The sequence below is a fragment of the Motacilla alba genome, chromosome 20 (assembly GCF_015832195.1).
Source record: "Motacilla alba alba isolate MOTALB_02 chromosome 20, Motacilla_alba_V1.0_pri, whole genome shotgun sequence".
Classification (NCBI taxonomy): Eukaryota; Metazoa; Chordata; class Aves; order Passeriformes; family Motacillidae; genus Motacilla; species Motacilla alba.
Genome location: NC_052035.1, coordinates 2,951,884 through 3,089,673, shown reverse-complemented (window position 1 = coordinate 3,089,673; position 137,790 = coordinate 2,951,884). Strand labels below are relative to the sequence as shown.

General features: G+C 54.8%; 5 protein-coding genes across 7 annotated transcripts in view; 2 read left to right on the top strand and 3 right to left on the bottom strand.

Annotated features, from left to right (window-relative positions):
* Nucleotides 1–7,839, bottom strand: part of SNTA1 (syntrophin alpha 1) — a 13,492-nt gene extending 5,653 nt beyond the window's left edge. Inside the window, exons 1-2 of the mRNA XM_038159327.1 lie at nt 7,521–7,839; nt 5,012–5,197 (exon numbers count right to left, since the gene is read on the bottom strand). Of these exons, the coding sequence (XP_038015255.1) occupies nt 5,012–5,197; nt 7,521–7,785 (451 nt within the window). The 5' untranslated portion in view covers nt 7,786–7,839. The remainder of the gene's footprint in view (nt 1–5,011; nt 5,198–7,520) is intronic.
* A 24,722-nt stretch (nt 7,840–32,561) lies between these two features.
* On the top strand, nt 32,562–91,709 carry CBFA2T2 (CBFA2/RUNX1 partner transcriptional co-repressor 2). 3 transcript variants are annotated; one of them, XM_038158881.1, is made up of 11 exons: nt 32,562–32,623; nt 75,297–75,440; nt 78,512–78,753; nt 80,326–80,415; nt 81,109–81,290; nt 81,915–82,168; nt 82,824–82,909; nt 83,850–84,045; nt 86,279–86,347; nt 86,675–86,865; nt 89,230–91,709. In XM_038158881.1, the coding sequence occupies exons 1-11, from the start codon at nt 32,596–32,598 to the stop codon at nt 89,515–89,517; spliced, it is 1,770 nt and encodes a 589-aa protein (XP_038014809.1). In that variant the 5' UTR covers nt 32,562–32,595; the 3' UTR covers nt 89,518–91,709. The 3 variants fall into 3 exon arrangements, with proteins under 3 accessions (XP_038014809.1, XP_038014808.1, XP_038014810.1); XM_038158880.1 differs by having other exon boundaries at nt 86,276–86,347; XM_038158882.1 differs by lacking the exon at nt 32,562–32,623 and adding an exon at nt 50,288–53,873 and having other exon boundaries at nt 86,276–86,347.
* Nucleotides 91,710–93,529: 1,820 nt separating this feature from the next.
* Nucleotides 93,530–123,001, bottom strand: NECAB3 (N-terminal EF-hand calcium binding protein 3). The gene is made up of 13 exons (XM_038159331.1): nt 122,772–123,001; nt 117,752–117,776; nt 116,809–116,917; nt 110,975–111,000; nt 109,884–109,981; nt 99,353–99,489; nt 98,927–99,048; nt 98,445–98,524; nt 97,574–97,627; nt 96,964–97,076; nt 95,317–95,394; nt 94,968–95,059; nt 93,530–94,221 (listed from the first exon to the last, which is right to left on the bottom strand). Exons 1-13 carry the CDS (start codon nt 122,862–122,864, stop codon nt 94,193–94,195), a joined length of 1,056 nt encoding a protein of 351 aa, XP_038015259.1. The 5' UTR covers nt 122,865–123,001; the 3' UTR covers nt 93,530–94,192.
* Nucleotides 100,659–102,479, top strand: ACTL10 (actin like 10). The gene has a single exon (XM_038159330.1). The coding sequence runs from the start codon at nt 101,254–101,256 to the stop codon at nt 102,370–102,372; it is 1,119 nt and encodes a 372-aa protein (XP_038015258.1). The 5' UTR covers nt 100,659–101,253; the 3' UTR covers nt 102,373–102,479.
* Nucleotides 123,002–128,501: 5,500 nt separating the features above from the next.
* E2F1 (E2F transcription factor 1) lies at nt 128,502–132,941 on the bottom strand. Its single transcript, XM_038158916.1, has 7 exons — nt 132,579–132,941; nt 131,831–131,921; nt 131,029–131,248; nt 130,548–130,700; nt 130,317–130,431; nt 130,009–130,213; nt 128,502–129,769 (listed from the first exon to the last, which is right to left on the bottom strand). Exons 1-7 carry the CDS (start codon nt 132,771–132,773, stop codon nt 129,519–129,521), a joined length of 1,230 nt encoding a protein of 409 aa, XP_038014844.1. The 5' UTR covers nt 132,774–132,941; the 3' UTR covers nt 128,502–129,518.
* Between the last annotated feature and the right edge of the window lie 4,849 nt (nt 132,942–137,790).

Sequence of the window (137,790 nt, the reverse complement as noted above, 5' to 3'; positions counted from 1 at the left end):
GCCGGTGCCTGGGAACTAATTGGAGTTCAGAAAGATGCCATTGAGCCGCTGAAACCCGAGCGGCGTCCCTGCGCCAGCCCCTGGCTCCCCGGGCACGCGGGGGACGTCACCGGCATCAGCTGGGCGGTGGCGGGGTCACGTCCCGAGGGAGCCGCGGAGGGCAGGAGCAGCGCCCAGTGCGGGACAGGGCACGGAGAATGAGGCAACAGGCAGGGTCTAATGTCTCGGGTACGTGGCTTTAAGGAGGCTTTTAGGCTGGTCGCAAAGCACGGGGGGTCCTGAGCCAGCACGGGGAGCTGGGAGGTGCTGGAGGCTGTGACACTCCCCGGCCAAGGCCAGGTCACCATCCCATGGGAGCTGTTGTCCCCTCCAGTGACCCCAGCCCTGGCTTCACAGTGGGCTGACCTACACTTCTGCCAGTCCCTTCACTGCAGTTGGTATTGAATGGATTAATTAATTACCTCAATCTCATTAAAGAAAATAACTCAGACCATATGCATCACCTCTGCTAGTGGTAACTGTAATTCTTGAACTGCTTTTTCTTTTTAATTACAACCTTCCAGTGCTGGGGCTCCAGCCTGCTCCCTGGCAGCCTGCACCCTCCAAAAACCACTGGGCAGCAACACTGCCTGGCTGCTGTTCCCTTAAAGTCACCTACAGCAGGCACACAGCCCTGGGTGGCTGCTGGGCTGAGCCACATGGCCTCCAAAGCCACATGGGCCCTGCAGGGAGAGAGCCTGTCCCACTGATCCTCTCCAGAACAGAGGACAGGGGACAAAGAGGACCTTTAACTGCTCAGGGCTCTGCACCAAGGAAAACTTTATTTTAGGGTTTTAGGGAACAGCAAAAGTCTCTGGGTGTGCAGCCACCCATCCCATGCCAGGACAGTGCCTCTGCAGGGGGCCAGGTGGTGGCACAGGGGCTCCCAATCACTGGAGCATCCCATGAGTCCTGAACCCTGGAGTGAGCTGCCCCAGGGACATGTTTAACCAAAGGCCCTGGGTCTGCCTCTGTGTTGCAGCTGGTTTTTTTTTCTCCCCGGCATGCCAGAACCATCAGGTGGCAGAACCATCAAAATTCCTTGGTTCGACTTCTTGGGTAGAAATTCTCCCTCTCCAGAAGCCCATCCCTCACAAGGATGGAGAACAATCACAAACCAACCACTCCTGGCACCCTGGATCCTGAGTCAGCACAGCCTGCCCCACGCATCATCACTGCTCAGAGCCAAGCCTGACCCCACAGAGCTTCACTGAGGAGCCACAAAGCTTCCTCCAGGCAGGAAAACGGACACGGACACCCAGAGCAGGTTCAAGAACTCCCTCTCATGGCTTGGGTCACCAGCACACTCTGCTTCAGCCTGGAGATCACAGCGTGGATTCAAAGAAGAGGTTCCAGACTCCATTTCTGGTCAGGAGTAGGATGGTGCTGCTATTTCTCCTGCCAAAATCTTCCCAGCAGCATCTACACAGCTCAGCAAGGCCATCACATCAGGAAATCTTCCAGAGAGCTCCTGGAGACTGAGTGCTGGCCTTACAGAGACACTAATCCCACCTCCAGCTGGTCCCTCTCTGCCTCAGGATTAATGAGGCAAAATCTGCATGTTAAACTGGGGGGCTGAGCAAACACGCATCCCAAAGAGACACCCTGAAACGACCAGCCAGCTCCAACTCAATGCTCTGATGCGCTTCCAGAACGGCCAACAGAGTCCCCAATACCCCACCCTGGGACCATGCCCTGCCCCTGGCTCCAAGCATGAACACAACAGCAGCTCCTGTCCCAGCTGCCTCAGCTCAAGTCCTTGTACCCCAGGGAGGAAGATGCCATGGGATGCTGCAGGGTGAGGCACCACTGCTGTCCCTCCTGCCCCAGGATCAGTGCCACATTCCATGTCCCAGCTCTTTGCTAAACATTCCCCTGTGCTGCACTGTCAGCAGGGAGATCAGGGGACAACCCTCTGTGTTTCCAGGGAGGAGAAACAAACCCAGGAAACTCCCCAGGGAAAGCAAAGCTTCAAAGCAGCGAGGTCTGGAGGTGGCAGATGTGCCCCATCACCTCTTGGCATCATCCCTGGGGCAGATCCAAAGCCTTCCCACGGTTATGGCAACCAGCACTCTGGAGAATCCCCAGCCCCACTCTCTCCCAGCACCCATTTTTCTGAATTTCAAACTTCCAAGCAATTACTTGGCCAAGCAAGTCCTAAAGAGCAGAGACAGCCCCAGGAGCATCCCTGTGGCAAGTAAGTCATGGATGTGAAATGCCCACAGCTACCCCAACTCCTCCTCCCCACTGCTCCCAGTTCTTCCCCCGTGACAATACAGCACAGGGGCCTCACCAGGAAAACCACTCCTGAGCCCAGAACCCTTCCCAGGGCAGCTGGAAGGATGTTTATCAGCTTTCCCCCTGTCATGGAGATTCCAAGCAATGAAAATAAGGAAAAAAAAAAAAAAAAAAAAAAAAACAAGGGAAAATAAGGCCAGGGAGAGCAACTCTCTCTGAAATAACAATGTAATATAAATACAGTCCAACTCCTCCTGCAAAATACCAAGAGAGTAGTTTGGCACATTCAAAAAAAATCTTGGCAGGACACACGGAGAGGTATCTGCATGTCCTCACGCCTGGGCAGCAATGACACCCAGGAGCCTGAAGCCAAGCTGAGCAGCCCAGGGTGAAATCTGGCACGTGGAGCCACTGCTGATGCTCACATTAAAACGCATCTCCTCCCAGCTCTGGCCTTTGGGGAGTCTCAGCCCAGCTCACTGCCCTGTGAGGAGGTGCCAGCTCTCCCAGTTCTGTTACCTGCTGCAATACCACCTGCAAACCGCCCTAAAAACTGCAAACCCCGGGAATGACTGCAGCCAGGAGCAGCAAGGAGTGAACAGACACTGGCTGTGCCAAATACTCTAGTTTAGCACTCAGAGCACCATAAAGAAAGCTGGAGTCACACCTGGCAGCATGTGGGGAGCAGAAAGAGTCTAAGTAATGTTAAGGTGTTCTTTTTTAAGCTCCATCTTCTCCAAGCAGAAGGCAGCAGGGAACGCCCCAGTTTAACACCCTTCAGGCACTTAAAGGCCACCCCTCAGCCCTTCCACCTCTCCCTGGGGCAGGGTGTTTGGAAGCCAGCTCATGGAGAGCCACAGGGGTGGCAGGTACAAGGCAGGGCCACCACCTCCACAGGCCAGTGACAGCCTGACCATGGCACAGTGCCAGCCCCACCACCCCCATGGCAGAGCTGCACCACGCCAGCAAACCCAAAAACAGGGAGGGGATGGAGATGTACCATGTTTATCAGGGACATCAGTGATCAGATGAGCAGCAGAGATCCCTTCCCTGCTCTGGCTGGACCCAACAACATCAGATACAAACTCATCCCAGAGCTCCAGAGTGCTGTAGTGGGAGCCAGCCCAGCTCCAGTCTCCTCCCAAGGGTACCTGCTGGGAGTTTTAATTAATTAAGATGCCCAGCAGGTCATACCTGAGCTCAGCAAGCTACAGCAAAGGCCTTGCCTGCAACTGTAGGTCCCTCTCAGGAGGAGGACCTGGATCCCAGGGGATGGAGGAGGAGGAGGGGTCCAGGGAGAGAAATTGTTCTCTTCAGAAGGGGCAGCTCCTCTCCACCTCTGGCAGGAGCTCTGGCAGAAGGGAAACCCACACCAAAGGATGAACAGGAAATAATGGAGGGAGGGTGGTCCAAGAGCAGCGGCTCCTGGCAGGAATTTCACAGACTCACAAAGAAAGAAGCTCTTGTATTTTTCTTTGGTCAGAAAAAAAACAACAAAACCACCCCACCACCAACCCTATCTGCTCCCAGCAGCTGTGCAGAGCAGCACATTCCTCCAGCTGAACCGTGGTCCTGAGGCTCCTAGGAGAGGAGGAACCCACAGCAGAAAGGGCTGAGCAAAGCTAAAAATGAAAATCTGGAGCTGAGACAATCTGGGAAAGGCACAGGAAAGCTGGAGCCACGGTGGTCGCTGGCAGCACAGCACACAGAACTGCTTTGTTCAGGGACAGCCCCAAGCACTGCCCCCAAATCAAACTTCCCTTTGGGATCTGGGAAGGGTCTCTGGTGCCAAGACCCCCCCTGTTAAGCAGGGTGACCCCAGGGACTGGTTGGAAGTAAGGGGAGGGGAAGGCTCCTTTCCTAAGGGACAGATCTGGGATGCTCATCCCAGCCTGGCCGAGGTGGCAGAGGATGGGCAAACATGGATAGATGTGAGGTGAAGGGGAGCCAGAGAAGAATGGGGTCTCTCCCTCAGGACTCCCGTGGTCCCAACCCATCAACCCTCACCCAGTCCTCAAGTAGGGCTTGAGGGGGCTCCTACAGTGTGCAGCCCCCTCAGGACTCAGAGACACCAGGGGCCATCTGCCTGGTACTGAGAGGGAGCCTGTTCCCAGGGAACAGCCTGCTCCAGGGTGGTGAAGGCTGCATCCCGGGGATGTCTGTAGCCTCAGCTTCCAGGGATCCCCTCGGTGGGCAGCATCCCCTGGATGGGTAGCTCCTGAGCAGGCCCTGCCTCACCCTCCACCTGCCCAAAACCCACCCAGCAAACCCCAAGGTGCTCAGCAGGAGTGGGGGGACAGTGCACCCCCTCCCCGCTGGCATAAACCTACACCAGCCAGGGATGTGGGTTTAAATTAAAACTACAAGAAAAGCAGAAAATATTTTCTCTTGCCCCAGGAACTGCAGATATGGGGGTGATGCCATGCAATGAAGGAATCCCAAATCCCAGAAACTTGTCCCACACCTCCCACTGCTGCCTGCCTGAGGTCCTACAGTGGGGAGACAGAGCCTCTAGGCATGGAGCACTGGAACACACATCCCTCCCTCTCCGGAAGGAGACAGGGAGATCCCAGCAGTTACCTCCAGCTCTCCGGATGAGCAGACAAATTACTCTGCATATGCTGTTTTCCATTTGAAAGACTATGCAAATGCAGCTGCAGATGATATGCCACCCCTGTGTCATCCCAGTACAGAAAGGAGAACCCTTCTGCCCCATCACATTCTTATCTCCTACCTTCCAAGATCACTTCCTTGCCCGTCTTCTTCAAGGCCTGCACGGCCTCATCGTGGGTGGCCTCGGACAGGTCGGTGCCGTTGACGGCGAGGATGGCGTCCCCCACGTACAGCGCCTCGGTCTGGTCTGCTGCCAGCCCCTTAAAGATCTTGGAGATCAAGATGGGCATTTTATTCTCTCGGCCACCTTGAAACAGAAGAGACAGGGAGCGGTTGTGGCTGTAGGAGCGCTCGGAGGAGTGGCTGGGGAGGGGGATGCTCTGGTACCAGATGGTCCCAGCAAGGCTGAGCCTTTCTGCTGGCACTCAATGCACTGTGCCAGGTCAGCCCACTGCCCACTCCCTCAGATACCCACAGGACACCTGCACCAACTATAGCAGCCAAAGCACCATGAGGCTGTACAGCTGATGAAGTGATTGCTCCAAAACCACTCAGATTGGTCACAGATTATTCATGGAGCGAACACATAACCTGGCCATCTCCCCATCAGTTTTGGCAGGAAAGCTATCGTTATTTGCATTATTAATCATGTGCACTGAGCAACTATCCTGGCTCCAAGGACTTCATGATCTCAACACATAAGACAGCTGAATGTTTTTGGAGAGGCCAAAGAGCCAGGGAGAGGTGAACCAATCCGGCTGCATGTTCCTGTCCGCACAGCAGCCCTATTTACCGGCTGCTCCCTGCTGTCCCGACTAAAAGAATGCTATTCAAACTCCCGGCGGCTTCAGGAGATCAATTTGCACATCGACTTTTGAACCCGCAGGGAGATCCGAGCTGCCTCCGTGCCAGGGCGCAGGGATGCAGCAGCCATGCTGCCATGCCCACGGCAGCCGGGGATCAGCAGCGCCCGATGTGCCCTGCGCCCCGGGACAGCCTGTCCCGAGGAGTCTCCAAGCGATAATCCTCATCCCAGAGGGAGATGCTGAGCCCAGCCCGCTGTCACTGCCCGCCCCGGGCTGCTCCCAGCCAGTGCCACAGGCATTTCCCCTCTCAGCCGCTGCCAAGCCAGCGAGGGCTCCGGTTATCAGCTGTCAGAGGCCCCGGCGGGGGCTGCTCCGTCCTTCGCCTGCGGCTCCTCGCCCGGCTGCCAGTGCCGAGAGCCCTGCCAGAGCTAAGAACCTCCGCCAGCCCGGCTCTCGCTCGGCTCCCCGCCGTCCTACCAGCCCCAAGCCACGTCCCGTGGCAGAACATTCACCCCCCGGGTGGCACCCAGTGTCCCTGCGTGAAACACGGCTGGCACATGAACAGCGACATGCCAGCAGCCCGGTGAGGAGTGATGCCCTGCCCTACCAAGGCTGCCCCACCCGACACAACACCTTCCACTGCCCAGTTTTGATGGCAACTACTTCTTTTCCACATACGTCACTGCAAAAGTAAAGTTTTAACTGAACCAAGGGAAGTTTCTTCTTTCCTGGGAGAGCCACTGAGCGAGCAATAACTTGGCAGCCAAGGGGTGGTTACGAAAGGGGGTTTGTGCTTCCCAAAAAAAGGGCTGGCACGCTGGGGCACCCTGCAGACACGGCCAGCAGTGTCGATCCAGTTCCAGCACCCGCAGATTCACATTGCAAAACCTCCCCGCTTCCAGAGGGAGCCGGAGGCTGCGTGTGAGTCCCCTCTGAGCTGGAAGGAGAAGCCACGTCAGGAGGCGAGAGCTGCCCTGTCACTGCCCCCGGGGCGGCCGAGCCCGCTGCCTCTCACAGCCACGCTCCGTGACAGCCCTGTCCCCGTCTCCCCGCTGCCCTTTTCATCCTGCTTTCACAGCTCCCAACACGCTCGGAGCCGCGTGAAAATCAAAGGCAGGCAGGAAGGCAGGAACGCCATCCCTGCCCTAAGAAGTTTTCAGCCTGAAGTTCAGGCGAGTCACCAAGGAGCGGGACAGCTCGGGAGGGAAAACAGACATCAAACATGCTGTTTGCTTCCCGCTGCCGCGCTTCCCGGGAGCACACATCTCCGAGCCCGAGCGCGCTGCTTTAACACCCGCCCAGCGCCGGCAGATCTCCAGGGGCTTCACATCGCTCCCTTCGTTTTACTGACAGTTTTTAAGGGGCATTTCCCAACTCAGGAGCACGGTGGGACAAGGACACGCCGGCCCAGCCCTCCCTTTGGCTGCAAAAGGGCAACTTTCGTGTAACCGGGTGCCCCCTGCACCCCACCTGCCCCGTGAGACAGCACCCTACCCGTGGGTGCGGGGAACGGGGGGTGCCCCCTCCGGCTCACAAACCCTGGGGTCCCTCACCCCGGCCGGGGCACGGCGGGCAGGCACTGGCCGGTCACTCCGCACCCCAAATCATCGCTCTTTCCGTAGGCTGGCAATGGCTCGGGTCCCGCCACTGCCACGTATCCCCCTCCCCGTCCTGAGCTGGGGCTGGGGGCTGTGAGGAGCCCGACCCCAGCCCCGCTCCCCGCGGGGTTCGCTCCGAGCGAGCCGCGGGACGGCAGCAGCAACAGGTCCCGGTGCCGATGCCCGTCTCCCCCCGCCGCCCCGGGACTCCCGAGCCCGGCCTCACCTTTGATGCTGATGCCGAGCCCCCCCACGTCCTGCTTGACGACGCGCACGGTGCGCCTGATGTTGGCGAGCGCCTCGGGCGCGGCGGAGCCCGGCTCGCCGCCGTTGAGCTGCGCCGCCGGGGCCTCGGGGCCGGGGCCGGGGCCGTCTGCAGGGCTGACCCCCAGCACGTCCTCGGCCAGGGTGAGCAGGACGCGGAGCCACTGCCCGCTGGGGCCGCGCAGCTCCAGCAGCCCGGTGCGCGGGGCGCGCCTGCCCGCCGCCATCTTCGCGCGCTCCGCGTCCCACACCGCCCCGCGCCGCCCCTCAGCGCCCCGCGCACCGCCCGTCCCACACCGCCCCTCACCGCACCGCCCCTCACCGCACCGCCCGTCCCACACCGCCCCGCGCCGCCCCTCACCGCCCCTCACCGCCCGTCCCACACCGCCCCTCACCGCACCGCCCGTCCCACACCGCCCCGCACCGCCCGTCCCACACCGCCCCTCACCGCACCGCCCGTCCCACACCGCCCCGCACCGCCCGTCCCACACCGCCCCGCACCGCCCGTCCCACACCGCCCCTCACCGCACCGCCCGTCCCGCGCCGCCCCTCAGCGCCCGTCCCACACCGCCCCTCAGCGCGCCGCACCGCCTGTCCCGCACCGCCCCTCAGCGCCCGTCCCACACCGCCCCGCACCGCACCGCCCGTCCCGCACCGCCTGTCCCGCACCGCCCCTCAGCGCCCCACGCACCGCCTGTCCCTGTCCCGCACCGCCCCTCAGTGCCCCGCACCTCTCCACGCCCCGTCCCGCCACGCACTGCCCTGCTGGACCGGGACAGAACCCTGGGAGAGAGCCGGACCCCGGTGCTGCCCCATTCCCCTCCGGGACGGGGCACAGGGATGCTCCCCAGCGCTCCCCGCACCAACCCTGGACGGGGCACCAGGAAGGGACACGGCTCCCCTGTGCTCCCCATCATGGAATGGGGCACAGGGAAGAGCACAACTCCCCGGTGCTCCCCGCTCCATCCTGGGACAGGCACCGGGGGGACACGATGCTCCCAGTGCTCCCCAGGACTCCAGCCTGGATGGAGAGGCTCCAGAGGGACATGGTGCTCTCCAGTGCTCCACATGCCTGACCAGGAGGGACACAACTCTCCTCTCCACCCTGGGATGGGGAGCAGGGAGGGACACAGGGCTCCCCAGTGTATCCAGGGACAGGCACCTGGAGGGCCCAGCACTCTTTAGCTCTCCGCATTCCAGCCTGGGATGGGGCAACAGGAGAGACACGGCTCTGGCCTGGATGGAGCATGTGGAGAGACCGGGACACCAGGGCCCCACCACTCCATCCTGGGATGGGACTCTGGAAAAGCCTGGCTCTCCCCTCACCATCTTGGGATGGGGCACCAGCAGGGACACCGCTCCCCAGAGCTCCCCAGTGCTCCCCAGAGCTCCCCAGAGCTCCCCAGTACTCTTTGTTCTGGCCTGACACAGGGCACCAGGAGGACCTGGTGCTTCCCAGTGCTCCCACTCCCTCCTGGGACTGGGATGGGGAGGGACACAAGCCCCCAGTTGCTTGTCCCAAGTCTGGCCCTGGACATTTTGGGTGTCCCTGTGCTGGGCTGTCACAGGAGGAGCAGTGGGAGCTGGGCACAGAGCTGTGGCTCATCCCAGCAGCCACAGCCAGGGCAGGAACCTCCCAAGAGTCCCGATGGGTTAAACAGGAGCCAGGCAGGGGGAGATGGTGTCTGCAGACATTCAGACGAGTCTGCATTGCTTTTTCCTTACTTGCCCTGGATCTTGAAAACAGGAATATTTTTACTTCCTTGGCAGACACCCATTTTTACTGCATTAATTAGGAGTAGAAAATACCTCCAGGAGTAGCAAACCACTCTTGGCACATCCCCTCTGCCCCTTGCTGAGTGCTTCAAGCAGTGCCAGGAGCCTCTGGGACAAGACTACTGAGGGCTCAGCCCCTCTGGAAAGCACAAGGATTTGTAAGAATTCTGTAACATTTATGGCTGGCTGGGAAGGGGGTGGAGAGAAGCTCTGGGCACCTGAGGCAGGGGGGCTGTGGCATGTGCTGCCCAGCACAGCCCTTCCTGGCCAGGGGCTACGGCCAGCCCTGAGCATCAGCCTCACGCAGAGGAGAAAAATGTTCCCTGGGCTCCCTCCCACGCAGTAGCAGCTGTGGAATTTCTTGAGGTTGCAGCAGAGGAAACCCTGAAGGTTATTTCTTTACAAAACAGACACTTTACATATTGCTGATTTTCTCTTCACTAAAATGTCCGGGGTTTAAATGACACTTTGCCTTTGCAGTACGGTGCTCCTCACTGTGGCATGCACTTCTACATCACCCCAAGGATATTCCCCTCTGATCCCATCCCCTGTCCAGCCCCACTCTGGCTGCCAGTGCCTCTTGGTTTGGGAACAGCAAGGGGTCTTTCGGTCCTCAAGCGGACACAGAGCTCATTCCCCCTGAGCCACATGCCCTGGGAGCACTCACTTTATTTTCCAGCCAGGCAGCTGCAATCAGCAATTTGTCCAGCTTTTTTTCATTCCCAAGAGCTGCTTTTGATAATTCCAGCCTCTAAGGGCCCATTCCCATCTGAGCCAGCAGTGGGATCACTGAACAGCTCTCTCAGTGCAGCAGAGCTCAGTGCACCGTTTGGGTTGTTCCCTTTCATTTCTCAGCTCTGTGCCCCGAGGCACGGATGCTGATAAGCATGGCCTGGATGCATGGAAGCCATCCAGATGGTTCCAAAGCCTTTCCTCGTCCTGCTGCTGGGATGGAGAAAGCACCACGGTCCCTGGATCCAGATCACAGCACTCTGACTTCACCTCCTTTGGGGAAACAGCCTCACCCTGTGAGTGCAGCGAGGCCGATGCTCAGTGACCCCAGCAGAGAGCACGTCCCCAGCCACCACTTCTGCCTGGCTGTGGGACACCCTGCTTCAGCAATAAATATTCCTATGACACAGCAGTTAATATGCTATGACAACTTACGTGGGATAGAGACCCCAGGCAAGTACTGCAGGTGGTGTCTTCTAATGGAAAGAGGGAATCCAAAGTGCCCTTAAGACCGTGGTCCCAAACTGGGAGGCTCACTCTGAGCAGGGGGTCCATCGGGAGGGTTCAAATAGGGCTGACAGACTGGCGAACAACTGGGGGCTTGGCTCCAGCACTGGGGGGCTTGGCTCCACGTTTAATCAAAGACAGGAACAATTTGCTGGCTCCTCTGCACAGCTGGACCTGGCAAGAGCTGTGGCCTGAGAAACTGGGACATGCCAGGATGTTCTCTGAGGTCTCAGTGCCCCCCAAGCAGAGGTGCTGCTGTTTTGGGGTTTTCCCCCAGGCTTCCCCACTTCTTTTTAGCCCTTTCCTGTCCCAGGGTTCACGGTGAGCACCGGGAGCCCAGCACACGGAGCGGTCCCAGCTCGATTTGACCCTGACAAGATAGCAGGAGGATAATTCCGGTGCGTGGAGCTTAGGACAGGCGCTGGGATGGGAGGGCGGAGGGCGGAGGCTCTGGCCGGGGCTGGCACGCAGGAGTGAGCCGCAGCTTCCAGGCATGCCAGCGGCGTTCGTCAGGGCTCCTGTGAAAGCGAGCAGGCGGGGGAGGAGTTGCTTGAAAAATTGCTATTCACAGAAATAGAAACTTCCCGCAGAAACACGCCTGCGTCGGTGACAAAGGCCCAGCTGGGAATTTCTCCTGGCAGCAGGAGCAGTGGGAGGGGAAGGGGCTGGGGAGTGCAGGAGGCTGAGGTGCAGGACTGGGGGTGCTGCCAGGGCCCTGACCTCAGCCCTGAGGGAAATTGCTGCTTTTTAGTTGGAAAAAGCATCTCTTGGTTCCATTATCCTCCAAATGGTCCCCAGGAGCAGGACCTGGCAGTGTGGCAGCAATGGGCTCCGTGCCCCCCCTGCCCTGAGCCACCGCTTCCAGCAGAGCTCCCTCGGTGGCTGTTGGGATCCTGCTGAGGGTGCTGAGGCCCTGGCACAGGGTGCCCAGAGCAGCTGTGGCTGCCCCTGGATCCCTGGCAGTGTCCAAGGCCCGGCTGGACAGGGCTTGGAGCAGCCTGGGATAGAGGAAGGTGTCCCTGCCATGGCAGGGGGTGGGATGGAATGAGATTTAAGGTCCCTTCCAATGCAGACCATTCTGTGATTCCACGCTTCCCCAGCTGGTTTGCATGGCAGGTTTAAGCCATCCTGGCATTTTCTCTGCCTATTCTCTCCAGCCCCCTGAACCCCGCCATTAAGCAGCTATTATTAGTCCCATTTCTTGGCATAGCCAGGAGTTGTGTCAAAGCCCACCAGTCTATTTATAGAGTGCTGTGAGCTGGATTGTTACTTGTGTTAATTGAATTAATCCCTTCTGAAGAAAAGAAAAGACTTGAAGAGCTCAAGTTCAGTCCCTGGGACAACATTCCCAAACTGTGGGGATCCAGGCTGCTGGATGCCCTGACAATCCTTAGCCCTCAGCACCAGGGAAGGGCTGCTGAGCTCAGTGTTCCAGGAATTCATGGAAGGGCATGATACCAACCCTGCCCTGCAGGACTGAGACTCGTGAAACCCTGCAAGGGATGGAAGGGAAATAGCTTTTATTATCTAAATAGATTTTAGTCTAGATATTAACAGATTTAGAGATGCAATATGTACTTAACAGATGGATTCATCCGCCACTATGCAGGAAACACAGCAAAAAAGTGTACCTGACTTTGGAATCCCTGGGATCTCCAAGTCCTTTAGAGTGTTTCTGTCTGCTTTGGGGCATAATTAGTCCCTACAAAGTTTCTTTCATCTCATGCAGTCTCTTCCCTTATATATTCCTGTAAGATAACACAATCAGCTGGGCTCTCACAGCTGGAAAATTCTTATGCCACTGCATGGCAGCTCATTTGTTATCAGGGCAGGATCATTTAATCAAGGAACAAGAGACTGGATGGGAAAAAGCAGCACCCAGAAGCTAAAATAATTTCAGAAAGGCAAAAGTTGTCGCACATTAATGCCCAGTCACTACCTCCTGCAGCTTTGGCTCTCTGATGTTCTTAAGACCAAGTGGTATCAGTAGCAGGGGTGTCAATCAGATAATGGACATAAATTAATAATAAAATCATCACATGAGCTGCAGAACGTAAAATCCATCGTAATGTTTGCAGTTCGACTGGGCCATTTTTTGGTTTAATTCACCGCTTTCAAATGAAAATGCTGTTTCCTTCCTGCTTGGCACTGGGAATAAGCTTCTCTTGGACTGCAGAGTTGGTGGGATACACTGCCCATGAATCTGGATGCTGCAGCTCTCCTGGGGTTTTTATAACTCAACAGGTAGAGCTTTCATAAATGTCACTTCTCTCCACTGCTGCCACCTCTCTCTGATGGCCGGTCAACGTGACACCATCAAGGCTGTGGACACCCCATCCCCAGAAGTGTGCGAGGCCAGCTTGGATGGGGCTTGGAGCAACCTGGTCTGGTGGAAGGTGTCCCTGCCCATGGCAGGGAGGTTGGAACTGGGTGAATTTTAAGGTCCCTTCCAACCCAAACCATTCTATGATTTATGATTTCAAGAGGTTGTCTGAAGCATAAGGAGACCCTGATGGATGTGATTTCTTTCCCTGACTCAGAGGACATCGCAGGAAGAGCTTCCTGTGCTAAGCCCATAACAGAGGCACAGGAGGGATGGAAGAGACTTGTATCTCAGGAAAACATTGTGTTTGAAGCCTGAGGGATGTTTTCCCACTTCTAGCTGGAAAGCCACCTTCAGCATCAGGGTTTTGAGTTAAGCGCATCCTTCTGTGGGGCTGCACCTTCCCTGCAAGAGCCCCATCCCGCGGGGTGCTCCTGGCCGGTGCTTGGCTGACAGCCCCACGCTCCAGGACTTGCTCCTTCCCAGGAGCGGGGCCAGGGCCATCTCCGGGCCGACTTGCAGCGGCGCTTCCCGGGAAGAGCTGCAGGATCTCCCTCTGTCAGCAGATGCCACCAAAGAGCCGCTCTGCGGCCACCGGCGCTGCCGCGGGCTGGGGGTGGCCGGGGACCCGCACCCTGGGCGCTGGGACACCTTCTGCCCCCACCGCACCGGCCGGGTGGGCGCTGCCTGCCGAGAGACAAAGCCTTGGGGGGACCCGGGGGGCTTCGCCACCAGCTGAGAACCCCCAGGCTCAGCTCACGAACTGCAGCGTCTGCGGCTGCTGCAGAACTGGTGGCACAACCAGAGGAAGGGGACGAGGTGACTCTCCAGCCCATGTCACACGCGTGGCTTCGTGCCACGCAGCGGCAGGGGACACGCTGCCGCTGCCCGCTCAGCCTGCTGGCTTTGAGAGTCACAGCCTGGTTTGGGTTGGAAGGGGCCTTAAAAACCATCCAATCCAACCCCCCCACCACAGCGGGGACCCCTCTGCTAAACCAGGCTGCTGGAAGCCCCATCCAAGCTGGCCTTGATGTCCCAACTCTGGGGCATCCACATCTTCTCTGGAAACTCTGTCCTGTGTTTCACTACCGCCGTTGTAGAAATACTCCCTCTTTATCTGGGCCGAGAGGGCACTGGGGAGGAATCCTCACCTCTTCTCACTGCTCAGTTATTCTGGGCTCTGGGTCGGCCCCAGCGCCGTTTTTTGGAGGCGGCGTCCAACAGGATCCTCCCACATGCCCTTTCTGCTCAGCACCCGGGCACAGCCCCCACCCTCCTCTTAACTCACCCTCCCCTTCCTCACCCAATTCCTCTCCTAAAGACTTGGGAGGCACCTCCTGCTCCCTCCCAGCTTGGCAGGCATGTGTGACGCCCCTGCTCCACAACAAGAGCTATTTTTATCTTTAAAATATTCATGCTCCCCCGGCACTCCCCGTGTCCCCAGTTCCTGGCTGGGTCCCTGCTGCAGCTGGGATCAGGCTCTACTTGTGTCCCCAGGCACCCTGCAGCTGAGGGGGATGCAGGAGGAGCCCATCCACTGCCCCATAAAAAGCTCTTTTTCCAGCCTGACAAGTAGCTGGAACTTGTTTTATAAGAGGATGTGCACATACATATATGGTTCCTGCTATTTCCCCTTCCCTCCCTGCTATTTTCCCCTTCCTCATCGTCTTCTCAGGTCTCTCAATTGAGCTCAGGGCTGACCACGGGAGCAGTGCTGGCAGCTTTGCCAGGTCTTTCAGGTCTTTTTCATGATCAAGGAAGGGTGCTGGACCTGGAAAAGCCTCAGTTCCTTGGATTTGGGTTCCAGGAAGGGTCTGTGATCACTCCCCATCCTCTCCCGAGCTGCTGGACCCCACGTGCCCCGAGGGAGCCCAGCACTGTCCCAAGCCCTGGGGACACACTGCCCATTTCAATGCTGCTTTGAGAGGCACCCTAAACCAAACACCAGGGCAGCAGCCCGAGCCCACAAGGGTCCAGGAAGGCTGAGCAGGGGGATACCTCTGTATTCCAGAGTGGAGGCTCCAGACACAATACTAAGGGGGCTTTTGCAGGGGCTGGGGGGGCTGCAGAAAGGGAATGGGGGGCATCATCCCTGCTGCGAGCTCCCCATCCAGCTCATGGCATCTCCAGAGGAGTCCCCTGGCATGAGGGGGATGGCAGGGATGCAGCAGTGGCCCTTCCCAGAGGAAGGACACCCGTGACCATCCCCCTCTGCCCCAGGCTGGCCCCCTCTCACCTCTGCTGCAGCCCTTTGCTCCTCTCCAAAGGGAGGTTTTAATTTACCCTCTTGGCTGGCGAAACCCTATCCCGAGCAATTCCCCAGCCGTTGCTCCGAATTGCAGTAACTACCTCATTACTTTGATATTAATAGAATTCATATGGCCTGGAGAAGATAATTGAAATTAGCCTCGTGGCGAGGGGGAGCCGAGGCTGAGCTGTGGCAGGGGGTGAGCCCTGACCCCTGGCTGGATCCTGGCCTGCAGAGTGGGTCCTGGGGCCAGCAGTGCCCACAGGGATGAAGCATTGCCTGTGGTTTGTCCAGCTGTACAAAACTGGGGAGCAGGATGGATGCCCATCCCGGTGTCCATCAGACTGTGAAGAGTCCTGGCCAGCCCCTGTCCTGGCTCTCGAGCCACTGACCCTCTCACTGTCCCCTGCCCTGTCCCCAGCTCCAGGCCAGGCCATGCAATAACCCCCATCAGCATCTCCATTGCCGTTCTTTCTGGGACCACAAAGGGGGGGGGAAAGGTTCATTATCTGCAAAAGCACAAAGGCAGACCGAGTGGCTGTCACAGGCAATGCCACTGCCCGGCAGGACCCTGTCGGAGCCATCCCGCCGCCCCTCCGGCCCGGGCCCCTGCAGCTCCCACCCCACCTGCTCCCCGTCAGATGGGAGGTGACCCCCACAAAGGCCTGGCCGCGTCTGCCCCCTCGGGCTTTGCCCTGACACGTGTCACCTTAACCTCTTCCTTGGGACCAGCTGCTGCCAGGGGACCCTCCTTTGTGGCCCCGGCGAGCGGCAGACGAGTCTCCCCATCTGGCCGGCGGGGCCTCGTCTGTTGGAGACCCCCTGCCCCGGCTCCTAACGGCATTAACCTTGCCCTGCCCCGCTCCCACCCCCCAACTGTCACCGAGCGGCCCCGGTCCCAGGCTGGGGACAGACTGCATCCCACAGGGACTTATCACACCCCTCACCCACCGCTGGCACCTCACCGGCCATCCCTGGCTGCACCTCTGCCCCAGCCTGAGGGTACCCAGGGCATCCCTTCCTGCACCTCCAGCCTCCTCTGTCTGCACGGATCAGGCAGGACAAGGCAGGACGAGGAATTTGCCTCCAGGGGCTTAAAAAATTCCCGCACACCTGTGACTGCAGGTGGGGTGAGTCCAGCCCTGGGGCTCAGGACCAGCTCAGGGGCTCCATCCCAACCCCTGCCACCGAACCACATCTCTCTGCCCCTTGTTGGGTCCAGCACTGAGCTCCCATGGGGAGTGGGGGATGCTGCGGCACCCGGGGGCGCCCGGCAAGCAGGGGACCATCGGGGATGGGGTGTGAGGAGCAGCAGGGTCAGGCCCTGCAGCATGAACGAACAGGAGAATAGGTGAGCGAACAGGAGAGTGGCAGGATGAATTCGGTGGAGGAGCCGAGGCAGAGGCTGGCATTCCCTGGCAGCGAAGTCCCCGGGCCAGGACCAGGCGAGGCTCCCCCTCCGCCCCTCCCTCCCTCCCCACCAGCCGTCCCCGAGGACGCCTTATCTGCCGCTAATGCTTCGCAGCAGCCGCCCTCCCCAAAGCTTGCGGGCTTGGCAAGATGCTCCGAGACTGCATTTGCTCCAAATGGATTGTATCAGGGGGAGAACAAAGCACTGGAGAGTTTTCAAAGCCGAGTTGTGATCGCAGCCTGCAGCAGGGGTGGCCGGTCCCCTCTGGTGGCACCTCACAGGGGACCCTCCGCGGTCCAGGCTCGGCCCCAAAGCCCAGCAGGCAGCGGCTGCTGGCCCTCAGCTCAGTGTCCCAGCCCTGGCTCTGCCATTCCCCACTGGTGACCGGGCAGGGGCCATTCAACAAGTGCTGGCCAGAAGACAACGGCTCCATTTTCACCAAAAAATGTTCTGCTGCAAAATCTGGCCTTGCTCCAGCTGCAAATGAAAAAATTAGGTCGGTTTTGTTGAGTTTTCCTTGTTGTGTTTTTTTTTTTCTTTCCTGCTGCAGAATTTCTTGGAAAGCTGGTATGGGGCAGGCAGTGGAGCAAACGCTGACCTTGGCATCATGCCCTTGCCCACTTGTCTCCCCATCCCTGGTGCAGGAAGCTCCAGGCAGAGCAGCTGGCAGAGCAGATTTTTTTTCTCTAACACCCTCAAGAGCCTGAGGAGAAAAAGGGAAATATTCTGTCCTCTGTTGATGTGAGCATAAATTACAATCACAGTCAGGAGGGGTGATAGTGTAGAGCTTCCCCTGCCCAGCCTGTGCTCCGAGCCCTTTGGAAAGGGATACAGGTGGTGGCAGGACTGACCCAGGGCACCACGGGGTGCATGAGCCAAGGGGTGCTCCGTGCTCGTGGGGAGGTGTTCCCAAAGAAGCACTGGCACACAGGGAACCTTGCCTGTCAGGAAGGGCTAGAGCAGAAGGAACCAAGGAATGAGACCAGAAAGTCATGTTGGCATGGCTTTCCCTCAGATCCTCAGAAAAGATGGTGTCAGCAGTGAGTCAGCTCCTGGAGGTATGTGAAATCGTAATTGAAGAATGCTGAGAAAACAGCAAAATCCCACAGAAAAAAATAATTGTGGGGGGAAAACATCCCAAGTAACCTTCAAGCAAAAGCAAGTGTGGATCCTGGGGCCTCAGTGCTGGGCAGAGTCATGAAAGAGAAGGGGTTCAGCAACTGGACGTATTTCGGGGAGCAAAAGGATAACTGCAGGATTGCATCAGGGATGGGGAAGAAGGAAAAGCCAACCCTGGGGCAGTGGCTCTCTGCTGTGGGACAGTCACAGGGCACCACATGGCCCCACAGCAGTGGGCTGGGGGGACATACAGGAGACCCCAGAGGCTCTCCCAATGCATTCCCAGCCTGTGGGAAGTGTCACAGGCACAAGGACTCCTCTGGACAAGGGTCACAGAGAATGTGGGGAAACGATGGAGCTGCCCAAGGCCAGGCTCTGTAAGTGTGACTGTCACATCCCGAGGGACAGATCTGTGCCATTTAGCAGGAGGGACAGGGCAGGGGCTGAGCCAGGAGGCTCCAACATCCCCATGGCCATGGCAAGAGAGACTCAGAGCAAGCAAGGAGCCTTCTGCAGATGGCATGGGGTGGTTCACTGGGAGCCAGAGGGGAAAGAAGGGGAAAATCAAGCAAAATGTCATAAATTCAGAAGCTCAAAGGAAAAGGAGGTCTGTGTGTCCTGTGGGGAGATGCTGAGAGGGGAAGGGAAGCTCAGGGGGGAACAGTGCTGGATGGTGGGATTGGGGAGAGGGGTCCTGCCCATTGCTGCTGGGGATCAAAACCAACCCCTTCAATACCCCTTTGGGCCTTCCAGCCTCCCTGGAAAGGCCCCAACACCTGGCCAGGGAGGAGAGCTGGGATCAAAGGCTGGGATGTACAGTCCTGGTGAAAATGCAGGGAAATGACAGAGCCAAACTCCAAGCAGCAGAGAAATGGCGGCAGAGTGAACTTTGACTGGGTGTCCATGTAAACGGGGCTGTGAAACCTTCCCCTGCACACTGGAGAGAGCCTGAGGGTAGGGAAAAGCCAGATGGAAGCTCCACATAAACCCAGCCCATGTGGGTACCCCAGGTACCAGCAGGGCCTCAGGCTTCTGCCCCATCGCAGCAGCACCATGAGCCACGTCAGGTGAGATCAGGGCACAGCTGGAGGTGGGAATTCATCCATGCAGACACAACCTGCCCTACCTTCGGGACAGCACCTCATGCCTGGCAGTGTCCCAATGGGAGTGTGAGCTGGGCTCCAAACCATGGCTGAAGAGACCCAGGTGGGGACAGGGACTCTGTACTGGGAGCCAAACAAGTGTGAAACAGCAAGGAAAAAAAATAATTTTGTTATCATAGATAAATCAAACAATCCACCCTGTTCAGTGTACCCTTCAAAGTGTGTGCACTGCATCAGACAAAAATGATGGCACTAAGGAACAGCTGTGTCACAGGGGCTCCCAGCCCTTGCCAAGGGCAAGCACAGGCAGGAGGAGCACCATACCCTGCACTTCCCGTGGGCGAAGGTGCTGCAGTGGTGATGCTGCACACTGACAGCTGTCATTGAGGGATGCTGCTCCAGGGGCCTGACATTCCCTGTGCTCCCCTCTGCGGTGGGCACTGCCCGCAGCTCTGGGAAGGAGCAAAGCCCCTGGCACAGCTGGGCTGAGCTTTGGCTTGCTGCTGGATCCACTGGGCTCCCAAGAGCTAACAGCAATGAGGAAACGCCCGTAGGGACTGTGGGACAGGGAGTCAGGGGATGTCCTCCTCCGGTGGCTGGAGCCCCGGTGTCACCATCTGTGCGGCTGCAGATGTCCCCCCAAACTGTCCTGGCCCCACAGAGCTCTTTGCCCTTGACAGGGAGGATGAACAAAGAGATTTTGCATAATCCCCCATGATCTGCATGATGCACGGCCCCAAAACCTGCTGCTCTCACCCAGCACGGCACAAGGAGCCACTGGACCTTCCTCTCTCTTCTCAGCCTGATTCCTCCTCCCGGGCAATGTATCAGTGCCAGGAGTGAAATCCTGCTTTGAGCAGCTCTGCCAGGTGTGGGTACACACAGCCCAGCGTGTTTGGGGTGCTGCTGGAGGCACCCACATGTCGGAATCCAGGATATCCCTCTGGGTGCCCTGGATGGCCAGAGCCGCTGGCAGGGGGCTCTGAGACCCTGGCATGCAGCCAAAGACACACGTGGGGTTTTGATCTTAGCCCGTGGAGCAAATTACTAACTCTGTATGGAGAATTACAAGCCACACACAAAAGTTTAGATAGCATAGTAGAAGTAATCACGAAGTGAAGGGAAGGATTTCTGAGTGCTGTACAGGGGGGTTTTAAGCCTTGTACGCAGGGGTCCAGGTTTTGTACATGGGGGTAAAGGGGTTCTAAGATGGAGGGATTTGGGTGTGCCCTGTCCTTCTTCTTTCTCCTTCCTCGCCTCCATGTCTTTGGTGATGTTGGCACTCACAGATTGGTCTAGAGTAGAAAGTCACTGTTCAATATAGATAGTAGGCATTGGGGAAAAGGTATAAACATGTAACACGTGATGTGTGATATAAAAGATGGCACCAGCCCCCTGGGAGGGCAGTGTGCCTTTGTCTGACCTGCTGAACGGGCCACAGCAGTTCAGGGAGAAGAATCTTTTAGATAACCAACAATAAACAACCTTGAGAACAGACAACAGAAGACTACTGAGTCTTTCTTTGAAAGCACAGGTTGGAGGAGAGACTTTTCCATCTTTCGGGGTCACCCCAATCCGGGGGTGAAACCCCACACCCACATGCTGACAGGAAGCTTTTGCTCCAGCTGTGAACACCACACAGGCAGCTGGGGAGAGAAAAAACATGGAAGTGTGTGGAGACGTTTTCACAGGAACTTTGAGGGTGCTCACGGCTCATCCTGAAAGGTCCCCACCTCCCCTCACCCCATCACCTCTATCCCACCCCCAGGGAAGGAAAATCCTGTTGGAGCTCAGGTGCTGAGCTTTGGCTGGAGCTGAGCATTTCAAAGCTACAAAACCCTGCTACTTGGAGCGAGGAAAGAAACCCTCTCTGGGTGATGGCTGATTTTGCTTAAGAATACAAAAGCAAAGCAAAAGTTAAGGCGCAGCAGTCCCTGCAGCCGGTGGCTGTGGTGGAGTGCCTGGATGTGTTTGCAGGGCTGGGAATGGCACGTCCAGCACAGCCCTTTCCCTCGGGCCATGCAGTGATGTTGTGACAGACACACCATACAGTGGTGCCACACGGAAGTGGCCAGGCACAAAATCATCAGAAATCACCCAGAAATCACCTCAAAGGAAGAGTCCGTCCCGTTGGGAATCACCTTGGGATTCTCCCAAGCTCCTGCTCACCACAGGACGGGCACGAGCAGAGCCGGCAGCATCTCAGCATCTCCAACCGACTCCAATGACACCACCCGTAGGCTCCAAAATGTTGGGGAAAAAATAAATATAGCTCAAAGGAGACTCAGAGATCGAAGGGAAATGGCCATTAGCAGCCCTCCATCTGCAGTAAAGAGCCAGCCATGTCCGGCACTCCGGATCTAATGGGTTTTTAATATTCTCGTGGCACGCACTGGGGTATAGATGGGAAGAGACACTTGGAGGTCTTGCATGAGCACCAGTACTCGGGGGGCTGCTCACAGAGTTCAGGCTCTTCCTTTCCCTGCCAGCTGCCTCGGAGATGTAGATGTTTCAATTATTCTGTCAAGCCGCATATTCCAAATTGAGGCCAGAGAAGTGTCTCTGTCTTATATAGAAAGAAAGGAAAAAATATATCCCTAAAAGGAAAAGAAATGAACTCAGAAATTAATAAGGCTGATTGACAATGCTGCTTTGGAAACTCTGGTACCATATGGCATCCTTGAATGGCTGCAGTGCTGTTAGGATGGAGCTGACCAGCTGGAGAGTTACTGTGGGTTGTTTGTAATTGTAATAATGGATATCAGATGGCTGGTGTGGAGCAGTTTATAAATGAGAACAGACAATGAGCCGCACTGTTTGTCAGGAAATCATTGCTGATATGGGCTTTGTGCTCCCCACCACTCCCGGGTGGAGCTGGCTGCTCCCGGGGCACCCTGGGCTGCCCTTGGGTCCGGCTCTGGCCGGGAAAGGCACAGTCCTGGGGCAGGTACTGCCTCGCTGATCCACCAGGGTGGTCCAGCCAGGACTTCCAAAAAAACCTCCTCACCCTCCAGGTGCCATGGGCAGAGCCCCAGGTGCCACTGGGAGATGGCAGCAAGGCTGATGTCCTTCTGCTAAAGATGTGGGGTGCAGCCAAGGGGCCTCCCTGGAAAGCCAAAGCAAAAGGGACCCAACAGGATCCACCAGAGCTTCTGGAGCCAGTCAGGACCACAGGGCTGCCGGGGGCTCGGATACTGACACTTCCAGATTGGTTTTTGTGCTGAACAGCCGGAAAAATCATGACATTTCAGAATTTGCCAGTTAATGGATTTTTTTTCTTTTTTAAAGTCAGTAACAGTGAAATTAATTATTTCGATTTCTGCTGATTTCCAACTCCACGGTTGAGCACATAAAGCGAAGCCTGAGTTTGGAACAAAAATGTCACACACTCGTTCCCTCCTGTTTTCCAAAATGAACTTCCATTGAAATTAACACAGGACATTGCCCAGCTGGAATGTCCCCTTGCTCCAGCTGAAGTCACCCTGTGCCACATGACCCAGCAGCCCGGGACAGTGAGCCCCAGCCCAGAGGAGCCAGGGCAGGAGAAGGCTGGGAGAGAAGGCTGCCTTCAAGGCTCAGATATTACAACAATTGTTAATTCCTTAGTGGTCCTGGATCATTTTTTACACTAAAAGCTGTTAAAAAAGGATTATTTTTTACCCCAAAAGCTCTTAAAAAAGAAGTGATAACCAAACTGCGTGGTGCATTTTCCCTCATCACCTGAAGCCCTTTGTCAGTGCCAGGTGATGTTTCGGGGCAGGATGGGCACAGCCATCACACTGTGATGTGAGTCCATCACAGTGGACTCACATGAATGTGAGTCCATTCACACTCACACCCAAGCTCAGCTGGGTGCTCCAGCAGGTGTTATTTTGGGATCATCAGCCCCTGGGCAGGGATGGAAGGAGTCCTGGCACTGCTGGGCCCCCTCCCGCTCGCCTTCAGGCTGATGGCATCTCTGGTGAGGGGGCCAGGGCCCGGCAGCAGGCAGAGCTTTCTAGGAAAGCCATCTCCATGGGAAGGAGGCCAGGCCTGGAGCTGCGGCCGCGGCACTGCCAAGCGCCGGGCAGAGCATCCCCGAGCTGCCGTGCCCCTCTGCAGGGCAGCTCTGCAGCCTGGAAACGCTCCCACCGCTCCTTCTGGCTGCACGGAGAGCCTGCGGCTGCTGCGGGTGCTCAGGGAGCCCTCAGCCAGGACAGCAGCTGCCCTGTGCCCCCCTGGGCCCGGGGCCACAGGGAAGGGTGGGCAGAGGTGCTGGAAGTGCAAGGGAATGGCCTGGGGGGGATCATATCCAACGCATCACCCTCAGCTCCATCCTTTTCAGCCCTCACCACCTGTAACAGAATTGCTGCTCCCTGGTTTGGTTTGGATAAGAAATGAAATCTCTCATATCTATATCTATATATATGTATATCTATATCTAATCTATATCTATATCTATATCTATACCTATACCTATACCTGTATCTATATCTATATCTATATCTATATCTATATCTATATCTATACACTCTACATAAATTATATATTCAGATTTAAATGTTCTATATTCTTATAGATAAAGGTTTCTTCTATATTATTCATCTGTAGTATAAAATTATTCCTTGGAAACCTCAGGGTGCGGAAATCCTCACGCAAAACCCTTGGTGAAGCTGGACACGGGCAGGGCGAAGTGACTGAAGTCCATGGTCAAAATCAGCAGGCAGGAAAACTTCTTCTAATCCATCACCCCTAACCAAGCTCTGTGGTTAATTCCCTGAAGAAATGTGGAGTCATGCTCCCTGCCAGTTCTGAAAATATCCCTGTTTATATGGGGCATGGCTCCTCCTCAAAACTCCAGTATTTCTTTTTTCCAGTTCAGAGAGGATTATTTGAATCTGCCTATTTGCAGCCTTGGTTTTTAGGCTTTCATGTAAAATGCAATTTACCCATTCATGTTAATAGCAGAGATTACAGGTCTGTTTTATATATATCTGCCACTACTTAGGGAAAATTGACACCCCATTACCATGCACCAAACATCATAACTGAGTTTTAATTAATTGTTAAGGGGTGCTGAGGTGTGGTGCACACATAAGAGTGTTTTGGACAGCCCCTTTGGAAGCAGGAGGGCTGATGGCATTCCCCAGACCCACCCATGGTGTCCTGTCCTCATGTCCCCGCAGACCTGCCAGCGACCCGATCACATCCTCCCCGTTTTAGCCTGAAGTTGTCACTCAGTAGAAAACTGCCCCTCTTTTCCCAGCTCAGCTTGGCTGACCTCGTCAGCAAACGGAGCTAACGGTAGGAAGGGAAGTCGGGGAGCAGCCCAGGGCCCTTCCTGCCGGGGTGATGGCTGTCCCAGCGCCTTGGTGGCATCAGCAGCCCCGCTGCCCGGCGCTGAGCCGCAGCTCCCGTGTCGGCAGGACAGATGCATTTCTTAGCGCTGCTATCACCTTTTAAATCACCGCCACTGCAAGCCCTGACGAGCACTGCCAGCAGTCCCAATGCGAAGAGGATTAGGTTTCAAAAGAAAGAGGTATTCGACACGAACCCTACACAAACGCACTCGTTTTTCCAGCACAGCCACTCTGGAAAGGCTGAACATCCCTGGCTGGCTGCAGCCCTTCCCTGGCACCCGAGCACCCAATACTTCACGTGGTTCAGCGAGCTCAGCTGGCCTTGCTGTCACTTTTGGGGTGTCATCTGTTTGATCAGTCCCCATCACCCCCGTGCCCGTGCAGGGCCCCACGGCAGCCAGGCTGGCGTCGCTGCTGGTTTTTGTTTTACGGGGTGACAGAGCCTCCCCACTTCCTCCCACCCACGCACTGTCACTGGGTTTGCTTTGCCCTGCCGGGCAGGTAACGGCTCCCAAAAGCGCTGTCACTTTGTCATCCCGCAGTGGGTGGCGGCCCTGTGTCCCCTCATACAGAATGCAATGTTTGTGGGATCTGTGTGCTCCTGGAGGGATGGATTTGGGATTCCCAGCTCTGCTCCGAGCCCTGGTGCATCTCTGACCCATCAGCACCCCATGTCTCCTTTCTGCCCTTCCATGGGAGGTTGAAAAGTCACCAAGAATCTGCTGGAGGGAGTTGAAAATCCAAAGTAGGACCCAGCTGAGCACCAGGACAGGCTCATGGTGGCTGTGGGCATGGACCCTGCAGAGCCATGCCACCCCAAAATCCTCTGAGAAAAGTTTACCAGAGGCAGAGGCAGGATTGTGAGGGGATCAGCAGCCTGGCCAAGAGGGAAGAGTCATCCTGAGCTGGGAGGAGGAGGATGGAAGCACCAAGGGATGAAGGTGCTTTAGGAGCAGAGGGCTCAAATAAAATCCAACAGGGGATCATGGTAGAAGTCATGAGCTGCAAAACACACCAAAAATTCCTTCTGCCTCAGACATCTACAAAAAATATCCTATCAAACACAAAATCAGGCTCCTACCTCAGCCTCTACTCATTTGCTGTTTACTGCCAAACCCCTCCACAGTGGCAGCTGGCTTTTGCTTTGTGGCTGGGGCCGCTCACATCCTGTTGCTGGAAAATGATAAAAAATGTTTTAAAATAACATAGCAAACTCCAAAAAGTGCTGGGTGCTCACATGAGGATGGGCATGGCCACAATGCCTTCGCGGAGGAGCAGCAGAAGCCAGGGCGTGTGAGCAATGTCCCCCGGCCCGGCTGTGCTCTGACGGGGCTGCGGTGGTGATTTGTAAAACCATCACTCCTTGGGGAAATGATGGGATTTACGCCCAGGCGCAGGTCTGGCTGGGAGGGGAGCACAGCAGCCAGGCTGGCGGCGATGCTGCCACCCAAGGAGCACCAGGGGACTGCCCTTCTGCCTCCCCAGGGCCCCTGTGGACAAGGGACCGCTCCGAGCATCCCCAAATCCTCCGTCCCCAGCCCATCTGCCGCGCCAATCCCGCTCCCGCCTGCGACGTCGGGGTGGCTCCCGCTCCTCATTAGAGGTCGCAGCCCCTGAGCAAAGATTAATCTGGCACTTGTGCGAATTTGTCTGCCTGAAAAGAGAGGGACTGGCTCTGACCTTGCAGTCTGGAGACTGGTGGGGAGTTTACTGTCCCCTGAGCTGTCAAGCCAATTCCCCGCAGTACCAAGCTGTTGTTCTTGGCATCTGCTAGGCAGAAAGGCTGTGAAACACCCCAAATATCTGTTTGTTTTAAAAGGTAAATATTAATTTCAGGATGCTGTTTACATAAGCAGGCTCTTGCAGCTTGAACTCCCTGCCTTTTGCTGGTGTCACATGGCATTAGTGTGTATTTAACATTTATTTAACTCTCCTTGGCCCTGCTTGTGCCAGATGGCAGGCAGCCTGCACGGCCAGGCAGGGCTCAGCTCAGGGCTGCTCTGAGCGTGACAAGGGGCTGGGTTGAGGCTGCTAAGTTAAAAGTTTGGGCAGTTTGGTGGCTGCAGGTTCCTGAATGACACCAAAACACACTGTGGGTTTGTGTCCCCAAGGCTGGGTGACGTCCCTGCCTCCGGACACCAAAAGCAAGGAAACCAGGGAATCATCCTCTGGCAAGTCCAAACCAGTGCGAGGGCTGGCCTTTCTCAGCTCTTGCCAGGCGCTGGAGTCTGATCACCTTGACCTGATCCTGCTTGGCACTGAGCTCCCTCACTGCTCCCTTGGGAGCAGATCTGTGGATCCCAGCAGCCATCCGAGTCTGCAGGCACTGGGTGGGACACCCAGAGCTGAAACCCTGAGCTGCACAAGCTGGGGGGTGCCTGGCCAGCCGGTGACATGGACGAGCTGATGACATGGCACAGGAGTTGATGACATGGCACAGGAGCTGCTGGCTGGCTCCCGGGGTCCTGAGCAGCGAGTTTGCTCCTCTCAGTGAGATGCTGAGAGATCTCATGGAGTCATGCACAGCCCTGATGCACAGCTGCAACTGCTGAGTGCTCACACATCCCTTTTCTGCCTCTCCAGTCACTCACTCTCCCAGCACAGGGCATTTTTTGGGTAATGCAGCACTGACAGTGTCACTGCTTTCTCAAACAATGAAGAAATGCAGCCAGATGGCCTCTGGAAAACAAATAAGATATTCAAAACAGTATCAGCCTCTTTATGGCTGCAGCAGGCACCCATCAGCTTGAATATACAAACGAGGAAGATGTGAGATGGTTTCAGGGACAGGATTGCAGCTTCTGAGCTGGGCTGGACACCCTCATGCTCAAACATTGGTGTTTGAAGAAAGGGACCAGCATGACAAATAATGTCCCAAGATTTTATGACAGAATTATTGCCTGTTTGGGCTCGACAGCCGCTGTGTGCTCTGCCTCCCACCTGCTGAACGGGTCTCATCCCACCCATCCCCATCCCTCCAGAAGTTTTTGCTCAATGAGATCCCATCCCCTCTCCCTGGACACACTGCCTCTCCTGGCAATGCTGACCACTCACACTGTGCCAGGAGCAGCACTGACCAGCCACCAGGACTGACCTTGGGAAACTCCAGACCTCCCTTCTGGCACCATCTGCCTCGCTCTCCTTTCACTCAGTTCTCACCCTTGTTAATGATGCCTGCACTGAACTTTCTCTTTTCCTTGTTTGGAAAACCAGCTCCCAGTGAAGGAAGCAGGCTGGGTGCCTGTGAGAGAAATCCTTTATCTCATTTCTCACTCATTTCTATAACAGTAATGACTTTTTTTCAGCATTTTTAGACGTACAAATACCTGTGAGATGAGAGATTTCCAAACAACATTCCCTCTTGCATTTGTGTTTGCTGTTCTTTGATCAAAGCCTTTAATCCTTGCCACCAGATCTGCCTTCAATGTAGAGGAAACGGAAGGACAGAGCTGATGTGGGAACTGGGAGGGGGCAGAAATGGGGGAGAAAGAGGCAAGACAAGGCTGTGGGGAGCAAGGCTGCCCACACATCTTTGCCTGACAGAGCTTGTTCCACCCAGGGCCACAGCCATCAGCTGAGACCTTCCCTCCCTCCAGCTCAGCAGCCTGCAGCCCCCTGTGTCATGTTTGTTTTATTCGGGGGGGACTCCAGGCTATGAGGTCTCATAGAATGAGAGAATCAGAGAAAGTTTGGGTTGGAGGGACCTTGAAGATCATCTCAGGCAGGGACTGCTTCCACTGTCCCAGGCTGCTCCAAGTCCTGTCCAGCCTGGCCTTGGGCACTGCCAGGGATCCAGGGGCAGCCCCAGCTGCTCTGGGCACCCTGTGCCAGGGCCTGAGCACCCTCACAGGGAAGAATCTTTTCCCAATATCCCAATCCAAACCTATTCTCTTTCAGTTTGCAGCCATTCCCCATTGTCCTGTCCCTCCAAGCCCTTGTAAACAGTCTCCATCTTTCTTGCAGGCTCCCTTCAGGTACTGAAAGGACACAATTACTTGCTCTGAAGCCTCTCTTTTCCAGGCTGAACAATCCTAGCTCTCTCAGCCTTTCCTCACAGCAGAGCTGCTCCATCCCTCTGATCACCTTGGTCTGGACCTGATCACTCCTCTGGACTCGCTCCAACAGCTCCGTGTCCATCCTGTCCATCCTGTTCCCTTTGGTAGAGCTTCTGCAAGAGCTGAAGGATGGGGACCAAACCCAGAATGGTGCTTCACATCACTGCTCAGGTAGGGGTAAGGATGTGGCAGGACAGCAGACAGAACTGAAAAAAACCCATCCTCAAAGCACAGCTCACTCAGCATGGCATGAGCTGAGCTGTGGGATGGCAGCAAATAACCAGAGCAGAGGCCAAGCACCTGCTCATACAGCAAGCACCATTCCCTGTGCACCTGCTAGAGAATTCACCACGGAAAAAGTGTCTGTGACCCGACTGCCTGAGATCCAATTCAGCATTCTAAAGAGGGGAGGAGCACCTCTTGACTTTTGGAGGGCATGCATGAATATTTTGGAGGTTTACTGGCCATAGATACATACCCTGTATAATGGCTGTGTATTTATAGTCCTGAAAATGCTGTTTGCAAAACCGTGGCTGCTCACTGGGATGTGATAGGTGAATATAAATACTGAGAAATATATATCTATTATATATCTACCTCTCCAGCATGTGTGTCCCCACACACTGCACTGGGCTAAATCTTTCTCCTGTCCCAAATACACGATGTGTTCAAAAGATAAAAAGAAAAGGGTTCCAAATGAAGTCCACATGCCTGTAGAGTCTCTTCTCTCATCCACCAGCCTATTTCAAGGACATACAGCAGCATCAGCTGAGTGAACAGGTGTTGCTCGGTTGGACGCAGCACAGAAATCCAGACTCATAAAGCCTGGGTGGGTTTTTTTTCTCTTGGAGGAAATAAACCCTGCTCTGTCTAGCAATGTACCAGCAGAGGAAAAATTGCATCTGACACCTTCATTTGATGGCTGTTGTTCCACAGAGCACGAGACAAGCTCAGCTCTCCGTACGGCTTGAAATCTGGGGAGGTGGAGGGGGGGAAGGAGGGCTCCCTGCAGGGCAGGCTGTGGCAGAGGGTAGCTCCACAGGATGTGCTCCCCTTGCTCACAGAACATCAGGGTCTGGAGCTCATCCTCCCTACAAGACCATGCCCACATTTCACCCCATGACCTGGCACCACTCATCTCAGATCTGAGAAAGAGCACAGAGATGTCATTCCCTGCTCACGCCATTTCCTCTCCCTAGAAGACACTTGCTGGAGGAGCAGCAGGATGGCCACATTTCAACCATGATCCTGCTTCTGTGGGGAAGTCACATAAACTTATGGAAATGTCCCCAAAACTGCTGTCCTGAGCAGCTACACCTGTAATCAGCATTGAGGCCTGCCAGACCAAGCTTCCTGTGCACCTTTTCCTGGTATTCCAAGGGTATTATTTAGACAACCCTCTCCTCTCTGGAGTTTCCAAAGAAGCTGTTCCATCTTTAGAAACCAAGCAGCAATGCAGACCCTGTCATGGAGCTGCCCTGTGCCCTCCATGGCTTCACCTTGGGCACCATCAAAGCTGTGGAAGAGAAAGGAAGATGAAAATACATTTGCTTCCCCTCCAAAGCTTTCCCCAGCACATCCCAGCACTCTTCTTTGCTCTTCCAGTTCTCATCATCCTCTCCTCAATCTGAGCAGTGACACTTCACGCCAGGGCTCGTCTCCCAAGGTTCTGGTGCTCTGGAGGGATGGGGCATGGAGCAGGGCAGCGACAGCCCCACACTGTCTCCACAGCAGCTCTATCTCCTGTGCCCTCAGCACAAAGAGGGCTCCGGCCTGGGTGAGCCTCAGGGAGATGCCAGGCTGTGACTGGCACATTCAGGTGTCTTGGGAAGCTGCTCCCATCACGGTGGGCTCAGAAGGAGCCCGGGCTGCCACTCTCCAAGGAGCTTCACAGGCTTTAAGGACCAGCTAAATAAAAACAAAGCCCTTATCAGCGCCCCACACAATGGCCCTTTCTGCTTGACCGGTGTCAAGCTGGCTCCAGCGAGGCTGTAGATGACACAGAAATGAGGTGGTGGCAAACACAGGCCAGAGCCAAGCTGCAGCCAGCAGGGCAGGAGATAAGAGCGGCGCGGGGGATGCGGGCTCTGGCAGAGAGGGGCTGGGGAGGAGGCAAAGCCACAAAGTTAAAACCAGGACAATGGGACTGGATGCATGGTCCTGTTGTTCTAGTGCAAATTTGGATCTGCTCCATCCTGGGACATCTGGGCCCGAGAGATGCGTGTTCCTTGCCAGCAAACTCCAACGGAGCCTGCGGCTCGCTGGGCATCAGCAGGGAAACACTGCTGAGCTGGCCAGGGGCTGCTGCCAGCAACCACCAGCCCAGAGCTGGGGCAGGTCAAACCAGTTTGCTGGGAGCTTGGTCCTGCTGCAAACAGAAGCCTGAGCCGTGTGCCCTTTTGTTCTCGTGTGCCCTTTTGTTCCCGAGGAGGGCTCACAGATCTCAATGCCTTGATTATACCGGCAGTGACTGGAGGGCATGCAGTGCCTTAGCGCAGCCAGGTTAGATCTCCTGCCACATCCCAAGAGCTCTCTTTCACTGGAGTGAGCTCTTCCTACGCTGAAGCAGGGCATCCACAGCCACACTGGTACCAGCATGACCTGGTAACTGGTGAGGACATCTCCCTAGGGCAGGAGACTGGGTTCTGGCCCTGCATCCAGGACCTGCTGGGAAGGGAAACCCCAGCTCTAACCCAATTTGCAGGCACACATTTTCCTCCTACAGCTACTCCCAAGTCTTTTGGGGCATTCCTGACCTAGCTGGCATATTTTCAGCCACCCAGAGAACACCTAAAATGGCAAATCCCTCCAGGATGGGAGCAAAGCTGTGCTTGGTTGTCAGATGCCAACTGGACTTCAGCATAAAGAAAAGGTTCTTCCCCAGAGGGTGCTGGCACTGCCCAGGCTCCCCAGGGAATGGGCACGGCCCCGAGGCTGCCAGAGCTCCAGGAGCGTTGGGACAGCGCTGCCAGGGATGCCCAGGGTGGGGCTGCTGGGGGGTCTGGGCAGGGCTGGGGCTGCCCTGGGTGATCCTGGGGGTCCCTCCCAGCTCAGGATATTCCACGATTCTATGAAGCTGCAGCCGTGACAAACCCTGAATAGCAGTCTCTGAGTAGTGAAACTACCATGATCCCAAACTCTGGCATTGCCAGGTTTTGAGGTATTCATGCAGTGAAAGCTTTGGCTTGTAGGAGTGGACACACATCTCACCTTTGCCAAGGATGTCTGACTGCAGCACGACTCCCTGGGACACACTGTGGATGTGGTTTAGAGCTGGGCTTGGAATGTGGGAAGTGTCAGGAGGGAGTAAAACCACTTTGGTAACAACACCTTGTGGCAGCTGCTCTCTCCACAGAGAGCAACAGGCACACGACTTTCCTGGCATTGTCCTGGGGAGGGCTGTGAGAAGATCAGAGAAAAGAATGAGAAACAATTCTTATCTCCACTTGCTGCACCTGGTGTTGTGAACATGTCGAATGTGTTATGGAGATTTGTTTACCAAAGGGTGATTTCTTAACTCGCCACTGGTGATGGTGTTTGGATTTCAAGAACCAATTAGGTCAAAACTGTATTGGACTGTCTGTAAGGAGATGGGTTTCTCAATAAGTATAGTACAATAAAGCAATGGATCAGCCTTCTGCAATCATGGAGTCAATGCTAATTATTACTCAGCCGGGGACGTTGTGCTACGACACACCTGAGGGGCTGGGCTGGGGACAAACCTATCCATCCTCAGGTATTGTAGCACTTTGGGGGGTACAGGTATTGTAAAACCTTTTAGGGGTGTACAGGTATTTTAGCACCCTTGGGGATGTGTTTGCAGGAATTTTAACATCTTTTTAGGATGTACAGGTATTGTAACAGCTTCGGGGATATGTATAAAGGTCTTTCAACATCTTTTGGGGGTGCACAGGAATTTTAACATCTTTTGGGGGTGTACAGGTACTGTAGCACCTTTGGGACGTGTGTACAGGAATTTTAACATCTTTTGGGGGCGTACAGGTACTGCAGCACCTTTGGTGATGTGTGTACAGGAATTTTAACATCTTTTGGGGGTGTACAGGTACTGTAGCACCTTTGGGGACGTGTGCACAGGGATTTTAGCACCTTTGCGGTTGTGTACAGGTATTGTTACACCTCGAGGGGAGCCGGAGAGCTGCGGGGCGGTGGGGCGTGCGGCCGGTGGGCTCTGTGAAGGCAGCCCCCAGCACCCGGCCGTACCTCAGCCCCGCAGAGCCCCCTGCCCCGCACAGCCCCCTGCCCCGCAGAGCCCCCCGCCCCGCACAGCCCCCTGCCCCGCACAGCCCCCGCCCGGCGCACGGCGCTCCCTGCCGGGCTCGGGGCGGGCCGGGGGAAGCCGCGCCCCGCTCTCGTCACGGCGAGGGCCGGGCCGGGCCGGGCAGGAGGCGCCGAGGATCCGGGCCATGGTGGGGATCCCGGGAAGCTGCCAGTGTAAGAGCCGGGAGCGGGGCGCGGGCGGGAGCAGCGCCGGGCCGGGCCGGGGGGAGCGGGCCGCGGGAGGGGGAGCCGCGCTTCGTGCCCCAGCTGTAGTCGCACCTCCGGTTAGTGTGTGTTTGTCACCGTGCGGGTTCATCGCCCCGCAGCGTGGGCCTGGGGACCCCCAGCCGCAAGGCCAGCCCGGCAGAGCCCGGTTTGTGCGGGATTTCCAGGCTGGAGGGGTTTCGGAACAGGGGTGCAGCCCCTCGGCGGGGCCGGGGCCGGCAGTGCCCGACCTGGGGCTGCGGCCAAAGCGGGCTTGTACCCTCCTGGCGCTGCCCGCGCTGCCAGCCCAGCCCCGGAACACCTCCGTGAGGTGTCTGCGACGCTTTACGGAAACAGCCACGGTGGAATACCCACGGCGGAGCTGGGCACGAGTGTTTGCCCTGCTGCGGACTGCACAGCGGGCGCGCAGCGAGCCGGTGTGTGCGAGTCCTGTGCCCGCAAACCCTGCTCGCAGCAGCCCCTCTCGTCCGTGGAGCTGGGACGGTGGGTATCTCCAGCTCCATTTGCGTTAATTTCCCCCAAATCCCGGGTTTGTTGCCAGGAGTGTTGTGGCCTCTGAAAGCCTTGAGGTTGGCAGGAGAGCACGTGGCCTCTCCCCGCGTTCCGGCCTCCTGAGCGGGTCTGTGGCCTGTGCTCGCCTGTCCGCAGTCGGGATGGGAGCTGAGCCGTCCTGCATGGGAGAGAGGGGCCGCATGGAGCCGGGGTGTCTGTGTGTAGCGATGGCCGCCACACATGGGCTGGATCGCGGCCTCGGGGTGACTCTGTGGCTAAGCCATTGCTCGGGAAAGGGAGAAGGGCACTTAAAAGCACATCCCAAAGCTCAGGAAACTCAGGAATCTTCAAATGAAGTGTGATTGCTCATAGGGAAGCAGTGTAAAGATAGATGCTGATGCTAATGTGGAAACCACTCTGGAAGCTGCATTCCCGATATGGGGAAGGAATTGCCGAGTGACAGAAGTTGGTTTTATACGTTGTGGTGCTGCTTAGGGCAGAATGTGTGGAGATGCTGGGGTGAGGCTGTTATCCCTTAGGGCAGCTGGAAATGTGAGTCTGTCGAGGCGTGTGGAGTTTAGCCAGCCGGTGTCCCAGGTGCCTGCAGAGCACCGTGGTGGCAGAGCCGTGTCCACGTCCACGTGGCTTTGGAGAGCCCGGGCACCTGGCTCCTGACCTTCCCCTTGTCAGCTCTGAAGAAGAGGCCCCACAGAAGGAGCTCGGGTGAGATCGTGTGCTTTAACTCCGCTGTCCAAAGCCTGTGCCCGGTCTCCTTTCCCAAAGCTCCCTGTGAAGTCACATCGGGAAACAGGCGCTGCTGAGGGTGATTCATCTCGCCAGTCTTGGACACCTCTCTCTGAAGGAGACAAATTCCTCACTGGAGGTGCCTGGGCTTTTTCATTCACTGCAAGGGGAGTCCAGGAGAGCCTGGCTTAGGCTTTGGCAGTGAGGAGCTGGATGAAACGAATCCCACCCAGTGCGTCTGCTCGTGGTGCAGCTCAGTGGTGTGTGCAGATTGGTCACATCTCCCCCCTGCTTCCCTCAGACTGAGCACAGGGAGGAGAGTCAGACCTTTGAAATCCTGCTAAAAATATTTGAAGTTAAGGGAGACAGGGATCTTGTGCCTCCATCATAGCTTCAGGATGGGTACGTAAAACCGGTTCCTCTCAGCTGTGACGCTTTCTGAAACATGGGACAAGTTGTTTGAATATTTTATTGGATCCTGGCAGGAACGTTATGATGTGTATGTGGCTGTGGAGTTTTGCAATATTAAAGAATGTTTGAAATTATGAAGAAATTCCTTCCTGTGAGGGTGCTCAGGCCCTGGCACAGGGTGCCCAGAGCAGCTGTGGCTGCCCCTGGATCCCTGGCAGTGCCCAAGGCCAGGCTGGACAGGGCTTGGAGCAGCCTGGGACAGTGGAAGCAGTCCCTGCCCATGGCAGGGGTGGAACAAGGTGGTCTTTCGAGTTCTTTGCAGCCCAAACCAGTCTGTTATTCTGTGATTAGGGCTTTTCATCTGGGTCCTGCTGGCAGAACTGAGCAAACAATCACTGACCCTATGGCAGCAGGGACAGCAGGGCCCCTGGCAGGAGAGGATGAGGGCACCTGGAATGCTTGGAGTGGCTCAGTGGGAGATAAAGAGTAGTTTTTTATTCAGTTCGGTGTGTCTGTGGCCCGGCATCCATTGGGGAATGCTAAGGATGAGCCTGGTGAGCCATGCAGATGCTTTATAAAGATAAGCACATAGATATGTGCTGTAGTTATCAGGACCTTTGTGGACAGATCAGGTGAGGATGCCCTGTTAGTGGCAGCTATTGAACAGTGCAAACACTTGCTTGGGCCCAGTGTCAGCCCAAGAAAACTGCTGGGGTTTATCAAAAAAGTGAATAATCAGCTGTGGACTCATAATTTTTATAAATCAAATTATCTGCATAGCCCAACGATTTCTGATTTTTACAGATCCTGGCAATGTCAGGAGGTTGCTTGATTTCTTCGTGTGTGTGTTACAGGGAAGTGGATCGGTGCTCAGTGTGACACTAACAGTGGGGAAGGAAAGAAGAAATGTGGGACTGCTTTGAAACTTTGGGATGTTCCCTGTTCATTTAAGGCACATACTGGCTCTCAAGAATATGCTCTTCTTACGTGGGTATTTCCAATGGCCAGAAATTGAAATGGATCATTCAGGGACTTAGTCTTGATTTTCATATGCTGTAAAATGAAAGGCTTTAGGTGTTCCTCTTCCTTTGTGCCAGTGTTCAGGAGAGTGAAATAAATTTGAGTTTTAAAGCAGTCAGAAAAAAGAAAAATAGTTTTTTGATTTGCTGGCACTCTGAGGATTAAAAAGAGCTTGTACTTGGGGAAGAGCTTGTGGAGTTGACTCTGTTGGAAGCAGGACTGGAGTGGAATAGTGAGCAGAGTGCTTTCCGTCATCCTGAGCTGCCAAGGAGTCACAGGCACCTCGAGAGGCTGCCCTGAGCCACTGGAGAAGGGGGGAACTGCTCAGGTTTCCCTCTTGCTGGCAAGAATCAGAGGTGAACTCTTCCCCTTCAGAAGAAGGAGGCGGCTGTAAGACCCAGAAAGGTGAGAAGTGAATCCACCTCTCCCACTCTGATGTAAAAAGTCCCAGGGGAAGAGTTTCCACCTAGGCTGTCGATTTACCTGGAACTCCTGCAGAAAACCACCTTCCTGAGGGCATTTGTCCAGCCAGTGTCTGGGGCTTAAAACTTCTCCTGTGTCCCATCTCTTTGTGCCACATCCTGAGTGTGTGCACACCCTTGTTTGATTCAGCTACAGACCTATCCTGGCCATCATTTTGGCTGTATTTGTGCACTCTGGGTTAATCAACCCTGACTTTGGAAGTAAATTAAAATGTCCTTTACTCAATTTCATGAGAGAGCAGTACTAACTTCTACAGGTAGCAACTTTTCTGGCACTCAGACTTCGAGGTCAAATTCTGCACATTTTCTTCAATGACGTGCTTTGCACACTTGGGATAATTTGAAGGATCAGAGTGTTCAGGCAGGGATTTTCTCCAGTGTAGGTTTATGCTGGTATTTAAGGTAGTCATTGCTCATAGCCCTCTGCCTTGGGTCGCAAGGGTGTTTTCAAAAGATTCATGGCATGCTCTTGCCTTGGCTTTGGGGCCATAGGTGACACTTCAAAGCTTACTAAAAATATTTGAAAAGTATTGCAGAATTCTCTCATTACAGGTACAGTTTTGAATGGAAAATGCAGGATTAGCCTTTTTTTGCCTGTGGATATAAAATAATCAGACAAATACTTTGTGAATGCTTGCAGACTTATTGCTGTAAGATTGGACTTGATAGACACACCAGTTTGTTTGCGTCAATACCAGCTTCTCCCTGCTTATCTGTACTTTTTAATCCTCATGATCTCTTGGGAGTTGGCTTTCACTTCCTAGCAGTGCACCTGGTTGCTGCAGCTGGAAGTTTCTCCGAGTCTGTCACCGGACACGCTCCCACCTGGCCTTTGTGTGTGCTTGATCCCGCCTTTTCTGCCAGGAGGCAGCAGGAGGAGGAGAAAGAGGGATAAAGCCCTAAAGGAGATAAAGCAGGGAGGCTGTACGTGTTTGGGGGGTGTGGGAGTGGGCTGGGGAGGGGTGGCTGGGTCGAGTTCCTGGCACTGGTGGGACGGGGCTGGTGGCACACAGCAGGCTGGCAGCGCTGAGGAGCCGGTCCAGGGACCCTTCCTGACCCCCACCTAGTCAGCAAAGACTCTTCAGTCGCCTCAACAGCAGTGGTGAGCACACAAATGGGCCTGACAGCTCATCGCATCCCGGCTATCTTTTGTTTGTTGGCAAAAAACAAATATTTGCTTTCTACTTTAAAGCTGTGCATGCGGAGCCTCTCCGGATCTGGCTGCAGGTGTTGGATCAGAGGTGGAGCAGTGGCTGTAGTGTGGGGTACAGCTGTAGGGTCACACATGGTCCTGGGCAGGCAGAACTCCTGGTTGTCTCCTTGGAGCACAGGCAGCTTCCTTTTCTGAGGTGGGCATCGTGGGCTGCAGTACTTCGTGGCTGTGTTCCCCAGAGCGAGCACTTGGCTCTTGGCTAAGCAGAAACTTAATCTAACACTTTTTCAGAGTATGGGGACAGCTCAGCCTGCGGCATTTCCAGGTGCAGATGAGATTAATTTGCTTATCTTAGTTGAGGGCAGGTAGTTGTGCAGGGGAGGTACCAGAGCCAGGATGTTAAAACACAAAGAAGTCAAATGTTCCTCTGTTCCTCCCCCGTTGTTCGAGCTCGTTTGCATGAAAACACCCGTCTGGCAGATCTGCTGCAGGAGCCTTCCCTCCATGTCCTCCTCCTCCTCCTTCAGGATTAGCTTTCTTGGGGGCCAAGAAGCCACCGATGAATTGTGACTGGAAAGTGCTGAACTTTGAGGGGAGATGAAAAAAATCCCTCGAAACGTTTGCAGCCCTGGCAGCGGGTCCGCGGGTCACTGATGGGGTTTATCTCCTGACATCATGAGGATCTCTGACATTTCTAGCTTAGAAACAATAACTCGCCTTATCCGTCGTCATGTTTTTCTAATTAAAGACAAAGCTTGGTAAATATTTTTTAAATGATTGAATTTCCCAAGTATGGAAAACACATGTCGGGAGTCAGGCTGGCTGCGTCCGACGCGCCTTTTCCCACCGCGTCCCTCGGAGCACGCAAGTGCAAATACAGATTTAGAGCCGTGGGTGACAGGTTTATCTGGGATGATTGGCAAGGATTTATAAACCAGGAGGGGATTTACTTTGCTCTCCCTCCCTCCTCTTCCCCCTTCTTCCCCCGCCTCGCCGACCCCCGTCTCAGAAATAGGAAATTGGGATCACATTAAACCCTAATTGGTTTGGCTCCAGCGCTGGTTCGGTGGCTGCCAAATAGTTAATTTATTGCGTGAGAGTTTGGCCATGTGTTGAGAGGCAAATTTGCTTGAAGCAAGGCATCTCTGTACACTATACATCCATTCCTGTGCCAGGTCCTGTTTACAGCATCTCCAGAGTGGGGTGCAGGGGTTGCTTTCTGTGCCCATCCCGGCAGGACAGCGCAGGGGGACCCCGCCTCCCTCGCTGCCCTGCCAAAACGCTTTCAGGAATTGTTGCCTAAAAGAGCTTAAAGTGGTTTTAGCCGGACTTGGCGCTCGATGTTTGGAAACTGCCAGCTAGATAAGACGTGGGAGGCTCTCAGGAGAATAAATGCATCTGTTTGGGAGATAGCAGCAGGCCTGGGCTGTCACCGCGGAGCGGGGCCAGGTGGGGAGTCCCCGGGGGTGGCAAGATGGCTTTTCCTGCAGTATGTCAGCAGGGCAAGTGGGAAGTTGGCATATCTGGCTGCCCCACTGAAGTCCTCCTCATTCCTGCCCTTCTCCGTGGTGGCCGCCGGACATCCCGGATTTGTTGTCACTTGCTCGTGGACCCATGGCATCGAGTGGCGTTTGGCTCCCGTGAAGTTTTCTGGAAGATGGGCTCCAGCAGCAGAGTTTGCAGAGGTGTGCTGGACAAGCAGCCCTTGCCGAGGCCATCACTGCCTTCCTGGCACTTGACAGGGAATTATTTGGATTTGAGAGGATACTGCAGCCAGAGTTAGAGACTCACTGCTAGCACGTCTGTGGTGTGGAGTATGATTGGAAAGAGGCTGTGTAAGGAATAAATCCATGGCTGTGGCATTTTATTTCGTTCCTCGCTGAGTTAAATAACAAACTTTGTGTAAGTGAGCTGCTTCCAGCTCCGAGGCAACAGCATTATCACTGCCGTGCTCAGCAGAGCCCTTTCTGTGTCAGCTGCTATTTCCATTGTGAACTTGATACCTGAAGGCTCAATATTGTGACCCTTTAATTTTCAGCTGCTGAAACGTCCCCTGCGAGCTGGCTAAAGGGGAAGAGCTCGGAGGGGAACTTGCAATGGTTATGCAGTAGGAGCAGTGTGTTTTCTTTGGGTATTTCTTAAGTGCTCAGTGTTTAGGAGAAATTGATAGGTAGCAGCAAAGCACATTTAGCAATACTTTTCTTTCTGTAGCTCTCGCTTCCTGGGATGTAATAAAATCCATTAAGTTCTATTTATGTTCAAAGGCCCAGTATAGTAATAGTTTTATTTGGATAATTATGGCTGTTCCACCAATAATGAAAATACTGCACACTTCCAAGTACTGCAGTGTTTAGAGGGGTGCAGAGTTGGCACAGCCAAATGTTTGCAAGTTCTGCTGAGGAGTCAGAGAGATAGCAGTTCAAAAAAACTTGGATCTGGCTAAGTGCCTGTAGGAAGGCGTGTCCTGTCCACAGGTGCCACATTAAGCCCTGCTGCCCTGGGTTTTCCAGCCATCCATGGAGGTGCAGCAGGGTTGGGCAGAGCAGAAGGGGACAAATTGGACAGGTATTAGAAGCAAGTGTGGTTTGTTTTGGAGAGAACCTTTTCATCCCCAGGTCTGGAGGCAGGTTCAACACTCAGCTGGGAGCAGCCACTCCCCACTTGTGCATCTCCTGCCTCGTTTGAAATGCAGCCACTTCTGGGATGAGCTGCTGTAATTACTTTAAAGCACATCATACTTCCACCGCTTTTGGCAGGAAGGAAGGAGGAATACTGTACTCCATCGCCAGACAAAATAGAAATCAACAATTGGGATTTTTCTCAAAGAGCAGATCTATCTTCTCTGCCATTAAATCCGAGTTGGATGGGAGCCTTGTACCCATTTTGCTTTCCCGGTGCGAGCGTGTCGTTCTGCAGCTCACAGCCCGCGTTCATGGGAAGATTTAAAGCAGCAAATTCTAGCCAGGAATTCTTTCTAGCACTTTGCTTTCCTTCTGCTGTTTGCCTCCCTCTTCACACTACAGATGCTGATGGATCACCTTCCGTGGTGAGTAACGGGACACGCTGTGCTTCAGTGGTGCTGGGAAGGCAAGCGTGTGTCCTCAGGAAGGTTCTTGCAGAGAGGCACTGCCACTCCTGGAGCAGCACGGGTCAGGAGCTGTGTCACACAGGCAGTGCCTTGTTCTCGTGGCCCCCCTGTCAGCAACTGCAAATCAGCTCACCCTGGAATTGTGGGTGCATCACCTGTATCCATTTACTGGTGTTTATTCACCCCTCTGCTGCAGAACACCTGACTTCAGATTACTGCCCTTGGCCCTCCTGAGTTTCCACATTCCAGAATACACCGGTGGTGTCCTTTTATCCCCCCAGGGGATGATTTTTTCCATGAGAGCTTGGTTTTCTCTCTTTATCTAGGCATGCTGAGCACCTAGAAGTTAATTTGATGGAATCTTCTGAGGGAGAGTCTTGGTTTTGCACTGCAGTACTCCATAAACATTCCCAGGTGCTTGTCTGACTGTTTTCTTCTTTAATATATTTGTCTTGTTGAAAAACCCTTTTTTTTCCTATGTGGCATTGATTTTAGCAAGAGGGAGAATAAAACCTTTTTGTGCATGTGAATGGGTAAATAACTATTAGAGCACACAAACTGTTGAGCAAGTGATTTTTTAGATATGTCTTGAATTGTCCTGTACCAGTTTTAAGTTTTCAATCACTGCAGTTGCTGTGTTCATCAGATTTTATTTCCCATTTAATAATTACAGCAGTTTCCCTCGAGCCCTGTACCTCTAATTAAGAGAGCTGAGTTTGAGATAAAACAAATGGAATTAAATTTGTTATGTTTTTATGGTAAAATATGCTCAGAAAAAAACACTTGTAGGCTCAGTCACTGCTCCTGAACATTGTTTACCACATCTTGGTCCTCCATCAGTGCTGAGGACTTTCCTGGTGGCACAAGGACAGTAGAGCACCAAAGACCAGGATCTGATCCATGCAGGAATTCTTGCCTTCGGTCTCACAGGTACCAAACAGGATCGTTTGGATGGCACAGAATCTCCCTTTTTCCCTTGAGCATGTGTGAGGATTGCCTCAGGTTCCACCAGCACTGCATTTTTAGTGTCCTGCTGCTGCTCCTGCTGGTCTGAGGTGGCCCAGGGGGCTCTGGACAACCTGGAAGCACCACTCAGAGCTGGTCCAGCTTCAGGTGGGCTCTGGGCAGGTGTGATCCCATCCCCATCCAGGCTCTGAGAGCCTCTTTTTGTGAAGGACAAGGCAGTGGACAGCTCTCCCTGAGCACATGCAGCACACCAGGAATTTAGATCTGTCCAAAAGGCTGTGCTGCTCTGAGCAGTAGCTCCGTGGATGGAGATGCACCTCTTCACACCTGTTTTATAACACAGGACAGAATATTCAGGGCATCTAAATAGTTTATGGCCTGACAAACAAATTCTGGCAGTGGGAGCATGAGTTTCCATCTCATTAAATTGTTGGCAAAGCCCTGGTAATTCCAGTCACTGATACAGCACAGGAATTATCCCTCAACACAACTGGTCATGTCAGGTCAGAGCATCACTGCTTTTTCTCAGCAGTTGTGTGTTTGTACTTGAGGGGAAAAGAAAGTGTTGAAATGTCAATTCGTTGGGCTCTCCTCTGGAGATGGAGCAAGGTCTTGTGAGGTCAGAAAAAAGTGTTTGTGGATTTCTACACCTTAGTTGTAATGAGGAATTGTTCTAAATTTTTTTTTCTTTTTTTTTTTTGTCATACAAAACCTGCCACAGATTCCCAGTTTGGCAGAGGCTCTGAGGTTTATCTTGAGCTCAGCAGCTGCGCTCCAGCCCAAGACACAGTTCCTGCCATCTCCTAGCTCTTGGTTGGGCTGTAGGGAATTACTGGAGCTTCGGAGCCCCTGACTTGGGGCAGGTCAGCTGTGTCATGGCCATTCCCATCTGGGGAAGTGTGCTGTGAGCTGGAGAAAAGGAGGGGGAGATGACAGTGTCCTCTGGCTCCTGTGGCAGGCAGAGGATGAGGTATTTTGTTGATGGAGTGGCACACATGTCCAGAGGCATGGGAAATTTGCCTCCAGCACTGTTACAGATTTTATGGTGTCTTGCAAGCAAGAGGGAGCAGTTTGCTCTCCCTGCCACGTGTTACCTTCCACAGCTTTGAGACAGCCACATGCAAAATTCATTTTAGAGGTCAGTCATCCAGTCCCAGAGACTAAGGAATGTTGTAGTAGGGCTTTTATAAGATTTATATGCTTTATCAAAGGCCCTATAGTTTTCTCATTAAAGCAGGATTATCCTGCTGGGATTAGCTGTTCTGCATGGGTGAGGAAGACAGGCACTCTGCATTTTCATAGTGAGATGCACTGAGAAACAGGAGAGCGGGGGGCCCAGGAGACACAGGGATGCAGGTGTTTGGAAACGGGGCCCGAGAGGAGCTTTTACAAATGTCGGCTTGATTTGACTTGACTCCTGAACACGGGGGAGAGTGGCAGCAGGCTGCACCTCCAGCACTCCTTAGCATCCAAATATCCCAGTCCTGAGACTCCTCCTGGCATTTAACAGCCTCCTCAGTGAGAACCTCAGGGAGTGAATTTGCAGCTTTTCCATATGCCGAAACAAACAGGCAGGGAAAGCTTTTAATTTGCACAAGGCTCTTCTACAGTCGATACAAGTTGACCCTGCAGGCTTTCTGGAACTGATTCCTGGCAGTTTGGCCTTGCAAGATTTAATTTAACCCTTAAATTATCTCCTTTTCCCCCAGCATTTTATTACCTAGACTCCCAGAATGGTTGGGTTGGAAGGGACCTTAAAGACCACCCTGTTCAAACCCCTGCTGTGGGCAGGGACACCTCTATGCCACGTTGCTGAGAGCCCATCCCAACCTGGCCTTGAGCACTTCTCATAGATTTTTTTTTCCTGTGTGACTACAATACTGAATTCAGCTCAGGTCACTTGAAAATCACTGCTAAGTAAAAAACAGCTTCTTTTGCTGGTTCTTTAGTGACCATAAAAGTCTGGATCTTTTTGGGAAGTGGGTTTGGGTTTTTTTTTAAATGCACTGTCTGCCTCTCCAATTTGTAGGCTTATAGTTATATACCCTTGTGTTCTTAGTAGAAATATTATTGATATTTATGGTTTTAATAGAAATATTATTAATATTGCCATCACTGAGCAAGAACTTGGAGGAAAGTAGTGCAAAGAAATGCTGAAGCAGCACTGCTAACCAGGTAGTTGTATGACGCTGCTGCTTAGTTGTAAGGAATCTCCAAGGAGAATGAAGTGTTGGACTAAAAGCCTGCTCAGACTGCAGAATTGACTTGAAGAGGGATGTTACTTGATGTCACTGCTGTAAACATCCCTTAAAGACCCGTCCTAGTACTTCTCTTGCTCTGCTCATCATGACATTCCTTACAGGATGAGTATTTGTCAGATGTTTTTCTAGAGAAGTGAATTTCCAAGTATTCACCTGGTCAGACATCAGCAGTGAACAAGAGTCTTCCTTCCTCTGTCCCAGGGGAGCCTCCTGCCAGCTGGAGCCCCTCAGGGGCCTGGACACATCTGCAGCTCCTGTGCTGGTTGGGTTGGTATGTGAGAAATGCAGCCGTTGTAGAGGTACAGTCAGTGGAGCATCCAGGGGTGGTCTGCTCTGAGTAGGACCTGTGCTGGATTTAGCCCTCCTTTCCACATCTTCAGGAGGTTTTTAGTGGCTGGTCAGTGCAAAGCTGCCCAGCTGAGCTTTTCAGGCTCCCTGGGCTCAAAGGGAGCAGGTTATTAACCACAAACACAGCACTTAAAACGCTGATATGGCCTTAAATAGGGCAGGAGCTGCTGTAGCTGTGATCTCCCCCTGCAAGCAGGGCAGGGCTGTGGCTCACCAGGTGTTTGCCTTCAGCTGCAGCTGCTCCATCTGCAGACCCAGGTGGAGACGTTTGGGGCTTGGGGAAAACACAGCTGGGAGAAGTTAAGAGCAGCCCTGGGAGGGGCTGGCTCACCTGGGCAGAGCACACCCCAGAGCAGGCTCAGGGCAATAAACTCAGCTTCACCTTGGCCACAGCCCTGGGTAGCATTAATGAAATGAGGAGAAAGTAAATGTGTTTGAGCTGCTTTAGTTTTGTTGGGGTTCCCCCCCCCAGTAGTGTCAGCTAAATCAAATGAACTCTTTCCAGAATGCTGCAGTTTAACTGTGTCTGCCATCAACTCCAACCCCACTTTAGAGGAGCTTTGCTGATTAATCTCTTTTTTTAAATCTCCTGCTCCAGGTTTTTATTGGGGTTTTTTAAGTTGTCTCTTTCTTATTCTTCTCCCTAAGTTTTGTTTTTTAATGTAACTCATAGTGTAGAAAATGAAGGTTTTGATGACATTTGAATTTAGTAATTTTAAAAATTACTTGGATTGAAGGTAATAATTTTCTTGTTTTTTTTTTTCTCTGTGCATGGAAATTAACTTCACCATACAGATGTTTAGGTTCTTGTGGCTCTTGAAGTTGTCTGAACAAGTATGTCCAGGGTGTGGGGTAGAAGACAGCTGCCTGCTTTCATGAGATGCTTTCAGCAAGTGTTCCTTTCAGCCTGTTGCAACATCTTCCCTTTGAGTTTCCATCCTCCTGCACAGGGATGGTGACACCTGGATGTGAAATGCTTGGATCCAGGGCAAGCAGCTCCTCAGTAGTGGTTTCCTGATAAGGACTCAGGGTGGAAAAATAAGTTTTGGGACCTTTGCATAATACTTTCCTCCCCATCTCTCTGATTCTACTGGGAACTTTGTTCTTAGTGCTGCTGGTTGGTGTGGAAAGAGCTCAAATACCCAGGGAATGAGTGGAGATGTGCAGCTCTGCGTGAGGGGGGTCACCCTAAATCTATGCTGGGGACACCTGTGGTGGTGTTGGAAGGACCTGATGCCTGCAGCGGTTCTGAGTTTCCTCTTCAGCTCAGTTCTTCCAAGCTTCTGCATGTTAAATTCTGAGGTTGGTAAGGCTGCGTGGGTTGGGTGCTTTGTCACCTTGGTTTTCTCCAGCCCTTTCTCTAGGGAGAAGCAGAGTGTGGCCTTTTGAGACTTGGTTTTCTGTACCTGTTGTGTGTTGTTGAATGAGTTTGTGTCAGAGGGATCTTGTGACTGGATCATCCTTCTGTTGGAAAGTGTCCATCTGTCGAGACAGAAACTTTCCTTGGGAGCAGTGTGTTCTCTCTCAGGAGATCAGATACCACCCTAAACACTCCATATCTGTCATTGCTAAACTCTACAGCGTGGCCTAAATAAATATTTGGGTCTTTGGCATCCTGGTAGAGCTCTGGCTGCTTGACCTTTGGCTGTCCTCATGTTCTCTCGTTTTGTGTAATTTTGGAACAAATATTGGGTGCTTTTTTTGTTTGGTTTCAGTTTTGGGTTTTGGTGGGATTTTTGTTTGTTTGTTTGTTTGATTGGGTTTTTTTGTTGTTGTTTTTTTTTTTTTAATAACCATATGAAAGGGGAAGATTTTAAATCCAGGTTTCACAAGATAAGGCTGTTCAGGCCCAGGGCTCCAGTTTATGAAGGCAATAAACAATGTCCTCAGCTCCATCTGGGTTGAGCTTGGGGGTGGATGGATCCTGGCAGGTCCTGGTGGATCCAGCAGCACCAGCAGACACCCTGTGGTCCCATTAATGCCTTTACTGGGAGAGGAGGGCCCACCCCAGTGTGACCAGCTGAGCTTGGCTGTGACTCCTGGAGGAACAGTGTAATGGGAATGACAGAAGAGTTGGGCCAGAAGAGAAAAATTCATGTTAGCCTGAATATAGCTTTTCATCCTCTTAAAATTCTTCTGCTTCTTTGAAGTGTGAATCCCAGATGCTACAAAAGTATTTTTCCAGACACGGCTGTGCTGTCTTGCTGTGCATTTTCCACCAAATTGCTGAATTACTGTTCTCCTTCTGGTCTTCAATCTTTTTTTTTTTTTTTTCATAGCTTTATCTATTTGTCTGTATGTTTTACATGGCCAAAACTCATTTCTGACTCCCATACCCATCTGAGCACTCCCCCACGAGGCAGCATTCCCACCGGGCTGTGGTGGAGGACAGGAATGCTGCCTTTTTTTCCAGGAAACTTGTAAACACGAACTTCCTGTTGACACGAGCTGTAAATCTGCAAATAGGCTCTGCTTCCGGCAGGAGGGGAAGGTAATAAAATTTCAGGTCCTTGTTCACTGTGCCTGGTCCTCCTTGAGCTGCGTCCAAGCACTGCAGAGGCAGTGGAAGCACAGAGAACCTGCTGATTGCTCTGTACCTCTGGAAATGAGTCTTGCCTTTGATTTTTTTCTCCTTCAGGCACCCAAACAGATGCAATGCTAATAGAAGCCAGTTGGAGAATGTCAAAACTCTGATGACTCCAAAATGAGGCTTCATTTGCTTGTTTTCCCTTTTCCTTTCGCACTGCCTCTCCCACCACTGAGCTGATCTTCAGTTTTGGGGAGTTAACTCTGTCCTATATCCACACCAAGTATTTTGGATAATGAGCTGGCCAAAATCTGGCAGCCATTGGCAGAGCACACTGTTAAATTCCCAGTGGCTCACATTTTTGGAGGCTGATGCATGCTTTAATTCTGGGAGGGTAACAGGGTCGGGTATCAGACACCTGGGCAGGTGGTGGAGCTTGCTCAGCAGATTCCAGTGGTTGGGAGGACTGTGATGATTTTCAGGATCAGCTGTTGGGGCTGCTGGGAAGGGGATGGAGGCAGACGAGGAGCCTGGAGGTGGTGGAAGCAGAGAGTGGAGAAGGGAATCAAAAATATGGCAAAAAAGAGATTAAAAGCATGGGAGTGGAAACAAAAAGGATACACAAAGGAAGTAGCGGTTGCAGGACATGGCAACAAGGAGCACCGGGCAGGATGAAAGGAGAGCCTGGATGGAGGCTGGACTCTCTTAGCGAGCCTCCCATGAATGAAGCTCCTGTCCCGTGGCCGCTGTCCAGCCCTGTCCCCTGACCTCCCCGCTCGCCCGGGCTGGCCCTGCCTTGGCTGCGTGCCCTGCCGAGCTCCGGCCGGGATGGGAGGCACATGGCAACGCTGAAAGGGGAGCCTCTCGCCGTCCCTGAGCCTGGGTGGGCGTGCTGGGCCTTTCGTAAACTAATAGCTCCCAGCAGTGCTCCTAAATCAGACTTTGTGGAGCCGGGAGCGCGGCGCTGGAATGCCGGGCCAGGCGCAGAGGGCTGCGCTGGGCTCTTTCTTCTCTTTGCTCTTCCCAAAGCCAGCGTTCGTTAGGGCTAAAGGGTCAGCGGGAGGCAGGAGAAGGGAGCTGGCAAAGAAAAATGGGTGAAAAGTAAATGGAGGAGAAACTAGCAAAAACCACGTTCGAAATGTGGTTTTTGTGATTGGTTGAGGCTGGAAGGAGGGGAACCCTGCTAAACTGGGGTGCTACTGGGAAGCCTTGCTTGAAATGCACAGCTGGTGGTTTTGCTGGGTGTAATGAACAAAACAACCTGGGATTTATTTTTTTTAAGGGAGATGGGAATCGGGATATTTTTAATCAAGGTTACCAGGTTAGTGACAAGTAGTTAATGAGAAAAGAGCCCTCTTTGGGAGGCTGTGTGGCAGGAGCAGAGTCCCAGGGCCTGGAGCAGAGGGAAGCTCAGGGTGAAGTTGGGAAATAAAAGAGCCTGAGATAATGAAGGAAAAGCTCCTTCTGTTGAAAGAGCCCAAGGTAGAGAAGGAAAAGCCATTCTTAGGGAAAGAGCCAGAGCTTGTGGCAGGGAAGGCAGCAGTGGAGGGAGGTGCTGGAGGCAAACTGGGATGTAGTGAGCCTGCTGTAGGGAAGGGGCTTGGAATCCATCACCTGCATTTTACTGATCACAGTGGCCCCTGGGATGAGGCAAAAACCCCAAATTCTGCTGCTTTGTTGGGCTGTAACCTGTGCTTTCTTCAATGTAAATGGTCTTCCACATCTGCTGGTGGGAGCACTGGGAGCCTGGAGTAGCGTGCCTGATCCAGGACACAGCTCTCAAAGCCACCCCCTCACCCGAAAAAGGGAGGATTTTGGCTTCCAAAGCTTGTCTGCACCCAAAACAGGTGCTAAAGGGGATGGTCCTGCAAGGAGCGGGGCAGAACTGTCAGATGTAGACAGGAAATTGGGTTTTCTAAAGTAGGGGAGAGTGGCTGAGAGCTGCAGCAGAGCTCCATCCACACAGCCTCCAGTGCCAGGAGTGCTCCTGGTCTGGATGTTGGGCAACTAAAGTTGAGAATCACTGAAAAGACAATTGGAGGGGAGTGGATGTATGTATTTGAACAAATCTCTGTAATCAGATGGCACTGCTATTGATCTGGAAAATACTGTCAAGCTGCAGGGCTGTTGGACTAGAATTAATCCTCTGCAGGCTGGATTTTACTCTCTCTCCAAATAGGATTACTCATTTTTTCCATATTTCTGTGTTTGGTTTAAATACCCGTGACAGCTACAGAAGCTTGGATTTCTAATCAGAGCAAGGGTGTTAGATTTGGGAATTGGTTTGTTGTTTTGGAGGGGATATTTTTGCATAGGACATCAATTCCTTCATGTTTTTTCTTTACATATGTGGCCACAGGAATAAAGCATCATGTGCTTAGGTGATGTATGTCCCCTCCCTTAATGGGTGGCCAGGAGTAGTTTCAATAACTTCCTCAGGTTGTGTTCAATTCCTTGTTGCAACTTTGCTCCCCCTGATTGTTTGGGGGATTTTTTTGGCAATGTCTGATTGTGGATGTTCTGGGTGGAAAATTCTTCCAGCTCAGTTAAGGCAAACTTTTAATGTGGTTTCTCCCCTTTCTGGGCAGGATTAAAATGGTACAAAATCCAAAGAGTGCTCATCTTCACTCCTGAAGGATGCAATGTGATTGGATTTGGATTTTGTTGAGGGCTGGAGCTCTTCTGCTCCGGGGAAAGGCTGGGGATGTCCAGCCTGGAGAAGAGAACGTTCCAGGGAGATCTTAGAGCCTTTTCCAGTGGCTAACAGGGCTCCAAGAGAGCTGGAGAGGGACTTGGGACAAGGATCTGGAAGATCTGGGTGTGCCTTAGCAGAGTTAGACAGGATTTTAGGATGGAATTGTTCCCTGTGAGGGTGGGCAGGCCCTGGCACAGGGTGCCCAGAGCAGCTGTGGCTGCCCCTGGATCCCTGGCAGTGCCCAAGGCCAGGCTGGACGGGGCTTGGAGCAGCCTGGGACAGTGGAAGGTGTCCCTGGCAGGGAGTGGAATGAGATGAGCTTTAAGATCCCTTCCAACCCAAACCTTTTTCCATGATTCTGTGACAAATTAAGCTTGTTAACATAATCTGCCATGTGCTAATTCAAATAATGGATGTATCGAAAAGAGGATGTTTGTTAAATGTGATAAATTTGCCAGGAATGGAGAGGTTTAATCTCTGTTTTGGAGGCTGAGTTTGAACTCAAGTCACTGAGTGTCCCTTGCAACCCCACCAGCATTGCTTCAAAGGGAGCAGTCCCTTCTTGGCTCCACTGTCTTGTAAGGCATAAAGAAGGCAATAAAATGTTTGACTTTCCTGCCAGACCTGAGCCTGGAGGAGGATCCCAATTGGTTTCCATCAGATTCCAGTTAGCATGAATTTACGGTTTCTACTTAGCCTGATAAATGGCTTTGGCTGCCTTAGTGCATTTGGATTTATTTTTCTGTGTGGTGGAAAGTGGTCAGCTTAAAAAGGCAAAGGCTTTCCAGGGTTGCCTTGAATTCAAGTGAAGCTTCTTTCTGAGGTAAGAACACAGCAGGCAAAAAATAAATCTGAGGCACATCATGAACTATCTGTGGAATAGCAGAGAAATCAGAAGCAGTTCGGGTCTCTTGTGCTCGCTGTGGCAATGGGCTGTGATAGGCATAAAAATTCCACTGCAAACTGGAAAAATTCTTCAGATTTCCTTGCTTTCCTCAGAAACCACACTGAGCAGCAGGTATCAATAGCTCCCAGTGTTCAAACTTTGCTTGCATCGTTCTTTCCATGGAACATTCCCAGGAGAAGAAAGCAGAAGCAGATTAGCATGATGAGCTGGGGAAAGAAGTTCTCCCCATGCTGCCTGCACTTCTGCTTCCTTCCGCTGTGCTGGTGATGTCTGGGCTACAAATTCTGCTTTAGTGCATATTTAGGAGCAAACAAGCCTCTTGGGAACAGTGAGAGGGGTCAGTAGATGACGTGTGGATGCACTCCCTGTCCCAGGTTGGATAGGGGTTGGAGCAACCTGGAGCCCTGGCACAGGGTGCCCAGAGCAGCTGGGGCTGCCCCTGGATCCCTGGCAGTGCCCAAGGCCAGGCTGGACAGGGCTGGGAGCAGCCTGGGACAGTGGAAGGTGTCCCTGCCATGGCAGGGGGTGGAGTGAGTTGGGCTTTAAGGTTCCTTCCAACCCAAACCACTCTGGGATTTTGTGATTCTGTACTTCACCGACCTGCCTCTGCCAGTGCTGAGCTTAGGGATAGGGCATGGTTTGGGTGAGCTGGGGCATGTGGATCACATGTAAGACACAGTCCATGAGCCTTTCAAAGAAGGTTTGGCAATGGCTTCCACTCAGGGCACTCTGGTGTCCATAGTTTTTATACCTGAAGAACCCAAAAGCACACATCCATCTTTCTTACTCTAATGGTGAGCCATGAGGTCTGGCTTATTCCTGCCTCCCTAGTAAGAAGGGGGGATGTCTTCCCTGAGGATGGTGGTGTTTTAGATACTGGGCTGTGGACACAGTGACAAAGAGTTATGTGCATTTTCATAAAGGTTTATAAAGTCGTTGTAACTATACTTAAAATACTTGCAGTGACCTGAGTTCTTGACATTTCAAAGTGCTTTAGGTTGTAAAAACATTGAAAAGATTTATTTAGCCACGGTTGACAAAGGGTAGTTAGAACCCAGTTGTCACATTTGTGGACAGCTTTTGTTTGTATGAAGTGTTACAAGCTGTTCAGGTCCTTAAACTGAAATATGGTTAAAAAAGCAGGCAAGCGAACGCCTCGTGCTGGTTACCTATTTCACAGAAAGTTCCTTTATCCCAACCCCAGGATGTCCCCTGTGCCTTCTGAGGCTACTTCTCTTATGGCTTTGGCCCAAAGACCTGACAGATCCCAGGTGGCATCTCTTGAGCATCTGCTGTTCATCACAGAGCATCCCCCCCTCTGTCACTCTCAGGCCAGTCAGCTGTGGAGTTCACTGCCCAGTTCAGGCTGCTCTGGGGATGGTGGGACAGGCAGCGCAGGGAGCAACAGTGTCTGATGCTGGATTCCTGACGCTGGGAGCACAGGGCTGCATCCATCTGCCTGGTTCCATCTCCACTGGGGACAGAGCTGCAACATGAGCTTGCTTCTTAGAAGACATCAGAGAATCCACATGAGAGCCACCGCTGTCGCCACGACCCAGCCGAGGACGGCTCCTGTTGGGGACCTCACAGCGTGAGGTGCCAGGGAGCCAACCATGAGATGCAAGTCCATAGGAAAATAACTTTATTAGTTCTGGTGTTGGTGGAGCTGCTTGGGTTGTGCCTCCCTTCATTGTCTGTGTAATTTAGAGATGGTTTTTCCATCTCAGCTTATGAAATATTGAGAGCTTCGCTATTTTGCGCAACCTCCATCAAAGTGTCAGAAGCCCCAGTGAGCTGAACTTTCTGAACCTAAATGTTTTATTGATGTGCCTTGCCAGCAGCCCCTCCAGTGGGGACTGGGGTGCTGGGAGACCCTGTTGGATCTGCCTGTTCCCAACCTGTTTCGCTGCCTGAGCATCGTCTCATGGGATGCTCCAGGTGTTTGTGTGCTGATACTTCAACGTGACTCACTTCTTTTTTCCTAACTGAAGCATGTGGAAGTGCTGCTCTTGGGTGAGGTTTGGAGGAGGGAGAGCTGCTCTAAACCTGTGCCCCCTCTGCCTGCAGCCAGGCTGCTCTTCTCACAGTGAGGTGTTTGCCCAGCCAGGGAAGCAGCAGCTTCATGTGCTCCCACAACACTCAAAAATCTCCTGCCCAAATTGCCCCCCCATTATCACACAGCATCCTGCCTATACCGGGAGGCCTGTCCTCTGCAGGAGGAGATCATGGCCCCTGCGTTCATGGACTCATGCCGTGCCTGCTTGCAGAATGCTTGCAGAATGCTTCCTTTAAAGCACTTTTCTCTCTTTACAGCCTTTTCCCCCTCCCAAAGGGAAGCAGAGGTACCTTAAACTAATTAGAAATAAGCAGCAGAGAAGCCAGGGTGAAGGGTTAGGTGAGACGCCGGGGGGCAGTACCTCCAGAAGGTTTATGGGTACAGCAGTTAGCAGTAGCCTGCCAGAGCCCTGGGAATTTCATAAAAAGGAGCATTTTGCCACTTGTGAACAAGTAGTTATCCTGTCATGCCTACACCAGCTGTGGAAAATTTGGCATGTATGACTTTTGGACTTGTGAAAAAGCAGATCCCCCAGCTTGGGCAGTGGCAGGCTCTTAGTTGGCTGAACTGGGGAAGTGCTGAGGTCCCTGGTTCTCAAAAAGAGTAGCTGGAGAGAGAGGTGTTGTTGACTGCAGAGATTTGGAAAGGATCAGGACCTGAACCTGCTAAGCTGTAAGGACTGGAGCAGTGGATCCCTTCCGAGATCTTAAAATGTGCCTGTGCATGGTCTGCAGGCAAAATGCAAGCATTGCCTCTGCTCCTGGGGTATAAAGTGTGCTGTGCATGGTCTGCAGGCAAAATGCAAGCATTGTCTCTGCTCCTGGGGCGGTTTGAGGGGAGCTGGCAGTGGGATGGTGTGGAGCAGGCTGGTTGGGGCAGTCTGGAGGGGCGGTTGCCCCTGCTCGGGGCAGTCCCCGGCAGGCAGGGACGTGGCCGGGAATGCTGTTGTGTAAATCCGTGTTTGCCCAGCGCCCGGCTGGCGGAGAATGGTGCCGGGCTGATGGGATTAGTCAGGGGCCTCCAGTTAATAGCTGTTGTTCACGCCGCACCTCGGGGAGAGCCTGTCAGGATTACCAGGAGGTTTGTAGGTGGCACAGCAGCCACGGCTTTGCATTAACGGGAGGGGGGAAATGGTCAAATGTGGTCCTGCCCAGTGGGTTCCTGCTCCGGGCCTCCCTCGGTGCTCTGAGATCTCTGGTGGGGTTTACTCCCGGTATAAAACATTTCGGATTTACATTTTCCTTTAACACTTCCTCTTCGAGCCGGGTAGTATGTTACACATTTAATTGCTCTTCCTTTGAATTTTCCAGTCCGCGTTTGGTACCCTTGCAACATCAGTATCTTGTTATCTTGTTGTTGCTTCTAATTGCTAACACATGCCAGTTTTCCAGCGCCGCAAACTCTGGCACTGGGCTTGCTGGGGACGGAGGGGGAGTTTGCAGCGAAGATTTACGTGCACGGGGAAACCTTCGGAGAATTAATCCGCCGCTTTCCCCCAGAGCTCGCCCCGGTTTCCGAACGCCGGGCCGGGGCTGCTGTGCCCCCGGTGCCGCACGGGCGGCTCTGGGCAGGGCGGCGGAGCTTCCTCTGCTCCTGGCCGTTCCTGCCGGCCATAAACAAATGCCGTGTATTTAACAAGTTAATGTCAGGCGGGCGGCGAGGCGCTGGTAGGTGTGTGCCTGGTGACATCAGCTGGCGAGCAGCCTGGCAGCAGCGCGGCGCAGGCAGGGAGCAGGCAGCGAGCCGAGGGTGTGTGCCTCTAAGCTGGGTATTCTGGCAAGGTGGAGAGCTGGTCTGTTTGGCAGGACCTTCCCATCTGGGATCCATCTGTGTTTCCCTGGAATCGGACAGGCGGCTCCAGGCAGTGAGAAATCGCAGATGTGCGGGACCTGACACATGTCCAGCTAATGAAAGGAGAAGGCAGGCTGGGCTCCGGCTGCGCTCGAAGATCACGGGCGGAGGAGGAGGAGGAAGAGCGCTTTTCTTTCTATTTGAAAGAAACGAGGTGTATTGCACCGCAGCTGGATCCTTGCAACCTCGCTGGCTAGGGTAAGCAAGGAACGGGATTATTTTTGAGCGGCGCTCGGCGTACCCGGGGCGGCGGGGGATGCTCGGGGGGATGCTCAGCCCTGCAGGGCTTGGGGAGCGCCTCCGGCTCGGGAGAGCCTCCAGCTCGGGAGCAGGTACGGGCAGAGGCTGGGAGCGGCGGCCGCAGCGCTTTGCCAGCCTTGCCTCGCTCCTCTGCAGTGCTGGGGAAAACTTCAATAGCCCAGCCGGCTGCATGCGAGGATTCTGCAGCTGAAAAAAACACTAAACTCTCTCTGAGGAGAGCTGCGGTACAGCTCGTTCTGGGTTGCTATGGAATGGTTATATTTTTTTTTTCTTCCCCCCCACCCCCCTCTCCATGAGCAGAGGACTGGGATTTGGCGTTTTCTGGGGAAATGGCAATGCAGGAAGGGGTTTGTGTGTTTAAGCAGAATGTGTTTTTTCTGCTGTGCCTAGGCTTACTCTGGTTTCTGCATGCCGGTGTTGAAGCTGGGGTGGGGGGGAGTGTGAACTGCAGAGGTGGATTTCTTCCATTGGCTCCCAAATTTCCTTAATTTCCCCCGTGTTTTCAGGGCTTCTCTGCATTGTGTCAGAGGCTGCTCCCTTTTTGTCTTTGCACTCCTTGAGCAGCAACTGATGCTCCCAGCATCTAAATCTCCCAGATCAATCTTGTGATACCAGAACACACCTCCCCTGTATATTTTCACTGTCGGGCTGTAGACAGGCTGTATTTTCTCTTTTTCTATCATAATCCCTGGATCTTGCATATTTAGTTTAAACCTGGAATTTTTCCCCCCTCCCTGTATTTTGGGAGGGTTCAGCAGTTGCAATTACTCCTCTGACCCTCTGGTGTAGCTTGTTGTAGAGATCCCTCTGTTGCATGTTTAAGCTGCTCCCCCAAATATTACCAGCTTTTTCTGCCCCCTACACCACTCAGCTCCTGTGCAATGATACTCAGTCCATTTTATGTGCCGGAGAAATCCTGCCCGGCCACAGGAGATGCACCAAAATCAGCACTCAAAGTTTGGGGAGCTGAAATGTGGCTGAGCATGGCTTGTTGTCAGGCTGGAAAAAGAGAGAGGAATATTTGCTGGGCTGCCTGGTGCAGGATGATTCCCTTTGGTGTTGCTTTGTCCGAGTTAGCTTTAAACATGCCAAGTGATGGGGTTTCCTCGGGGAGAGCCTGGCTGGGCTCCCTGGCAGCGTGCTTGGGCTGCAGCTCTGTGCTTGGTCAGTTTGGCCACTCCATGGGCCACCCTAAGGACTTCATCCTTTTGCAGCATGTAACCATTTGGGTAGAGGCTTTAAAAAATATAAATCTGCTTCTAGAGACACACCAAACACCTCCTGTGTGTCCCTGGAGAAGAGGCAGAAGGAGTGTGCGCACTTCAATGTCTCAAAGTGCACCAGCACAAAGGAGTTTGAAACCCCAAAAATGTCCAGCAAAGCCCTACAGGGTGTGATGATATCTAGGAGCAAAGAGCCATGCTCCTGTGCTGCTGCTCTCCTGGAGGCTTCCCGAGTTGGTGAAGGCAGTGCAGGGTGTTGGAGCAGCTGCTGCTGCGGTCTCCTTGCGGGTCGAGCCCTGATTAAGCAAACGGAAGTTCTGCCGGCATCAGGGCAGCATGATTTGGCCATTAAACAGCTAATTTAGTAGAGTCTTGCTCAAACCCTGCAGGAAACTTTTTTTTCCTGTGGCTCCTTTATTTTTAAAAAGGATTTAGGGTGCCTGATGAGCCGAGTGCTTAGATGAGAGAGGTGGTTGTATTTTGGGGAAGAGGATGGCTTGAAACTCTGTCGCCAGACCTAATAATTTTATAGAAATGGTGCAGGACATCCAAGTGAAGACACTTTTTTCCCCCCTGCTATTGTCCACTGGGTGACATGATTTTCACTATTAATATGGAAAAGATGTTTAGTCTGATTTTGGAAGTACCTAGGCTTCACCTAAATGACTGTGTGCCCTTCACAGCCAGGTAGCCCAGCACATCCAGCAATTAGAGAAACACACAAATAATGCAAAACTCAGAGACTCCAGCGTGGGAAACAAGGAAAAAGGAGTAAAGCAAAGGCAGTTTGAGCAAATACTGCCAACAGGAAAGTGCAGCTAAGCCAAGAGAAGGATTTGAAGGGTTTGAGGAAGGAGCAGAATTGCTAAAGGCAAGGAGAATAAATCGTTAATCTGAGAATTCTATTACACAGGGAATGCCCTGAGGAAAAGAGCAGAAACTCCATTTAATAGTGAAAATGCCAAGCCAGGCTCTGCTCTGCCCAGGGACTGGAGCCACAGCCCCTGCTTACTTCCAAGATGCTGCTATTTTTGCAACGTGCATCTGCTGGTGTTGCAGAGGCTTGTTTAAACCCGCCCAAGCAAGGGCAGCTTTGCTCACGTGAACCTTGGGTCAGGCTGTTGGGTTTGGGTTTTTTTCTGGTTTATTCTTCTCAGTCTTACAGGACCAGGGTCCCCAAGAGAGTGGGGTTTCACTTAATGCTGCCTCCCCTGTCACATGAGTGCGAGTCCCAAATGATTTTACTGCTGCTTTACAGAGCTTTGTCTTGCATCACCCACGGTGGAGTTTGGCTTGCAGAGGTTATCACTGGTTTGACAGGTTTGTGTGGTTTGACTGCAGGAGCTGAGTTTTCAAGTCAATCAGCCCTCCAGTCCCCAAATTGACCCATAAATGCCGTAACCACCAGCAGCATTTAGCAGGAGGCAGCGCTCTCCCACGGTTATGAGATGGGATGGGGGAGCCAGGTGGCCTCTTGTTTTTTTCCAGATCTGTTTTTTTAAGGTTTGGACAAAAAACAGGATTTGTTTGACGGGTATGTGTGATGTTTATAGTATAGCTGGAGAGCTGAACACAGTCATTTGAGGACTTGGGCACATGCAGCAGATTTAAGTCAATACTGACTAGTTTTTAAATCTGAGCAGAAGATGGTCATAATCTGTTGCCTGTTGGGTTTTTTCCCATTATAAGAGCTGGCTTATCCGTGCTTGTTCTGGGCTGGATTGTAAGCTTGCCTTTATCTAGTGACTATTTCCGTATCTGATTGCTTGTTAGGAGCTAGGTATGAAATGTGTTTCGACAGACACTCCAGAGCAGTCCCTGGGGGCAGCGTCACTGCAGGTCTCTGGGAGTCTGTTCAACTTTTATTTTTATGATGGAGACTGCCTTAATTCATGCTGGAAAAACCTTTGTTTAGAGCAGGAGCAGCAGCCAGGAAGAAATGGTGAGCGGTGATCCCGCAGTTAAAGTGCAGCACGGAGAGGCTTGGGTTCAGTTCCTGGGTCTGCAAGCGATTTTCTGAGGCAGGACCTTGACCTTAGCACGGCTTTGTGTGTCAGCAGCTTATGTCCGACAGGACAATAGCGATTTCAGAGGTTTCAAAGCATTTTAAAGTGTAACTATCATGCCTTTTATTGGGCTGGGCAGTGGCATTTTTATAAGCTAAGCCGAAGGTTTTAGAATAATGCGTATTGAATTTCCTCGGCGCGCTGCCGGCCGCGGGATTCCCATCTCTGCTGGCTGCAGCGCGACTTGGGCTGTTGAAGGAGGACAGTCACAGGTGGCCAGAAGACCACTTAGAAGAACCAACGCTTGCAGATCTTCAAAGCCGAGAGTCAGTTTTCCTTCCTCGCCCGTCTGTGGCAGCGGGATGCCGCAACTTGCCGGCGGGATGCTGCGCAACCATCTCTTTCACCAAAAAAAAAAAAAAAACCCGACCAAAAAAACCCTCGAAAGCCCCAGAAGTGTGGCTAACGGTGGCGGAGGGGAGGATGAGGAGGGCTGCAGCTCGGACCTGTTGCAGGGGGAGCGGCATTGTGCGAACAGATGTGCCGGGCGCTGCCGCTCCGTGCGCTGCCCGCAGCGCCAGGTGCAGCCATTGTTCCGCTGCTCCCATTCAGCCGCTCCGCGCCCGCTCCCGCATTGTTCCTCCAGGAAATTAGCATCAAAAACCCATCCCAAACCCCCACGTCCCTCAACTGCAGGTGACTGTTATTGGCCCCAGCTGCCACCCTTGTGCTTGATTACTTCCATATGGGGCTGTGGCAAGATGTAGGATCCACTTATTGATTTTTTTTTTTAATATTTCCCCCCTTTTTTTTAATTCCCAGCCTTTCCCCCCGCTCCACGCAGACCCTTTGGCTTCAACAAAACCCTGAAATCTATTAAGCCCCCGATAGGCTCCAGTTGCTGTTACAACTGGGATGAACATTTTACAAGCAAAGCTAATTACACCCTCTCTGCTTTCTTCCTTTCTTCAGCCCCCACCCCATAAATGTAAAATAACCAGAGGGCAATTGGTAGTAAATTAAATCTTTGCAGTGTCCTGAGAGGAGGTTTCCTTGCTAGCAGGAAGAAGTCTGCTGGGCTTTAGATGTTTTGTTATCTGGGTTTGGGCTTGTTTTTTGGCTTTTTTTTTTTGACTAGAAAATGGGGAACTCTGGCATACTGCTGTGACACACCTCTTAAAGGGACACACAGATCCCAGCCTGGGTCTGGATAGGAAAGGAAAACATAATTAAACAAGTGGGATGTTAATTTGTGAGTGCAGTCAGCTGTTGAGAGGAGCCAAGGAGAAACTCCATGCCAACTGAGGTTACAAATTTCTAGGAACAATGTGATTTTCTCCTGGTAAGATTCATCTACAGGGCAGCAGGTTCCATGAAAGTCCAAACCTCCTAAAATATCCCCTGGGGTAGTGCTGGCATGGAGCATCCTGGGTTTTCCTCAAGACAAGATGGGCTGCAGTTGGTAAAAGGAGGGAGGGAGCATCCCTTGCTGCCCTACCTGGGAAATGCACCTGCTCTTCAGAGGCACATTGGGGAGCACAGGTGGGTCACGTCCTGTGACGTGCCATCAGCCCACGCAGCCCTGACCCACTTTGTGCCAGGCAGGAGAAGAGGAGGGTGGCAGCTCGTGCCCGTGCCGGAGGCTCCGGGCAGAGCTTCCCTCCGTGCCCGTGCCGGAGGCACCGGGCAGAGCTTCCCTCCGTGCCCGTGCCGGAGGCACCGGGCAGAGCTTCCCTCCGTGCCCGTGTTGGAGGCTCCGGGCAGAGCTTCCCTCCGTGCCCGTGCCGGAGGCTCCGGGCAGAGCTTCCCTCCGTGCCCGTGCCGGAGGCTCCGGGCAGAGCTTCCCTCCGTGCCCGTGTTGGAGGCACCGGGCAGAGCTTCCCTCCGTGCCCGTGTTGGAGGCACCGGGCAGAGCTTCCCTCCGTGCCCGTGGTGGAGGCTTGGGCAGAGCTTCCCTCCGTGCCCATGCCGGAGGCACCGGGCAGAGCTTCCCTCCGTGCCCGTGTTGGAGGCACCGGGCAGAGCTTCCCTCCGTGCCCGTGTTGGAGGCACCGGGCAGAGCTTCCCTCCGTGCCCGTGTTGGAGGCACCGGGCAGAGCTTCCCTCCGTGCCCGTATCGGAGGCACCGGGCAGAGCTTCCCTCCGTGCCCATGCCGGAGGCACCGGGCAGAGCTTCCCTCCGTGCCCATGTTGGAGGCACTGGGCAGAGCTTCCCTCCGTGCCCGTGTTGGAGGCACTGGGCAGAGCTTCCCTCCGTGCCCGTGGTGGAGGCACTGGGCAGAGCTTCCCTCCGTGTCCGTGTTGGAGCCTCGGGCAGAGCTTCCCTCCGTGCCCGTCTTGGAGCCTCGGGCAGAGCTTCCCTCCGTGCCCGTCTTGGAGCCTCGGGCAGAGCTTCCCTCCGTGCCCCTGCCCGAGCAGCCTGGGAGCCACAGCCCTGCCCCAGGCCCGAGGTCAGTTGGTCACACCTCTCTGGAGAAGTGTTGGGTTTCCCTCACCCAGCTGGGACCCCCAGAGGCTGCGCTGGTGGGGTTTGTGCTGGAGGCTCCTGCCAGAGCAGCTCGTGAGGGAATGGTGGTCCTTTGGAGCACCATGGAGATGTTCCTGCTGCCGCCTGGGCCTCAGGGGCTGCTGAAGGTGAGAGCCTCCCAGAGCCTCGTAAGCCTCAGCTGTTCCAGCTTGGGAGGCCATTCCTCAGGGAATCATTACCTTTTGTGGCTTTGCATTCTTGGTGTTGCCCCAGCAGCCCCTTCCGTGGGATCTCTCTTGTTCCTGCTGGTGATGCACTGAGCAGTTTGTGCAGAGACCCGGCAGTGGTGCTGCAGTGTCCCATCGTGGTACAGATGCAGGAAGGCAAACCTCTAGCTGGAAATGATCCTAGAAATGCCCCTCTCTGCTCACAGAGAGACATGGAAGATATATTCATGGTGGAGAATGAGATTTTAGTCAGCAAACAGAGTCACTGCACTGAGATTTTGCTCAGATACAAAAGTCTTTAGGGACAGCTGGAGCTTGGTTGGTTGATCTCAAGATTACAGATGCAAACTTATGGATGGGGAGTGAACTTGCCCTAAGGCTTTGTGTCTCAGCGCTGGTGCTCCACCATTTGTCAGGCTGACCTTCACCATGAGCTGCATCCTATCTTTGACAGGTGGGACCTGCCAATGTAGATTGTGAGGATTTAAAATAAAAATTCTGGTGCTATCTGAGAATATTGTTCAGCTGAAGTACTTGGTTTATTTACTGCACATCCCTCCTTCCTGATCCAGACTTCTCCTGGCTTGACTGCCTGGCAGTGACCACCCAGATCTTCCTGGGAAGCAGCTGTGCAGGTGCAGTGGTGGGGAAGGTGGTGGATTCTGAAAAAATTCCAGCTCTTCAGGGGTGCTGTGCAGCCTGGGGAGAGCCACCAGGTGCAGCAGGTCAGAAGGCGGATGAAGAAGGCAAGGCAAGCTCATGGAATATCTCAAGTGATTTTCCTCAGACTTGTTTTAAACCCTTCAAAGTCAAATCTCAAACTTTGGGGGTTTCTTCTCCCTAATTAAATTAACAGGCCATATGGTGTTTACTGTGAGTGCCTGCAATATGGAAGGAGCTACCTCCTGGATCACTTTCTTTTTTCAAAAGCTGCTGCTTTACCTGATGTCACTGTTCTGAAATGTTCTTTTCAGCAGCGGGCGTGAGAGGTTATTTCTGCCACCTCAGTGCTGTTGGTGTCACCTTCTGATCCCATGGTCGACTGTACCATAACCTGTTTCTGCAGCTTTCTTTGTTGTTTCTTGGTTTTTGTTAGGCCATTTTGCTGCTTACTGTGGAGTGTGTATAAGTCAGGGGTTATTTTTCATGCTTTTTCACATGCAGGTGATGATTCTTGTTCTTGGAGCCTGAGGAGAATAGAAAACAACTCAGGGTGGGTTTTTTGGGGAGTGCTGGTGTGTTTTTTTTTAACAAATGCCCCCATTTTTTTTCATTGAAGGTAACATGACCATCTCAGGAATATGTCAAATTGTAGACTCTTGTAGAGTTTTGTTCTTTATTAATGAGTTGGTTTTAAAGAACTTACTTTGCATGTGCTGCTTTAATGTTTGCATGAGATGTGGAGGAGGAAGTGAAGACCTTGAGGAAGAAAAATCACTGGGTTTCTCTAAGATCCTTGCAGTTAGCTGAGCAGGAAATAGGGTAAGAGTCTCTAAACTTGTAGGAGAAGTGAAGGAATGGAAAGTCTCAGGTTTCGCTGTATGTTTTGAGCTGCCCTCACTCATTTAGTAGGGTTTTTTGGTAATCATCACTTGTGTGCAAGTGCACTTGCTGTGAGCTCACCCTGCCTCTCTCCAGTGGTGTAACTTAACCTTTCTCTGCAATTTTTAACTTGTTGGTGCATCTTTTCCATGGGAGCTGGGTGACCCTTCATCTCCAGCCAGTCTCAGCTTGTTGTGGGGTGTCTGAGCTCCCAGGAACAGATCCATTCGTGGCCGCTGAAAACACCCTGCCACATTAGCATATTCCTGCAACGTATGCTCCAAGGGTGTTTCTTTGCAGAGAAGCCTCTCTAAAGATAGCATCGTGAAGTTCTGTGTTGTCAACCAGGGACACTTGATCTAAAAAACAACATTTGATACACAGACAAGGTTTGCAAGTGCCATCTGGATTCTGGGAGATGAGCTAGGTTGTCTCTGTTTTGCATACACTCACCAGGAAAAAAAAAAACAAGTGTGTGCAGGCGGATGAATTCTTCAGAATCACCTGAGCAGAACTGTTTAGTCCACATGAGTGTCCTCAGTGACATGGGACACCTGTGTAATGCCATACCACTGGGTATCATGTCCCTCTGGACCTTCTTAGGGTGCTGGAAGTAATTCTGTACTTCAGTGATATATTATTGCAGCCCAGGTGGGATCAATTGAAATTCTCTCACACCAGTAGTATTTTAAACTCCTCTCCAGCATACTGCAAGGCAGAACCTGCAAATGATGCAAAGCCCTGCAGAAAAGGGCATCTTTTTAGGAGGTGGGGATGCAGGGAACGCAGATGTCTTTGTCTGGCTTCAGTTCTGCCTGGTGGAGAGGCTGTCCTCAAACCCATGCCAGCGCTGAGAGAAACCTGAACACCATGAAAACCTAAAGTAGCCCTAAAGGGCTGGACAGCAAACTCCCTGTCCACATCTTCCCAGGGACATGTAGCTCATAGAATGTATTTTCCTTCAGGGCCTATTTCTTGACTTTCTAGTTATCCTCTCATATGCAAATCTAATTTGCCTAATGGGCTGGTGAGTGTAATTGAAAGGCAGCCTGCACTTACACGATAGTGAAAAGTCTCACCTGTGCCCAGGCACAGATGGGGCTCTGCCTCACTGCTGCATCATTAGAGCAAATTTATAGGCACGGTGTCACAGGCTTTGCTGTGACCAGGGAAGGAAAATGGCAGTTTAGAGCAAACTTGGGGGTTTGCTGGGTTGTTTTGTGCCCTGGTCTCACAATTTTGGAAATTGAGCTTTTTGGGTTTTTGTCTTTCCCCTGTGCTCCAGTTGATGGGGAGCAGGTTGATGAAGGTTACTGGTAACTGCTTGAGGACAACCCTAAGAATGATGAATTGGCAAATCTTGCTGTGTGATGGGTTAAAAATGAGTGCAGCAGCAGCTGAGCCAGCCTTCCCTCTCCAGTCCCTATGCATCACTGGATCTCCAGAGGTTATCCATGGAAATTCTCCACCTCTGCTGCCCACGACAGGGAGGGGAAGGAGGCACACAGAAACAGACCAAGTTGTGGATTCCCCCATCCCTGGCAGTGTTCGTGTTCCAGTTGGACAGGGCTTGGAGTGACCTGGTCTGGTGGAAGGTGTTCAGGGGTTTGGAACAGAGTGATCTTCAAGGACCCTTCCAAACCAAACCATTCCATGATTTTAAACAGTGGACTTTGATTGTTCTCCTGCCCATCCTGTTCTCTCTGTGCCTGGACTCTGCAGGAGATGCTGGCTTATGGGGCTCCAGGTGTGTAGGGGCCCCTCTACATCATCAGGCCCCTACACCCCTCCAAAACACACCCTGAGTGTGTTCCTCCCGTGCTTCCAGCTCTGGATGGTGGAAATTTCCCACAGGCTGGTCAGGCTTGGGGCACAGAGGAAGAGCCATTTGTGTAGTGGTGTGAGGAGTGTTTTTAAGAGGCAGAATTGTCATCTTGGCAGGGCTCCTGTGTGTGCCCGTGATGGCAGGGACTATTAGCTGGGCAGCACTGAATGCACTTAGCGCCCAAGTGAATGAAGTGAGCTCTCCACCGAGCCAGGGAGCTGGGGAGTCATTAGTGAGGCTTGGCTGCCTCAGCAATATCAGCAGGGCACTGACAGGGGTGTTGGTGTGGGCAGCAGTGCCAGGGCTGCCTGGCAAAGCCAGCCTGGCTGTGGGGCAAGGGACACTCTGGCTCGCACAAGCTCAGGGTGGGCCATCCCAGAGCACGTGGCACCGGGTTGTGTCCAGACGGTTCTGGAACACCTCCCATGAGGGAGGTATTTCCCCTCCCTGGGCAACCAGTAAAGAAGTTTTTCACGTCCAGGTGTAACTTCCTGGGTATCAGTTCCTGCCCATTCCTGTTGTCCCCACAGAGTAGTCTGTCCCTGCTGTGACCCTTCCCTGCAGGCACTGACAGAGGGATGGAGTCCCCTCTGGCACTTGTAGGAGGTTGTAAATAGTGAGGATGAAAGAGATTTCTCAAATCTTTCCCAAGTTCCTCCTTGATTTCTTGGACAACTTACCCAGTTTTGGATAAAGGCTGGTGGAGCTTTACCCTGGGGCTGGCTAGCAGTGATGAGCTCCTGCTCTTCAGCCTCCATCTGGAGAAGGGAGACTCTGTGTTAGAGTCTGCTTTGTATTTGCAAATGGTATGACTTCAGGGACCCAAGGGGGATGTTTTTCTGTATCCTTCCTTGATTGCTTCATTTTGGTGTTGTGGTAGAACTTGGTTAGTGGTTTGTTTTGCACTGGATTTGGTTTCTGTTTTGTTTTTGCTAAAATGACCATTGTTTTCGTCTAAGCTGGCCCATCTGACTATGAGTTTCTGGATTGCTTCCTTCTCCAGATGGTCAGGATTTGTACCTGGTCTGTGCTTAACAAACAGGTTTGTTGTTAGTTTGGGGTTTTTTTCCTAGTTTAATATAGACTTTTGTAATAGCTTTGGGTGTCCTTGGTATTATTTGTGCCTCTCTGCGGTCACGTTGGTTGTTAGGGATTAAATGTGGTTTTCTGCCTTGAGATCTCACTTCTTTCAGAAGTGACCTCGCTTTTTTTTTTTAATTGCTGTTATTTACAGTTATTGGTAGTGGTGCTTGAGCTGCTAGCACTGCTGCTTTGTTTCTGCCTGGTATGAAGAGACTTTTTTTATCCCAGTTTGTGCTTTACTCATTTGGAGTACTCTCTACTCACTGGACACCCCCACTCTTAAACCCCAGAGCTGCTGTTCCTGTTGTCATTAGCCCAGATCTCTGTGCTCAGTGATATTCATGATGCTCTAAGAAATCCAGATTTGCTCAGTACTGGTTGTTTTCTGAGGTCAGCACTGATTTTAAGGTTCATTTATAGTGTTGGAGACCAAACATCAAGCAGCAGGGTTTGGAAGATGGACAGCAAGAGGGATGTCTTCTTAAATGGTTTTAAAGCTTGACTTTAAACTCCTCCTGTATGTCTTTAGTAATCAGGTTTAAAGCTCCCAAATCTTCAGTCACTGGTGATTTTAAGGTGGGTTTGATTTCATCCTTTTATTTTGAAAGACTTAATGATTTTTCAGGCTGTTCCCCTTTTTCCTTGTGTTGCTTGAACTTCCAAGGTGCTCCAGGCTGTCTCTGCCCTGCTGTGCAGATCCCAGGGGTGTGTCAGTGTGGGATGGGGACCTGTCCAGGTCATGGACAGTGCTTGTTTGTTGTACCCAGCAAGGCAGGAGCACTGTGGATCTCAGGATCCTGGGGAAAGGACACATTTGCCCTGACAAGGCTGTCTCTCCTGAAGGAGCTGCTGTGACTGAAGGATATCTGGGTTCTCTGATGACAAAAAACTGGAGTAAACCTTGCTGCCCTCATAACAATCTGTGGGAGCTTTTGTACGTCCCTGTAGGAATTTGTCCTGCTTGTGACCAAACTTATTCCCAGCGGCTAACTGGGAGCAGAGGCACAGAGGTGGGCAGGATCTGAAGTGCCAGGAGCTGTGGGATTGGGATCTGAGCTCACGTGCCACTGTGATAAGGTGTATCACACCATCCCTCAGCTGCCTGGGGTTAAAAATGCGCCAGGCAGTGCAGTGGCCTCTGCTCAGTGGAATGCTTTTCTCAGAGGAAACACTCAAAATGGTTGTCCTTGGAGAGGCAGGGATTCATCCCACAGTGGGCAGGGTGGGACTATGGTGAGAAGCCTTCAGCAAAGGGGCTCACTGTGCTGACCCAGAAACAGCATCCTTCTCAGCACCTCCTAAATTCTTACAGAATTGGCTAGAAAATGTTCTCCTTTTCCACAACTTTTCCTACTGAAGCAGAGAGCTGGGACATAAAACACCAGGCAGTGAAGAAGGAGGCTCACTCACCTGGTGACCATCACTTTGGGATGAACCAGATTCACAGTGCAGAAGCTGCAGGATTCCCTTGAGGAGGAGTTGTCCTGGGGAAGCCATGGGAATGCCAGGCCTGCAGTGCTCCCCTGGATTTCCTGGAGCAGCTCAGCAGGGAGCAGGGCAGTGCTGCAGAGTGGGAGCTGTGGCCTCGCTGCCCTGGTGGCCATCAGCTCCTGCTGGGCTCTGCCCTGTGCACATTGCCCTCTCCTCAGCTCTTTTGGTAAAGTCATGCAGCAAGGAGGCTCAGGGTCCTATATGGAGTTTGTGGGGTGGTGGTGGGATGAATTTGTGCCTTAAATCTCTTATGATGGATATTTAAACCACAAACGCTGCTTGGACACCTCTAAATTGCAGCATCTGTGTGAGAGGCAGTTATGCAGGAAAAGCTGCAGAGCAGCCAGAACCCCCAGGAATGCTCCCCTTGGAGGAGAGAGCCCTGTAACCTCCCTGAGGCTCCTCCAGAGCCGCTCCTGAGAAGCCCAGCAAGGGCTGCAGTGGTGGTGGCCCCGTGCTGGATCCTCCATGGGGAGCTGTGGGTTCCCCGTGCAGTTCCTTGGGTCACTCCTCAGAGCCTGCTCCAGCAGCTCTGCTTTTCCCAAGCCTGTTTAAATCAGTGGATGCATTCCCATTGACTGTTTGGAGCTGCAGAGAGCCCCTTGGAGCTAATTAGTAATTAGAGGATGCCAATTAACCACGGCTCCCCAGGCTCTGCTGCTTTGCTGGTACTGCTGGGTTGGAGAAGGAGGGAACAAAATGGAGCCCAGTGCGAATGTGTTTCATCTGGAGAGCAGGAGAAGGGTGGAGCTGCTTGTTAAATGGCCAGCAGTCCAAGTTTTAAAAGGATTTATGAGGGCTAGATAAAATCATGTCCTAAAGGCTGTCTCGAAGCCTCTGTTAAGGTGGAAAATGCTTTCTAAACTTAGAGCTTGTTTCACTGTGATTCCCCTCTTTTGGACCTCCCAAAATTTTACAGGTACAAAAGTTCCAGCTTTATTTACTCCATGGTGTTTAGCCTAGGCAGAATGAAAAACAGATTTGTACTCTCAAAATTACAGTGCTCAGTTGTTCTTCTGTATACCCTGTGGGTTATCCCCTGCCCACCTTCGGAAATGTGGTCCCTAAACTGTGGCAGAATTTAAGGAATGCTCCTAAGGGGAGCAGGTTTTTACTGCCATTGCCAAGGGAGACTTGGTCATTCAGCCATGAGTTTCCCACTTGTTGGGTCACTTCTTACTGTCTGGTGTAAACTTGGTGTTCACTGGACCCCAGAGGGGCGAATCCATGGCCTTGATGCTCTGGGCAAGGAGCAATTTCAGACCTTTTAAAAGTGTAGCCTCTTAAAGCCAACTCTTAAAATTAATTTTTCTATCTAAAAATAGCTGAGATGGTAAAAGTGCTGCTTTTCTTTTATTTTATTTTTTTAATACAAGCATAATTAACTCAATTCTTGCTTTCACTCTACACAGAATTTACAATAAGCAAAACCCAAGCCCTCTTTTGCCCTGACCTCTCATTTCCCCACATGTAGAAACGCTGCAAAATAATAATTAAATTAAAAACCCCAATCTTTGCTAGCAGGCTGTTGCTGCAAGCCTTTCTCCATGGTATCCCTTCTGTACGTGTTGTGTCTGGGCTCCACCAGCCTCGGGAGCCGTTAATCTTCCTGGTGTTTTCTTCCCTGAGGCAAATGAGACACAGATGTTCCCATCTGGAAACTTTGCTCCCGCCACCGTTGTTCCGCTCGGAGTCGGAGGCTTTGGAGAGCAGTGCAGCAGGCTGAGACTTTTAAGAACTCATTTTTTGCCATGGTTGTGATAATTGCCCGTTTGATATCTGTAACTGCTTTCATTTTTCATTCCGAGTGCTTTAGCCCAAGGAGTAAATAGTGTGGAGGAGGAAATATTGCTTAATATTGTTATGGGAGTGGGTGATTTAAAAAAAAAATAGTCTTGATTCTGTAATGTTAAATGGAACAAGGAATTAATGAAAAATTACCAAAATACTTAGCAGTATCTAAGCAAACGAATTAGTGAGCAACTCTGGCTTTGCTGAACGAGTGCCCTGTCCCAGGTTATAACCCAGCCAAAGGGGTGGTTTGGGGAGGCTGCGTCACTCCCCTCAATCCCCAAAGTGCTTCCTATCCTAAAACTGCAATGCAGGCCTTGGTTTCCAGGAATGTTTTCTCCTGGGCTATATTCCAGGAGTGTATGCCTCCCTCTGGGGTGGCTGTCTCTGGTGAGGGCAGAGCAATCAGCTGGTGAGGATGAGGGGGGTTCCATGCCCCAGGGCACCTCGGGCTCCCTGGCAGAGCTCACAGCAGCCCTTTGAGACAGTGATGAGCAAAAGCTGCTGCCAGGGACATCAAGGGATGCACTTGGGTCCCCAAAATTTATTTGTAGGGATGCTAGTGGTGTGGGAAGGGAATGGCTGTGGTGGTGGCTAGAGCAGCTACAGTTCCTGGGTGGAAATGGCTGTCAGGGTAACTATTCCCTGCCTCCTCCATGGAAAGAGACAGGAGAGTGGGGGTTACCACGACAGGGTGGTTTGTGTTCTTCTAGAAGAAAAATGAGTTTGGGGGCTTGATGTACAACAGCTGTGGGGGGTGTTGGATGTGATAGTTTGGGGGGTGAATCCCACATCCATGTTGGTCCTGGCCTGAGTCCCTGGCCCCAGAAGAAGGCAGAGCTCAGGAGGCAGGAGTGCCCTGCAGGCAGGTTTGTGTGCTGGGTCTGACATGGCCACGGCCCAGGCAGGGCTGGAGCTGCCGCCGCCTTGTCTGCCTGGGAACTGCCCGAAATCCAACCTGTGCTACTGCTGAGTTCCTAGAGCCAGGCACATTAATAGGATTTTATAAAAATCACTGAAGGGCAAGACGGATAAAGATCTGCAGTCTGCCTTCAGGAATAAATTATTAATCTTATTTCCCTTATTAACTGCTTTCTGGACTGCTTGTGAACGATAACATACTTTGCTCTTTCAAGTTCTTCTATCTGAGTTTCACATTGAATTGAGATTTAAAGTGAAACAGCTGTGTGTGGGAGAGGACTAGATGGCAATGGAGATACACGCGTTTATTTTTGATTTATAAAATGCCTATCCCAGGCTCAGCAGCTCCCTCCTGTGAGATGCAAGGCTCTCCTGAGAGGTGCCGAGCCCTCTCCACTCCCACAGCATCTTGCAGCTCAGGAGCTGGGATGTGCCATAAACCTGAGCTAAACTGTAAAAATAGGCTGATCACATGGAGTGGAGGAAATATCCGTACAGGGACATGAGTTCCCCACTGGCACTGGTGTTGTAGTAGCATCTTGGCCAAGTGCATGGCATGGAGGGAGGAGGATGAACAGGGACCTCGTGTGACCAGCCCTTGCTGGTGACCTGGTAATGCCACACCCTCGTGTCCCCCGGTGCTTGTTGTAAATCACCTTTTGTTGACTCAAGCAAAGAAAGACCTCTAGAAACCACCCCACAAGCAAATAAATGTCAGTATTTGTAGAGAGAAGTCATCTTGACTACAGACCTCCCAGTGTCTCGCTCTCCTCCAAACTGGGATAGCTGCAATTATCCTTTTTTTCTGAAAGCTGCTGTATTGGCCGCCTTGTTCCTGATGCTTATCTTCAGTCTTCCCCCTCCATCGCTTTTTGATGCAGCAATGCTGCAAAAAAATAAAATACTACTTTTCCCTTGACGATGTGATTGGAGTTTGAGCTTGGGGGAAGCTGTCTGGAAGCAGGTGAGGGAGGGAATTGCGGTGGAGAAGCAGTAAATGGCCTCTTCTGCAAGCCTGAGTAATGATGTTCTTGCTTTGCATGTAGATCACCTCTCATCTGCATGCCTTGGAGAACTGCAAAGGTGCTCTACAGATGGCTTAGAGCCATCAAGGGGAGGGAAAGGCAACCTTGGAGCGGAGGAAAGATGTTAATAAAATTTAAATGTAATTCTTCCCATTTCTCAGTTCCTAAATGTGAAAAATATTAGCTTGGTGGAGACTGAAAACAGATGGTGAGCAGTTGGAGCAGATAAGCATGTTATTCAAAATAAACATTCGCCAAAGCTGGGGAGGTGGCGAACCATATTTCATTTCACCCTATTTACATTATCAGGTCAGGTTACACTGATGCTGCCTCTCGTCTGCATTCAGACGATCAACAGGGACCCTGTGACAAGCCAACTGCAGCACGTCCTCCTCGCTGGGGACATCAGGGCTGCCATGGCTGGGCTGGGGCATTCCCTGGCCTGCCCTCCAGCATGAGACATGAAGCTACTTGCAGAGTTACAGAACAGTTTGGGTCAGAGGGGGCTGTTAAAGGTCTGGCCCTCCTCTGTCTCCCTCTGTCCAGTGGTCTCTCTATCCATTTAGCCAAGTTTGGCATTGCTGTATCTAAAACCAGGGACTCTGATCCATGTAAATGGTGGTGGAAGAAGTTCCCAGGACTGTTTGTAGGAAGGGCTCTTTTTGCTGACTTGTAGGTGGTCTATAATTCATGCCTCTAGCCCGAGTGCTCCCCTGAGGTGGCAGGGCCAGTGGAAAGAGAGATGTGGCTGATCTCCCTTGCTTTGAGGGATGTTTTGGGGTGGGCTGGATCCTCTTTGGGGTGTCTGTTTGTCCACTGGCTCTGGAATAAGCTCAGACCTGGCTCATGGGTGACCAGAGAATTTCTCCTGCTGGACCTGACCTTGGCTGTTGTTACTGGGACAGTTCTCCGGTCCCTTGCTCTCAAGAGGCAGGTATGAATTTGGTGCATTTAACTTTTTGGGGTGAGGAGAGGCTTTTTAGGTTATGAATATGTTCTGCCTGTTCCAGATGAAAGTTGAAAACATCTGCTTTGATTGAACTTCTTCTTTCCATCTGAAATCATTACATGCTTTCCCCCCTGAGACTGAACCACTGGGCAAACCCTCGTACACAGCCTTTTACTCAAAAACCACCTTTGTTAATTTACAGGTTTGCAATATAACCATTTAGTGATAAAAGCTTTGTTGACAAGGTCTGATTTTGAGTCTGTTCTCTGTCCTGCAAGCTGCCAAAGGGACGAGCAAACCCTTACCTGGGCATAGCTGCTGATGTTGCAGGGCTGTCTCATGTTTCATGTGGTTTTCTCTTATTTCTTCCAAGATATTTCATGGTTTGACTTCTGCAGAAAGCTGGAGAACTCAAGTCTGGCACATGGGTTGGTGAGACACAGTTCTGACTCTTTGCAGCCTATTTACAAACAACAGCTCCAAAATCACTCCACAGTTCATCCTTCCTCCTTACCTCTTGTGCCATGGAATCATGGGGAATCCTACCTGTGCATCAGGAATGGCTTGAAGAGACCACTCAGGGAGGTGTCTGGATTAAATTGTGCCCATGCAGACACTGCAGTGTAAATTCATATAAAGCATCCCCATTTTATGCTCGGTAGCAGTGGCTCTTCCTCTCTTCCCTTGGTCTCAGCAAATCCAGGGAATCTAGATCAAGGCTTTCTCTTGAGCAGCATGGAGCACCTCCTGGTACTGCCTTGAATTATATTTTGAGCTTTGGGAAGAGGATGAGGAAGAGACCATTTGTGTCTGTCTTGCCTCACTGTCACTCTTCTCCAGTTCCTAATCTTGCCTTTTTGGGGAAGGTAACATCCAGTTCTTCTCATGCATTGTTTTTACTTCTTTTTCATCACTTAGTTTATTCTCTAATTGCCAGAGGAATTTAGGGATTAATTTAAATTCCAGTGTAGTTGAGATACTCCCTAACTTGTTGCTGTTTTTTTTTTTCTTCTGCCTTTTCCTTTTTCTCAAGCCCACAGGCATGAAGAGATTAATAAAGCAGTTTCTTTATACAGTTTATAGTGCCAGTAAATGCTGAGGTTACCTGTCACAGCAACACTCTCTTTGTACTAAACACCATAGGTGGAAGACTTCTTTAAAGAAAATAAATAGGATGAGATCTGTCTGGAGCTGGTGTTGAAACTGGCCCTCTGAAATGTGCTGTGAGAGCTGGGAATGCAGGAGTGGGACCTCTCTGAGCATCACTTGAGACCCCAGATTTTTTCTTGGCGTCTTGTCCCATTGTCTCACTTAGCTCTTTCTCCTCTCCAGAAAGAAAAATCATCAGCTGCACTTAATCCTGACATATGTTCCTTTTTAATTTGTTACGCCAGGATGGCAACTGGAGCAGCGAAGGAAATGTGGTGCACACCGACAGCCAGAGCGGAGCCGGATGAACCCGGGGCCTTGCAGCGTGTCAGGGAGGGAGGGCTCCAGGTGTACTCGCAGCTCTGGGGCTTTCTGGTCTCTTGCACACCTGGGCTCCTTAAATGGGGCACAGGAATATCTAGGGCAGGAGCACAGGCTGCTCTGTGCTGCAGCTGCCCGTGCCCAGCCGGCAGCATGAGCGGCTGAGAGCTGCGAAATCCACGCTGCAACCCACCACTGCTGGAGGAGATGCAAAGCCTGCGTGGAGCCAGGGCTAAAACAGCACCTCACTGGCTTTTGTTTTCTCTGAGTCCTCTTCCCATGGGAAATTCCAGTGTGTCTGAGGCTGGGAAGGCAGCTCTCCCACCTGCTGTCCACGTCACTACTGCCTCTGTCCCTGGTCACCTTGAGCAGGTCCTGGTGCAGAGCTGAGCACGTGTCACTGCAAAGTTTGGGCATTTGGCAGCTTGACAGCCACAGTGTTGTGCCATGAACATGTCTGGCCTGCTCCTGCAGGCACTGCTTGAGAAGTAGCAGCAGCATTTGTGTTTCTGATCCAGGTAAGGTTTGGAAGGAGGAGTTTTTGAAGGAGAGCAGTGCAGTGTTTCCAGTTTGGGCAGGTATCTTGCTCTGGTGCTTGGAGCATTCAGTCATTGACAACAATTATTCTTGTTAGAGTGTCATCCAAAGTCTGTGATGGCATTTGACTCTTTAGGTGAGTGACACAGCTGAGTGACTTGCACACGTTTTGAGGAGCATCTCTGCATCCTCCCTGTGCAAATGGAGGCAGCACTGAAAAGCTGCTCTGAGTGAGCCAGTAACTATTCTGAGTGGTGGAAGCGAAAGAATGAGATCAGGAAGTCAGCCTTTCTCCAGGGAGCAGCTCACTGGCTCAGTTTTAGCCCCAGGTCAACTCAAGGCTGACTCATGCCCTTGGTCACAGCCTGGTTTGCTCAGATGATTCTCATTAAATGGACATGTTTAGGCTAAAAAAAGAGAGCTTCAGAAAGATGGTTTTTATCTGCATTTATAGATGCCCCAGGTCATTAGCAGGAAGCTTTTAAATTTAACAATCCTGTTTGCTTCTTGTCTGTTGGAGTGGGCTTGGAAAGGAAGGTGTTGGCTTCTTGTGGGCTTCAGTTTTGGTGTCTGACACAGTAGCTGGTTTTATTTTGGGGTTATAAATTCCATGCGAAATTTATCTCCCTCCCTGTAAATTAACCAAATTAGTTCTGCTTTCTTAATGTGCCCTAGGAACATTTTAGGAAGGAATAGGAGAAAAGTTAAGGATTTCATGCTCTCCAGAGTATGGCAATACCAGATTGGCCGTGTACACCTGGGAATGGGGGTTTCATGGGAAGAGGGAGAAGAGGAGGAGGCAGGTGGGTGACAGTGGGACCCTGAATGGTCATTGGGCAGCTGGCACTGAGTGCTGGGGAGGCACAATTAGTGCTGTTTTGATTGAATAATTTGGGTCATTTAGCAATGTGTCCCTTCCTTGCCTCAGTGAGGGAGCTCAGACTTTTTGTGGTAGAAATACCCCTAACTTTGTATACAAAATTTCACTGTTTTGCTGCATTTATTTAGAGAGGAAAGAAAGTAATGGTGTTTTCCCTGCTCTTGCTGATAAACTCAGCTGCTGGAGTAGGTGCCTACATGTATAAATGATGTCATGTTCCTACATCAATGCATGGTTATTCATCTGAATATCATATTAATGCATGGGAATGACAGGGAGGGTCTGCACATCAGGGCCCAATTGTATGGAAGCTGGGCCATATGTACAGTAGTTTGCAATATGGGATTAATGTAGTTATTATAAGTTAAAATTAATAGTAGTTTCCCATGGCTTCGATATCTCCCCACTTCACGAAAGCAAAGCCTAGAATTTTTTCCTTTTCCTGAAAGCATGTTTAGATAAATGAAGACACAAATGTTCTGAGATGTGGGTTTTGTAGCAATTCCAACCCAGGTTATTCCACCTGTACTGATCGGGCAAGAAAACATGGATTTTCAGAGTGTATCATCCCTGCTCCCCCTTCCTGCCAACAGCAGAAAGAAACGCTGGGAATAACAAAGTTCATTTGTTACCTCGCTGGCATTCCCCATGACTTGCCATAAGGAAAATAAATGAGGCAGCTCGGTGGCAGAGCAGGTGCTGGGGCTGACAGAGCAGATCCCAGGCAGCAGCACGAGGGCTCAGGTGCCAGTTTGTGTTTTCTCTGCTCTCAAAAGCAGCATTTTTGTTGTCGGGAGTCAAGAAGTAGCAGGTTTGGGTTGCATTTCAGGGCAGAATTTTACCACCTATTCGGTGCTCTATGGGAATGCAGCATTTAATCCTTCGCCCAGGCTCAAAAGCTGAGTTTCTTGCAGCTGACAGATATTGGTAAGAGCTGTGGATAACAAATTAGATGGTAATGGTCCCAAGCCCAGCTTGCATCACTGGAGAAGTGGAAGTTGGGTTGAGCTCCCTCACAGCCTGAGCTGGGGTGCAGCTGGACGTGCTGGAGACCTGGCCACGTTCCTGGGTGGGACAAGCTGCTCACATCTCGTTAGTGAGTTAATTGAGCGAGGGGAGGGCCAGCTTGGAGAGCAGGGAGTGGGGACCATCATCTCAGAGTGGTGATTTCTTTGGGGTCATGGACACTGGAGATGCTGGCAGTGCAATAGCACCCAGGAGCTGTGCTTTGGAGATCCTTAGGCTTTGTCTGCTGAATTGTCTGCATTTTAGAAGCCAAAAATACCCCAAAACAGCCCTCTCAAAAAACCAAAAACATCCCACTATTACATTAGGATGTTTCTTCCTTTTTCCCTTGTGAAGCTGATCCCAGCCACTGGAGCTGGGAGTGTGGTCACTCTGTTACCCTGAGCTGGGACATCCCTCCGGGCTGGGAAGGAAGCTGCAGTTTGGGCTGGTGATAGATTAGACACCAGAGACTGCACACAGGAGTGGGGCTGTGAGTAGCTGATACCAGCTCATCTCTACAACCCCAGGCCCATCCCAGTCACTCCTGGCACAGCACAATCCAGATTACTGCTCGCGTGGCTCCCAGAGGTTGTGATTCCTCTGGAAAGGCTCAGCGAGGTGTGTGTCAGAGGGATCTTAAACAGGGGCAAAGCAAACCGACAGAAGCACTTTGAACAGTATCTTAGGGCATGAGGGGTGAGGAGATGGAGTCAGGAGAATGGGATGGTGAGCACAGACACCACAGACATGACCCTGGGTGCCTGTCCCCGGCTCAGGGCCCTCCAGAGCAGCGTGGGAGCCCTGCGTGACTTCCCCCAGCTCTTATCTTCACCCTTGCAACTGTTCCCGGCGCGCTGGGCGGGGAAATGCGTGTCAGTGACTGTCACTAAGCCTTGCCACCTTCTCTTGGTACAGTTGCTGGTGAGAAGAGGGTGCCAGTGATGCCCGGGTCGCCCGTGGAAGTGAAGATACAGTCCAGGTCCTCTCCTCCCAACATGCCGCCGCTGCCCCCCGTCAACGCCGGCGGCCCCCGGCCCGTGTCCTTCACTCCGACTGCACGTAAGCCCAGTACTGCTGCTTGTCCTGGGAGCAGCCCCAGCCAGCAGGGAATGCTGTGCCTGTAGAACGCACTGGGATGGCCCAGCCATCAGCGGGGATGCTGCCTGGCTGTGCGGGAGGGGGGACCAGGGCTTTGCTGCAGTTCTGTAGTGCATGCAGGACACAAACCAGGCTGTGTAATCCCCCTCTGCCCCCCTGCCTGCTCTTGCCTTGCTCCTGGTGCTGCCTTGAGTCTTTCTCTTTGCAGGTGCAGCCTTGATTTCCACCATAAACTCCTTAAAAATTGAATCTTTTATCAGGTCAGCTTCAAGCGAGCCAAGAGCTGGGCTTTCCTCTTTATCTTTTGGAGGAGTTAATTCCCACTCTGCTGTATCTCACTTTGCAGGCAGCATTCCTGCAGCTGAGATTAGAAAGTTTTTCATTTTTTTTCATTTCCCAGCCTTGAAAATTCCTTGCTGTCCATCCAGATTCTCTTTTTTCCATCTTCTCTTTATAATCTTTCCTATTAAGCCACAGTCAGTCCTGATCCTGCCCAGCTGTAGCACAGCCTTGCACCCACTTTCTTCTAGCTGAATGTTGCTTAGAGGTGACTCCATGGATGGAAAGGACCTTCAACCTTTTCTTACAGTCTAGAAAGGCTCTTTTTTTCCCTTCTTTAGCCAACATTTAAGCCATTTAATGTCTTTTTAAAAGCATTGTTCCGGAGCAAAGCTGCTTTACTTTGTTTGGCATGGAGTTATCTGACCCCCACGCGGGGCATGTACATATTTTCCATGCTCTCCTCAGCCCTTTTCCTTGCACAGAGTGTTCCCTAGCTGGTTCTGCGTTGCTGTGCTGTCCATGACAGTGTCTGGGCTATCTCAGAGTTCCATGCTGGCACTGGGGTTTGGAGATTTCCAGCCCAGCCTCCTGGAGGACACACTGTGATGTGCTGGCAGCAGCACTAATCGCTGGGTTATCCCGCCAGACACATTGTCCCCATCTTTATGTGCTCAGGCGTTTTTAATGGCTCGCCTTTTGCTCAGGCAGAAAAAGACCATTAGCAAAGTGACAGAAATTAATTTTTCCAATGAGGATGCTTGGCACGCTGTTAAGGGCCAAGAAGCCTGAATCTGCTGATTGCAGATGACTTAATTGCCTCTTTCCAAGACACATGAGAGATGTGACCTATGGTGAAGTTCATTCTTGCTTTTTCATTTCTCAGTTGCACCAGAGGGTCTTGGTCGCTCAGTGGGGGTGTGACCTGCCCTGGCTTGGGCAGGTGAGGTGGAGCAGTTGGAACAAAGCCATGCCTGCCTGTGGATCACTAACACAGGGTTGGAGAAACAGCAAAACCTTCGACTGTGTAGGACCTAAGGCAGAATTTAAGAGTAGCCTTAGATGATGACTTTGTTCCCAGGAATTTTTTCATCCTGCTGTCCCCAAACCAGCAATTCTACTGGTCTCGGTACGCTGCCTCGCTTGCTGCAGCACTGTGCTCTCACCTGGAAGTCGAGGTGCCAGCCCTGCTGTGTGGTCTGTGGTGAAGCAGGTCCTGGTGATGTGCAGGATCAGATAACTGCCAGCTGCCCTGCGGGGGTGCCGTTGGCAGAGGGTCAGGAGGGCTGAGCCCCAAAACGCCGAGTGCAGCTACGGGGCCGTGTCTAACGGCATCCCCCTGTCCACCAGCATCCTCTGCTTCCTCCTTGGCAGCCTCTCCCGAGGGCCCCCCGCAGTCCCAGGGGTGTCTCACAGCCCCTCATTCTCCTGAGGTATAAATAGAGCCCATTGCTCTCCCCAGACTTTCATCTGAAAGAATAAGAGGAAGTGAAACAGAGAAGGGGAAAGCGCCTCAGTTGTGGCCGCTGGAGAGCACGGAGCTGCACAGCCTTTGCTGTTTGAGAGGAGCTTCTCTTGGCAGCTTCACCCTATTTATAACCCTTTTATAGTGAAAGAAAGGCCTTTATGAGTAATTACCAGAAAGGCCTTGCCTTTCTCCCAGTTCTGGTGTACTCTGTGGAGCTGTACCTATGGTACATCCTGACGTCCCTGTTGCTTTGCTGCTTTGGGAGTGTGTGTGAAAAACAGCTTTTCAGGTTGCTTTGCTCCATGACAAAAGGCATGAGCTCACATTGCCTTTGGACCTCCATCCTCTCAGTGCTGGCCCTCACCTTCATCTCATCATCTGCATGTGAGGGCTGTCACCCCTTGGTTAGCAGGAACCACCTTTGTTGGTCTCTGCAGCCTTATCTTTCCTTGCATCTTAACTGACTCTGGTTACGTTTCCCTCCTGTGCTCACCACGAAGGTCCAGGTGTGTGGAGCCTTTCCAGCCTCCGACCCTGGCATGCCCCAGAGTGGTTTAACTGTTCAAGTACCTCCTGTCTTCTCTGAAAAACCCCTCCTGGGTTCATCAGGATTTGGTATGATCCTTGTGAGGCTGCAGCAGAAATTTTGGCATCTTTTCTTGGAAGTTTCTGCTCCTCCCACAGGCAAGGGGCAGCTCTGCCAGGTGGTTTGAGGGCTTCTCTGAACACCATCACTTGAAATGGTTTTTATACCTTGTGGCCCCCTTGTCAGCACTTAAATCCATAAGGGATTCAGGGCTGGGTTTTTAAGGATAAGCCTTGTGGATCTGCTATGACTCTATTTCCAGTGATGTGCTTTTCACTCTGAAATTCTGGGTTTATACCAAGCTGGGGCCCCAGTGCACAGCTGCTCATCAGACAGGGCTCAGCATTGCACAACCACAGAGCGGGGATGTCAACAATTTATCCTAATCCCTTGCCGAGTTCCCAAACTTCCAGCCCTTCAGTCTGTTTCGACATGCTCACCACTTACAGGAGGCAAAGTTGCAGATGGGACCAGGTTGGAAAAAAACAACTGTGTTTGTGAAACTCCCTGTAAATCCCCAGGGAGGGATGGCAGGCGCAGGGCAGGCTCTGCCAGCCCTCCTCGGGCGAGGTGGAGCCGCCTGAGCTGCCCCTCAGCAGCAGCAGCAGCCTCCTGGCTGCAGGATGGATCCACTCCAGCACCAGACCGCAGGGATGTGCCCACCTGGTGCTCAGCACGGCTTCTGTCTCCCCTTTGCAGTGCCCAACGGAATAAACCATTCCCCCCCGACACTGAACGGGGCCCCGTCCCCACCCCAGAGGTTCAGCAACGGCCCTTCCTCATCCTCCTCCTCCTCACTGACCAACCAGCAGCTCCCAGCCACTTGTGGAGCCCGGCAGCTGAGCAAGCTGAAGCGTTTCCTCACCACCCTGCAGCAGTTTGGGAATGACATCTCACCGGAGATCGGGGAGAAGGTCCGGACCCTCGTTCTGGCACTCGTGGTAAGTCCTGCACCATCCCGGGCTGCCTGGCTTTTCCCAGGTCCTGGCACACAGTGTTGTCTGTTTGCATCTTTGCTGAGCAAGACTCTTATGTTTGTGCTTCCTGAGAAAATGAATGATTTATTTTTTCTTTGCTCTGTTTCAAAAAGCTGTTGGTCCACTGGCTTAGGCACAAGATTGTGTGCAGCTAAACTTAAGGAAAGCTGGAAGGAATTGGACAAAGCTTTTCTGTAAATCATGGAATCACAGAATGGTTTGATTTGGGACCTCAAAGATCATCTCATTCCTAAGTCCTGCCATGAGAACACCCTTCAAAGCCAAATCAACAGGTCTTGCTGCAGAATTGTATCCAGTGTTTGCATTTATACAGAATAAATGGGAGGAATGCTGTCCAGTGCATTAGACATGATACTGCACATGCTTGACAAAGACATGGAGTGACAGGACAAGAGGGAATGGCTTTAAACTGAAAAAGAGGAGGTTTGGATTGCATATTAGGAAGAAATCCTTCCCTGTGAGGGTGGGCAGGCCCTGGCACAGGGTGCCCAGAGCAGCTGGGGCTGCTCCTGGGTCCCTGGCAGTGCCCAAGGCCAGGCTGGACAGGGCTTGGAGCAGCCTGGGGCAGTGGCAGGTGTCCCTGCCCATGGCAGGGGTGGAATGAGATGGCCTTTAAGGATGTTTCCAACCCAAATCATTCTGTGACTTTGGACGGAGGCCCTGAAGCCCTGGGCAGCTGTGGTCCTGTGGGGCACCCAGTGGGGCTCCTGCACTGATCTCTGCTTTTTGGCGCCTGTTCTTTTGAGGCTCAGCAGGCACTGAAGGGAGGTAGACTGCAACAGCCTGGAGCATTTCTGCTTCCAAGGCAAACCTGAGTCTGTCCATGTCCTCTGGGTCACTCCCAGGGCTCAAGCACTGGATGTAAAATGCTGCTGCATTTATATAGCATATTTAATTCCATGGGTGTAGGGTTGTACCTTAGCCTACCCTTTTGGGGAGAAAAGGAGAAGCTGTCTAGGTCCCTTTGGCTCTTATTCTCACCCCCAGATTGTGTTTGTTGCTGCAGGGGTGAGTTTTGTATATGCAGATTATAAAATGCTGCTGTCCCAGGGATTCCCCAGCCTGAGCAGCACTGGGGGAGGCAGGGCTGGACCAGGAGAGGACCACAGTGAACAGAAGGCTGCTGAGACTCCATGGATAGGTTAGATGAGGAGAACTGAAGGGGAGGAAGGTGTGCAGTTCTGAGCAGCTGGGATCAAAGTCTGACTCTCCACAGCCTGCCCCAGCATGCAGTAGATGCCAGCTGGGTCCTGCTGCCCTGGAGTCAGCCTCTGCCTCCCACTCTGGAGCTGGGGGAGTGCTGAGCCACGCAGTTCCCAACCCTCTCCTAGTGCAGCATTCCTGCTCTGCTGGCCTGAGCCTTGCTGGCTGCATCCAGCAGGATCCAATGCAAACACTGTCAGTCCTGGAGCAGCAGATGCTGTCTCCCTCCCAGTTCTGTTCATTTGGAGCCATTTCCCACATGTCTAAAAATAAGAACAAAATGCCATTTCATTTCTTAATTTCTTTTCTCAGAACTCAACGGTGACAATCGAGGAATTTCACTGCAAGCTGCAAGAGGCGACCAACTTCCCCCTGCGGCCGTTTGTGATCCCCTTCCTGAAGGTGACAGGGAGCTGCTGGGGCTTGCTGACACTCTGTGTGCCTGCCTGTGCCTCTTGGCACTGTGACATTGCTGGGAAAGCTCTCCTTGCAGGCAGCACAGCGATTCTGCTGGAGCCCAAGACAGACTGCACAGAGCGTAGCGCTGGCCGTGTGGGACTGGCTGACGTTGTGCTGAGTGCCACATATGTCTGCTTGTGTGCTGGAGATAAAGGAGGCAAACCAAGCTCCATGTGGCAGCTTCTGAGCCTATAATCTTATTTGCAAATGTTCAGATCTAGAATGTTTGAAGTGCTGGCACACGGAGTCTGTCTGGGATTGTTAAATTACAGAATCACAGGATGGTTTGGGTTGGAAGGGACCAAAAGCCCATCTCATTCCAGCCCCCTGCCATGGGCAGGGACACCTAGACCTGGTTGCTCCAAGCCCTGTCCAACCTTGCCTTGTGCACTTCCAGAGATGGGGATTCCACAACACCTCTGGGTAACTAGCTGCTGGAAGCACACAGTGCTTCCTGTAACACTTGGATTTTGGGTCCACCAACATCAGGCTCCTGGGAAAATACAGGTAAATCTGACAGTGCAGACACCAGGAGCTGGGGGATCCTGATGGGGGGTCATGGGTCGCAGGTGTTACTGCTCTGAGCAGCTGGAAAGCCCTGCCCTGCTGTAATCCAGCCCCGTGCTTGTTCTCCAGGCCAACCTCCCTCTGCTGCAGCGGGAGCTGCTGCACTGTGCCCGCGCTGCCAAGCAAACGCCCTCGCAGTACCTGGCACAGCACGAGCACATCCTGCTCAACACCAACACCACGTCTCCCGCTGACTCCTCCGAGCTGCTCATCGAGGTCAACGGCAATGGCAAGAGGCACAGTCCAGACAGGTGAAAAACAGCTTTTGTCACTCTGCTCAGTTGTTGAAGTCGTGACTTTTGTTTTATCTTTGCTGCTGACAAATCTTTAGGCAGCATCCAGGATCTTATCACTCCCAACAACTATTCTGGCTGTTCTAAGACTCCAATGACTGCTCCTACTGCACTATGAATTCAGGTTGGGTTCCTCTTTCAGGCAGGGTGTGTCCCAGAGGGACTTTTGGGTAGCACTGAAAAGCCCGAGCCAGAGAGCTGAGCAGTTTGCCACCCCCAAGGCAATGAGCGGAGGCTTTGGCAGGGCTGGGAAGGATGCGCTTCATTTTCACCACGTTTTATTCCAAGATAAAAGTTGTTATGCAATTATGTGGAGCATGCCTCAAATTTATAAAAACTGTGAAATTTTAATTTGGTCATGCTCAGAGAGATGAATCACAACACTCAGGCATCCTGAACCCTTTTCTTTGATGGGGTCACTTTGTGCATCGCCTCACAAATTGAGCGCATTTATTTGAGCTCTCTGCATTTACCCCGTGGTAAAATCCTTGCTGCCCAAACCCTGCTGATTCCGAATCTGCATCTTTCTGAGTACATGTATGGGATGCTAAGGAATGCCTGTCTGTGCTGGTGTCATTGCAGGAGGGAAGACAGCAGCTTTGAGAGGGAGCCGCTGCCAACAGAGCCTCCGGCCAAGAGGGTTTGCACCATCAGCCCCGCGCCCCGGCACAGCCCTGCCCTCACCATCCCCCTGATGAACCCCAGCGGGCAGTTCCACCCCACCCCACCACCCCTGCAGCACTACACCTTGGAAGACATTGCCACCTCCCACCTCTACAGGGACCCCAGCAAGATGCTGGAGCACAGAGAGATCCGGGACAGGCACGGTGGGCTTGGTGAGAGCCTGGCTGAGCTTTGGTGTTGGTCTTTGCTTGGCCACTCATACCCAAAGGTGGTTGATGCTGGGCATGTCCTGACAGCTGAGTCTTTGCAGGGGGTTCAGAGGAAACAGCTCCCCTTGGGAAGTTGCAAACAGGAGGATTGAGAGTTTATATTTCCCTGTATGAAGGCTGGAGTCACTGAGGGTGAGGAGGAAGGACTTGGTGTATGAGTTGAGTGTAGCCAACCCAGCAGGCAGGAAGAGAGGGCAAGGAAATAGAAATTAACTTTTCCAAGATCTCCAAAGCAGGAGAGTAGAGATTGACCCCCTGCCCTGTTTCTCCAAAGGATGTGTGGGAGGTGCATGATGTTTTTCCAGCACAGCAGCCTGAATTACAGCCTCTGAGCTGCTGTGGGTTTATAACAGGAGAACCAGCTCCACAAGCAGGTCAGAGCTGGAGCCACAAGTGGATTGTAGCACTTCTCAGACAGTGAAGCAGACAGGGATAAAAAAGCATCAGCAAGGAATTACCCCTGTAGAGCTGCCACCTGGAGATGTGTTTTAAAATCCCAGCTGTGTGGAGCTGGAAATAGAGCTCTTTATTCTTGCTTTGGGGCCACCTCTCTCTCCACTGGTCCATCTAATCCCTCTGTGGCTGTGTTTTGTTGCAGGGTTGAATGGAGGCTACCAGGACGAGCTGGTGGATCACCGCCTGACAGAGAGGGAGTGGGCGGACGAGTGGAAGCATCTCGATCACGTAAGGAACTGCAGGGGCTGTGGGAAGCTCTGTGGGAAGCAGCAACCCAGTGTTCCACCTGCTCCCGTTGGTGATTTCCTTGTTGATACCACATCCAGGCTCTCCTAGTGGCTGGTGGAGGAACAAGCCATCACAAAGCAGGTGGATGGTGGGGAGGGCTGAGAGGCGCTGTAGTGCTTTCCTGCCCGTGGTCAGTGGAAACTAAGATTGGTGTGGATGAAGTATCTAGAGCTGGGGAGCTTCTCCTGCAGAGCAGGGCCAGGTGCTGCCGTGGCTGGCTGAGCAACCAAACCCAGCCTTATCCCCACTAGGATCTTTTCTGCCCCAGCCCTGGCCAGCACAAGTGCACTGATACACTAAGTGCAGTCAGGATATGGACTTACAAAATGAGCAAACCTATCATTACTGGATTTTAAGACTTTTTTTCCCTGAGGTGCCTGCCTTTTATGGACCAAAAAAGGCACCAACAGCAAGACCTGGTGCTTCTGGCAGATTTTATGCTGAGCTTTTTCCTTCTGAGCAAGGCAGCTCCTCCAGGCACTTCACTGCTGTTTCCATCAAAGAGATGGGATTAAAATTCAGCTTTGATCATAAATGCAGAGAGACCTCACGGTTTAAAGCCAATGGGGTTTTTTGAGGGGATGGTGGTGGGGTGGAGCAGAGGCCCTGTAGCTGACTATTTGGAGTTGGACTGTGACTCTGGAGCACTGACACCAAGATCATATCCAAATCCTGTGGGAAAGTGGTGGGGTTTTCCTCTCCACTTTTAGGAGCACGTCCTGGAGGTGTTGAGCTGCCTCTTGTGGTGACCCCACCTAGTGCTGTACCCTGGGCACGGCACCATCCCAAATCTGGAAAACCACCTCTCTCCCGTCTCATCTGCCTGGCATGGTCCCTCCATGGCGAAACCCATGATGACTGAGACCCTTTTCCCCTGCAGGCCCTGAACTGCATCATGGAGATGGTGGAGAAGACGCGGCGCTCCATGGCGGTGCTGCGGCGCTGCCAGGAGGCCGACAGGGAGGAGCTCAACTACTGGAAGCGGCGCTGCTCCGAGACGGCCGAGCCGCGCAAGGCGGGCGCCGAGCTGCTCAGCCGCCAGCACAGCCCCGCCAGTGCAGACTCTGCCGGCAGCGGTGAGCGGGGCAGGGACGGGGGGCCTTCGTGCCACCCACGGGATGAGTTTGGTTAAGCGCTGCTGTGGATGTGACAGCCTGTGGCATTCACATCCTCTGGAAAAATCCCTTTGCCCAGGATTTTTCTCCCGGGAACCTGAGAAGCCTCAGAGAAAAGGAAAACAATTCTCATCTCATTTGCTTCTCCTGTGCTGTGCTCATGTGCAATGTGTTTGGGGATTGTTACCCACAGGTGATTGTTTCATTGCATTCTGCTGGGAGTTGTTTTCACTCTTTGGCCACTCAGGGCCAAGCTGTGTCAGGGCTCTGGAGAGAGTCACGAGTTTTCATTATTGTCTTTATAGCATTCAGTAAGTATCCTTTCTGCATTCTTTGGTATAGTTTAGTATAGTATTCTTAAAGTATTCTTTAATATATATTAAATATATAATATTTTATATTAATATATATACTTATACATTTTATATATGTTATATTTTATATGTATTTAATTATACATATAATATATAATTAAATTTAATCTATTAAAGTATTCATTAATATAATATAGTATCATAAAGTAATAAATTAGCCTTCTGAGAACATGAAGTCAGATTCATCATTCCTGCCTTTGTCGGGGCACTTCCCAGCAAATACAATAACAGCCTGGTCAGAGAGAGAGAAAGCTGGATGAGTTTTCCCATGAATTGGCCTGGGAAGCTTTAGGGAGCTGGAGAGAAACAGTGATAGTCAAATATAATCTGCAGGTGGTGTTTTTTGACAATCTGTTTTGCTGTTTTTCTCATAAGGTTGTTTACAAATGGGTGTCTTGTTGATTAGGCAATCATGTGAAAGGTATTGATTAAATGACCAATCAGGTGCACCTGTAGTGAACTAAGGTATAAAAGAAGGGAGGATCAAATAGGGCTTTTGCCATTTTGCCTTCTGGAAAAAAAAAAACAAACAAAAAAACCCAAAAAACCCCTAAAAACCACCAAAACAAATTAAAAAAAAAAAAACCCAGGCTGTCATATCCACACAGTGCTTAAGTGTTTTTCTCAAGGATTTGAAGAGAGGCCACACAGGAACCAGTTTTTGTAAGTGTCTAAAGGCTCCTTTGCTCACTGCTGGCCAAAGCTGGTCCAAAGCTGGGGGTGAAGAGGCAGGGAAGAGGTGTTAGTCTCCACCACTCTTCCCTTTCCAGTCCCTCTTGCCTGAAGGATTTTAAATCTCAAGGTCTATTTATTCTAAAAATACCAAAGGCTTTTGTAAGTGTAATAGCTACCTGTGTTACTAATTCATGATATTTTTATATCATGAGTCAATGTTATCAAAGCTGACTGGTTTCCCCATCCAGTATGCAGGGGTTTGACCCTATAGAAAAATAAGTCTAAAATGCTGATTTATTTCAATGTAATTCAGATTTCCATGCAAACAAACTCACTGCAATTCAAGTTCTGGGGGAAAACCCTCTGATTATTCAGTAATAAAAATGGATTTCTTTTAGCAAGAACAAATGTCAATTTGATGTATATTCTACTTGTTTGTATACAAAACAGAGAATGAATCCTCCTGCAAGGAATTCAAGTGCCCCTGGCTCCAGTTGCCACCAAGCCTGAGGAGCAGTGGGTGTGTGTGACAGCCTGGGGGGACAGCCAGCTTTTAGCCCTTCTATATTTAAGTATATCATGACTAATACACTTCCAGCCCCATGTTGTTAAAGATGATATAATTAAAAATTTTTATATAAATTTAGAACGCTGTTGCTTTCTCCCTGTGGGACCTAGGGATAATTTGCAAGCTCTATTGCTCTTGTGAGAAGGTTCAGTTAAGCATCAAGCAGCATCTCCAGGTGTCTTGGAGGACAGTTTGTCCATAAGTTGAAGCCTTTGAATTGCCCTGGGATTGGGAAGTGCTGTGCTTAATGTAAACTGCTGGTGTACAGATTGATGCTCACAGCCCGTGGACAGTGCACAAGTCAGATAACATACATTTATAAGCATTGCCTGTTGTTTTAGAGTACCAGGAGATAGGTTATACGGTGTCATAAATTATGCAAGGTGCTAATTAAATGTTGTAATTTATCATCTGAGTGCTGGAGGAGTTGCTTTAACCGTAGGAATCCTCCGCTTGGAGTTTTAGCTGGTCAATCCTTCCCTGCCCCGCGATGTCCTGAGCTACCACTGGGCACGTGAGCGGCAGCTGGGTGGGATAAGGCTTTGCCAACCTTTCCCTGTGTCCCTTATTCCAGCAGATTCCCTGCGGGAGTTCAGCAGCAGGTCGGGGACGGGCTACGTCACGGAGGAGATTTGGAAAAAAGCCGGTGAGCGTTCGCGGTGCGCGCGGCCGGGATCCCGCCGGATCGCCCGGGTACACACAGAGCACGCGTGCTGCGGGTCTGCTGTGCAGAAACAGCAGGAGCCCAGCTGCAGCAACGCCCCACGATGTGCACATCTGGCTGCCATCATCCCCACCCTGGCTTCCCCAGTGGGCTCTGCTCCTCCGTGATGCCACGGGGATCCCGTGGCACTGAGCCTGGCCTCGCCGCGCGTCGGATGCTGGTGCTGGGAACACACAGCTGGAGCCGTGTTTCTCTGGGAGGCTCCCCTCGCTGCCGGGGTGGGTGGGTGAGGCTGCTCTTTCCTTCCAGAAGAAGCTGTGAACGAGGTGAAGCGGCAGGCCATGTCGGAGGTGCAGAAGGCGGTGGCCGAGGCGGAGCAGAAGGCGTTTGAGATGATCGCGTCGGAGCGGGCGCGCATGGAGCAGACCATCGCCGACGCCAAGCGCCAGGCCACCGAGGACGCCTTCCTCGTCATCAACGAGCAGGAGGAGTCCACCGAGGTGAGGTGCCGGGGCACGGCCTGGCAAGGGCTTGCCAAGGCTGCAGAGTCTCCAGGTCAAGCCTGCGGATCCCCCTGCCTTTTCACAGAATCATAAATCACACAATGGGTTGGGTTGGATGAGACCTCAAAGATCATCTCATTCCAAGCCATGAGCAGGGACACCTGCCACTAGACCAGGGTTCTCCAAACTCCATCCAGTCTTCAACACCTTTTCCTTTTAGAAGTTTCTCTCCAATCAATAACTAAAGCAGTGCACGAATATCATCAAAAATCCTTTTTAGGTTTTGCTGGCAGGGAGTCAGCCTGAACAATGTCTGTGGACACGTGTGTGTGCAACCACTGGGCACCCTGAGCTGGACTCCGTGTCATCACCAGGGATTTTGTGGGATTGAAAGAGGTGTAGAAGCAAAGAGAAAAGGATGCTACTGCATGCAGCAGTTTAGCTCAGAAATTACGGTGGTGTACTTTATCTTTGCAGGAGAGAAATTGCTGTTTGAGGGCTTGAAAACAGGGCAGGGCAGAGGCTGGGCTGCAGGAAAAGCCCTTGCACATTCCTGGTGCTCTGTGCCACACTTGCATGTTGCGTAAGAAGGGATGCATCTTGGTTTGTCATAGCCAGTGACATGTGCTGAATGGGTGCCTCAGAGAATCTCTTTCTACTCTTTAATCATCAGTCACCCTCCCTGTTGCTTAACAAGTTCACTTGGTAAAGCTTGTGAGATTTTGGGCAAGGTGAATCCTATGGCTCATTCCTGCACTACCACATCCCATCCCCGTGGGCTTTGCTGCCTATTTTAATTTCTCTACATATACAAAAGCAGAGGGTTTACATATACAAAAGCAGAGGGTTTGTGTCTGCTGAGCAGAAATCTGATGGGACTGTGCTGTCCGTGTCTGCTGGGTGTGGGGACAGTAGGTCCAAACCTCCTGGAGGGTTTCAGCTCAGCTGGGGCTCGGCAAGTGTGGCCAGAACCACGGAGTTGCTAGGTGGCATTCCAGAGAGTTATGTCCATAGTGAAATTGCTGAGGGTTGAACGCACCAGTCGCATGATGGGAGTGGGTGGAACTGCTCAGGAAGCCATGGAAGGAATGAGGCAAGTAGTGATTTCTCCATAGGGGAATAGCAGAGGAGTGTCCTCCTCCTCCAGCTGTGCTGAGGAGTGGTCTGGGACCTCGGGAGCTGCTGAGCACCCCTGTGCAAGCCCTAGAGCCCTTGTCTAAAAGCTGTCCTGTGTTCTGGCACATCTTGTAACCTTTACAACACAGCTGAAAAACACTTGAAGTGTAAACAGCTGCGAAGCAGTGACCCAGTTTTCCAAGAACTACCACAGCCTTTGGTAGGGGCTTTTTGGTCTCAAGTCCTGCTTCTCATGGAAGGTGGAGGACCTTTGGGGACACAGAGGCTCTGGAGCAGCTCACTCCAAAGTGAGCCAGTCAGGTGCTTCACTGCCAGCCCATGAATCATCACCGTGAGCTGGTGGCTCCAGTGCTGTGCGTGGCAGTGGGAATCTCCCAGCCTTTCCCCACGGCAGGGCTGCCTGGTAGAGCCCAGCACCTCCCAGCACCCACTCCCACAGCTCTTTGATGGTGGTCACAGCAGCCGTGTCCCCACAAAGGCCAGCTCTGACAGAAGCTGCGTTGCCACAGCTGAGCTTCCCTCCCCAGTGTGTGTTTGCTACGCCCCGGTCCAGCTGCAGGGAAGCTGCTCTGCCGTTCCTCCCCTCCCAGAGCAGCTGCAGCCCTCGCTCCGGCGCTGGCCCCTTGCCCCGCGCTCCGAGGGAAGCGGTGGCACTGGGAGCCACCAGCTGACACCTCTCCCGGCGGCCAGAGGGGCTTTGCTCCGCTTCCAGGCTGAAGTTCAGGCTCTGGCAGTGCTTCCACCTGGCTGGGAGGCTTTCAAATGAGCATTTGCTTTTCCAAATTGGCCCGCTCCAACCTCTTGTGAGCGAGGCAGGGTGCGGAGCAAATGGTGCCTGTGCAGCGCGCCGTGATCCCCGCGGAGAGCGCTTGGCTGGGAGCGAGACCAAAATAGAGCTGCTTAAAACAGGAAATAAAAAGGCCCAATAGCAGCATCTGCAGCGTGTTTTTCGGTCCGTGCCTGCTGTTTCCTCTCTGCATTCGGGTGGGTCTAGGGGAGAGGATGTGCCTGGAGCAGCGTGACAGCGGCTGCGGGCAAAGAGCAGCGGGGGTTAGAACCGTTGGCAAAGAGCTGGGAAATAGCAGGAATTAATGGATTGCTCATTTTCATATTCTCAAATCTGGGCCAGAGGGGATGAACAGTCCCTGCTGGAGCTGAGTCAGCACCGTCCTGCAGCTCCTAGGGAAACTAACCCCCTTTCGAGCACAGTGTCTTGCTTTGCAGAGCTGCTGGAACTGCGGCCGCAAGGCCAGCGAGACGTGCAGCGGCTGCAACATCGCCCGCTACTGCGGCTCCTTCTGCCAGCACAAGGACTGGGAGAGGCACCACCGCATCTGCGGGCAAGGCCTGCACGGCCAGAGCAAGCCCCTGGCCCTGCCCACGGGCCGGGTGGCAGCAGCAGCCAAGAGCCTCGATGGCATCCCCAGCCCAGCCCTGGAGAAGACCTCGGCCACCACCTCGCGCTCCTCCACGCCGGCGTCCGTGACGGCCATAGACACGAACGGACTCTAGGAGAGAGGTTTGGCCTGGCTCCGCTGGATGAGTTCCCCGGGGTTTTTTAAGCTGAAAAACCCCCTGCAGCAACTGTTATCACTTGACACGTTTGACACATCGGCGCGCCCGCACTCCGGCTTTGCCCTCTCATCCTGCCTTTTCCTTTGTGGCTCGTGGACTGGGGCGAGCCTCGCCTGCAGCATCTCCCTGCTCCTCTCAGGGGGACACCAGAGCAGCGTCAGGACTTGGGGGACCTGGACTGGGGGGAGAGCGCTGGCACACGCCGGAGATGCTGAGAGTGTGGTGCCCAAGCAAGGAGCCCTGTCCTTGTGGCATGCTCAGGCTCGCTTCCCAAGGTGTCAGAGCCACCACTGCCTCCTTCTGCCACCTTTGCTCCGTAATATCCTTGTTTTGTCCCTGCTCCCAGGCAGCTGTGCCTCAGGTGGCTGTGTGGGCCGGTTGTTGCTGTGAACAGACCAGAGCCAATTTCCCAGCGGGAGCATCTCAGCCTCTGTGCGATGGCAAAAGCTGAGCCCACTTCTCCTGCCTCCAGGCTGGCAGCTGAGGGTTGTAGAGAGGGAGGAGGGGATTCGTCTGCTCTAAAACAAGAGGCAGTGGCAGGGAGGTACTGCTGGATGGCCTGGATTTCATCCCAGTCTGTGGTGAGACAGACAGTTGGGTGTTTCCTGGGTGGGGCCTGTGCTGGGGGAACACGTGCACAGCAGATCTGGGCTGGGTGCAGGTGCCCTTTCCACCTGGGTGCCGTTGTTTTGTTTTTGCACTGCCTGGAAGCTGCTGGTTTGTGAGTTCCTGCTGTTGTTTTTGAGCCCAGGGGTCCTCGCTGGTGCGAGGGGTTGTTTACAGCCTGTGCTCTCCACTCACACTGGTGAAAGAAAGGCAGGACTGGGTGTCCTGTGTGGATTTTTATCCCCTGCTCCAGGGGATTCCTGCAGTGCTGCATCCAGAGATGCCCAGGGATGTGCATCCACCTTCAGAGATTGTCCCAAAACCCCAGGCTCAGAGGATCCCAAAGCCAGAGGATCACAAGGTCCCTGGGGAAGGGGGCCAGCCTGGGGAGCTCTGTCCATCATAGAGTCCCTGCTGTGGGGTGGAAAAAGGGACTGGGGGGACCCAGGGCAGTGCAGGCTGTGACAGCACAGCCCTGCAGCAGGGCTGGCCAGGAGTGTCACACAGGGTGGCAGTGGCACAGGGTGTGGCAGGGAGGGGACGTGCCCTCCAGGAGCTGCTCCCAACTCCCACGGGGGCTCTGGAAATCCTTCTCTTCAGCAGAGCCATGTTTGGGACTGTGTGTGTGCCACTGGGCTGCAGCCCAATGAGGTGAGTAACTCCCAAATTCTTTTTGATCACTTCTTCAATTGGAGGCCAATAATGGAGCTGTAAGGAGTTGTCACAGGGGTGAGCAGGGAACCTGCTGCTCCAGCCCTGGCCCCTTGGAAAGCTCCTTGGGAAGCTGTTCTTGTGGGATGGAGCTGGTGATTCCCTGTCTGCAAGGTTTTGTTCCAAAGCCACAAGGTCTCCTGGTGAATCCCACGGCTCCAGTGGCCCTGGGGATGTCTCCCCTGTGTCCCCATGAGTTGGTGCTGGAGCTCAGCACCTGCGCTGGCATTGAGGCAGCTCCCAGTGGGGATGGCATGGAGCCACCCTGACCTGCAGCAGCCCCTCCTAGGGCTGTCAGGAAGGGATTTCCTGCCCTAAGGGACACTTGGAACAGCCTCAGGTGAATCCCACGTGGTTGTGGTGTCCCCTCCTCACCTGCAGCCCAGCCCCACGCTGTGGTGTGTGGTGGCAGTGCCAGGCTGGGGTGGGAAGGGGGAGCAGGGCAGGGCTGGAAGGAACTGCTTGTAAATAGATTGTCTTCCATAACTCTCATGCAACATTGATGGCTGTGTATTAAAATTAACCCCAGTGTAAATGAATGAAATACTAACAGTCATGATTAGAATGATTGCTTCTTCTCTTTTTGGTTGTTTTTTTAAAAGATGGAATGATAAATGTGAACTTGGGGTGTGGGAAGACATTGGGTTAAGGTTTCTATTTTTTTTTTTTTTTGACATTTAATTCTGTAATAGAAATTTGTTACTTCATTCCTGTGCATAACTTATTTAATGTCCTGTATAAAGGAACCCAAACTGTTACAGATGTATTTAGTTTGTTCTACTCAAAAGTAGTCAATAAAAAGATTATATTCATCCTCCAGCTCCCCTTCTCTCTGGGAAGGGGCAGAGGTTTTCAGCCATGCTCAGGCAGCTCTTGGGATTTTTGGGGAATGCTGCCACACCTTGGCCTTGGCCAGGGGACTTTTAGGGACAAAAATTGCCTCCCCTGTGGTGGTGATGCTGTGGGCAAAGCCTGGGAACAGGTGCAGGCAGAGCTGGAGTTCAGCCCTGTCCTCAGTGATTTCTTTGAGTTTATAGCTCAGTGTGTTGATTTCTGAGCTTTTTTTAAATGATCTTTTCTATGTGAGCACAGAGCAGCCCGCAGGGTGCTGTCTCAGCTGGCTGCCACTGCCAGCCCTCTGCCCCTCGGCGATGCCCCCTGCCCACACCTTGGCTTAATCTGAGGATTTTGGTCTGCAGGCTGCTGCAAACATTCATCCAGGGGTGAAGAAACCCAAAACTGACGGGGGAGGCCCACACGGGGCTGGGGCGGCGGCTCAGGAATCCCAAAGCAGAGCCTGCTGCAGCTCTGCCCCTGTGGCTGCCCCTCTCTAAGCCCCCTGTCCCTTGCTGCTGTGGCTGCAGCACATCCCTGCAGCCCGTGTTCCTCACTCCCGGGGCAGCAGGGTGGCCCTGCAGCCCGTGTTCCTCACTCCCGGGGCAGCAGGGTGGCCCTGCAGCCCGAGTTCCTCACTCCCGGGGCAGCAGCACATCCCTGCAGCCCGTGTTCCTCACTCCCGGGGCAGCAGCACATCCCTGCAGCCCGTGTTCCTCACTCCCGGGGCAGCAGCACATCCCTGCAGCCCGTGTTCCTCACTCCCGGGGCAGCAGCACATCCCTGCAGCCCGTGTTCCTCACTCCCGGGGCAGCAGCACATCCCTGCAGCCCGAGTTCCTCACTCCCGGGGCAGCAGCACATCCCTGCAGCCCGAGTTCCTCACTCCCGGGGGAGCAGGGTGGCCCTGCAGCCCGTGTTCCTCACTCCCGGGGCAGCAGGGTGGCCCTGCAGCTGCCCCTGCCCGGGGCTGAGCCACCTCTGCCGCCCCGTGATCCCAGCAAAGCCCGGCTTGGGCCAGGGGAAGCAGCAGGGACTGACACTCGGGGGGACAACGGGGGAATGGGGCCCCGTGGGGACAGGGACAGGCTCTGTCCCCATCCTGGGAAGGACACTTTGTGTGTGTGTGTGTGCCGCGCCTGCCCTGGGCTGGCAGCAGCAGCTGCTGTCCCTGCAAGCAGGAGCTTCCCTTCTCTGCAGCTTGCTCCTGCCAGCAGCAGCTCAGCCCCTGGCACCCGAACCCGGGCAGCTTCTGCTGGAGCACAGCGAGCACCCTAAAGGCCAGAGCCCTGCCGTGCTGTCACCCCCTGGGGCCAGCGGTGACGCTGTGTCAGAGCCGCCCAGCACAGTGCAGGGGGGTCCCCAGGAGGGAGCTGCACCCACTGCCCCTTCGGGCACAGCTTCTCCTGCCTGCAGGGACTGGGGCAGAAAAACTCCAATGAATGGTTCTGGTGGAGCAGCACCCACAGGGACTGGGAGAAGAGGTTGGACGTGGTAGCAGGTCCTGGGTGAGTGAAGAGTGGGGGTGCAGCCACCCCTGGAGCCACACTGGTGCTGAGGACAGGCAGGGGCACAAGGATGGTGTTCTCCAGGCCAGCAGGGTGGCTGGTGGCCCTCCTGCCCCCTGTGCCCTCCCACTCCCCCCACACTGGCTGTGACAATGCGTTTTTCCCAGCTCAGCAGAGGATCTGCTGCTGCAGCACCACCAAGGAAACCCCCAGTGCCACCCTGGAGCGGGTGGGATCTGCTCCAGCCTTCCCCCTCACTGAGTGCCCCCACCCCAGACCCCTCCCCGCTGCCTCAGCTCCAGCTTCTGGCACCACTGCCCCGTGCCAAGGCTGGGTTATGGGAACTGAGGCAGCAGCAGAGACTGGAGCCACTGTGGCCTTCCCTGGCAGTGGGATGTGCTGGGGACAGGCTCAGCCGTGGGCACAGCTGCTGGGCACAAAGCCAGGCTCAAAGCCACATGCTGCCAGCGTGGCAGGGCATGATCGGGTACGCCTTGCCAGAAGTACTTCATGAAATATTTTTTTCCCCTATAAAACACTCTTGACAATCCATATCAGGCCACCTGGCTCCCTGGGCAGGATGTCACCGCTGGCCAGGGCCGTGTCCCCCTGCCCATCCCTGGGCAGCCTCGGAGCCAGGAGGAAGAGGAGCTGAGTGCAAGAGGGACTGAGGCTCCCGGAATGCAGCACCAGCCCAGTGCTCCCCGGGGGCCGGGCTGCCACCCCACCCACAGCCCCCCAGGCAGCTCGGACACTGGCTTAGGAGCAGGAGAAATAAATAAATTAACATGAAAAGAGCAAAGGAGCAAAACACTGGCAGGGCCTGGGGCAGGCAGCCCCCGCTGGCCACAGGAGGGAAGGGAGGGACAGGGAGGTGACAAAGGCGACAGAGGCCGTGCCCAGGGCTCCGCGTCCTCCCGCATGCTGATGGTGTCCTGCAGACGCTGCCCCGGGTCAGTTGTTGTTCATGATCCACCAGGAAGCTGGGAAGAGAGGGAAAGCAGGGAGCTGAGGGCACTGCGAAACTGGGAACGGGGATTTGGGGTGGCAGAGATCGGGGACCTGACCCTGCAGGTCCCTGGCTCTAAAGCACCCACACCCACCCCGGGCAGGGAGCCTGGAGAGGGGTGAGCCCCTGGAACTGTGGCAGTTTCTGCAGGAGAGCACTGGGAATGTGGTCAGTGGCACTGGCAGCTCAGGAGCAGCAGGGTTCAGTCCAAATTAATCCATGGTTTATGGACTAATATTTTACAAGACCCTGAAGTGATTCCTGAAAGCAAACTGGGGCTGAATTTGGTTCCCAGTCCCCACAGCTGGTCCCACTTCCATGGGTGCCCTGGGAATGTGCACGCTCCCTGTGCTGGCCTCCCCCTGCCCCTGCACTGGGCTGGAACCCCTGGCACTGAGCTGGGAGCACCAGCGCTTTGCAGAGCAGGTTCAGGGCTCAGGGGAAACACAAAATGAGCCACCAGGGGTATTTGGGCCAGGACTCAGCTTATCTGCTACCCGAGCAGTGTCCCTGCTCCTGGCTGTCCCCACCCTTGGGCAGGGGACAGACCCCAGCTCACACAGCCACACCTGCTGGGGACAACGGGTCTCACCCGAGGCTTGAAAAACCTCATTTAGGTCACCCCAAACCGATTTTGTGCTCTGAAGGGAGCCACAGTGCCGGCCCCTGCCCTGCTCCTGCCCCTGCAGCACACCCAGAGCAGGACTGAGGCAGCCTCACCTGGGAAGAGCATGGTGGTCAGCAGCTCCGGGGACTCCAGCAAGCTGAGGATGGACTGCTGGAAAGCCTTGCTGCAGCTGGACTGCAAGTGGCTGTCAAACAGGGTGCAGGGTCAGGGGGACGTGGTGCCAGGGCCCTGTGCCCACACACAGGGACAGGGCAGCTTCTGCACCCCCAGCACCAGCCCCTGCTCCTGCCCTGCTCCCCAAATCCTTGATCGGGGTGTTCACCCCTGTGAGCTGCAGCTGCCCGGGGCACACAGGGCAGGGCAGGGGGACGGGCTGGGCATGGGAAGGGAGCAGTGGGCACCCCCTTTGACCCCCCAGCCCCGACACGGGCACTGTCCCACCTTCTCCACGAGGTCACGTCCTGCCAGAACTCGTACAGGATGAAGCAGGCCTCGTCCGTCAGCTTGCAGGCAGAGACACTGTGGGGACAGAGTGACCCTGAGCCGGGCTGGGCAGCCTGGCACGGCCCTGCACGAGCCTGGCATGGCCCTGCACGAGCCTGGCATGGCCCTGCATGAGCCTGGTACAGCCCTGCATGAGCCTGGCACGGCCCTGCATGAGCCTGGCATGGCCCTGCATGAGCCTGGCACGGCCCTGCATAAGCCTGGCATGGCATGGCCACGTGTGCCCCAGCAGCCTGGGGCAGCAGGGCGCTGCTGTGCACAGCAGCCTCCCCACGAGGCTCCCAAAGCACAGTTTGGGAGCATTCAGAGCTCCAGGAGATCCCAAACCCAAATCCTGCTCCGTAGCTCCCTCGTCCAGGTGGCAGAGGAGCTTTACAGCTCTCTCCCTGGTCTTTGCTGCTGCCCAGGATCCAGCACGTTCTGTTTTATTCCTTACTCCTCCCCAGCACTGACACAGCTCTGCCAGCCCCTTGGAGTAGGTGGGGGTCACCCTTCACATGGGGGGAAACTGAGGCACGGGGGCTGGAGCTGAGCTGACAGCACAAACCCCCAGCTCTCTGCCCCCAGAGTGGTAATTCCCACATTCCCTCGTGCCCAGGAGAGGCTGGGGCTGGGCGTGGGGAGCAGCCCGGGGTCAGGGCAGTGCTGGGGGTGCAGGGCCAGGGGAAGCAGCTGCGCTGGGCTGCAGCAGCAGCAATCCCAGCTGAGGCCAAGCCTTTGCTGCAGCTGCTGGAGGGGGCCAAGCCCCGGGGGGACAGCACAGCGTGTCACCCAGCAGCTCTGGGGCTGTGTGCCCTGCTCCCACACGGGGCTCTGTGATCCCTGGAGGGACCCAGCCCCACGGAGTGTCCCCAGGCTCAGCTCCAGCTTTTGGCTCACGTGGAGAGCCAGCCCACGCAAGGCCACCCCGCTGCCTCCACAAATAGCCCTGATGACAAAAAATCCCATCAGTTCCAAAGAAAAAGCCTCCCCTTCTCTCCACAGCACGTGTCACAGCGAGCATCTTCCTTTTGTTTGGACTGAAAATGTGAATTTGTGCTGTTGAAAGTGAAGAGCTGAGAAAGGACACTTGAAACGGGAACAGCAGGAACGTTCCCTGCTGGAGTGTCCCGTGGGAGAGGGGAAGGGAGCAGCTGTGCCATCAGGGCCAGGCTGGCACTGCCCTGGGCCTGCAGGCACAGCAGGGCTCTGGGGCAGCCTTGGCCTCACCCTGGGGCTGCTTCAGGTGCTCGTGGCAGCTTCCCACAGGCTCTCCATCAATCAGAGCTCTGCAGGAGCCCTGCCCTTGACCTTCCCATTGCTTTTGAGTCCTTCGGAGCTGGAGGAGCTCGTGCATTCGCCCACAGGAACAGGGCACAGCCACTCCTGCCGGCACAAACCCCCCACTCCTCGCCACTGGTTCTTACTGGGAATGCCTGCAGCAGATGGGATGGTACTGGGGGCACACTGCCTGCCAGGGGTGAGCCCAGCCCTGCCCTGCGCACAAAACCCCCCCACACAAACCCTCGTGTCCCCCAAGGGCGCTGAAAGCCGCATTTCTGGGGGAGCCACCCCCGAACCCCCCCAAACAAGCGCCGCACTCACTGCAGGCAGCTGCTGTGCCCGGCCGTGCCCTCGGTGTAGCAGCGGAACGCCTGCCGGAACTCCTCGATGCCGCTCGTGGCCACCGAGATCTGCCTCTTGGCCACCAGGATGTGCTGCCGAGGGACAGCACGGTGTCAGGGACTGTCCCCTCCTGCCCCCCGCCCACCTTTGGGTGCCATCCTGCGCCACCGCAGTGGGGCTGCCACCACCGTGCTGGGGACAGCGGGGACACAAAGCGGCCGTTCCCCACCTGGACAGGCTGTCCTCGCAGGGACCGCAGCAGCAGGAGATGCTCCATGCCCCGCGGGGGTCCCGCTGCAGATCCCCACAGAAAGGGGCTTGGGGACCCCCCCAGCTGGCTCTGCGGGCACCCCTGGGGGTTTGGGCTCTCACAAGCAGAGGGTTCCCTTCCTCTGGGCTGGCAGTGGGCACTGCCCGGGGCTGGCAGGGACACGAGGGACCCGCATTTGTCCCCTGGATGGTCCCAGCCCGGGATCCCAGCTGCTCCATCAGCGGCTCACAGCAGAGCTGTGCTGGCACAGGGGCAGCGCGTGAGAGGGGTCACTGCAACCATGGGGACAGGGACAGGGACACAGGGACAGGCACTTACTGCATCCTGTCCCTTGCACATGTCTTCCTCCTTCAGCGGCTCCAGGCGCGGGCTCTGCGTTAGCACCGGGAAAAACCAGAGTTACTGGATGAAACCAGAGTTACCAGGATAAAGCAGAGTTACTGGATAAAACCAGAGTTAATGGATGAAACCAGAGTTACTGGATAAAACCAGAGTTACTGGATGAAACCAGAGTTACTGGATAAAACCATAGTTACTGGATGAAACCAGAGTTACTGGATAAAACCAGAGTTACTGGATGAAACCAGAGTTACTGGATAAAACCAGAGTTACTGGATAAACCAGAGTTACTGGATGAAACCAGAGTTACCAGGATAAACCAGAGCTACTGGATAAAACCAGAGTTACTGGATAAAACCAGAGTTACTGGATAAAACCAGAGTTAATGGATGAAACCAGAGTTACTGGATGAAACCAGAGTTACCAGGATAAACCAGAGTTACTGGATAAAACCAGAGTTACCAGGATAAACCAGGGTTACTGGATAAAACCAGAGTTACCGGGATAACCCAGAATTACTGGATGAAACCAGAGTTACCGGGAGAGCTCTGCAGCAGGAGCGGCACCAAGCCGGGGACAGCCCAGGGACACTCCCTGTGGCACTTGGGGGGGGCAGGGCTGTGCCCTGCACACCTGTGGGGTCAGAGGGGGCTGATGGACTCCTCAGCCCCCCGGGGAAGCCAGGACAGGGTCAGCAGAGCTGGGGAAAGGGGATGCAGGGCTGGGGCCAGTGCAGCTCTGTGACAATGCCAGGGCTGACACGGGGGGCTGCTGGCACGGGAGGGGGGTCCCAGCACTGCCGTGGCTGTGCCCAGGAGTGGGGCAGCCCCAGCACCCCCTGGGCACACACCTTGCACTCCAGCTTCTCGATGAGCTGCTGGAGCCTGTTGATCTGAGCCATCCACTGGCTGTTGTCCTCGACACAAACACCTGCAAGGCAAAGGACACAGAGGTGTCACGCAAAAAAAGCTCAGCTTTGTCATGGCCAAAGCTTGCTCAAGACCCAAACCCCACAAAATCTTCTAAATCTCTCATTTAATCCAAAAAACTTGACTTTTTTTTTCTACCGCCCAGGAGATACAACATCTCCCAGGAGCTCCAGCTGGCATCCGGGCGAGATGCTCCAGGCTCCATCCTGGAGGAGCCCTCACTGCCCAGGGCTGCTGGAGAGGTGGCACTTGGGGACATGGGTTACAGGTGGCCTTGGCAGTGCTGGGGGAACGGTTGGACTTGATCTGGGAGATCTTTTCCCACCTTACTGTGATTGTGTGCTGGTCCCACACCCCCTCCAGGCTCCAGCAGGACACAAAGAACCTGAGGAACAGCAGGTACCTGTTGTCAGCATCCCAGAGTAGGGGTCTGTTGGGGACAGACGGACATTCTTCTGTCCCCTGCGCCCACACCGCCGCCCTGACCTCAGCCCAACTGAAGTCTCCGTTTTCTTGATCTCCTTTCTGGAATTTAAAACAAAAAAAAAATGCAAAAGGAGAGGCTGAAGTCATTCCTAGAGGTGTCAGCTCAGCACTGGGCTGGGAAAGGGCTCCTGGCTGTCCCTCCCAGTGAGGAGCAGGGCTGGGGACAGGGGCTGGGCACGTCCCGCCCGGTACCTCTGCTGTCCCACCCTGGTACCTCTCCCATCCCACCCCGGTACCTCTCCCATCCCACCCCAGTAACTCCTGTGTCCCACCCAGTACCTCTCCCATCCCACCCCGGTACCTCCCCCGTCCCTCCCGGTACCTCCCCCGTCCCTCCCGGTACCTCTCCCGTCCCGCCTGCTCCTCCACGGTGTCCACGGCGCACTCGAGGGACGCCTGCAGGGACTGCAGCTGGTGCATGGTTTCCCGCAGCAGGAACCTCGTCAGGAACTGCTCCATCTTCGAGGCTGTCTCGTACCTCTGGGGCAGAGGGGAGAGGGGACAGGATCTGTCAGACCTGCCTCTGTGCAGAGGCAGCAGAGCCACACCTGGAAGGGGCTGTCCTTTAAATAAACCAAACGGGGTGGGTTTCAAATTTTAATTATCACCACAAGTGCCACTCGAGGGCAGAAATGTCACTGTGGGGCAGAAGAACCCCCGGGGTGCATTGGCGTGAGATCACAACAGGGCACGCAGCCACGGTTCCATGGGCACTCCTGCCCAGCAGCCACAGCCCGGCACTGCCAGCCCTGGCCCAGCACCCCAGCTCCAGGAGCCGCACAGGAGGGCACATGGACACAAGCCACACGGTCAAGGTCACTCTCAGGGACGGCCCCCAGCCCCAGGGAGGGCCCCGGGGCTGGCACAGCATCCCCTGTGCCTCCTGCTCACACACTGCTCTGCTCACTGCAGGGCTTGGGGACAAGGCTGGCAGCCTGTGGTGGCCCCCTGGCTGCTGGCAGCTCCTCCAGGGACCCCCCTACCCCTGGCAGGCCCAGATACCCCTGGTATCTTGGTGCCCTCCCTGCCCCGGGAAACAGGGCCAGCCTGTCTGCTTCCATGAGACATTCCCTGATGAATTTCTGACGGGTGCTTACACTGCGGGTGTAAAAGTGCATCCAGAGGGGCATGTGAGAAGCTCTGGGGAGAACAAAGGGGTCACCTGGCCTGGAGAGTGCCCAAAGAACGGGTCAAGAGGCACACCATGCCGCAGGAGCAGGTCTGGGAGGCACAGAGAGCCAGGGAAGAGCCTGGACACACACAGAGGCACCCCAAACTCCTTCCTTTGTCTGCCAGCTGGGATCACAGATCCTCTCAGCTCCTCTCCGTGTGCTATGGGCTCTGCTGGCAGCAGCATTTATAGAATGATAGGATGTTAAGGGATTGGAATGGGCCTCAGGGATCATCCAGTTCCAATCCCCCCTGCCATGGGCAGAGACACTTTCCACTGTCCCAGGGTGCTCCAACCTGGCCTTGGACACTGCCAGGGATCCAGGGGCAGTCACAGCTGCTCTGGGAAGTCTGTCCCAGGGCCTCCTCAACGTCACAGTAAAGAATTTCTTGCATTTAATATCCAACCTAAATTTCCCCTCTTTCAGTTTGATCCTGTTCCCCCTTGTCCTGTCACCACAGTTCCTGACAAAGAGTCCTCTCCTGCTTCCCTGTAGCCCCTTCACACTCTGGGAAGGTGCTGGGAGGTCTCCACACAACCTTCTCTTCTCCACGTTGAACAGCCCCAGCTCTCCCAGCCTGTCTCCAGAGGGGAGGTGCTCCAGTGCCCTCAGCAACTCCGTGGCCTCCTCTGGACTTGCTCCAACAGTTCCATGTCCTTCTTATGCTGGGGACACCAGAACTGTGCACAATATTCCAAATGGGGTCTCACAAGAGCAAAGTTTACAAGAAGGCTCACCTCCTTTGACCTTCTGGCCCCTCTCCTTCAGATCCAGCCCAGGATTTGGTCCAACCACTCAACTTTCCTGTCCAGCGTTCACTTGCTTCCTTAAAACCACCTGAAATTCTGTCCTTGATGGAAAACCTCAGGGGATGGAGACAAGGTACCCAAGGAGGGATGCTCAGCGAGACAGGGAGCGAGGAGCCAGGAGGGACATACCCAGACACTTCTAGAGCAGATGCTGCCGTCCCCCTTGCAGAGCAGGCACCTGAGCCTGGTTTGCCCTCACCAGACCCCTCCTGTCCCACTGCAGGCTCTTCCTCCGTGCCCGGCATCCCTGTGGAGCGCCAGCCATGCTGAAGCCCGCGGTGGTCATCGACAGCGGCAGCCGCTTCACCCGCGGGGGCTTTGCGGGCCAGGAGCAGCCCCAGTGCGTGCTGAGGACGCTGCTGCTGCCCCCCTGCAGCGTGGGCACCCCGCGGGACGCCTGGCAGCCCTGCCCTGGCACGGAGAGCCTGCGATGCTCGGCCGCAGCCCCGCGGTGCCGCCCGCTCAAGCACGGCCTCGTTGAGGACTGGGACGGCATGAAAACCCTGTGGAGCCACCTGCTCTGCTGCTGCCTCAAAGTGTCCCCAGAGGAGCACCCGGTGCTCCTGGCCGAGTCCCCGTCCTGCCCCGCCACCGACAGGGCGAAGGCGGCCGAGGTGCTGTTCGAGAGCTTCGGGGTGCCCGGCCTGCACCTGGCCAACAGCGGGTTCCTGTCGCTCTGCGCCCACGGCAGGGTCACCGGGCTGGCCGTGGAGGCCGGGGCAGCGGCGTCCCACGTCACCTCCGTCTGGGGGGGCCAGACCCTGAGGGAGGGCACCCGCTGCCTGGGGGTGGCCGGGGACCACCTGTCCAGGCACCTGCAGCGGCTGCTGCTGCAGGGCCCCGCGGAGCCCGCGGCGCTGCAGGCCCTGACCAAGAAGGTGCTGACCCAGCTGAAGGAGCAATGCTGCTACGTGTCCTTGGACTACGAGGGAGACCTCCAGGAGAAAGGCTCCCACCCCCCGGCCAGATTCCAGACCCCCGACGGGCGCTGGATCACGCTGGGCAAGGAGCGCTTCTGCTGCCCGGAGCCGCTGTTCCGGCCCGAGCTGCTGCAGCTCAGCTGCCCCGGGCTGCACCGCCTGGCCGCGCAGAGCCTGCACACCCTGCCCGAGCCGGCCAGGAGACATGTGCTGGGCAACATCGTGCTCTCAGGCGGCTCCTCCATGTTCCCTGGCTTTCCCGAGAGGATGTGCTTGGAGCTGAACCTCCTTTTCCAAGGAGCAGGTGTCCACGTCGAGGTGCTGGCGAACCCTCGGAGGGGCACGGCAGCCTGGGCTGGGGGCTCCATGGCAGCCTCGCTCACGTCCTTCCAGCACACGTGGATGACAAAGGGCGACTACCAGGAGCACGGGGCCCAGTATGTACACAGGAAATTCCAGTAGAGAGGCGGCAGCCATCCCCTGTGTCACTGTCCTGCGGTGCCCGAGTGGCTCCTGAGCTGCTGCAGGGGCACAAAGTGAATTAAAGTGCCCCAAAAGAAACAAAAAGTGCTTTCCACTGACATTCCAGGTCATTTCCTATCTAACACAGGTGTTTCACATCGGGCTGGAAAACAACTGGGGCTCATGCTGGGGATCCAGGCCACGCTGACTGCCTGGTCTGGGTACATTCAGGCAATCCTAATGCTTCAGGCTGCACTTCCCAACTGGAAATGCAGCTGCCAGCATGAGGAAGGGACATTCTCCAGCTGTCAGCACTGCAGGACCCCCAAGGGGAGCCACAGGTGTGGGAGGAAGGAGCTGAGCAGGGCAAGGTCCACACAGCACCTGCACTGCAGCCACTTACTGCAGGAGGTGATTCCTCACCCCGGCACTGGAACGGGTCAGCACTGGCTCAGGAAGATGAGCTGAAATCCAGGGAACTGCTTTCACTCCTTTAATTTTGCTCTAAAGGTCGTTTGGTGCTTCAGGGAGCCGATTCAGCTCCCTGAGCAGGCATTTCCTCACCTGGCTTTGCTGCTGCCTGGCTGAACTGACTCAGCTGGGCAGATATTAGAAAGGGATCAGAGGTTGCGAAGGAAGCAGCTGGGGAGCATAGCCCAGCTGTCACAGCAGCCTGCTGTCCCCATGGCCAGCCCCGTGCCAGCTCCTCAAGGGACACAGAAACCACAGGATGTCACCGTGAGCCCTGCGAGAGACGGGAGCAGCAGCGGGAGGGCGAGGAAGGAGCCTCCACGTGATGCAGGAGGGCTGGTTGCTTCCCAGGAGCATCCACCAGGAGAGGTCCACCCCTTTCCTTGACAAGACAAGGCTGGAGCAGCATCCCTGCCTTCCCCGTGGTGTCCTCGTGTGACCCCAAGGCTGCAGCACCCAGAGCTGCCCTCACCCCCTCCAGACTCCATGAACCGTGTCCAAAATAATGTCCAGCAATGCCACCCCATTACTGGGGTCAAATATTTCCAATTCCTGCTGCGTTTCTCTCCAGCACACTGAGGATCTGGAATTCCAGAAGCTCTCCACAGAAGGATGTCTTTGTAACCCTTCCACTGCTGGTGTCAAAGAAAGGGAGCAGCAGGGAGGGTTCTGAGCCCCTCGTGGCTCTCTGGTTGCTCTGTGCCAGTCCAGGAGCTGTGTCTGACTGGGCACAGCTGTGGCTGGATGGGAAGGGAAGGGAAGGGCAGTGGACAGAGTGGAGAGGATGGATGCTCATCCCCCAAGCTCTGGGCTCGTGCTGGAGTCAGCAAAGAATGGTCACAGCCCCTCCCCCCAGCACCAGGGGCCAGGGGATGGAGGTTTCATCCCTGCTGGAAAATGAATCTCGTTTTCCTGCCTCAGAGAGGATGGCAGCAACACTGACAAGATGGAGCCACAGCAAACCGAGTTCCAGCTCTGCATCTCCAGCCTTTCCCAGCCAAGCATCCCACATGTTCCCACAAAGTCTTCTGTGCCTACAGCCCCAAAAATGGAGAGGCCAGGGCTGGGGATCCCTGCCCACCCCTCCCCTCCTCATCCCAGGGTGTGCAGGCACTGAAAGCCCTGCCAGCACTGCCTCTCTGTGCCTGCCCAGCTCCTGCCAGCCCGGACCCATTCCCTGCTGGAAGGGGAACAAAGACACCCCAGCCTCCTCAGGACACACCTGGAGGGAGTCATTCCCAGGGGCACAGCAGGAACATTATTCCCCCACCTCATAGCCCTGCACAGTCTGTTTTGATGCCTCAGGTTTTAGCTTTTATACTTTTCAGATCCTGTGCTGCTTTAGTGTGTAATTCTGAGCTTCACATTATGGGATGGTGAGCTCTCTGCACAGAGCAGGGAGACAAAACAATTCCTGCTCCAGCTGGGCACCAAGGACAAATGATCCAAATCTCAGCCCAGGAGCACAAACAGCGTGGGCTGGAGAGAGACAAACAAGCAGGATGGGAGTGCCTGGGCTAAAGCTGGAATGGGACAATGAGCTGCAAGGGGCAAATGGAGCAGAACTGATCCAAGGGAGAGACCCCGGGAGCGCTCGTGCATTTTGGGACCATTTTGGTTCATCTTGGGTGCAGCCCTGGCTGGGCTCTTGTGCTGCACAAGGTGTGTCCATTGAGGGCTTTTAATAAATCCCTGCTTTATTCTTTAGCTCTGTCCAGCCCCTGTTCTAGGTCAGCCTTCCCAAGGCATCAGTTTCACTGCCCAAAATCCAAATCCAAGCCCTGTCACGCCTCTGGCACCACCCAGGGCCCTTCCCCCAGCATCAGCACAAGGAGGTGTGCTCCCATCTCGGAGGTGTCCTTCCACAGCCCGGGCACACAAACACTTCCCCTGGCCTGGGGCTTGGAGGCTTCTCCCCAATCACATCACTCCCCTTCCTGTGGGAATTTACTTAGGTTAGTAATTTTATTTTTGGGGGTTCTGGGGTAGTACAATTGTACTACAAACTTGAGTTTCTGTATATAGAATGATGGGGAATTAACATTTAATTATGGGGGTTTTTTTGCACTGAAACTCAGTAAAAAACTTTAACAATAAAGTAGAATATTGTAATTGTATTGTTAAAAATAGAGTAAAAGTTCTTAAAACACCTCTCAGTTGCCCCATCTCTGGGTCAGAAAAGGCATAATCTGACACCTTCCCAGGGCCAGGCTCTGGGAGAAGCAGCAACCCTGCCTCCCAGCACTCCCCATCCTCAGCTTCCACCCTGAATGCCCTAAGCCTCACATCCCACATGGACAGAGTTTCATGGCAGGGGCAGAGGTGCTTTCACCAACACCACATTCCACCTGCCCTGAGCCCCAGAGCTCACCCAGGCCAGTCCCTACACCCTGAGAGGAACAGTGGATTAGTCTTTCCAAACAAGCTGTGGGTTTGCTGGTAGATAAAACCAGCACTGAGAGAAAAAAGAAACTATGAGAAGGATTCCACTGATTGGTGAATGGAAAAAGATATTTACATTTAACAATAAACTTTAGGTTTGGTGATAAATGAAATTAGACATTGAAAGATGAAAGAAACAATGGGGGAAACCCTAAATTCCATAAGAATTAAAAATGAAAAGGGAGGGTTATACATTAGAGGGAAATCTCTGGTATCAGGCGTTCTGGGAAGTCTGAACCTCCCGAGTACCTCAGCCAATGGGGAAGGAGAGAAGGGAAATGTGGCTGGGAAATTGGGATTAAAAGGAGGCTGCGTCCTCCAGAAATCGGAGAGACCCCAGGGGAATGCCCCGTGGCCTCTGCCTTTATTGGAATAAAGTAAAAGGACTCCTCTGTCTCCTTTTTGGACATAAACCTCTGGTGTTTGTGGATTAATTGTCCTAACAACCCCAAACACACAGGCACAGGCAGCAGTGTGGGGTGACAGCCCCAAACCCCCCTGCCAGCCCAGGGCACGCTGGGCTAGGAGGGGACTCGGCTGCAGAGGGACCCAGGGGACACGGCCACAGCGCCAGCTGCCTCCTCAAACACAGCTCACCCAGGGGAACGTGCTGGAGACAGGATGGAAATAACCATCCCTCAGGAGAGCTCCAAATGCTGCTCCACCTTTCAGCAGCAATTTGGAAAAATTCGTGCCAGGAGAAAGAAAGAACCCAAAGTCTGGCCCCCATCACACTCCTCATTTTGGGGAAAAAACCCAAAATCCTCTCGTCAGATGCTGCACAGGGGTCACAAAGAGGTTCAATAAACTCTCCAAGCACAGCATTTTCTGCTCATGGCAAAGCCCTGTGGCTGGGAGTCACAAAGGAAATAACTCAGCAAGCTCAAGAGAAGGAATTTTGGTCGTGCACTGGTATTTCAGCTCTGTTTACCCAGCTGAAAATCACCAAGTCGCCAAGAGCTGCTATAATTCTGCTTTGGAGGGGTTTTATTGATTTCTTATAATGATAGTTAAGCTCAGGACAGAATGGAATGGGTGGCCACATAATTCCTGTCAAAGGATCAATAAGGCTGCCTGGCTTGGAGAGGTATTTCTGTGAGGGCTTGCAGTGTTTGCACACTGGAGAATGGAAAGATTTTAGCATACAGACCCCCTGTGAGGAACATCGGGAGGTTTCCTGAGCTATTTCCTCTGTTCACCTCCTACCCCTACACAATTATATTGCAAACATGAAGTTCAGCCACAAAACAAGGTGCAATTAGCACACTGCAGCACAGCTACCAAGTTATATTTTACAAATAAGTGGGAATGACAGAATGTGAAGGGAAAAGCCTCTTTTCTTGACAAGGCACATTTTCTTCACCATGTTCCTAGCGGCCCAGTGAGGAAGGATAAGAACACCTAAAGGTTTGCTTTCCTCCTGCTGGCCTGTAGATCCATAAAAACAATCAGGAGCAGGTTTGCTGCTCCCACACACGCAGAGCTTCCTGCGGTGTGGGAAATGGATTTCTAGAAAATTCTCAAAATCTGACAGAAGGCCCACATAGTACATACTTGTATGTAAACACTGAGATAAGAAATGTTACCTTAGAAATGTTATAGAATAAGATAGACATTGTTGAGGGAAAAATAAAACTGAGTTTTAAAAAGTATAAGTATAGTATAAATATAAAGTATATAAGGATATACTTTAAATATATAAGCATACATATAAAAGTATATATAGTATATATATAGTAAATATATACTACATATACATATTGAAAAGTATATACATAAATAAGTGTATATATAAGTATGAAGTATAGTATAAGTATAAAATAAGTTTTTTTAAAAGTGTAGCCAAAGCTGAGAGGCCAAGGAGCACTTACAGTGTTTTGTAATTAGGAGAGAGTTGGCTTCTGATTGTGATGGTGTGAGTTATAACATCTGTATTGTCTCACCTTTCTCATGAGACTGAAAATGGAATAGAAGTTTTGAAAACACCTCAGTCGCCCCATCTCTGAGTCAGAAAAGGGCTTTATCAGACACTGCAGTAACTGCAGGTACCCGGCACAAACCCAGCCTGCTCTTCCCACACTTTGTCCCAGGGTTTCTCCTGACAAGGAGATGGAGGAGCCAGCCAGCCAGGGACAGCTGGGACACAGCTGAGGAATTCTCAAAGCTTGTGGTGAACTCTCCCAGGGCAACATCCTAGAAGTTTCCCTAATAGGACCAAAGGTGTTCACAGAAAAGGGTAAGTCCAAAACGTTTGTGCTGTGAAGACCTTATCTGTGTTCTGGGGACATCATCCATGCTCTGGGGACATCATCCATGCTCTGGGGACATCATCCCTCCTTGCAGGGCTCTGGCAGTGCCTGTTCCAGCAGCTCCTTGCAGTGTCCTGCCCGGGGGCAGCTGTAATGTGGCACATCTGCCCTGGCTCTAGAGGTGTGGGCTTCGGCTGAAATCCAGCCCACTAATCCCATCACAACTCAAGCCCGAGTCCAACTCTGGAAATACAGTGTGGGAACACGTTCAGGTCCCAGCAGGTAGGAATGCAGCATTTGTCATCTCTGCAGCCTCCAGCAGTGGCAGGCACGATCCCACAGCTCCTGCCTCCTGCCCAGGCCAGGGGAGGAGGGAAGGGATCCACAGCAAGGGAGTGCAGGGAAGGGATCCCAGGAGGATCAATACCTGCCCTGGGCACATCAGGCTGGGCTCAGAGCCCCTGACCAGCACAGGCCCCTCCTGGGTGAGAGCAGTGCTGGGAACACGGCACTGCCCCCACTCCAGGCACACCCACCAGCTGGAGAAACGAGTCCAGCAAAATCTGCCTCAACAGGAAAAACCTGCTTCTCTTTTCCAGGGAACACCAGGAAAAACCTGCTTCTCTTTCCCAGGGAACACCAGGAAAAACCTGCTTCTCTTTCCCAGGGAACACCAGGAAAAACCTGCTTCTCTTTCCCAGGGAAAACCATGAAAAACCTGCTTCTCTTTCCCAGGGAACACCAGTGGCACAGAAGCTTTGGAGGGAGTGAATGCCTCACACCAATACTGTGGAGCAGAGAGTGACTGTGCTGCCCTTTGAAGAAATACATGACTGTATCCATCATTACCCAAAAAAAACAACAGAAAGGAACTGAAATAAAGCACAGCTCTCTGGAGAGGATTCCTCCTCTCCCTCTGGACTTGTATTTAATAACTGTGAGTGTGGCTGGGGACCTGAACCAATGAGAAAATGCATTTTCAGGAGATTCCCTCTCCTGGCATGAGATTTCCACAGGTACATTGTGATGGTGTGATGGGAGACACTGCTGAGGCTGGAAAACCCAGAGAGGGACTGACACTACAGAGGCACAAACACCACTCTGGTGAGTGTGGGACCGGTCACTCTTTTCTTCTCTGTCTCACCAAGAGCTCAGAGGAGCATTCACACAGATGATGGCCCTCACCTGCTTCAAAGAAAGGGTGTTTCCCATGCTCAGCAGCAGCCCGAGCACACAGCTGAACCCTGTGACACATCTCAGGTGCAGAAGGAGCTGCTGGTCCCTGGGCAGGGCCCTTCCAGCGCTGCCTTCCCCACTGTCCTTACCTGAGGCTGCCCTCAACAGCAGCCTCCAAACTGCTCCCATCAGCACAAACTGCGGGGAGGGGGCGAGCACTGGGGCAGGAATGAGCTCTGTGCCAGGCTGGGAGAGCAGGAATTGCAGCTGTGCTCCTGCCCCTCGGTGCTGCGAGCACAGCCCGGGCTGGGCTCCCTCCCCAGCACCATCAGCCTGCAGGGCACCTTGTGAGCCACCCTGCTGGGGGGAAACACTTTGTTCTGGCTCAGAACTCGAGACAGGCTCTCAGCGATGCTCCCAGAGAGTGTCCATGGGCAGGACACTGCAAGGAGCTGCTGGAACAGGCACTGCCAGAGCCCTGCAAGGAGGGATGATGTCCCCAGAGCATGGATGATGTCCCCAGAACACAGATAAGGTCTTCACAGCACAAAAGTTTTGGATTTACCCTTTTCTGTGAACACCTTGGAGCCTATTAGGAAAACTTCTAGGATGCTGCCCTGGGAGAATTCACCAGGGGCTTTGAGAATGTCTCTCACCTTAGGGTGAGTGGAGAGGGGCCTCTCCCACGGTGCCCCGCAGCTATGTTAATCTGCCCTTTCCTCATAGCTCACTGCCCTTTGTGCTGCCCCCGTGCCCCCAAACATTGGCTCCAGACCCCATATTTAACCAAGGACATTCACTGTCTGCCCTTTGTCCCTGGATTCCTTCAGTGTGACTCTACAATAAACCTTGCTGGAACTCTGTACAGAGACCCTTTGCACCTCTTTTTACTGACCTAGCTGTGGTGAGAGCGTGGATTGAGTGACTGTCTGTACTTGACCGAGCAGCTTTCTCAAGGAAGGTAGCAGCAAACACCATCCATTGCTACCAGGATGCTGCCCTTCCCTTCCTCGGCCTTGGCTCCCCATCCTCCAGGCAACCCAAGCACGCACAGACACTCCTTCATTTGAGGGCTTTGCTGCCTCCAACCCCCAAATTCCACACTCAGAAGCAGCTGAGCTCACCACAGCTCCAGTTTCCCACCCAGTTGCCCTCCCCTGGTGCCATCCTTACCAGCTTGGTTTTGTCCATGGCTGCCAGCACCGCAGCGTTGAGGGTCTCCAGGGCAGAGAGCACGTTCCTGTATTCCCCGAGGTATGCCGAGAAATAATCTGCAGCAGGACAGAACACCAGGGTCAGGCTCCTGAGCATCCAGCTCTGCCTCCCCTGCTCCCCACACACAGCCCAGAGCTGCAAGGGGGGATCCCCTCCCACTCCAGAATCATTATCCCACAGGGATTGAAATGAAAAGTCCTTCCCTATTGTCCTGGGTTGTAAGATATGATTTAGGGCTGGGTATTCTATTTCTGTATCTGTCAGAGCTGGGGCAGTTCTCTGCTGGTCATGGGGCAGGTTTCTTTCTCTCTGCCACAGCCAATCCTCCCTCCAGGAGATCTCTGCTGTCCATGGCCACTGAGTGTCCCTGCATGGCTGATCCAATTCCATCATCCCATGGGGAGATGCTGTGCCCAGGGCAGGAGCCAAGCATTCCTGCCTGGATCCAATCTGAGCCTGGCAGCAGCACAGCAGCCTTTGGCCCCTGCATTGCCAGAGGAGCAGCTTTCTTCTGCCCTGCATTGCCAGAGCAAGAGCAGGCCCATCTCCAGCAGCCCTGGAGCTGCAGAGGAAAACTCCAGCCTTGTGCAGGATCCCTGCTCCAGCAGAAGCACAGCTGGCCCTGCAGGAGGGCTGAGCCACCATGGAATGGCACTGCTGCCACCACCCTGACCCACAGGGGCTCAGCTCCTGCTCTGGCTCTGGCAGTGGTTTGTTTTCTTTTTTGTACTATTGCATTTGTATTTTTAATTTCCCTAATAAAGAACTGTTATTCCTGCTCCCATATCTTTGCCTGAGAGCCCCTAATTTCAAAATTACAATAATTCAGAGGGAGGGGGTTTGCATTTTCCATTTCAGGGGAGGCTCCTGCCTCTCCTCAGCAGACACCTGTCTGTCCAAACAAAGACACCTCTCCCCTTGGGAAAAGCACCTCTGTGCTGGGATCCAGCCACAGGGACCTTTGGTGCCACCCAGGTCAGACACCCCAAGCCCCAGCACACACAGCCTGGGAGGGGAAGCTCCCCAGGGCAGGAATATCCCTGACTTACCACACAGCTTCTCCGTGTCCACATTGCTGCAAGAAACACAAAAAAGCTCCTGTTAGACAGTGGGGCTGGTGTGGGGCAAACAGTGGGGGTGAGGGGGGTTTGGGGGCTTGTCTTGAGTCCTGGTGGATTTACTGCTTGTTCGTGTACTTTCACAAGCTGCATTAGAAAAATAAGGAGCTGCACATGTTCAGAGCCAGCAGCTCAGGAGCCATTCCCAGCCCCTGCAGCACCCAGGGGCTGAAGGAGCAGGAAAATCTCTCCACCAACATCTCCTGGAGCTGGAGTGAGCTGGGAGAGCACCTGTGACAACAGAGTGGGGTAGGGATGGAGGTGCCCCACACCCCTGGCTGGCAGCTGGGTTGGCAGCCCCATTTCTGAGCCCTGCAGCTGCTTCTTCAACCCAACCTCTTCCCGCAGAGGTGTGAAGCATCCAGCCAGGGCTCCCTCCTTGTTCATCCCTGACCTCAGCCCAGGTCCTCCCAGACCCCCTCCAGCTCCTCCTCCTCTTCCCTCCCTCCGAGCCCCGGTGCTGTGGGGCTGTCTGCAGGCTCCCAGGGGCTGGATGACTTCCCAGCCCTCCAGAGCAGTTGTTCCTGCCCTGAAGGTCATTAAAGCAGGGATCTGGCTCCAAAATCCTGGAGGCAGGGGCCAGACCCCCACCCTTTTCACTAACAGAGAGCACAATCCCCCCTGGCATCCCTGCAGGGCCTGGGCAGGTCCCTCCTGTGGCTGCTAAAGGTGCTGCTGGGGTGGAGAGGGAGGAGGGAATGCTCAAAAACAGCCCCAGGTTTTGGGATAGGTCTGCACGGTGCTGTAGGATCTGCTCAGGTGGCCCAAGCCACGAAGGCAGAGCTGGTCTCCATGCCCAGAGCCTGCAGGGACAGACCCCAGCATGTCATTTATTCAAACCAGTCTCTGCTCCAGGCCTTCTGCTGCCTCCAAATCCCCCAAATGATTACAACCAATTTGAATCCTGATTGGAAAAGTGGAAGAGAGCCCCAAAGAGAGCTTTTCAAGTGTTTTTTAAGTGTTTAAGTGCTGTCACACATGGAGGAAGTGGCTGTACCTGGAGTTTGCCAGGCTCCCAGCACAAGGAATGCTGCAGTGCTGCTGCCCAGGGGGAGGGAAACCACGGCCACATCACCCTGTCCCCCCTGACACTGCTCACAGGGCAAAGGGACAAAAACACCCCCATGTAAAATGAGAGAACAGTGTGTGAAGTGTCCAAAATGCCGTTTAAAGGTGAAATAATTAAGGCAAAAATCTTCCTCAGCTTTTCCTGAGACATCAAAGGCTGTTTCTGCCTCTCCCTTTCTCCTGGGCTTCCACTGAGAGCTCTTCAACAGCGGGCAGTGGTTCAAAGCAGGGGAATATTTTGGTGGGGGGGGTGGCAGAGCCAGGGCAGGGGGACTGCAGCCCCTCTGCTCTGGGACTGCACCTGGAGCTCTGAGGCAGCCCAGAGGGCAGTGTGAGGCTGGCATTCAGCTCAGCTATTTTAAACACACAGCAGCTGATTTAGGCAGGGCTCTGCGCACTGACCTGGCACTGCAGGCACTCCTTGAAGTGGAGAAAAAAATACTGTTTCCCTCGAGACTCGATCCAGATAAACCTGCAAAGCCACAGCCCCTCGCTCTGCCAGCTCCACTCTGCCCAGCTTTGCTGACCCCATCCCTGGGCAGCTCTGCCTGACAGAGACACTGGGGTTTGGGGCACCAGTGTGCGCTGGAAAAGGGGTTTGCTCCTTCTGAAGTTTTCCCCTTTACTTCTGGCAGCTGCCTGGAGCCTGCAGAGCTGCTGCAGTGCTGCAAGAGCCCTGGCACTGCAGCACCCACAGCACAGCCTGCCAGAGCTGCACCCCAGAGCTGTCACTGCAGGGAGACCCTGGCTCCCCCCTGAGAGGGGTAAAAGTCACACAGAGGGGATGTGGACACCTGGTGCACACATTATCCATTATCCAGGCATTTGCTCTGGCCCCAGGGAGCACCAGGGACTGGGACTGGTTTCAGCAGGGACAAGGAGCCACCAGCTCAACTCACGGCCATTCCCAGCTCCAGCAAGGTGTGACAAGGAGCTGCCATCAACTCCCACCCTGTGGCTTCTAAAGTTATTAATAACTCTTTATATCTTGGCCGCTTGCTGCTTAAAAAGAAATGTTAACTAATCAATCACTAAACCACTGAACACTGAACCAATCAACGAAATCCTCTCTCTGGGAGCTGTCCAGGGGAAGATCTGCTCCTTTTCCCTTGGTGCAGCCTGTTCCACCAGCAGCCCTGCAGGGGAACCTCTCCCATGTCCCACAGGCTGCAGCAGCCCCCGGGCACAGGCAGGGGCAGGACAGAGCACAGCGGGCAAACCCCGGGGCTGCTGGGGCCATCCTCATGCTGCCAGAACTAACTCACACCAAAAACGGGGGGGGAGCTCACCGACAGAACGAGCACACCAAATGCTGACCCATTTTGCAGGGCTGCCAGGGGCAGCAGGCTTTCCTCTCTGCCATTCCCACTCCAAGAGAAGAGCCATCCTCTGCCTCCAAAGCACTCATCCTGAGACTCTCCACATCTCCCATAGCTGTATTTTGACTGTGCTCAAACCACTGATTAACTGTAATTAAGCCTGAACTGATGATGGAGGAGCTTGTCATCATTATGCTGTTGGGATTTTGTCAGAATGTGCCTGGAATTTATGCAAGAAAACAGCAATCAGCTGCAGAAAAGCAGACAGGGGTTTTTTTATTTTTATCATTTATCATGTTGGGAACCTCCACTGCCATCACAGATCTGGTTTCCAAACCTTTTTTGTGTGACAGAGTGTTTCAGTCACTCTCCATCATCTGGGGCTGGCAGATGCTGCAGAGTCTCTGAGTGAAGAGAGGAGAGGGAATCCACTCCAATCCCTTCTTCCAGACAATCACAGCCTTGAGGTTATTTCCACCAAGAGACTTTAAGAGGCACCAGGTCAGCACTTCCAGCCCTTGTGGCTCCAGGTCAAAGGCTCTGAGCACTCTGCACCCAGCTCCTGAACACCCTCATGGAAAGATGCATTTCCCAGACCTTATTTTGCTAAATTTCCCCAACAGGTACAGGACAGAAGGACAGGAAAAAATCCAAACAGCACTTCCCTGGGCAGGTTTCACAGGGCAGGCATTCAACCCCTGCAATTCTGGATGCAGCTACGGAGCTCTCATACTTCCTAAAACATCCGTCTCTTCCCACCCACACGTTTCAGAGGATGAAAATGCTCTTCTCCGGGAAGATGAACCCTAGTGTGCCACTGCCAGAGCTGGTGTGGAGCTCTGGACCAGCCAAACAAAGCCACGGAGCTGCTGTTGTACCAGCTGCCATCCCGAGCTGAATTTGGGTTCAACAGAAACTTTGAAATGTCACAGAATTAAAGTGAGGGGATACTTCATGCCACCACTTTCTGAAGTGCAGAACAAGAACAGCCTAGTGTGGAAATGTGGAGTCTGAAGTGACCCCAGCAGAGGTGTGAGATGCACAGGCCCCAGTGTCCCACCTGAGAGCCAGAGGGGTGGACATGGACAGAGGAGAGCATGGGGCTCTCTGGAAGGACAACGAGAAATGTGGGAGACCTCTGAAATATTCATGTTCCCAGCTGTCAGCTCTGGGGCCCTGCAGCTGCAGGCTCCAGGGGTGGGTGAGCGTCAGGAGGGGTCTGGGCAGTGCTGGACATGGAGAGGGCCTGGAGATCTCTGCTCCTCCTCAAGTCAGCCTGGCAGGGATGAGGAAACAAATTCCAGCCTAGACATGACAAACACAGCAGCAAACCCACCTGCTGGATTGAGGGTGAAACTTCCCCATCCTCACTGAAGCTTTGGGACACAAAAGCACCACACCAGATCTGCCTGGAGAGCTTGGAGCTGCTTCCCAGCTTTGTAATGCTCTTCAGTCTGGCAGCAAATTTTGGCCAGCTCTCTGAAATATTACGTTCCTACAGTGCAAGGAACAAGCCCAGGGGAAAAGGGCTGTCCAAGCCACCATGGGGACAGCAGGGCACCAGCACAGCCCCCGTACAACACCAAATCCTGCCCTCCCCAAACCCCACGTTTCCTACATTTGCAGGAATTTTCAGACAACTCTGAGGGTCCCTTCTGCTCTTGGTGGCAGGAAGAGAACAAAGACCCAGGGCTCACACCCTGCTAACAGATGTCACCAGCTCAATGCTGTCACAGCTGCCCTGGTTAGTAACGAGCTGGGGGGGCACAGCCACGGCTCCCCGGGCAGCACAGCCCAGTCAGGCCTCCTCAGCTGCTCCAGGCACATGGAACAAGCCCTACCTGAAGGCAGGAGACCTTCCCTGCTCAGTTTTGAGCTGGGTTAAAGCTTCCAGCTTCACAAAATTCCCAGAATGACCAGGCTGGAAGAGACCTTCAAGGTCATGGAGTCCAACCCAGCCCCAACCCCTCAGCTAAACCCTGGCACCCAGTGCCACATCCAGGCTTTGTTAAACACACCCAGGGATGGTGACTGCACCACCTCCCCGGGCAGCCATGCCACAACTTTATCACCCTTCCTGTGAAAAACTTTTTCCTAATCTCCAGCCTGTGTTTCCTTTGACACAGCTTTTGCTGCACCCTGTGTTTTCCAGGGCTGTTGTGACTCCAAATCACCCCAAAATGGAGCAAGAGGAAAAGGAGCATTTCCAGAGGATAGGGAACACTCACTGCAGCTTCCTGGGACCACAGCCCAGAGACAGAGATGTTTTCAGGAGACACCTCCTGCTGCCCACATCCACAAGCACAACCAGCAGGCTCCAAGGAAAGCAGCACAAGGCTGCCCACTCCTCTGCCCACCCCTGCAGTGGGAACCAAACCCAGCTCCGCCAGCACTGGGAGTCCACCATTCCCACTGTCCCAGTCCTGAGTGGGTGGTGACCCTGGGTGTCTGCTGTTGGTGGCATTTGGTGGCTGTTGGCATCTCAGTGTGACAAGGGCCCTCTGTGCCACCACCCTGGCTCCCTGCAAAGCCCTGGGACCAGCGTGTGCAGCTCAGGCTGCCCCGAATTTCCTCCCCTGGCCCTGGTCAAGGGTGTCAGAGGTGCAGGGGATGCTTGTGCTGAGGAAGCCAAACCTGCCCCCCAGCCTGGGAGGAAGCTGCAGCCCCCTGTGCCCCAGCAGCACCCCAGTGTGTGCACAGACCCCAGCCCTGTAATTCCACAGCACCCAGTTCCTCCCAGTGCCAGGACAGACCCACCCACAGCACCCAGCTGGGCACAGAGACCCCAGTGAGGCCAAAAATACCCGAAAAGCAGGGATGAGAATCCCAGCCAAGCCCAAGAGAGTCTCTGGATAGCACCAGTGACAAGGAGAGCAGAGCTAAATACAGTTCCTTCTCCTGATCTGTGGGGCTTTCTTTTTTTTTTACAAGTAGCTGCCCTAAATTCCCTGTTACATGCACCAGGCCCACTTGAGGTGGAAAGCAGCTCTTACATAAGAGCCAAGCAGCTCCTGAGTCAGCAGTGGCAGAGTCTGTGACTTTGCGTGTCCCCACACCAGCACAGGCTCCTGCAGACACACAGCCTGCTCCACGGGCTGGCTATTCCTGGAGTACCTTTTCCAAACCACAAGAATGGCGTTTTCAATGCCTGCTCACTCCCTGGAGCTGCAGGGAATCCATGGCTGCTCTCAAAATGTCTGGCTGCTCTCAGCACTCCCAGGGCTCGCTGCTGGCGTTCAGCGGCTCTGAACACCTGCGTGTGGCAAGAGGTGGGTTTGTCTCACCCTGACTATTTATCACACCCGCCTCCCAACCTCCTCCACCTCCAGTCAGGCAGTTTTGGCTTCTCCTGCGTCTCCTCCGTGCCACGGTACTCACTCTGAGTGACGCCTGTCAATGCCACTGAACAACTCCCACAGCTCCTCCGAGCTCAGGATGCCATCCGAGAAATAGTTCTTGAACTCCTCAAATGACAGCTTCCCGTCATCTGCGTTCAAAGAAAAGGGAAGAATAATTATATATCTGTGGAAAGCAGCATCCCAGCCCTGCAGGCCGCGTGGGATGGGGCTGGGCGTGTTCTGCATGGTAATTACAGCACAAATCTCCTGAGAGCCTGGCCCACCAGCCCAGCTAAAACACTGGGTGCTGCTGGAACTGCAGGTGGGAATTCCAGCCCTGCCCAAAAGGCCCCATGGCAGTGTTCTCAGAAAGGCACGCAGCCTGTCCAAGAACAAACAGCACGCTGAGGGCAGCATCACATTTCCATGGAAAGAAAAGGCTCTCCATGGACTCAAGAGCTTTCTCCTTCCTCTCTGTGGAGGACTTCAGCTCCTGGGCTGCATTGTGATCTGCAATAAAAGCATCTCCTGAGATACCATGAAGAAAAAGAGCCCAAGAGAGTGTGGGAAGGCTCAGGGGAGGCACCTGTGATTTTGGAGCTCTTGGCTTATGGCTGCTGGATTAAAAACTGGGTAGCAGAGCCTAACTCCCAAATGCCAGGGGCTCCAGGGGCACCCAGAAACAGGATCCCCCAACCAGGAGCACCTGTAAAACCCTGGACTGAGCACAGAGACAGAACCAATCCTGTGAGGGACCGAGCAGAAGCCTGACAGCCCCTGGGCAGGAGAAGGGCTTGGAAGGGGCTGTGCCTGGGTGGTGCACGGATGAGGAACTGGGGGAGCCCATTCCCCAGCCCCTGGGCAGGCTCTGGGATCCAGGTGAAGGAGAAAAGCATTTCCCACCCTCCCTCTTCCAGCCAAACCTCCCAGCGGGAAGGAGCCAGGCAGGGAGGGGGAGGCAGCAGCAGGAACAAAGCACTCACCGTTCTTGTCGGCTCGCCGGAAAATCTGCAAGACAAAACACAACGGGGCTCAGCGGGGCAGCAGGGAGAGAAGGGCAGCTGAACAGTGAGCCAGGCAGCACCCAGCACCAGGAAAAATCACCTCCAGGAGCTCAGGGAGAAGCCCCAGCTGTTGGAACTGCACAGGCTGCTCTGGGAAATTCCCCTTTGCCAGATTAAACCCATTTCTTGCCTCTAATGCACAGAGCTCTTGGCAGAGCGAGCCTGGCACTCACAGCAAGCACCTTTAGAGAACACACAAGCGAAGCAGGCAGGACATTGCTACATCCTTGTGATGGCAACTGTTTAATTTTTCAGTCCATTTAAACGAAAGAACATTAGGAATGAACCCACTCTGTAAGGAAGCACTTTGTGCATCACCAACACTCCAGCACCCGCACCGAGGAGCAGCTCCTGCCCTGAGCCTTGTAACCACCCCTCAGCACAGCCCTTCCCACAACACCTCGGCATGCACACTCACTGTAATTAATCATTAATGAATTAATTAATCTGTAACTGCTTCTGCCACAGAGCACAGCTGGAGAGCTGCTCCAGTTCAGGGTCTCAACGCAGATTCCCAACCATGAGGCTTCTCCCATGGCCCAGAAGCTGGGGCTGCTCAGCCCTGCCAGGATCTGTTTCACCAGGAATTATTGGGGCTGACTCTAGTGAGGAACAGCATCACTTCTGAAGCCTGGTAATGTTTTCCCAGACCAAAATGTACGAGGTTTTGTCCAGCACATCCTAACGGAGCCAACGACAGAAAATTGTCTATGTGGAAACTGTTCCTTTTATCATCCTGGCTCGTGGCTGCATTTCTCCTCACAGAGAGAAGCAAGGCACAGCTTCCCAAGGATATTTCTGGGGATTGCAGTGAGGAACCTCAGAGAAAGAAAAAGCAATTCTTATCTCAATTGCTGCTCTTCTTGTTGTTCATAAGTGGAATGCATTGCGGAAGATTGTTTACCTGAAGGGAATTGGTGATTGGATTGTGGTGTGAGTGTTTGGATTCACTGACCAATTGAATCCAGGTGTGTGTGCATGTCGGGACTGTGGGCTCACAGGCACCAGATTCTGGGCAGTTGAGTAGAGTGCTTGTGCAGATTCAGTGTAATATAGTATAGAATAATATAGTATAATAAAATAATTAATTAGCCTTCTGATATCAATGGAGTCCTCCTCGTCATTCCTCCCTTTGTCAGAGTTGCCTTGATGTCCTATACTGGCTGATGAAGAAATCTGCAGGTCTGAAGAAAGATTAGGAAAGAAAAAGGGCTGGGAAAGGAGAGAGAACTTTTCTATCCTTCCCCCACGCCGTGCCAGGAGCAGCCCTGGTGGCTGCACGGGCAGAGGCACCGCTGCCCCTCCTCTGCCCCGGCTCCTCCTGCACCGCCCACCGCCAGCTCCGTGCGTGTTCCGAGGCCCCGACATCCCCCGAGAAACTGAGGCAAAGTAGGAGCTGCCCAGGAAAACCCCCTGAGCCTCTGCCTTGCAGCTGGGGAGGAGTTTTTCTAGGGCTGGAGCGCCCTGGTTCCTTCCCCAGGGCCAGAACCAGGAGCAGGGACAGCTCCTTGGAGGATGCTCTTGTGAGCACAGCGAGCTCCTCCTGCCCCACGCTGCAGAGGAGCAGCATCAGGTAACCAACCATCCCCCGGGATCCCTGCCGGCCAGGAAAGGGGGGTGGGCACTCCCTGTGGAGCTGAGATGGGAACCTGCAGCTCCCAAACACTGGCGATTCCTCTGGATTTTAAAGCAAAGCTTTCTCCAGGCTAACGGGTTCCTTGTGGGGCCTCACAGCTGCAGGGGCAGCACCCATGGTATTGTATTTGCAGGGATGCCCTGATGAAGGCAGGAATAATGAATCTGACTCCATGTTCTCAGAAGGCTAATTTATTACTTTATAATACTATATTATATTAAAGAATACTATACTAAACTATACTGAAGAATGCAGAAAGGATACTTACTGAATGCTAAAAAGACAATAATGAAAACTCGTGACTCTCTCCAGAGCCCTGACACAGCTTGGCCCTGAGTGGCCAAAGAGTGAAAACAACTCCCAGCAGAATGCAATGAAACAATCACCTGTGGGTAACAATCCCCAAACACATTGCACATGAGCACAGCACAGGAGAAACAAATGAGATGAGAATTGTTTTCCTTTTCTCTGAGGCCTCTCAGCTTCCCAGGAGAGAAACTCTGGGTGAAGGCATTTTTTCAGAGGATGTGAATGCCACACCCATGGGTCCCACCCTGCCATGGACTCTCCATCAAGGGAGAAGCTTCATCCTGCAGAGCTCTGTGTCATCAGAGGGACACATGGCTCGTGTAATGACACCTCTGTGGCTCCAGGTGTCACAGAGGTCACCTAGCTCATCCCAGAGACAGTCAAGTGTCACCCAGGCACTTTGAGCAAGGGCAAACATTTCCCACTCACGGACTGGCCTTGCTCAGCAGGGCTTATCTGCAGGCTCAGAGGCTGAACACAATTTCAGGGGAGGTCCCCTGGGGATCTGGGGTGAGCCCATCCTGGCTTCAGCAGGAGCCTCAGCACGCAGAGTGGATGCCTCTCCCTCGGCCACAAGGCTCGGGGAGTTACACACAGCTGCCGGGAGCTCCAAAGAAATGGCACAGGCAGGAGCTGTGAGTGCCCCCAGGGCAAGGCCACGTCTGCTGCAGAGCCCCCAGCATGGCAGGGCTCTGGCTCCGGCTGCCTGCAGCCAGCCCGTCCCTGCCTGAGCCCAGGACCAGCCCCAGCCCAGCCCAACCAGCACAGAGCCCTCCATGCTCCACAGGGCCAGCGCTGTCCCCTCCTGGGCACAGGCACATGCTCAGCCATGGCAGCTGAGCGCTGTCCCCAGTGAGGACAGCACCCCGGGACAAAGCCAGGGGAAGGTGTGGGATTAGGGCCCTACAAGCAATCCCTCTCTTGCCTCAGGGTGCAGCCTCAGAGGCACGGGGGGCACTGCCTGGAGCCCGGGATGTTTCCCTCAGCCCCTGGGCCTGTGCCCCGGCAGCCGCAGCCTCATGGGACCGAGGGAGGAGGCACTGGAGCAGCATTCATCTATGGGACCAGCCCCACACGTACCCCGGCAAGGAAGGAGGTTACAGGATTTCTCCCTGCCGGCAGGTCTGGAGGAAGCCGCAGCTGCTGGACGGGCGGCCAGGGACAGGCGGCTGTTGGGGAGGGGACAGCTGCCCTGGGGACAATGCGACATCGACCCGCGGCAGGCTAGACAGGCTGCGGCCAGGCACCAGAGCGCCGTCCTTCCTGAAGCCCCCGTGTCCCGGGAGGGACAGAGCAAGCCCCGGGCACCAGCGTGAGGGACGAATCACCCCGGGGCTGGAGAGGCTGCACAGGGCCGCGGCAGCACTGCGGCTCGTACCGCGCCTGCAGCGAGGCGTCTCGGGCAAAGCCGTCCTCCTCCTCCTCCTCCTCACTTCTCCCAAAGGCAGGAGATGTGCTGGCAGGTCCCAGCGGAGCAGCAGCACCGGGATGTGCGCTGGGCAGCGCTGCCGGGAGGCAGGCGGGGTTCCTGCCCTGCTGCCGAGGGATGCTCACCCCGACCAGCCTGGGGGAGCTGGGCTCCGGCCAAGTGCCCAGACCCAGAGGTGCAGAGATTAAACTCGCCCTGCGAGCTCCGGAGCAGAGGCGGGAGCAAAGGAGTCACAGGGTAGAGGAAGAGAAGCCGTCAGAACCCGGAAAGCAGCTGCTAGCGTTGTTAACATTTCCCATTTTAATTGCTTTAATGACACCCTGAGGGATGGATGTGCGACTCAACGAGTGCCCTGAGGAGCTGAGCTGGAACACAGCTGTCGCCACCCGCCCCCTCCTGCCCACCTTCCCTCAGCCAAGTAATTAGTGCGGTTAATGATGCTGGCTGGAGAGCCTGGCAGCCCGAGCCCCCCCGGCGGGAGAGAGACCCTGACCCCCAGCTGGCAGCTGCGAGCGGCCGCGCTTCCCAGCGCCTCCCTGGGCATGCCAGGAGGTTTGGACTGGACCAGACGTGGCATTCACCTTCCCAAAGCGCTGCCCGGGATCTGCTGTCCCCCTCCTCTGGGATGGACGGGGGCACGGGGGTGAACCTGGAGCGGGTCAGGATGAAGATGACAGCTGGGACGTGACAGCTGGCACCGACCCGGGCTGTGCAGGTGCCCGGGCACCACCAGCCCTCATCCTTAACCCTCGCTGGCTTTCTCCTCCTCCTCCCTGCGGCAGGGCAGGGGCGGCACCTCTGCCCCCACATGTCCCTGGTGCACAGGGTGACTCGGAGCGCAGCGGTGCCGGACACACGGCAATGCCAGGGCTCTGTCTCCAGGGAGATTTGGGCAGCAGCAGGAGGGCCGAGCCCCGCGGAGGTGCTCCAGGGATGGCTCTGGCCCGGGCTGTGCCACTGGCCCTGGCACACGGCCGGCATGCAGCCGCCTCCCCCGGAGCCCGGCCCCTGTCACACGAGCAGCGCGGCCGCGGCCCGGAGGGGACGCGGTGTGACAGGAGGAACTGTGCCAGCAACCCCGAACACAACGAGCCACCACCTGCGTTTCCAACTCCCCCGTGCCACCCACAGCCGCCAGGATGCGGAGGCAACCTCCAACCCGCACGGAGCATCCTCCTCCACAATCCCGGAGCGTCGGGAGCGGGCAGGGACGGGGCTGCACCCGGGGGCTGCCGCAGGCAACGCTCTGCTGGATCCCATGGCTGTGAACAGCTCCAGGGAACCTTCCACAGCGTTCCTGCCACACCGCTCCCGCTCCGGGAGTCATGACAGCCAGCTCCGGGTGAGGCGTGGGCTGTTCCCAGCCACCAGAGGCCCAGCGTTCAGCAGGAGGACACGACATCATCGCTGAAGCCATCACGACCAGGCTGGCACGGGCGCATCCCTCGGGCCGGTTCCTCCGGGAAGGAGCCTCACCCCGGGGCCAGCCGTGCGGCGGCTCCCCGAGCGGGGCACGGCGGCCCCGGGGCTGGCAGGGCTGCGGGGGTCCCGCCCGCGGTACTCACGTCGTGGAAGATGGGCAGCGGCTGGCGGTGGGGCTTGGGGCCGCGGTCTGCGGAGAGCAGGCACACGGCCAGCAGCTCGGCACACGACATCATGGTCCCGTCGGGCGCGGGTGCTGCGGGCACGGCGGCGCGGGGAGCGGAGCGGTGCCGGAGGGCGCGGTGCGGTGCCCCGGGATGCGGTGCGGTACCGCAGGACACGGGGCCCTGCTGTAGGGATGGGTTCGGTGCGGTGCCGTAGGACGCGGTGCGGTGCGGTACCGTAGAGATGGGCTGGGTGCGGAAAGAATGGCCTCGGTGCGGTAGGGATGCGTCTGGTTCCGTGCCTTAGGGATCAGCTGCGTGCCGGAGGGACGGGCTCGGCTCTGTTCGGCTCGGCAGGGTGGTTCGGCTGGGCTCAGTTCGGCTCGGCAGGGTGGTTCGTCCCGGTTCGGCTGGGCTGGGCTGGGCTGGGCTGGGCTGGGCTCGCTCCGTGCGCAGGTCGCGCCCCGCCGATCCCGACTCAGCCGAGCGGCTCCGCCGCCCCAGCCAACTTCGGCTCCGCAGAGGGCCCGCCCCCGCCGCCATCCGATTGGCCGGAGGCCGTGATTGGCACCAAGAGCCTCCAGTGGGCTTGTCGGAAGGGAGGGGGCGGGGCCGCGCTGGGTGCCGGTGCCCTGTCGCCGCTGGGCGGTCCCGGTTGGACCCAGAGCAGCCCGGTGGGCTCGCACTCGTGTGACCCTCCCCGAGTGTCCCAGTGTGACCATAGGTCTCAGTGCTGGCCCCGCAGTAGCCCTGGTTGCCCCAGCTGATCCCAGTGTGGCCACAGGTGGTCTCGGTGTGGTCACTGTTGGCCCCGCTGTAGCCCTGGGTGCCTCAGCTGGCCCTAGGGTGGCTCTAGTCTGGTGATGGATGGTCCCAGTGTGGTCGTTGTTGACCCCACCGTAGCCCTGGGTGCCCTAAGCGAGGCCCCAAGTGGTCCCAGTTTGACCGTGGGTGGTCCCAGCGTGGTTGCTGGTGGCCCCACCGTAGTCCTGATCACACCAATGTGGCCCCAGTTGGTCTCAGTTGAGCCATGGGTGGTCCCAGTGTGGTTGCTCTTGCCCACAGGGTAGCTCTGGTTGCTCCAGATGGCCCTGGGGCTGCCCCAGTTTGACCGTGGGTGGTCATAGTGTGGTCATGGCTGGTCCTAGCATAGCTTTGGTTGTCCCACTGTGGCTCCAGTTGGTCCCAGTTTGACCACAGGTGGTCCCAACATGGACACTGACGGCACTGGGAAAGTCCTGGTTTCCTCAGTTGGCCCTGGGTTGGCCCCAGTTTGACCACAGGTGGTCCCACTGTGGGGTTTTGGTGGCCCTGGAGTGGTCCCCTGACAGCCAGGCTGGTTCCAAATGAGTTCCTGGTGGTGCCAGCTCCTCCATGCCCTCAGTGCCAGGCAGCGTCTGCTCCAAGCTGTTTCCCTCTGGAGCAGCATGCCAGGATCCTGGTACCTCCAGAGATGTGAACCCCCCCTGTCCCAGCAGGCTGGGGGACATGAGGAGGAGGAGGAGCTGTCCCCATCCCTTGCCTGGCACAGGCACTTGGGGGCTTGTGCCTACATTCCAGGATTTCTTCCTGAGAAAGGGGCATGAACCAGTTTTGCTTGGATTTTGCAAAATCCCAGGCAGGCTTTGCTTCCCTCAGCACCACCTCTGCTTTCACGTGGAGCTCTCCAGGACTCCCTGATTGCTGAGCTCAGCTCAGCTTAAGCCAGGTCTCAGATCCAAGCCCCTTGCCCACCCCAACGTGAGCGAGCTGCAGCACGTGGAGCTCGCTCACCTCCTGCTCCCTCTGGGGTAATGTGCTGCAAGCTGAGCCCACGGCATCACAGCTATTTTTACCCTCTCCCAGCTGTTCCAGGTGTGTGCAAGGCAAAAGAGGTGGAAAAAGCACAGCTGGGCCCTGGCAGGGGCATCCAAGGGCTCCAGGGTGCACGTGCACTCACCGCCCTTGGCACGGGGCTGGCCCTGTCCCCAGGGAGGCAGAGAACTCCAAGGGCTGGAGCTGCTGAGCGTGGCCATCATCAAATCCAACTGAAATGGGAGCAGGAACAGAACACAGGCAAGGGCTGCAGCAGGGACAGGGGACTCACCTTGCCAGGGAGCATGGAAGGGGCTTGGGTGATGGTGAGGCTCTGCCCTGGATCAAAATCCCCCCCTTGGAAGGGCTTCCCGCACTCCCATCTGCCCCAAAAATCCACACTTGGTGCCCAGTGGGATCCCTGGGAGTCAGCATGACTTTCTGTGGGAAGGAGCAGCCTGAGAGTGAGGGTGAAGTTCAGGCAAACTGCTGATGGCAGGAGGTGACAGGCGCTCCCAACTGCCAGACAGCCACGGCAGGGAAGGGGGACATGGCCCTGGCTCTGGGGGACATGGCCCTGGCTGTGGGGGACACCAGGGCTCCGCTCTGCTCCCCAGCACCTCAGCAGGGAGGAATTAAAGGGAGCAGCCACTCAAAGCACCCCAGAAATAAACAATGCTGCTCTTCACCTCGCTGAGCTCTCTCCTCGTGGAGGAAGCAAGAGGGCTTTTGGGAGTGGAAATAGGGAAGGGTGGGGTGGGATGCAGAGGTGGGGCAGGACACCCCTGCCTGTAGAGACCCCAAACCCCTCTAGGACCCTCTGAGGGGGATTAGGCTAAAGGTACAAACCCCTTATGGGGAACACCTAACACCACTGCCAGCCTGTCCCAGAGCTCACCCCACTGTGGAGCTCTCCTGAGGCCCCCAGATCCCAACCCTACAGCACAGGGCCAGGACACCCAGGGCTGCCTGGGCTCAGCACGTGGCCAGATCCTGGGCAGCATTTTCCAGTGACAGTGGGGGCACCCCTGCAGCCCAAGAGCACCCCAGGCTGGGTGGACACGGTCCCTGTGGGTGACACTGCCTGGCAATGAGCAGAGAGCCCCAGGAGCAGGCAGGATGAGTGCGAGGTGCCCATCCCCTGACCGTGCTGCCTTCACCTGACAGGGAAAAGCAGCTTTGGAGCAGAAAAATCAAACCAGGCAGTGCCTGCGGCTGCTTCCCAGCGCTGCCATGTGCTCTTCCAAAGCAGCTACCATCAGCTCCCTCTCCAGCGCCCGAAATAGCAGAGGGAAGCCCTTCAGCTGCACCGTGAATCATCCTGGGAGGCAGAGTGGTTATTTTTACGGTGCTGTGGCTCACGTGGAGCTGGCAGTGCAGCCCCCAGGGCTGAGCGGTGCTGCCACAGGGGGACACAGCCCTGTCCCTTCCGGGGGACACAGCCCTGTCCCTTCAGGGGGACACAGCCCTGTCCCTTCAGGGGGACACAGCCCTGACCCTGCAGTGGGACACAGCCCTGTCCCTGCAGAGGGACACAGCCCTGTCCCTTCAGGGGGACACAGCCCTGTGCCTGCAGTGGGACACAGCCCTGTCCCTGCAGAGGGACACAGCCCTGTCCCTTCAGGGGGACACAGCCCCGTGCCTGCAGGGGGACACAGCCCTGTCCCTGCCGGGGCTGCCTCCAGGGCCTTGGCAGTGCCAAGGGTGCGGTGTCCCGGGAGGTTCCTGGCAGGGCAGTGTGACGGTGATGCCAGCAGAGAGCTTTGCCTTCTCTGGGGCAGAGGCAGAGCCGTGCTGCTGCTGGGGCTGGGCTGGCTGTGGGAACAGCCCTGTGGAGCTCGGCGTGGCAGTGCAAGTCCTCTCCCCTCTCCCTGTGCCCCCTGGCTCCCACAAAAACCATTTCCTGTGCCGGGGTCTCTCCCCTTTGCAGCACTGCAGATCACCATCATCACCATCCATCCCGGAATTGAGGAGAGGAGAGGAGAGGAGAGGAGAGGAGAGGAGAGGAGAGGAGAGGAGAGGAGAGGAGAGGAGGAGGGATGGCTGGGCAGGAGCTGGCATATGGCTGGGCTGGGCACCCTGCAGTAACTCATAAAACCTCCAGCACCTGCCACCTCCGGGGACAAACCCCTGCAATGGAGGACACGGCAGGCAGGGTCTGTGCCCTCCCAGCTGGTCCCTGTCCCCCTGCCCTGGCTCTGTGGGGTCCCATGGATCAGAGCAGCAGCAGCGATGCTGTTCCAGTGCCACGGTGTGAAACAGCCCCGTTCGAGGGGGTGGCAGTGTGACAAACCCAGCTCTTCCCACCCGGGCACAGGGGTCACCTATAGCACTCAGCACGACCCCCGTGGCAGGGAGAAATGACGAGGAGGACTCCATCTTTCAGAAGGCTCATTAATTACTTTATGATACTATGTTATTCTATACTATATTACACTGTATTTTAACTGAATTTGTACAAGCACTTAATTGTACTTAACTGTTTGGAATTTTGTGACTGTCAGCTGGCAGTTTTGACACACACACATGGATTTAATTGGTCAATGAATTAAAATATTTACACTAGAATTTAATTACTAATTCTCTGTAGGTAAACAATTTTTCACAATGCATTTTACTTGTGAACAACACAGGAGCAGTAAATGGGGTAAGAATTGTTTTTTCTTTCTTTGAGGTTCAGAGAATGTAAATTCCAGAAATATTCTTGGGAAGTTGTGCCTTGCTTTTCCCTGTGGAGACAAATGTGGCTGTAGTCACCCTGGACAGGCCGTGTGTGACAGCACCCTGCTGGGCGCTGCTCTGGGGATGGCAGGGCCCCGGCTGGCCCTGCTGCCATGCCTCGGAGGGCTGGGACAGCCGGCAAAGGGAACGGTGTGCGGAGCTGAGCCCTGGGCTTTGGCACCCCACACCCGCACGCTGCAGCCACACAGCCGTGTCCAGCTGTGAGAACAAGCCAGGGGCAGCACAGCCAGCCAGGGACTGCCTCAGGAGCGGGAAGAGAGGCACAGGATGCAGGCAGGAGGCCAGGCAGAGGTGATGGGCTCTCTGTGCCACCCAGCAGCCTGTCCTGAGCCCGGGATCCCATTGCCAGCCGCTGCAGGAGCAGGGTGAGCTTACACAGCGAGGGCAGGGTGAAATATTTATCAGGCTGTTTAAAGGAAAACCAGGCAGGAGGCTGGGCAGGAGGAGGGGAGAAAGTGCACAAACATGGGCAGGAAGTAGCACAGCCCTGGCTGCCGCTGGGGCAGGAGACACGGCCCTGCTGAGCCCCATCCTGGCTGCCAGGGAGCCCCTGGCACTGCAGGCACCCTTCCCTGGGGGTCCCCAATGCCCCTCGGTCCTGCTGCGCTGCAGGGGGAATCGGGGCACGCGGGGGCAGGGCTGCTGCTGGCAGGCAGCGTGTCCCCAGCCAGCAAGGACACGGGGACCTCGAACTTTGGGCCAGAAACTGGTGCCAGCAGGTGCCTCGAGGCAGCACCAAGAGCTGGGTGAATGGGGAAAGCTGGAACTCTGGATGGAGTGGCTTCACACTGGCCCCACGCTGCAGCCACAGCCAGGAAAATGCTGCCCCAAAACCAGGGGTAAGGCAGAGAGGGAACCAGGCAGGAGAGGAGCCAAGTGGGGACAGGGACTGCTGAAAGGAAAGCAAACCCCACCCAGACCCATCACGCCATCCTCCTGCAGCACAGCCTCTTTGGAGGAGCAGGGAGGGCAGGAGCAGCCCCAGAGCCCACCCTGTGTGGGACCAAGGACTGAAGCACCTCTGGTAGCCCCAGGTACGGACATACCTGGTCATGGATTACAAGTTCAAAGTGGAAAACAGAGCACAAAATAACCCCAAAACTCTCGGTTTCTCAGCTGAGGTCCCCACCACCCCTCACACCCCCAGGCACCTGAGCACAGCCGAAGGGCAGAGTCAGTAGAAACCTTTATTAAACACAAAGCTCAGAGGAACACAAGCTTGTTAAATGGCAGTAAAAGTGAAAGTGCGTCTCCAGCTCGGCCCAGGGGGACCCCAGGACCCCCCTCCCCTCCTCTCCCAGCCCCAGTGGCCTGGGGATGGGGAGCCAGAGCCAAAAGGCTGAAGGGCTGCACAGGGAGGGGAAGGAAAGCCTGGAGACAGCGTTGGGTGCTCACCTGCAGAGACGCTCCCCCTGGACACCTCAGTGTCCCCTGAGGGGACAAGCACACGGTCCCAGGGCCACCAGCCCCAGCCAGCCCCGTCCCCGCTCCCGCAGCCACCTGCCCCAGCCGCGGCCTTGCCAGCCCCGACCTGGACACAAGCAAAGCCAGGATGTGCTGGTGAGACCCTGGTGGCACTTCCGTGTCCCACCAGCACTGTCCTCGTGCTCCCTCTGCCCCCGCCACGTCCTGGGAGAGCTCCACACGCCATAAATAATAAATAAATACCCCACGCTCAGCCAGGCTGGGGGCAGCCCCCGCGCGGGGGGACGGCCCTAGCCCAGCACCCCCCACACCTCCACCACCCCCTCCCAGCACAACAAAAACTCTCAGCACCCCCACTCTGCTGTACAGCCCCCCCAAACCCCCATGGAAATGAAACGCTGTCCCCAGGGGACAATAATAAATTAATCAAATCATTAATCTATACACAGGACTGCTTAAAGCTCTGGAACAGGCTCCCGGGGGGCAGCGGCTCTGCCCTGGGCAGCGCCCCTGATCAGGGCCCTACGGGGGGGTCCCCCGAGACGGGAACCCCGCCCTGGCATCCTCCTTGTGGGGCTGGAGCTGGGGATGCCACCGGGCTGGAGGGATAACGAGAAAATATTGCAAAAAGGGGTGGGGGAGGAGCAGCGGGCGCTGGAGCCAGAGGGGCTGCCCTGCCCTGCCCTGCCCTGCCCTGCCCTGCCCTGCCCGGCCAGGGCTGTCCCTCCCCTGGCAGCTCCCCCAGGCTCCCGGGCGGGCACAGCTTCAGAAGTCCAAGGGCGTGAAGTCCCCAAAGTTGCAGTCGAAGAGCTCGCTGATGCCCTCGCCCTCCTCCAGCCCGAAGTGATAGTCCTGCGCCTGCGGCGGCGACAGGTTGATGAACTCATCGGCCAGGAAACCCGCCAGCTCCTCCCTGCTCTGCTCCAGCAGCATGTCCATGGAGGCCAGGGGCGACAGGCTCACCTCCTCCTCCGGGCTCTTGCTGGGCAGCGCGCTCGGCCCTGGCAGCAGCGCTTCTGTGGGGATGGGAAGCAGCTGTAGATCCCATAATACTCTCCAAAGAAACCCCAAAAAAAGTTTTTTTGGCTAGGCAGATCCTGTCTTCCCACCTCCCTGCCTTGCTGGCGTCCCCAAGCAGCATCCCAGCTCCTTGCTTATGCCAAGAGCGGAGGGGCTACTGAGAGCCACCGTGACATCCCAGCAGCTCCCTCGTGTCCCCAGCCCCCTCGTGTCCCCAGGCTGCCCCCAGCCCCACCTTGCTCTCCGGGCAGCAGCGGCATGTTCACATCCTGGGCAGGATGCAGGAGCAGGGAGGCTCTGGGCTGCGACTGGCTGGGAGAAGAGTCCTCAGCAGGAGCTTTGAAGGGGCTCTTGACAGGGCTGCAGACCCCTGAGCTGTCCTCGGGGCAGAGGAACACGTCAATGGGGCCCTGAGTGCTTCGCACGGAGACCTGGAACGCCTGCAGAGGGGACAGGAGTGAGACCAGGTGGCACAGGGATGCCCAGAGAACGCTGGGCTGTTCAGGGAGGGCACAGGAGGAGCAGAGTGTGACCCCAACTCACCTCAGCTGGGTCTGACACCTGCAGCTGGGTCTCCGGGGGGGCTTTGATAACCATCACCATTTGCTCCGCGGGGTCCACGACGCTGCGGAGGTCCTGGCAGGTCACGTAGGCTGCGGTGGGGCGGGTCAAGGAAGGGACACGGGGATGTGGGCTGAGAAACGCCCTGCCTGCGACACCGGGGCTCAACCACAGCCGCCACCCAGCCAGCCCCGCCCCACAACCAAAGGATATTGCTGGTTAGAGGGGTCCTCGGTGAGCAGGCGCAGCTGCACCGTGCACATCTGGATGAGGTCATCCAGCTGCCGCTCGGCCGCCTGCAGCTCCCGCAGCTCCTTCTCCAGCAGCCGGTGCCGGCCTGGCGCTCCCACGGTGGCCTGGCTGCCCCTGGGGAGCACCGTGTCCATCAGGAGCCAGCCCCACAGCTTCCTGTGCCCCACCCCACAGCCAGGGAACCAGCCCTGCAGGGATTTTGCAGCAGAGCACTCCCCAAGGTTGGATGCAGGCCCCCACTCCCCTGGATGACTTGAGAGGCCCCAGGGGGACTTGCAGGAGCCTCGTGCCATTGAGCACAGCCCTGGCCCCAAAGGGCCACCACTTGGCCTGCAGCAGAAGCTCTGGTGACCCCACCCTGACAAGTAAGACCTTCCTCCACCCAGACAGCTCCCCAACCCCAGGAAGAGCCAGGCACAGCCCCATGAGCCCAGGGACATACAGCCACTGGATGTGGTTCTTGGACTTCTTGGTGATGAGCTGTATGCCCTCCAGGACATTGGTGATGTCGTAGATGCGCCTCTTCTGCACCTTCAGCACCTCGGCCGCCCAGTTGAGGTCCACCACACCATCTGGGGACTGGCTCAGCAGCTCCAGGAAGCGCTTGGTGGTGAGGTTCAGGGAGGTTTCATACCGGGACTTCTCTCCAGGAGACTTTGCCCCTGCCAGACGTGGAGGACAAGTGTCATTCAGCCACAAGGGAAACCCAGAACTGAAGCTGGAAGGTCACAAAACTCCTGCCACCTGCTTGCAGGAAGCTTGCGAACTAGTGACCAGGTCTGGCACCCCAAACCCAGTCTGTTTTGTCAGGGCAATGGGGTGAGCTGCCCAAATCCCCCGCAGGATGGATGTTGCAGCACCTGGCACAGGCTGTGACACCTGTGCCCTGTTGTGACCGCAGCTGTGAGTGAGACACCGAGCGCCAGGCAGGGCTCGGGGGGAGATAGCAGCAGGTCTACCTGGAACACTGCACTGACACCCTGCAAGCACCTACAGCTCCATCCCACAGGGAGGGACAGGGCCAGTGTGGTGCCCAGCAGAAGGGCAGACAAGCGTGCCACCAGCACAGGGCACAGCAGTGAGAGTGGACGGAGGCAGGCCAGCTCCAGGGACAGCCCATCCAGACTGACACAAAGGGCCTGGGAGAACCTGCCAGGGATGAGCCTGGGGGAGCGGAGTGGGGCTGCTGGAGCTCTGCTCTGAGCTGGGCTGGCAAGGGGGGCCAGGGGGAGTGCAGCTGATACCTTTAGCGGGGTTCCTGGCCTTGCCCCGGCTCACTGGCAAGCTCTCCGCTATGTACTGGTGATCCGTCTCCAAGTTCAGCTTCCTCTTCACCTGCAAGGGATGGGGTCAGCACAGGCACAGCCACCCCCGGCCCCACTGCTGCTGAAGGGTGTCTGTGAGGAACCCCCCAGCACCGCGGGGTACAGACACCCCAGATCCCGGCAGGAAGGGGGTGACAGGAGCTGTCACACCCGCCGGCGGGGATGGGGGCCTGTCCCAGCCGCGGGGGCCCTGCCACGCTGCGGGGAGCGCCCCAAAGCCGGCGGGGCCCGTGGGTGGGGAGGCAAAGCAAGGCCCGGCGCCCGGGCCTGCGGCTTCCGGAGCGGCGGCGGGGCAGGGCCGGCCCGGCAGGTGCTGCGTGGCACGGCCCGGCCGTACAGCCGGGCACAGCCGGCAGCACCGGGCACGGGCTGGCACGGAGCGGGGCACGGCAGGGAGCAGCACGGCCCGGCCCGCCATGGAGCCCTGTCCGGTGTACAGCACGGCTCGCTATGGCACGGCTCGCTACAAAGCACGGCCCGGTATCCAGCCGGGCCCATTGTACAGCCCGGCTCCGTGCAGCCCGGTCGGGTATACGGCCCTGTCGGTACACGGCCGGTTCGAGACCCAATACCGCACAGCCCGGAACACCGCCCGGGCCCGCCGGTCCCCGGAGCCCCCGCCCGGCTCCCGCCCCCTCCCCCTCCCCATCCCACTCGCGGGGGTTACCGGCGGGCGGCCCAGCGCGGGCCGTCTGGGCGCGGCGCCGGGGCGGGCGGGCTGCGGCGTGGCAAAGAGCAGGAGGTCGGTATCGGGGTGGCCGCCGCCCGCGGGCTCCTCGGCGGCGGCGGAGACGATCAGGAGGTGCGGGGAGGCGCTGCCCAGCAGCGCCGCCAGCCCCGCCGCGCCGCCCGCCGCCGCCATGGCTCACATGGCAGCCGGTGCCGGCGGTGCGGCGGGCGGCGCGGCGGGCAGGGCGCGGACAGGGGCGCGGCCCATGGCGGGCGCGGGGCCGCTCCGCTCCGCTCCGGCTCCGCTGCGCCCGCCGCCGGATTGTTCGGCGCGCCGGCCCCGCGCGCCTTTGCGCGCCAAATCCTTTTTGCCGCGAAAAGCGGCGCGAGCCGCCCCGCCGCCCGCCCATTGGCTGCGCCCGGCGCGGCGGGGAGGGGAGGGCGCGCTGCCATTGGCCGCGGCGAGCGGGGAGGCGGGCGGTGCCGCGCGGCCATTGGCGGGCGGGGGCCGCGCTGACAGGCGGCCAATCAGCGACGCCGCGCCGGGGCGGCGACCAATGGGAGCGCGGCTCGGGGACGCGGCGGGGGCGCCGCGTGGGTGCGGCGCGCGCTGTGTGTGTCCCCCTCGGGGGTGTCCCCTCCCTTGTCCCCGTCTGTGTCCCCCATATCCCGCCCGCGGGCTTCTCCTCCCGTGTCCCTCTTTGTGTCCCCCATAAGGGTGTTCTCTCCCGTGTCCCTCTTTGTGTCCCTCTCGGCGGTGTCCCCTCCCTTGTCCCTGTTTGTGTCCCTCTCGGCGGCGTCCCCTTCCGTGTCCCCGTTTGTGTTCCCCACAGGGGTGTCCCCCTCTCGTGTGCCTCGCTCGGAGCCGGCCCCAGCTCCCGGTTCTTCCCCCGTGGGGAGTTGGAGGCTCAGGCGGAGCCGGTGGCGGCCCGGGCTCAGCCCCGCCGGGCTGATGGGCTTCCGGCCGCGGCCGCGCCCCGCTCGGGATGGCCCGGGAGGACAGGGCACGCACCCTCGGGCAAAGTTCAGCCGGCTCCCCTGCCCGCCGGACTCCGCCCGCCCACGGGTGTCCCTGCTGGGGAAGAGGGCGGCTTTGGGCTCTGCGGGGTGTCCCAGGCTGTCCCCCCTGTTCCCCGAGCCCAGGGGTGACAGCCAGCCCAGCCTGGCCCAGCAGCAGTGCCTTGCTTCGGGGACATCAGTGGTGCAGAGCCGAGCCGGGGCAGGAGCTCTCCGGTACTGCGGGGCCAGGCACCTGCAGGATTTCTGTGTAAAAGCGCTGGGGCCATGAAGGGCTCGGTTCAGGGCTGCGCGCCTCCCTTGCTCAGAGCAGCCCCGAGGCCATGGGTGAGGCTGTCGGGCAGGTCTGCAGCCCGCGCTGCTCACGCTGCTCCGGGGGTCCAGCGCGCACGGAAGCCCCGGGATGCCGCAATCCGCTCCGGCATTCTGTGCTTCGGAACACCGAACAGCTGCGGATCTCGGCAGCTCCTTCAGGACTGCCTGATAACCCCTCAGAGGGCAGAGGAAAAGCTCTGCCGGCAGCACAACCTGCACTTGACCGTGCCAGGCGCTGTCTCCGGCCGTGGGACCGTGTGGCAGGGGAGAGGCAGGGACGCAGGGACGGCAGACGGAGCCGGGAGTGGCCCCATATGCTGAGAGAGATGAGAGTCCACCCACGAGACACGGGACAGGCGGCAACCAGCACCACTATCTCCTGCCTGCAGGACACTGATCGCCTCCTGCTGCATGAGGAAGCAAAATTAAAAAGGAAAAAAGTACATCCTGCTAATAACAAAAAACAAAAACAAAACAACAACAACAAAAAAAGCATTTAAAGATTAGGCCTTTTGCAAGGCCCAGACTTAGGGAAGCTCCTGAGGAAAGCATGGAGTGGGCTCTGATCCAGGAACCCAAATCCCTGCTGAGCTGAGCCCAGGGCTTCACCCCTCTGTGCCCCCCAGGAGCTGCCCACGTGTCCCCGGGGGTCCCTGGTGGAGCACAGTGGCCCCCAGCCTGCTGCTGCTGCCAGGCAGGGCTGGAGCCAGCGCTGGCTCCTGCCCCGGCCCCGCTGCCAGGCCTGACCTGCCCGGGATGCAGGAGAAGGGCTGTGCAGGAGGAGGGCTGTGCAGGAGAAGGGCTGTGCAGGAGGAGGGCTGTGCAGGAGAAGGGCTGTTTTTTCCCAGCAGTGCCAAGCCTGACCTGCCCGGGATGCAGGAGAAGGGCTGTTTTTCCCAGCAGTGCGTGGGATGCAGGAGGCATTTGCAGGGATGAGTTAACTCCTCTGCTGCGGAGCAGATCCTGACATGCAGTGCCCCTGTGCTGGCCTAACAGGTTTCTGGCTTTAAAGGATTTTATGCTGGATATTTTGGCAGTGGCTGCAAAAAATTCCCCCGGGGATGGCCAACGCTGAGCAGGGCCGTGATTTCCCTGGATCCCTCCATCCTTAAATACAGCAGGAACATGGTGCGTGTCCGTGACCAATCAAATCAACTCGCTGTGCCTCATTTCTTCATCAGCAGAGAGCAAATAGAAACGCTGCCTTGCTTAAAGGAAATTAATACAGTTAATTAACACTTGGCCCTTCTAATATTCCAGGCCCCACTCTCCAGAGCCCTTCCACTGCAATATCATCATTACTACGAAGCATAAGCAACAGTTAGACCAGATGTTTGCACACAGTTAATGCTTCTTCCATCTGGGGAAGGGGAACAGGCAGCCCCAGCAGCCGGGCGGGAGCGCATGGCTGGCGGTGCTCTCCCCGTCCCTGGGGAGCCTCAGCCCGGCGCTTCCTGGGATGAGGCAGGGTTTGGGACACAGCTGCTGCACCAGCTGCTCCCGCTCGGCTCACAAAGGCTGCCTTCACCCCCCTAATTCATGCAGGGGCTTTTCGGGGGGGCAGGCTCTGCCCCTCTCCCGGAGGCTGCGCTGCCGCTTCTCCGAGGCTTTCAGCGTGAAAAGGGGCGGCTGTGGAGACAAATGAAAGGCAAACGCTGGTGGGAGAGGGGCGGGCAGGGCCTTTCCTTGCATGTGGATGAGGGGAAGCAGATGAATTCTGTCTCCGGCACAAGTGCAGCCCCGCTAAGGAGTGCAGACGTGCTCCCGAGATTAGCTGTGTGGCAGGTGCTGCTCGCAGATAAAGCCTGTCTGCACAGCCCTGCTCGGCCTGGAGAGCATCGGGAAGGCTGCTCTGTGCAGACACTCTCTGTGTGCCCCAGCAGGATTCAGCCCGCGGCAGTCGCCGAGTTTGGGTGGGTTTGGCACTGTGGGATAGATTCAGGGCAAGGGGTGTGTGCTGGGAAAAGTCTGCAGCTGGAGCACAGCTGGTACCTGCGCTGGAAAATCACCTGGCAGCGGGAGCAGGGGGAGGAGAGCTGGCACGATGCAAACGCGCAGCCCTGGGCTCAGTTAAGGGCAGCACGAGGGTGTCCCAGGAGCACAGTCACTGTCCCTGCCATCGCAGACCCTCCTGCCTCCAGCAGCTCCCACGTGGGTGTCCCAGGAGCACAGTCACTGTCCCTGCCATCGCAGACCCTCCAGCCTCCAGCAGCTCCCACGTGGGTGTCCCAGGAACACAGTCACTGTCCCTGCCATCGCAGTCCCTCCAGCCTCCAGCAGCTCCCACGTGGGTGTCCCAGGAGCACAGTCACTGTCCCTGCCATCGCAGTCCCTCCTGCCTCCAGCAGCTCCCACGTGGGTGTCCCAGGAGCACAGTCACTGTCCCTGCCATCGCAGTCCCTCCAGCCTCCAGCAGCTCCCACGTGGGTGTCCCAGGAGCACAGTCACTGTCCCTGCCATCGCAGTCCCTCCTGCCTCCAGCAGCTCCCGCACTGAGTGTGCTGAGCTGGCACTTGGAAGGAAAGCAGGACTTCCCTGGGCTCTCCTGCCAGTGCCCCTGCTCCCAGGTCACTGGTTTGTTCACAAGATGGTGAGTAGGCAGTGTGGCACAATCTGCCTGTGGTGGCAAGAGGCAGCTGGGGAAATCCCAGAGCCCCCCAGTTCTGCTGCCCTGACCCTGCAGTCCCTCACCTCTGCCCCCTGAGCCATCACTGCTGTTCTGTGCAAGCCAAAGCAATTTTCTGGAAGCACACAGGGTCTGAAGCTGGCTTGTGGCAGAAGGGAGCAGCCCTGGCTTAGGTGTCTCCTCTCAGATCCCAGTCCCGAAAGCCAGGCAGTGCCTGTTCCCTGGCATCTTTTTCAGAAGAGGAGACCAGAGCCCTTCTTGCAGGACACCAGATCAGCTCCTCTTTTGGATGCTGGGCACACCAGACTTAGCAGTGCCATCTCCACCTCTCCTGTGGTGGCATCTGCTTTTAAAGCTCACATTGTGCAGTCTCAGGGGAAGCCGTGGGCACGGAGCCCTCTCACAGAATCACAGAATTTCTAGGTTGGAAGAGACCTTTAAGATCATCGAGTCCAACCCACGTTCTAACACCTCAACCAGATCATGGCACCCAGTGCCACATCCAGGCTTTTTTAAAACACATCCAGGGATGGTGACTCCACCACCTCCCAGGGCAGATGATTCCAGTATTTGCCCACTCTTTCTGTGAAAAACTTCCTCCTTAATCCCAGCCTGGATCTCCCTTGGCGCAGCTTGAGACTGTGTCCTCTTGTTCTGCCTGTTGTTGCCCAGAGAAAGAGACCGACCCCCAGCTCAGCACAGCCACCCTTCAGGAAGCTGTGAGAGTGATAAGGTCACCCCTGAGTCTCCTTTTCTCCAGGCTGAACACCCCAAGCTCTCTCAGTCGTTCTTCACACGGCTTGTGTTCCAGGCCCCTCTCCAGCCTCGTTGCTCTCCTATGGACACGCATTGCTCTGCCCTCCTGCTCTGCTCCTCACACCCAGCCAGGGCAGCCTTGTCTCATCCTCTGAGCCAAAACACCACAAACACTGAAAGCCATTCCATTGCACAAGGCCCTTCCATTTCCTTCACTCAAACCCCATGAAGAGCAGCGAGGCTGAAGTGTTTCTGGGGAGCCTGGGGCTTATCCAGCAGTGATTTGGAATATGCCAGGCTCTAGCTTCTGCCTCTCCTTAGCGTCTCTAGCCAGTCCAGGTTCACTTCCCACCACATGGTCACTGGCACTGAGAACTCAAAAGTGTTGGAACACTTTTGCTTTTGTCAGAACAAAACCTACAGGTGATCCAGAGCTTCACCTGGAGCAGAACAAGGGCTCAGACAGAGTATGACACTCTGAGGAGGAAAAAAACAC

What these genes read in the sequence shown, in the direction of transcription:
- CBFA2T2 (XM_038158880.1), top strand. Translation starts at nt 32,596, where the DNA reads ATGGTGGGGATCCCGGGAAGCTGCCAGT. An exon ending in GTCCTTCACTCCGACTGCAC is followed by an intron (nt 75,441 to 78,511) that starts GTAAGCCCAGTA and finishes TCCCCTTTGCAG; the next exon opens with TGCCCAACGGAATAAACCAT. An exon ending in TTGTGATCCCCTTCCTGAAG is followed by an intron (nt 80,416 to 81,108) that starts GTGACAGGGAGC and finishes CTTGTTCTCCAG; the next exon opens with GCCAACCTCCCTCTGCTGCA.
- E2F1 (XM_038158916.1), bottom strand. Translation starts at nt 132,773, where the DNA reads ATGGCGGCGGCGGGCGGCGCGGCGGGGCTGGCGGCGCTGCTGGGCAGC. An exon ending in GGCCAGGAACCCCGCTAAAG is followed by an intron (nt 131,249 to 131,830) that starts GTATCAGCTGCA and finishes CACGTCTGGCAG; the next exon opens with GGGCAAAGTCTCCTGGAGAG. An exon ending in GCTGCTGCCCGGAGAGCAAG is followed by an intron (nt 129,770 to 130,008) that starts GTGGGGCTGGGG and finishes CCATCCCCACAG; the next exon opens with AAGCGCTGCTGCCAGGGCCG.
- ACTL10 (XM_038159330.1), top strand. Translation starts at nt 101,254, where the DNA reads ATGCTGAAGCCCGCGGTGGTCATCGACAGCGGCAGCCGCTTCACCCGC.
- NECAB3 (XM_038159331.1), bottom strand. Translation starts at nt 122,864, where the DNA reads ATGATGTCGTGTGCCGAGCTGCTGGCCGTGTGCCTGCTCTCCGCAGAC. An exon ending in GAGCAGGCGGGACGGGAGAG is followed by an intron (nt 99,049 to 99,352) that starts GTACCGGGAGGG and finishes TTTAAATTCCAG; the next exon opens with AAAGGAGATCAAGAAAACGG. An exon ending in CTCTGGGATGCTGACAACAG is followed by an intron (nt 98,525 to 98,926) that starts GTACCTGCTGTT and finishes TTTGCCTTGCAG; the next exon opens with GTGTTTGTGTCGAGGACAAC.